This window comes from Toxotes jaculatrix, chromosome 10, assembly GCF_017976425.1.
Source record: "Toxotes jaculatrix isolate fToxJac2 chromosome 10, fToxJac2.pri, whole genome shotgun sequence".
NCBI classification, from domain to species: domain Eukaryota; kingdom Metazoa; phylum Chordata; class Actinopteri; family Toxotidae; genus Toxotes; species Toxotes jaculatrix.
The window spans coordinates 17,876,024-18,005,064 of record NC_054403.1 but is presented as its reverse complement, the minus strand read 5'-3'; the positions used below and the strand labels follow the sequence as shown (position 1 = coordinate 18,005,064).

At 41.3% G+C, this 129,041-nt stretch overlaps 9 protein-coding genes across 13 annotated transcripts; 6 read left to right on the top strand and 3 right to left on the bottom strand.

Moving 5' to 3' along the window:
• Positions 1-10,186: 10,186 nt before the first annotated feature.
• Positions 10,187-13,274, top strand: cdx4 (caudal type homeobox 4). Its single transcript, XM_041048444.1, has 3 exons — positions 10,187-10,622; positions 12,002-12,147; positions 13,041-13,274. Exons 1-3 carry the CDS (start codon positions 10,187-10,189, stop codon positions 13,272-13,274), a joined length of 816 nt encoding a protein of 271 aa, XP_040904378.1.
• A 1,412-nt stretch (positions 13,275-14,686) lies between these two features.
• Positions 14,687-21,414, top strand: chic1 (cysteine-rich hydrophobic domain 1). Of its 2 annotated transcripts, XM_041048845.1 has the most exons (6): positions 14,687-14,832; positions 16,867-16,921; positions 17,928-18,083; positions 18,475-18,531; positions 19,005-19,064; positions 19,941-21,414. In XM_041048845.1, the coding sequence occupies exons 1-6, from the start codon at positions 14,687-14,689 to the stop codon at positions 19,989-19,991; spliced, it is 525 nt and encodes a 174-aa protein (XP_040904779.1). In that variant the 3' UTR covers positions 19,992-21,414. The 2 variants fall into 2 exon arrangements, with proteins under 2 accessions (XP_040904779.1, XP_040904780.1); XM_041048846.1 differs by lacking the exons at positions 19,005-19,064; positions 19,941-21,414 and adding an exon at positions 18,770-18,998 and having other exon boundaries at positions 14,697-14,832.
• A 1,529-nt stretch (positions 21,415-22,943) lies between these two features.
• Positions 22,944-39,181, bottom strand: lnx2b (ligand of numb-protein X 2b). Of its 4 annotated transcripts, XM_041048102.1 has the most exons (11): positions 38,999-39,181; positions 38,833-38,875; positions 33,419-33,998; positions 31,142-31,335; positions 29,157-29,356; positions 27,374-27,805; positions 26,656-26,802; positions 25,552-25,726; positions 24,865-25,108; positions 24,593-24,751; positions 22,944-24,513 (listed from the first exon to the last, which is right to left on the bottom strand). In XM_041048102.1, exons 3-11 carry the CDS (start codon positions 33,823-33,825, stop codon positions 24,378-24,380), a joined length of 2,094 nt encoding a protein of 697 aa, XP_040904036.1. In that variant the 5' UTR covers positions 33,826-33,998; positions 38,833-38,875; positions 38,999-39,181; the 3' UTR covers positions 22,944-24,377. The 4 variants fall into 4 exon arrangements, with proteins under 4 accessions (XP_040904036.1, XP_040904035.1, XP_040904038.1 ...); XM_041048101.1 differs by lacking the exon at positions 38,833-38,875; XM_041048104.1 differs by lacking the exons at positions 38,833-38,875; positions 38,999-39,181 and adding an exon at positions 34,956-34,976.
• An 8,330-nt stretch (positions 39,182-47,511) lies between these two features.
• Positions 47,512-52,907, top strand: slc25a43 (solute carrier family 25 member 43). The gene is made up of 5 exons (XM_041049006.1): positions 47,512-47,946; positions 49,341-49,582; positions 49,767-49,939; positions 51,447-51,581; positions 52,078-52,907. The coding sequence occupies exons 1-5, from the start codon at positions 47,675-47,677 to the stop codon at positions 52,288-52,290; spliced, it is 1,035 nt and encodes a 344-aa protein (XP_040904940.1). The 5' UTR covers positions 47,512-47,674; the 3' UTR covers positions 52,291-52,907.
• Positions 52,908-53,613: 706 nt separating this feature from the next.
• Positions 53,614-55,871, top strand: slc25a5 (solute carrier family 25 member 5). The gene is made up of 4 exons (XM_041048374.1): positions 53,614-53,808; positions 54,629-55,115; positions 55,229-55,369; positions 55,460-55,871. Exons 1-4 carry the CDS (start codon positions 53,698-53,700, stop codon positions 55,615-55,617), a joined length of 897 nt encoding a protein of 298 aa, XP_040904308.1. The 5' UTR covers positions 53,614-53,697; the 3' UTR covers positions 55,618-55,871.
• Positions 55,872-60,046: 4,175 nt separating this feature from the next.
• On the top strand, positions 60,047-72,122 carry si:rp71-46j2.7. Its single transcript, XM_041048763.1, has 16 exons — positions 60,047-60,361; positions 60,870-60,975; positions 62,310-62,523; positions 62,868-63,010; positions 64,130-64,295; positions 64,423-64,478; positions 65,735-65,925; positions 66,022-66,132; positions 66,271-66,396; positions 67,382-67,480; positions 67,564-67,722; positions 69,038-69,680; positions 70,826-70,889; positions 70,983-71,161; positions 71,258-71,346; positions 71,464-72,122. Exons 1-16 carry the CDS (start codon positions 60,173-60,175, stop codon positions 71,560-71,562), a joined length of 2,634 nt encoding a protein of 877 aa, XP_040904697.1. The 5' UTR covers positions 60,047-60,172; the 3' UTR covers positions 71,563-72,122.
• A 2,217-nt stretch (positions 72,123-74,339) lies between these two features.
• On the top strand, positions 74,340-116,937 carry mrpl11 (mitochondrial ribosomal protein L11). Its single transcript, XM_041048107.1, has 6 exons — positions 74,340-74,424; positions 85,324-85,502; positions 109,850-109,945; positions 114,504-114,597; positions 115,280-115,439; positions 116,683-116,937. Exons 2-6 carry the CDS (start codon positions 85,380-85,382, stop codon positions 116,795-116,797), a joined length of 588 nt encoding a protein of 195 aa, XP_040904041.1. The 5' UTR covers positions 74,340-74,424; positions 85,324-85,379; the 3' UTR covers positions 116,798-116,937.
• On the bottom strand, positions 98,972-100,036 carry tmem265 (transmembrane protein 265). The gene has a single exon (XM_041048106.1). It carries the CDS (start codon positions 100,034-100,036, stop codon positions 98,972-98,974), a length of 1,065 nt encoding a protein of 354 aa, XP_040904040.1.
• A 3,752-nt stretch (positions 116,938-120,689) lies between the features above and the next one.
• npas4a (neuronal PAS domain protein 4a) lies at positions 120,690-124,626 on the bottom strand. The gene is made up of 8 exons (XM_041048483.1): positions 124,452-124,626; positions 123,896-124,059; positions 123,689-123,791; positions 123,285-123,594; positions 123,040-123,149; positions 122,745-122,880; positions 120,841-122,621; positions 120,690-120,718 (listed from the first exon to the last, which is right to left on the bottom strand). The coding sequence occupies exons 1-8, from the start codon at positions 124,624-124,626 to the stop codon at positions 120,690-120,692; spliced, it is 2,808 nt and encodes a 935-aa protein (XP_040904417.1).
• Positions 124,627-129,041: the final 4,415 nt, after the last annotated feature.

Genomic DNA, 129,041 nt, shown 5'->3' with positions numbered 1-129,041 from the left:
TTCAGCCTGCAAAGAAAACTCAAAATATGCTTCTACAAAACTGTCTCCGATAAAATAAAATCCTTGAAAATACTTGGTCAGTGAACTGAAACACAAACCAATGACCCCCAACCTTTCCTGCTTGTGACCAAGTAAAACAATGTTAAAGAAGACCATTGTCTACTGTATACTCCCTTACTACAGGCTTTAAGTGGTAAAAGATTTTAGTAGTACACAACAAAAAGTAAAGAAAAGTGGGAAATCCCTAAAAGAATTTGTGTTGCAGAAATGTGTTGGGTTTTTTCCCCTTCATTTTCTGTACATCATCTCATGACCCCTCAAATTTCTCCTACAACCCCTCAGAGGGTGCCAAGCCCCATGCTGGGAACCACTACACAAGGAAGTATGAGCGGAGATTTCAGACTAAATTTAACTCTGACCCTGTTGATTCACAGATTCAAATGCAGCTTGATTATTCCCATGTTAATTCTCAAACCTTAAAGAAAGGGTGTGTTTAGATTGGACTGTGCCATCAGTGTTTGGCCCCTCCGCTGCTCCTTGGACAGTGTGAGACTCACTTCCTCGCCAGGACACGGTGTCGGCAGCATGTCTGTTCACCGGGACAATGCCCCTCCAATTGGGAAAGGAAGGAACTTTTAATCATCCTGGTCGCGACCGGGGGACGCCACGCACAGGACTTCCTATGGGAGATCAGTGCCCCGTGGTTATCGGCACTGGGTGTGTCCGAGAGGACTGCATGCCACAGGACAGGTTGGTCCCTCGACTGTCTCCGCTTGTCTACAAAGTGTTTACTATGTTTCCTGTGAGGTGAGCACCCAACATTACACCTAAACACATATCAACAACCTCTGAAGTGGACTATTTCCAGAAAATGACATATAAACAAACAAGGGAAGGATGTTGGAGGGGGAGGGTATTTCTTCACTGTCATGTTGTTTTTTTCTTTCTGTAACAAAGTGGCTTGTGTATCTACACCTACACACAGTATTTTTCCATACTGGCCAAAGTATGAAGCATGCCCTGATCCTTTCCTGAGTGTGGGAGCTGGGAGCAACCCTGTCCCTGAGCTGAGCTATGCAGAGACTTTCTCAAAAGATTAAGTAATTAAGATTAAAGATAAATATGGATCTTTATAAAATACCAATTCAGTGTCCTGGACATCAAAGATGACACTGCAGCCCATGCAGCACCAGTAATGTTGGCAATGATAAGGCACATGAAGAAGAAGTTGCAAAAATATATACTATCTTTATACAATTTTGAAGAAAAAGTGTCTGTGTGCATGTTAAACAAAAGTTTGGCCCTGAATCTATTATATCTGGCCTGTCTAGAAGCAAAAGATGTTTATTTGCACAGTTGAGAGCTGGTGTTCTTCCTCTGTCCACTGAGGCTGGGGGGTGTTCCAAACTATTCAGGAGTAAAAACAGATTGTGTGAAGACATGTAGAGTGATGTACAAGTTATTTGTACAAATTATGATACATGTAAATGTGTGTAAAACATGCATGCACTGTTGTGGTGACTTACAGTTCCATGACCTAGATAACTTCTCATCATTGTTCTGAGATTGGGAGCATTACCAATAAAACATGTGAGAGAATAAACTGGCAGAGCCAAGAGCAGGACATGAGTCAAGATGGAATGTGTAAAATACCGTAAAGGGCGTTGACTCTATCTAGACTCCTATAAGACTTTAGTAAAATTGTTAATTATGAAGAACAAAGTTGGCTTTGACACCCTCTGTCCTTAGACCCTAGATTCAGATAAGAAAAAAAAAACTTTAACAGGAAAAAAGAGAGGTACCACAGGAAGAGTATCCCCTCCTCAAAGATCTGCTCTGTCAGTCAGGGCTTATAGTTGCTGAAGCACAAACTTTTTACAGTCGGAGAAGGTATAATATTCATAAACATCCAGTTAATATCAAGTGCCATAGACACTTTTATTTCCCTCATTTAACAATTGCATTTATGAACCCCCCCCCCCCCCCCCCCCAGCCCCTTCCCAAAGCAAACAGAGCTGCAAAACACTCCATTAGTCACTGAAAAAGAGGTGTTAATGGATTCAGGGAGCCTCTGAAACTATGTGAAAAAACATCCGGAATTCAACTGAATATGTACAGCTTGAAATCCTATCATACACTGATCTGAGGCCATTGGCCAAACAGTACAAAGGTTCCCTCCCTCCCCACGTTAACAGCCTCACAATGCTGTTCCCAGACCCCTGCCCAAGAAGGTGAATGGTGGGTATGCCACATCCGCGCCTCTCACCTAAATGCAGAACAATGAGCCGGATACTGTCCCCCTTAAAACACCTAGCTTTGGTCCACCTACCACGTACAGATAAATAAAGACTGCTATGATGGGCTCTAACATTGCTGTGGTTCAAAGGGCAAGGGGAAAAAACAAACAACAGATCAGCAGCAGGTTAATGTGTTCTCATTTGTAGTAGTAATGTGAATGTCTGAGATTATGAAGGTGCTGTATCTACAAGCTTTGTTTTTTGTTCATAAAATCTTTTTTACACAGCCACAGTGAGGAAAACATTACTCTGATTGTCCAGCAGCAAATGTGGTTAAGATGCAGGCCATGTACACTGCAGTGTCCTGGGTCTGGTTCTGACTGTGGATCTGCTCTACACTGGCGCTAATGCTTACCATGTCTGCCATCTTAGATTAGAGCACAGAAGTTTTTTGACACAGTTATTTGGTTATAAACCAAAGTAGTATCGAATCATCCTGAGGGAGGCTGAGAAGCCTGGTACACAAACAATGACTTGTGGCAGACTGGAGCAATCCAAATAATTCGTTTATTTGACAAAATAAAAGAATAATAATTTTTTTTTTTAATCTAAAATTTTGCAGTACAAATGGTGAATATTTGGCTAAAAAAGGAAGAAAAACATCAAAAGGGGGAAACAAACTCACTTCCCAAAATTAAAGAAAGTAATACACAACAAAAGAATCAACTCTGCTTCAACTATGATCTTATCTCAGTTATCTCTTCCAAAACATCTACAAGAACTACAATATCAAATAACCAATTATCAAACTGAAACTCACTTAAACTAACTTTAAAAACACATTTACCTTTTTAAATAAAGTACTTCAACAGCTCAGCCCTGGCAAAAAAAGAGAGACAAAACACCCCTCCCACTTTACCAGACTTGGTCTCTTCCCTCCTTGAATCCCCCTATTTAACCAAATGGACTGCTCCAGCTCAGGTTTCGCTGTACCTGGTCATGGGGGGAGTTGTAGGTTTCAGCAGTGAGGTTCACTTCCGCGTTCAAAAAGCTGCGGTTCCTCGGCTGCCGCTGGGGGCTCGCTCCAGAAGTGAGCAATTCCCCAATGACCCCTATGTTAAATAGCCAAATTTACAGCCTACAAAAACACATATTTACAGCCTGGTACATTTTTTTGTTTTTGTCTCTATTGATAGTTTTCACCTCCGTGAACTCTATGGCGTGGTTACGTTGAGTGACAGTCCCATAGACAGGCACTGGCAGTTAGCTCTTTGCTAAAGCATCGGCTGGGCTAGGCGGCTACATCCAGAGGCCTCCGGCTACCCCCAGCAGTTGACAGGGGCTGCTGTGTCCGTGTTTGTTTGCCAATGTTCGGATAGGTTTTTGTGACAATATGGCTTGTTGTAGTGTGGACTGTACTAACCGACCGTCGAAGGAGTCTGTGTTGCAGTTTTATCGGTAAGTAAATTTCTCACTATTTTACCTGGATGTTTGCACTAATTAGCATGTATTAGCATATTTTGCCGCTGGCTTATGACTTAATTGCCGATTTATGGTCGCTGCTGATACAGATAGAGGACCGGAGCAGCTAATGTTAGGAACGCTGTTGCGGTGTGTTCTGTGCTCTCAGAGTCCGTTTATTGCGGGAATACTAGGCTACAATTTTATTTCGTCTCATTTGTCTGTTTAAAAAGTCCGACATTGCATGGACAGAGCAGCTCCGTCAGTAAGCGGCTGCTGCTGTAACTGTAAGTGGATAGTGGAGCCGGTAAATATTACATATTGGTCCGAGCTAAGTGGGCGGGTTCTCGGCCGGCTGAACCCGGCTGGCCCGTAGAATAACCGACACAAACTGTCAATGTCATGGTGGTGCTAGAGGAAAAGTCGTGGCATCACCAAGTTTCAAGAATGTCTGCACAAAATTTCACATCAGTCCATCCAGCATTTATTGAGATGTTTCAGTCTGAGCAAAAGCTGTGGACAGACAGACAGACTTAAGTTTCCATCCACTGAGCCATCCCTGTGGTGTGGTTAAAAGCTGGAACATGGTATTGACGTCAAGAGCCAAACAAACTTAAGACAGATCAGGTGACTCCACCAGTGGACACCATCTGTGTCATGTTGCTGAGGTTTCAAGAACTTTAAACTCACTTCAGGAAATTAAAAAGCATCTTTTTGTTTATTCTGCTGGACCGAATCATGTGTTGTGCATTAGAAAGAACAATCAAACAAAGCTGAAATAGTTTATTGGATCTCTTAAAAACACTTTCTATGAAAACATCAGAAAGCTCGTATTGTCGGTCTGAATTTGGACTTGACAGGCTGGCATACCAGTGGAGGAAAATAGAGAATTATTTACTTTATTCATAGCATGTGTTCTCCTCCTGTCATTCCCTGTTTGTTTACTGATGATGGACAGAAATCAGACTCACATCAGATAAACTCAGGGCTTCTGATCATCTTCTGCTTCCACACAGTTCAGGGATAACATGAGAGTATACGTGCGTCTGATAGTGAATTTTCTTGACTTTAAATAGTTTCCAGAGAACGGCAACAAAACTATGTCAGCCCTGCACCCTCGGGAGCCTTCAGATTCATCAATGCCCATTCAAAGGCAAAAGTGCAGTGAAACCAGCTCACCCACTTGCCCCCATTGTTTACCTCTCTGGTGGGGGGTAAGGGGTGTATAGAGTGCTCATACACCAGGAGGGCCTGGGAAAAATGCTGCAACCACAGTGGTGTAATTAATGTGAACGTGGTGGGGTTATTTTGGAGCTCAGATGCATGTTTTTGTGTTAATGCCTTTCTGTGAAATTTCTGCCTGGTTCAGTCGCTGCAGGGCTCCTGGCAGCCACCCTGCTGCTCTGTGGCCACTTTTGGTGAACCAAAAACCATTTGATGAGTCCAAATGTGGGACATCAGAACCTCGCGTTTGCTGCCACCAGCAGTTTACAAATGTGCGGTGGCTGGCACGCTGGCCTCGTCTGATCTACATCCAAATTGCAGTGGCATAATCATACATCATTAATGAAAGCATAGGAAATCCCAGATTGTTTTGTTTTTTGGGGATTCGGTTTCTTGCTGTGTCGAGCAGTAGGTAGTTTGTTTTTAAGGTCTCTTTTCTGTTAACATTTTTAAGGCACAGCATTGTAATAGCCTGAGCCTATATGGGTTTTAAATAAAACTAAAAAGTGAACTTCCTATGTTGGGTCTTCACATGATGATGTTCAGTTCCCACACTTTCCCCCTCAAAGTGCCAGAATACCTCAGACCCCCCCCCCAGGGTGCCAAAAAATGTTCGGTCTCAAGCAAAGCAAAGACGACTCGTAAACACAAACATTTTTTACAATCTTGCCATCTATTTCTGTAATGTTCTGAAGAAAGTACTCAAAATACGCAAACATGACTTGTGCTCGCAGGGTCCTGCTTTACATGTGTTTTACATTACAGACGACAAACTAAAGATCGGTGCCTGTGTGTCAGCCGCGCAGGCAGTTTCTCTAAAAATAGCAGCAGATGGTCCTGTTTTACCTCCTTGCCTGCAGAGCGCTGCGGCCACTTCACTAACATGAAGTGACCGCAGCCACTTCGTGAAGTTATGCAACAAACAGAATTCTTGAGCTGCTTCACCACCGACTGTCACTGATTTATTACATGTTCATTTAAAGGAAAGAATTTAAGTATCTCTGTCATTTTATTTGCAAAGTTCTGTCTGTGTTGCACATTTGTTAACACCCAAAGTAAGAAACTGGGTGCACTTCACTTCATTATCTTGGAACACAATATGCAAATGCAATCCTTACAGTAGTCTAATTTTAAACATGTTGAAACATAACTCTGATTACTCTCAGTGAATGTGTGACTCTCCCAAAACAATCAGACAACAATCAGATAACAAAAGTTCCAGAAAGCAAGAAAATACAAGATCAGACTCACAAGAAAAAAAAAAAAAAAAAACTTTGACAGATTAACACTGTGGTGGAAAAGCTCAATCAGACACCTGGGACCGGATCCTGCAGAGACCAGAGAACAAGAATAACTAACTTGTGATTTCTGTCTGATGCATTGTTGTAACACAACTCTAGGATTGTGCTTTTTCAGGTCTTATGCAATTTGTCTAAAGTTTTAATGTCAGATTGGTATGACAGTGTAGAGGGGGCTGAGCCAGAGAACCCAGCATGACCCTCCAGAACACCATGGACAGTATCACAGTCACCTTGTCAGTCTTTTGCAATGTGATGTATAGGCTTCCGTACATTCAGCTGTACATCTGTGCAATATCACGGATTCAGAGGAAGAATAAAAACACAGCTGACTTCACACATGATGCACTTCAGCACTATCCATCCATTTATCAACGTACCTATACTAACTCAATTGCGCCATCTAGTGAGATAACACACGCAGCTCCTTCATCGAGGGCATGAGCTAGCTGCACTGCACCTCAGCCAAAGGCATCTCACACCTCACTTTAAAACACTGATAATAAAATAAACAATAAAACTGCACCAACATTTTGTATTACCATTATTTAATCAGCTGGTTTACAAAGAACTGATGAATCTGATTTACAGAATATATTTTACAGGCCACACAAAAAAGACTTTTAAAGGAAGCAGGTTTGCCAGAAACAGAGCCAAGAGAGCAGAATGTGCATGAATTGAACCTTTCACTAGAGACCTTAACAGTGAATCCAAAATGAAATGTGACAAAGCCAACATGACCTTGCTTTCAGGGTTACTGTTAAGCCTCAGGTATGATTTGAGGGGAAGATCTTGAAATGCAGTTTGTGTTTTGTTCCTGTAACACTTTGCTCAATTTAATCTGAACAAGTCTGTTCTTGCTGAATATCAGACTGTAGAGATTCTGTCAGACCGCAGCTGCTCTTCCAGGAGACGCGATGATGCATAAGCACGTTTTCTGAATCACATCTGCATACACCCTGCATTCATATTATCAAAAATTCATCTGACGGATGTGACATGTAATACAAAAGAACACTGGAAGAGTCAGTCCTGTCATAAGAGTCACCTGATGACATGTCGTTTCTTCAAGTACAGAGTTACATAAAATATTTTCTCCTCGAGCTTCCTCTTCAGATGTTACTCATAAGGGTGTTGCAAGGACCATCTGAAAAACAAAGTTTGAAATCAGAGACAGAGGAGAACAACATGAGGAGGTGAATGTACCAAAAAAGAAAAAATAACTACAGGTCGACCTGTATCACAAACAAAGTATGAACAGGAAGTATCATCCAGTTTGAAGCAACAAGAAGTATACATGGGATTTTTCTCTTCTTAACACATTTCTGTAATCATTGTTGGTAGCACGTGCTTTATAATGATCAGCCCCTCATACATGTTTAATAAATAGTTTATGACACTGCAATGTAGTTGTAAGCAGAAATAAGTGTGTAGTGTCTCTACTGCATGTCTTTGATAAATACTATACAATAGCAACTAAAATGTCCTTATATGTTCATGTAATTATAAGGTGTTACAAACCCTTTATTAAAAAAGCTGAATTTAAAGTGCTATCTTGTCATCAATAACATAGCTCATGTGATTTCCCTTTCATTTTAATGCTCTGTTTATTTATACTAAGTTCAATGGGAGGTTCTGAGGAGAAAACGTATATAAATATTTTTCCCAATGACAGGACTCAAGATATGTTCAACTCATTGTTGCCTAATGAAATTTTAAAATAACTACCAGAGTAAATATCATAGTCCTGATAGTTTATGGGATTATTACAGTAACTTATTGCCATCTGGAAACTATTAGCTTGTGTGATACATGTTGAAATACTCTGACTGTGGTGTGTAACTTGGTGCGCATCATTTAATGCTGTTTGTAGGTAGAGGCTGCCCTCTTGAGGTAAATCTTCTGGTGTGTGGTCCCAGATTTCAAGTCACCAGTTTAATTGCTGCAGTTGCAGTTTCTGTAGAAAACCACATGAGGGCAGCAGTGAGTGTGAATCACCAGCCCACAGGCTGAGGATGTTAACAGGATCTCAGTACAAATACAGTGCAGTGATGTTATCAGCTCTAAAGAGGATGAGAACAAACTGGGAACTGTTATAAAAGAGAACTACTTTAGCCTTCAAATGTAGTTTTACAATCAGGAAGTAAAATCCATGTGAAAACTATGGAATTCCTACAGAGTTGGTTTAATAAGTCAGCTGTTAAAGGTAAAAGGCCTGATCTGACATGTGCAAGAAATCTTTATGAACAGAATTCCTAGTGTACATCATCCCGAAGAGAAACTGCTTTAAGACACACAATCATGCAGATTCCTTCGAGAGGAAAGGCAACAGCTTATGCTTTTCTGAAAGAGATATCAGTGATTGTGACATCTTATAAAAACTACACCACAGTGTAAAGCCTCTGTTGTGGCCACACAAAAAAAACAACAACAAAAAACTATGCTTGATACTTAACATGATCTATAAACAGAGAGAGCTGACTGACACAAAACTGTGTACAGCTCAGAGACGTGGCTGGCCGTGGACTGTCAAAGGCCAACTCCATTACTTTGTCTCATAAATATTTTGTGGTCAATAAACAGATGCTTCAGAGACACACCATCAGCATGTTTATGACTTTGCATTGGACTTTTAGACAAACCAATTAGACAGCTCTGCTAAATAAGCCGTCTGACACCTGCCGAATTATTCAGGAGAATATTAAGACATGACAGATAAAATACGACAATGAGAAGTGGTGTGTGCTCCTGATGATTCAGACACACAAGATTACAAAGATTACTCAAATTCTGAGTTCGTGATTTTCAAAAAAAAAAGTTCATTTAAATTAAAATTTTTTCTTAAATATACCCGACATTTTGTATGCTCAGTAAATTTGTTGTTTCATCAACTGAATTAAACTGTTGCTCTAAATCTAAATCTGACAATATTAAAACTTTTCAGGAACTGGGAGCCCAAACGCCAAATGTGTTTTTATAAATCAGATCTTTAATCAGGCAGTTAGTTCCCTAAGACACAAATTAGACGTGGAAAATAAGCAGAGGAGAAAAAGAAGTTGGCAGTAATTTCAGGAGACAGTGACTGATGTGTCGCAGGCCGCTGTTTGTCACAGAGGGGGTTGTTGGAGTTTCCTTGTAACCGGAATTAGCTGTGAAGTGCGACCTTGAGGTGTGAACACGGATTACTAAAGCTCCGGCTTGCTTCTAGAAAAAGTCTCTCATACTTTGCACCTCGTTTGCAAGTGAATATCTTAAATAAAAACGGGATTCAGTGTGAAGCGTGGTTGGAAACGGCTGAATTCCCACGATAACACGTTTTTAAACAGGGTGGATCTTTTGGATCAAGCTCGGAAAGATGAAACTGTAGACCTACACTCTGTTACAGGCTCAAACTAAATTAACTGTCTCTAAAAAGTGAATTAAGTCCTGTACAATAAAACATATCTGTGCGCAATTACGCACAGGCCTTTCCTGCTTTATGCATTTGTGCACGTGTTGCATCGGCTTTTTTGCCGGTTCGTGCAGCCTGTGCAGCTGATAGGCCGTGGTGTTAATTTATTCATGGAGTGGAAAACCCATGTCCAGGATAGGCCCACTGTCAGGTGATGACGCGCTACAGGACAGACGCAAGGGGGACAGCTGGGCCGGCATCACCGGTCACTCTCATTTGGATGCAAATCTCCAAGAGTTGAGGACTTGGCTAACGTCAGGCAGGCCTTAGTATACCTTTAACATCTTGTCAACAGAGACACATCATGTGAGACTGGAGACAGACTGGAACTACGTCGCGTTTCACTCGGGGAGCCTCGCTGGACTATAAAAAGCAGGATTGGGTTTTTTTTGTTTTTTTGTTTTTGTTTTTTGTTTTTAAATAAAAACAGTTTCAGGGCAACAATGTCGCCTTAAAACAGGCCACATCATCACCCTTTGCTGTTTTCACTAAATTAAATTGTTTTTGTACAAATCATGTATGTGGGATACCTACTGGATAAGGAAAGCGGCATGTATCACCAAGGACCAGTGAGAAGATCAAGCATTAATCTGCCTCCACAGAACTTTGTTTCTACACCACAGTACCCCGACTTCACTGGATACCATCATGTGCCAAACATGGATACGCACGCACAGTCTGCGGGGAGTTGGGGGCCTACATACGGTGCCCCACGAGAGGACTGGGGCGCATATAGTCTGGGACCACCTAATACAATTCCTACACCCATGAACAACTCCTCTCCTGGACAGGTTCCTTACTGCTCCTCTGAGTACAGTCACATGCATCCTCCGGGATCTGCGGTGTTACAGCCGCCGCCGGAGAACGTTACTGCTGCACAGCTTTCTCCTGATAGAGAAAGACGCAATTCATACCAGTGGATGAGCAAAACTGCGCAATCGTCTTCTACAGGTGAGTTCATCACCCTAAACATTGTGCCAAAGTTATGAGCTGAAGCGCTTGCCCTGGTCTTGCAGTTCCATGTCACTTAAAATAAAGTTTATTATTGAAATTGTTAAATTAAAAATCGCAAGAGCTGGGAATCATTAGGATAGCATTGATAGTGGGGAAAAGAAATGTCAAAAGTGCAGAAGAACTCGTTAGAAACTGAACGAACAGAGGAAAACTCTGGTCGACGCTTGTCTACAATACAACACAATTTTAACAGAATGAGAAAATTTATGGGCCACAACTGACTAAGCCTCTTTAAAATAACATTAATAATGATAACGAATTGGATCTGACAAACAGCAGAAAGAATCAGTCAAATGTGTCCACAAATTATTTCTATATATCATAATTTTAATGGTTAAGATGGACTAAAGGACAAGAGATCAGTCCACTGTATGCTCTCCTGTGCTGGAAAAAAAAAAAAAGGTGTGAGGAATCGGCGCCAGGCCCAGTTGTGATGTTAATGTCATTATTCCTGGAGATGTGAGGTCGACTTCCCTGTCACATTGTTTGGTGTTTTGAGTGTTATCCGTCATATCCAGGCGGTGGCCTTTGCTTTCGACACCTCTTCACTTTGATATGCACCAACCTCTCTTCCTCTCCCAGAGTTATATTGCCGGAAAGAGTGACAGTTTTCACAGCTAATGTTTCAAACGTGGAGTCAAACATACTGTAGGGCCTTGCATCAGCGTAAAGTACAGTTTAAAATGTAATATTATTTAATCATGTGCGCTAGAATAAAACTGATTTACACTAACATATATTCATCAAAATGAATCCATGCTACAGTTTATTGTTGGAATATGAGCGTCCATCACTATTTCTTTTTGTTTCAGTTAGAAGTGTCATTATCAGACGTTTGTTTTCTAACTTGCGAACATAAAAAAAAACTGAATATGCTTTTACGCAGGCCAATAAAATTGTGAGAACAGGTCTAACAAATACAACACACAACCTACATGCTGTCCGAGGTTGTTTTAAGGAGAATAAAGTGCATTAATTCTTCAGCTTCTACAGATGCTTTTCTAATCTCCTGTGTCATGTGTTCTCTTTTTAACTTGTCAGTGGAGGATCTGACTCATGGCTGTTTGAAATTCACTTTTCTACAGCTGTCATCAAAGCAAGATCAAAAAGCTCAATTTGCGTAACTGTAGATAAAACGAGGAGATGTGGATTTAAGACACAGCTAATAAAGATGCCATGTTCAGATAGGCCGGCCCTGGCATGCAGCCTCGTCTGTGTAAATCTTCCAGTTTAACCACTTGGCTGCAAACTGATGATCCTTAAAAAACGGACAAGCGAAATATTCATGCTGTTTTTTTTTTTTCTCATCTTCGCAGGTAAAACAAGAACGAAGGAGAAATACAGGGTAGTATACACAGACCATCAGAGACTGGAGCTGGAGAAGGAGTTTCACTTCAACAGATACATCACCATCAGGAGGAAATCTGAACTGGCTGTAAACCTCGGCCTGTCGGAAAGACAGGTATGTCCCATGAAATACTTCGCTCTGGTTCGTTTTTCATCGCAGGAAGATGCGATAAGTAGTTTAAACCCGTGTTACGTCTGAACATTAAGAGACACCATACAGAAATGTAGGCTTGTTTTCACTTAAAAAACTGAGACCTACAGAAAACGTGTCAATATTAGCACCGAAGTCTTGCGTTACGCTCAATATATTTACGTCCATGAGACGGAAATACGTTGGATGTGTTTTAAAAAAAAATCCTAACCCCTGAGTTACTGTCTTTAGTTTTTTTTTTTTTTTTAATTATTATTAATTAATTACTCCATGTTTCATAATTAAATTCCCCAAAACAAAAGGTATATGTTTTTTAGGTCTTTTAATTTTCTAAAATTTTAAAATTGCAGCAAAGAAATTGTGGAAATGCATTTATTATGTTAGACACATATTTATATTGATATTTTTTGCTGTTCTATCTGGTGACAAGCATTCTTATTTTTTTATTTTACGTAGAAATGACTGGCTTGGAGATTAAAAAACATAGTTTAGACCCAAAATGTATGGGCTATTTAATGTTTATTGTTGTTGTCAGTTAATTCTTATTTTCTATGTATGCTTACCAACTTACAAGAGGTTTATTTTATTTTAGTAATGAATGTCAGGTTGAACGAGCAGCCCACGTCTAAAAATATGCCTAATGCTTATTACTATTATTCATCAACAGTTTTTATTTCCTATTTAAGTCCATCTATGGATGTGCATTTTATTTTAATTTAATTATAAAGGACTGGCGTAGAAGTTAAACGAGGTTCCTTAGATCTAGAAAATTGTTTTATCTTATTTTAGATTAAAGGATGTGGCACATCGGCAAAAGATATATATACATATTTGATTAAATTTTTCTTCCTTTACAGGTAAAAATCTGGTTTCAGAATCGCAGAGCCAAGGAGAGGAAACTGATCAAGAAGAAGATGGGTCAGTCTGACGGCAGCGGGGGGTCTGTGCACAGTGACCCGGGTTCCGTGAGCCCTCTGCCGGTGCCGGGATCCCTCAGTCCCACAGACATCCACGGTTCTCTGTACCCTCCTCAGGGAATGAACACCTTGCCATCTATCAGGAATATACAGCAAGTGACTGTGACTCAGTGAAACAGTTCACCGTCTGGACCATGTAACATAACTGAGCACTCCGACACGCTGACAGGACACTTGATAGACAGCCAGAGGATCTGAACTCACGTCCTGAAGCACAGAGCTGTGGATAAACATTTGATTTATAGCAACGAAATGCTGGAGGCTCTTGAAATATTGCTTTTTATAGAATAGTTCTAATAACGTGGGGATTAAAAAAAAAAGAAAAAAAGTAAAAGAAAAAATCGACGTGTTTCAAACTTAAAAGCTTTAAATTGTTTGTGAGTTAATAAGATATAAATATCCTTTTTTTGTATGCGATGAAGTGTATGTTTGTGAATAAAATGAGAATTCAGGAACCTGGATCCAGTTTGAAACTGGATTGTGTGTGGCTCATGTCACACTGGACAGACTGCTTTGACTTGACAAATCATTCACACGCGTTTTTCAGCACAATTGTATCCGCTTTAGTAAAGCAGAGAGCAGCTGGTAATGATACGGGTCGTTTGATGGCAACTTTCAAAATGTAAATAAAATGCTTTTTTTTTTTGCAGTACATCTGTCATTTTTCCTCATTTCTGATTTTTTTTTTCCAAGCACACAGGTCTATCAACAGTAAGAAAAAATAAAGATTTGCAGCTACAAATTGTTTTCCAAAGATGAAGCAACAGGCTTTTGATAAATTCAGTGCATCTACTTTTAGATTTGAATTAAATAGATTCAGGCCTCTTTTCCAAAGCTTAAACGGGAATCACACAGCTGCAAACTTTGCATGGTTTTGTGTAGTCTCTGCAGGGCTAGTTTGTTGTCAGTCTTCTGAGAAGCTGACAAACTTTGTACACTTTAAAAACCGCCCAGCTGTGAAGGAGCCCACGAAGTAATGGCTATGGAATTGAGACTGATGGTCTAATTTTGTTATCCAATTCAACACATTAAACACAACGCTGTCGGTGAATTTGTTCTACATTATATAGTATAAAATAGTAAGCTGTTTTAAAACTGCTGCCTGCAGCCTAGACTTCTACAGCACAGGTAGTAATTTTAGTTAGTTTTAGGTAGGCCTATTCTAACTGCATACGCGGATCAAAGCCTTTTAGAAATGAAAAGGTCGTGTTCTTCAGCTCAAAGTAATTGGTTTAGGTGACATGTTAATTGTCAGGTGGCTAGACTGGCTATTTCAGGACTTCTCCTGACTTTGACCTGGTTTAGTTAATAACTGGTCATCCCCAACGCAGTACAGGGTTTGTAATTTTAGATGTAGAGTGAAAAGTTACACATTTTTCCTACTAGATTCTACTAATAGTGGGATATTTTATGGTGATATTTTCTGCTGCGGAGCATCTGAACACACAGGGGCGATGGTCGCTTTTCACAAACTCCTGCTCCGCGCTCCCGCTCGGGCGTCCGTGCGCGGCCCCGTGGGAGACGTCATGAGCGTCTTACTACCCAACATGGCGGACTTTGATACCATTTATGAGTTAGAAGACGAAGAGGATGAACACGTAGTGAGCGAGGAACACTTGCCCAGATACTGTCCGGAGCCCGTGGTTATGCGAGGGGCCGGGCACATTACAGTGTAAGCAGAGCCGTGTTTGTCGCTCCTGTCTGTCCGAGTGTCGCTTTGTTATCCTTAGCATGCTTAGCTGATGCTAGCCAGCGAGCTAACGCAAATCACAACAACTAACGGTTAGCTTTATGCTGTGACATGGGGATAAACGGTTTGCCTTCAAACGGAACATTATTACGATTTGAACTAACGGTAACAGCCGTGTGTCCCCATGACAACCATAAATGTGGCAGTCTAGCAGCAGACAGTCATTGGTAGACAAGTTTACATGTGATGTACCGCTAGCTACAAGTCAGAGACTGTAACGTTAACGCCGAGCAAACCAGTGCGTTAATGTGTTTATCGTCGACATTATTAAACTGGTGGAAAATAACCAAGTACATTTACTCATGTGCTGTACTTAACTACACGTCTGAGGTACTTGTACTTCCATGTTATGCTACTCCATCCATTTCGTAGGGAAACTTTCTACTTTGTGCTCCACCTCATACATCTGTTTGACAGATGTCCTTACTGGTTACTTGTAGAGCTGAAATGATTTGTCAGTTAGTCCGTTGACAGAAAAATAATATATTTTAATAACTGAATGATTGTCTCAGTCAAGTTATTAGGAAAACAGTGAAACTTCCAAATTTTCTCTGATTTTAGCTTCTCACGAGGAGATTTTCTGCTTTGTCATATATCATTATAAATGAATATTTTGGGGTTTTTGGACTTCTTTTTGTCATATATCATTGTAAAGTAACTATTTTTTGGGTACGATGATCTTATAAACTACAGCACTAAATCCTTTTCAAAAAAATAGTCTCTATTCGGGGTCCTGTGTTAACAGGTTTGAGATATGAGTTGTTAGGAGTCCCACCAAAGGGTAATTTCCCTTCTAAACCTCTCAGATGAGGTTATTTAGATAAAAGTTTGAGGCCCAAAGAGGTAAAATTATCCAACATTTCACATAAAGTAAATATATATATATATATATATATATATATATATATATATATATATATATATATATATATATATATATATATATATATATATATTTTCTTGTTTATGATTACATTTGACAAATTAAGTCATCAGATCTTTACATTTTAGGAGAATGACTGAAACAATTTATCAGTTATCAGTGTAGTTGCTGAAGAAAAAAGGGGTCTGAATTTTACAACACAACCGTAATTGTTACTGATCATGTGGGTATGGTTATTGTTGAGCTTTGCCTGTCTAGTCAAGTCACATGTCTAGTCAAGTCACATATTACTGTCTGGTTTCCATTTCTTCTTTTATTCTTCTCTTCAACCACAAACCAAACACTTCCATGATGGTATTTTTTGATTGATAAGAATTTAAACTTCAAAAGTGCCTTGAACCTTTGCACAGAACAGCAGATAAACTGTGATGATATGGCACAGATCAGCTGTGAATTGCATAGTTGGGTAATATAAATGCAAGGATAATATGCCCATTGATTGATTGTACAATATGTGAGTGTTACATCTAGTCTGTAGCGGCTAGTTCTCATCAGTGAAAACTGGCAGTGACAGTAAAATAAATCACCAGTGGCTTATTGGAAGCTTGGAAGTGTAAGCTTATCATCCTGTTTATAATTTTGGGTTTGTTTTTTTTTTTTTTAATACATTTTTTGGATGTTTGAATTGATTTTTTTGATGATTGTGTTGATGTGATTACGTATTGTATTGGTTCATTGGTATTTTGATGCCACTAACCCTCTTTACATGAAGGACTGCAATAGAAATAAAGTCTTTACTGTGCCATTTTTGTGTAGTTGTGTGTGATTTGATGTCCACCTTCTTATAATGTCAATCAAAATTTAATTTGTAGTTAACTAACTACAAAACTTGTGTGGATTAAATTGTTTGTATATGAGCATAGTGTGTCTCATCATTTAGTCAAACAATATATTTCTGCTCTGGCTGTCTATTATTATTTGTCTCATTACATTGATAGTAATAGCAGATTTTGTACTTACTGATACATTTTGTTAGCATATCAGTGCTCACATGTTTTGTTTTTTTTTCACAGGTTTGGACTGAGCAACAGATTTGACACAGAATTTCCCTCTGTTCTCACGGGAAAGGTACAGTCGCTTTTTAGTTTTCTTGCATTTTAGTCTTGTTGGCTGCTTTCTGTTCAATTCCAAGTGGGAAGAATTAAGTAATTAAAACCACAGTGTCCTTTTGTTCTTTTGGGCCTTTTAACAGCCCCAACTTCCCCAAGCCACCCCATTCAAACTCTTCCAAGTGGTTTTGATCTGATGGAGATGCATTTCAAGTAACGCACCACAGTGCATAGAAAAGAGCCTGAATGTGCTGCTGTCCAGCTCTGTAAATGAGTAAGCCGTCTATGGGTCTCAGTTGACGGGGACCCCAGTGTTTTGGAGGGTCCAACTCCAGGTGATAAAATAATGAAATGAAGACTCTGCCGCAGACAAGAAAGGAAAGCTTCCTGGGTCAGACGCAGAAACACAAAAAGGCTGCAGGGGTAAGAGCAGGCCGAGGGAAGTGTGGGGCAATAAAAAGTACCTTCAGCATTGTGATCCAGGGTGACGTGATGGATGAGGTCACAGTTATGATGATTGAAGGGTGCAGATCAGGCCCTGCTGGGCTTTATGCTGAGGTCTTTGGCTGTTTGCAAAGAGACCTTTGCATCCTGTCATAAAAGATTACGACCCCTGTTTTATGGCGTACAGACTCAGTGAGGAATAAGCATCCATTCAAGTTGTTTGGCCTGCGCTGCCACAGGCATTGAGCTTATCTCTCCTTTGAGTCCCCCCTTGCCTTGAACAGTCTAGAGCTTGGTTAGCGAGTCACAGCCATAGTATTTGGAGATCTCATCTCATCTCTGGACAACATCTGCAAACATCTACCTGTTGGTTTTTTTTGCAGCTCTTTGATCTTTGTGCACAGGTTTCTTTTGAGTAATTAGGAATCTTTTCATGTCAGCACCACCAAGAAATACTTGAATTGTCTTGCTCCCTTTTGCTCTAAGCTGTTTTTCTTCATTCTTAAATCTTCCTGATTAAAAAGGCTTTCTAGGAACTGTTTATTTTGGTGTACATACATCACTTCCCTTTTTTATTGTAGGTAGCACCAGAGGAATTCAAAACCAGCATCAGCAGGGTGAATGCTTGCTTGAAGAAGAACTTGCCTGTGAATGTGAAGTGGCTTCTTTGCGGCTGCCTGTGTTGTTGCTGTACAGTAGGCTGCAGTCTATGGCCCGTTATCTGCCTCAACAAGAGAGTAAGTCCCAGACCGCCTGTGACATGAGTTGGACATTTTAACTCTCCCTTATATCAGCGCTGATTACTCAGGGGCTGTTTTAGCAATTCAGCCACACTGGTGTAGAGTTGTAGAGGGTAATAACAACTAGTGCTCAATTAGTGGCTCTGTAGAAATGATACATTGCACTGCACAGCTCCTCTCCTGCCCAGCTCAAGGGTGTGTCATTTTAAGGTGGTGTTACCACTCAGAATTACTGACAACAAAGTGGAAATTACTAGCTGGTAAATTGGGAGTTCAGTCCATAAATCCTAACACGGTGGCTGTTTACTGTTACGTGCTAAAGTGTAAAATTGAGTATTACGTTTTCTCCTCCTCACGTTAACGTACATTCAATTTTCTGCTCCAACAGACAAGAAGGTCTATTCAGAAGTTGTTAGAGTGGGAAAATAACCGATTATATCACAAGGTAAGGAAGACAACAAATTGCACATTAGCACCTGTGTGAAAGAGCTTAATTGTCTGTGTCAGTGTGCAGTGTAAGTTGAGTATCATCATGATGGATAATGACCGTTAATCTGCTTTGTAAACTCTTAAGCCGCAGCACAAGTGCCTCAAAGCTGTTTGCGTCAGATTTGGTGCACGGGGTCTGAGAGGACAGTGAGGTCAGCACTAAAATGCCGTGTTAATTTTGTTTTGTCTCGCAGCAACAAATTACAGCGAGTAGCTGTGCAAAGGCATAAAGGAAACTCTTCAGGGTGTCTGGCCACCGTTTGACCCCAGCGAGACCAGACAGCCCTGCTTCCAAATTCCCCTGACACTGAAGGGGAGATTTCAGACAGATTTTCCTTTGTGTTAGTTTGTGTGTGTGTGTGTGTGTCTCTGTTTGAGGGTGAGAGAGATGTTCATTCATTGTGTCAATGTCTTTTCTTCTCTCATCAGCTGGGTCTGCACTGGAAACTCAGTAAAAGAAAATGTGAAAGCAGTAATATGATGGAATATGTAAGTAGGCTGTCACAGGAAAACATCTATAAATAACTAGATTATTGCATAACTTTATTGTGAAAACAAGGGCTGTAACTAATTTAATTCCCAATTAGTCAGCAGATTCTTATTTTTTCCAAAAAAGGAAAATAATGAAATCATATTTTCCTGGAGCCCAAAGTAATGTCTTTAAATATCTTTTGTTTGACCAAAAGTCCAAACCAAAAGATACACCTGCTTTTAAAATCAACACTCAGATAAATTCTATATTCAATCCTGTTTCCTACAAATTGTATTTATATTAACTAAGTTGTTTTCACAGTTATGTTGTGGTGAAATCAGGATGGATGACAGTCGAACAAAGCGCATGTCTTTGACACCAGAGACAGAGACTTTTTTTCCTGTTTTAAACCAGATCATGCTCTTCTCCAAACCTTAACCAAGTGCTGCCAGTGCCTAAACTTATCCAAAAGTTTAATAATGCTGTGTTCACTATAAGCAGTTATTGCTGTTGCAAGATTTGATATTTTGGTGGAAAACAAATAAGTTTTCAATGAAAACTTTACTGATACATTTGGTTGCAACACTTGTGCATCAACGTCTCCTCAATATATTAGTGAAAAACATAATCCAGTCAACATTCTGTTTCCTTCAAAATGTATTTGCTGTTGCAGATTTTTGGGAGACAGGACTGCTTTATTAAAACTTTGCCACGTTGTCAGTGTGATTAATATCAAATTACACAGTTCTTTACAGAAATCTGCCAAAGAAATTCTTAAGAAATTACAGGACCCATAAGCCAAATATATACTAGTAACTTACTAGTAGTTATTTTTTTTTAAATCTTGCAGTGGTCCCGAAAGATAATAAGTGTTGTCTTTTTTCTCTCTGTAGGTGATTCTTATAGAATTCTTGCCCAAATATCCTATATTCCGACCGGACTGAGGAGGCTGTTAACTGACCGGACGTGTGGCCCTTGAATCTTATCCTTAGTGCCTTGTATATACAGTATGTTGGAATAAGGGTCTGCATCGGCGTCTCTCGTGACGACCTGTACATCTCCCAGTACCTTGTACATTAGAATCTGCAACACTGTCACTTTGCTTTAGAGCAGATTTTGCACATTTTCCCCGACAGAACTAGACATGCTCCCTTCGTTGCACTCTGATGTGTTTTTGTTACGTGACGAACAAGTGAAACTCTCGAAAAGTGCATTTACCCCAAAGAACCATCAACCTGTATCCCATCTATTATATCAGTAATCCCTTGCAAAGAATGTGATGCCTCCACCTTCCGTGACTATCCTTGCCTTATGTATGATTTTTTAAAAATAACTACATGTAACAGGAGGAGGAAGGCATTGGGTAATTCAACAAGTCTGTAGATTTAAATGCTGTTTGTTGGGTTTCCTCTCTTTGAATCCAGTTCTTTGCAAGTAGATGGGATGGTTGAAATTGCCTAACGTACAGTGTACGTCATCGCCCTGTGTTTTTTCTCTACATGTAACCCTCTGTACATGGGAACTAGCTAGTAAAAGAACTTGACCTGTAAATACCATGTTAGGATAAGCTGTACAGTGGTATACCATTGTTTACATAAAGTTACTTAGCTCTTTAGTTTTTTTTGCCAATATATTGCTGTACCATAGTTTTGATTAATGAAAGATGTTTATGTACCTTTCTAGTTTATATGGACCTGTTTACCTTGTAAGCCATATAGTTGCAATGTACATGATGCCAGAGTTAGAACTGATTATTGCACTTGATCGCAAAAGAAAGTCAGGATTTTAGACTAAAATGCATCCTGAATATTCATCCAGTACAACAGCTAACAGCAGCTGTGCTTGTTGCCGTGTGGTTTTTGCCAATGAAGATGACTTTCAGTGACACGTCATCTGTTAAAGCTCGAGAGACTCTCCGGCTTTAATCTCAGACATGCAGTTGGAAGATAATGATTTGAACTCTGCACTTCCATTCTTTTTTTTTTCCAGTTTATCCCAACAATGCATTCATTTTTTAAATAGTTTTGTACTCTTCCCTGTGCTGTGTTTGGTCCTCCTGATGTGTTAGGAAGCACATGCATCAACAGTACATGGCGTATTGAGCAGATGGTTCCTTTGTTTCAGGCATTCTGTCCAGTGTCTGTATTATTTTCCTGAATCGTTAGTCAAGAGATTGCTGTACTGAGTTGTATTAGAGTGCCTCTGGATTAGATGGTGAAACACAGAGAAGTACAGGTTGAAATCTGTTCTCTTGTACAAAGAGGAATTTAAATCCTTCGCCCAGTATTGTCCCTGTTACAATTCTTGTAAATGTTTGTCATGATGACCTGATCCCTATGGAGAGAGAAAATAAATTGTCGATTTTGATTTTTCTTTGCTGCTGCTTCCTTTTTTCATTCGAAAGGGTTCTGTTGTTTACAGTCACGCTCAGTGACTGATGTGTCATCTTAGTTAAAGAAAGATCATGATGGACCTGTGCTTAATGCACTTTGCCCACAGCCGGCCGCCCCGTCACCAGAAATGTGGCTATTTGTCATGTTTAACAAGGTGTTGAATCGTTAAATTTAACAAGACAGCCTGCAATTACTCGACACATTTGTAAAACTCAGGAATGCTGTTACCAGAACCTGCTGCTGCTTTCTAATGTTGTGGATCAGTGGTCAGAGAGCAGAAAATACTGGATCATGTTTTTGCTGTATCTCGCTACAACCCCCGAATAGCCTACTGAAGTGGCGAGCTTCACTGGGGCCTGTTTTATGGTCCTTTGTTTTTTTTTTCTTTCTGTTTTCACATTCACAGTCTGTCCCTGTTTAGAGAGAGTTTTTTACTGCAGTGATCTCCTCCACCAGTCTTCTAAGAGTTTAAATTCAAGTCACTGCCACTACTCGTTATAGTTAATCCAGAATAGCAATATCAATTGTAGTGCAGTTTATAGTAAAATTGGTCAAGTACATTTTGTTAATAATGTGTACTTTTACTTTTTAAGTATAATTTTGAATGCAGGACTTTAACTTGCACCAGAGTGTTTGTGCATTGTAGAATTCCATAACTGGCTGTTCATACTTGTCATTGACACTATGGTGGGTGTCTCTGTGTGTGACTTTCATATGTACTTTTTGGAATTATAGCTAGTTGTACTGGTCTTACTGTCTTGTGTGTTTGCATACACAAACACAAATTTGTCTGGGTGTGTGTGCGAGTGACAGATGAGGAGAGGCTGTAAATGAGTGAGAAACTCCTGTGTGTGTGTTTAAACACACAGCTATTCACAAACTTGAACTGTACACTGTGTATAGCACACTACAGGATTGTCAAAAGTCAGTCTGAATCGCCTAAGTCTTTTTTTAAAATGCAGAACAGTTAAGAGAAAAAGAACAGTTTCTTTGTACCCAGATGGCGTGTTTGGTCACCATTAGTTTTGCATGACTCCTGAGCAAACGTTTAATATGGATGTATATTGTGTACAGTCTGTGTCCACCAGGGGTCACTGTACAGTTTATTGGACAGTTCTGTCTGTGGTAAATCACCATTTGCCCTCGTTCTGTAGTTTCCTGTAAATGCTCTGGTTTGGAGGAAGGTGGCACAACTACAAACCCCCTCTGATCTTTCTGATCATTGTGAAATATGAAGCAGTAGCAGCTTGTGAAGTCCAGTAACATTTAAGTTAAATTTAACTTTGATGTTGCCTTGATTCTGTACCATTTTCCTGTCACATCAGAAGTATAGGATGAAATATGTGAGATTCAGAAAACTCCTGGTTTATACTGATTAACTTCCTCCCCCAGTTTCTTTTTTTCTCCTTGGGCTCTTGCCAGAGCTGCTTTACCATTCATGCCACCTGAGGCAAGTGACATCCCCACAGTGCAGTTAGGGACTGGATAAACAGAAGAACGACGTGATTTATTATGATTTTAATAAATGTAATGAAACAGTGGACGGGCCAACGCATACATAATATTTCACAGCCACTCTGACTCAAAAACTGTTTCTATGACAATGCTCTGAATGGTTCAGTAAGTCTAGCTTCAGTTAAAATACAAGAAAGGCCACTGGGAATGTTTGACACAAAAAGAACAGAGTAAAACAAATTTATCTGGACTAGGCCATTCACCTTTGAATTTGTATAAACAGTATGTAGGGAGGGGAAATAAAGAGGGGAAACACATTTTGGTAGAGTGGCCATTTAAGGCAAGTATACATTCTAGTTTGTCCTTCAGTGTCAACAAGGCACCGGCTTATCAGAGTCATTCAATATGAGCCATTGTATCATTTTAGATAAATACAGAGAACTGGCACGGGGACATGTGTCAATTAGTAAATCAAGCATTGAATTAAAAGTTATCTTGTTTATGAATTCACAACACCTTAGATGATAACCAACCATTCATCACAGATTTATTTGCTTCTATAGACTCACTCACAGTTTTAAACGTTAATGCGTCCAAGTTTATGTCGTGCTGCAACATTTGCTAAATTCGCGAGCTAACAGGAAATAAACTCAGACTCTTTAAGCTTCTTTAAACTAAACCGTCTTGTCTGCACCAGCATCAAAATGTCAGACCAAAGCCGACTGTACATGTTTTCCTTAGCTTTCTTTAACCTCCCTGTTAAAATAAGTCTATTTGTGCAATGTGGCTGTAGCCGTTGATTTTATTCTTAATGTTACCTTGATTCATTTTACTAAAATTTCCATCATGGCTTCATCACTGTCACGTTTTAAAAGTGCAACGTTAATAAAGTTGATAAAATCCCACTAGTGATACAACAGGTACAAGAGAGGATGATGTTTCTGTCTTTGGCATTGGTCTATACAGTCAGCAGCCATTCTGTTAAGTCATCTATAATCTATAATTCACCATTACCACTGTCTACTTGTACTGTAAGCTCTACATTTCATCTTTAGATGCTGTTTATGTGAATCATGTGAATCAAGTCGTGACTAAATGAATTATCCAATACGTAAGAAAAAAATATAAAGCTTCAGAAGAGAATCAAAAAAGTGTTCAAAAAAATAACATCTCAGTATCTTTACAGTTTGTCTTTAGCATATAATTCACTGATTGTCACCATTTTTGCAGCCTGATCAAACGGCCCTGTGAGTGCTCCAACACTGAGACAAACAGGTACCACTGTACAGAGGATGGCTCTTATGTACTCACATGTGCTGGGTTACATAACCGATCGAAAGCCTTGACAAGAACGTAACCAAACAATGAGTTACATATGGAGGGGACAGTGAGTGGCCCAGTCAAGAATGCAGCTGAACAGGACAAAGTGTGTGTCCCTGTGTGACAGAGAGGACAGAGAGAGTGAATGTGCATGTGTGTTTTCTACACCAGACTGCCAGGCCAGGACACCACAGTCAGCGTGACATTATTCTTCTGCAGCTTGAGCATGGGGATGAGAGATGAGTTGTTCATTCCCACCGTTGTGGCTCCGTTCACCGCCACGATCTCATCACCGCACCTGGAGGGAACCACAGGCGATTAATGTGGAGTGATGAAAGGACACAGGGCCCAATCACGTCAAACTGAGGGGAACTTACTTGAGGCGTCCGTCGAAGTGAGCAGGGGTACCAGGCACAATGGTTTTGATGAAGAAAGGCTGCTGGCCGTGGCTCTCCTCGTAGCCCCCGACGATACTGAAGCCCCAGCTCTCGTTGTTGGTCTTCTGCAGGACAATGTCCCGGCACCAGTGCATGTGACTGAAACAACAAGGGCAGAGTCAGAGCTAACGTCTTCACATAAAAATGAACAGAATACAGTTAAAGTGGACAAACAGAATTCTGGTAATTGGCGGTAACGAAAGCTGGTCTACCTCGGTAATCCCAACCAGCGAGTCCACAGTGGTGTCCAGTTGAGGGTGTCATCTCGCGGATCATCCATAGGGTCCAGTTCGTCCTTGTTGGCAGAATCGGTTTCCTCTTCCGAGTCCTCAGAGAGGGTCTGGATGACACGGAGCACCACCTGGGACTGAGCTGTCTGAGCCTTCAGCACAGAAACTGCCTCAGTGTAGGTCAGCTGGGTCAGATCGACTCCGTTGATGCTCAGCAGAACGTCACCTGAGGAAACAGAGAGGATGTTGGGAACATGGACAGAGAAATCCAAGTTCAAATGCTGCCAAATCAACCACATGGATAAGACTGGCTGAAACAAAGGCAGGCTTCTATTTTAATAAACATCCTTCCTGTTTAAGCGTCCCTGAGCAACACACTGCATCCCTGAATAGGAGCAAGTGAAAAGAGAATCGTCCTTTTCCTGTTCAGCCAACTGCCACACTGTATTAGATTTGAAAAGAAAAATGGAGATCGTTTCCCATAAACACTTCTTTGCGGTTGCAGTGTATTTACCCAAATATTTCCACACAATTAAGTCAGAATGAATGAATGAACTGGCCCCAACCATGCATTTTCATTTTCAATTTTCAAACTATTTTGGTAACGGAAAAGTAACAATTTTTTAAGCACAAATTCAAATTCACAGTTTGCCAGATGCCGCGGTGTACCTCTTTTGATGGTGCCGTCTCGGTGCAGACAGCCGACAGGCTGCACACTCGTGATGTAGACAGGCAGGCGGCTACGACAGTCCCTCCCCCCGGCAATGGTGATACCCAGGGAAAGCCGAGGCTCCTTCTTCATGCTAACAGTCTTCTCCTGGCTGGAAAACCCACCTGGAGGGTCCTATATAAACAATCAGATAAATTAATACGAAGCCGTGACACACATATTGATCAACATCACTGTGTGGATTTTTTTTTTAATTATGCTGGCCTTGTTCAGGACGCTATGTTTAACAAATTCTCCACAAGAATGATGTGAAGTCTGTGCTGCCAATTAACTTCAGCCTCTCCAGGATCCTTTCGACTTAATTGATTCCTCTCACAAAACAACTCGTAGAAACAAATGTGAAACATTTGAGATGGAGCTGAGAGGTAAGGGTAGAGGTAACGTGTGAGGATCCACACTAAGCTCTCGTAGTGGAAAAGATGTGTGGAAAATGACAGTTTCAGCCAGCCTCCTTGTTTCTTTCTGGAGTCTGTAAACTATCAGAAGGGAAGCTCGGGGGAGGTGGGGGCTCTTCCTCCCCCCCAGCAGGGAACCCACCCACCCCCAACAAGACGAAAAGGCACGGCTCTGCAGGCGAAAGCTAACTGTTACCAGCTTTGATCCTCTGCCACCCAAAGAAACAACCCAAAAAACAACAAGACAGTGGCTCTGTAGCGGCAGAGTGAGCAGCACCCTGGGCCTTTTGATCAGGACAGAGGGAGGCCACAGAGAAGGGCTTTCATCTCCGCTCACCGACGCAGGTGTCTGCTCTCAAAGCTTCTCACCCCAAAGCTCGGGGGTTGCTATTCTTTCTACTGACAGTGTATGGCACAACTGAGTGTGACTGACAAAGGAGCGATCGTCACAACCACACTGCGTTAACAGAAACATGTAAAGTTTGTGACCAGCATTGTGGTTAGTGGTTTCAAAAATAAGTTAAAATTCCAGTAGTCAACAGCTGGCAAGGGCAAAAAAAAAAGTAGATATGTTTTATATAAATAGGAGGCCAGGAGCAATCTTTTTTTAGTCTGAGCATTAATTTGTGAGGAAGTGTTCTGTGTTACCTTCATGTAGGAGGACCGGCGTCTGAAGTACTGTGGCTCAGGCGCCCTCCTGCCTGCTCTGCTGTGTTGTCCCTCTCTGCTGTTTCCTCCTTCCTCCTGAGTCTCGGCAGGTCTCATCACCACAAAGTTCACACGCACCTCACTGGCCTAAATGCACACGGAAGAAAAGTAATTAAATACGTATGCAACATCATTTTCCATGCCGTAACTATTGAATTTTTAGACTGATTTGCTGGCTTATTAGTAACTTTTGCATTGTGTGGTGTAATGAACGCTGCAGCCTCACTGAGCTACCAAGGCTCAATGATTTTAGGCTTGTTTTGTTAATGTTACATCACTGCAAAGTAACTGAAAGCAGTGATTGTTCTGTAAGTCTTCCTCCATGCTGCATTCACATGCCTGTGGGAAACTGCAACAGTTAATGCTGACAAACTAACAACCAGTAAGAACTGACCGCTGAGCATCAACCTTTTTAATAATGATGTAGCTACATAACAGAGATGATCTGCTGCATCGTGCCCACGTCTGCATGTTGTCCGTCTTCTTTGTGTCTCGCTCTTGGCTTGATTTTCTTGGAGCTCATTAGTGTGATGCTTTTTGGAAGCCATATTAACTTATGGCATGGTTTAATAAATGGTCAGTGATAATGTAGTTGTATGTAATTTGTAGTTAATGGGCTAAAGTTGAGAAAAATCTTGTCTTTGGTTCTTTAACATACCTGTATGATCTGGGCAGCGCTCTCAGGTGTACCATGTCTCAGGTCATGTCCATTAATGGCCAACACTTTGTCATTGTTCCTCAGTTTTCCGTCTTTGGCTGCCAAACCACCAGACAGCAAGTCCAAAATGAAAACCCCACTCTCATCTGATTTTCGGATGAGTTTGATGCCGAGGGGTTCGGTGCGCTGACTCTTCATCAGCGTCACCTGCAGGACTGTGCCGGGGTTGTGATTGGAGGTAGTGTTGCCGTGGGGACTGTGAGTAGACTGGGAGGCAGTGGAAGCGGTGGAAGAGGAAGGGTGATGATCAGACCGCAGATCTCTTGATTTGAAACCTTTCTCCTGCATAACCGTGAGTCTGAGGAGGGAAGGCTGCCGCAGCACTGCGACGGCCCGGGCGTGGGGGACTGATGCCAAGCTGACATCGTTCACCTGGATACACAATACCAGAGAGACAAAGAACAACAACCGAGTCAGAGGTGAAGCAGCCTAATACAAAAATTGGAAAGTTGTGAAAAGTTTTTTTGTCAAGCGGGAAAGTGAAATTAATTAATTAACACTTTTCCTGTAAGATAATTGCGTTATTGTCAGCCAAAAAGTGGAAGTCTGAAGTTGTTAAAACTTTAAGTTCCGTTTCAATCTGTGACGCCGTAATCTGACTTTTATATCGTAACTTTCTTTCTTTCCCTTGTTCTCGTATTACAATGATCAGAGCCATAATAAATACAGCTTGTCAGCTTGCCTCTTCAGTTTAAATGAAGAGCCTCTCAAAGTGATCTTTGCCTTAATAAACTGATGTGAAAGTGGACCGTCCCAAAAATCAATGCACCAATTCGAGGGGAAGAGAATGATTGAGTTTCAAGATCTTAGTGGTGCAATCTTCACTCATCTTTTCCATATCTCTTTACATCCACTTACTCTCCACAGAGCCAAAAAAAAAACTGCAGCTAATGTTCCACATCCTGAAGGCAGCCTGTTGGCTGGCAGGTATTTGTTTTCATTTTCAGATTTGGGATTGGTTGAGTTGGTGCATTTTGGAGGACACACTGAAGAAGGGGTGCCAGAGGCTGAAATAGTCTATCAGCTTGTTTTACAGTGGAACCATGTTCCAGGAGAAATGGAGGGTAGAAATCTGAGGAGGAGGACATTGTAGGAATAGAGAAAACCACAAATTATTAAAATCTCTCATTGGTCATATTCTGTAATTCCAGTCTCCTCTGTGGAAACTAAAATTGTCACTGCAAATTAAATACTAATAAGGAAAATACAGTAATTGTTAGTTGCAGCCTTAAATGGCACAGTAAAATTTTGCCACTTCCAGAAAACTCATTACATTGCTTCATAGTAACTCTGGTTACATAACCCTTTCAAAACAACAAATTAAATTTTAGCCCACTTCATGTTTGAGCATTGACGCTCTCCAAAACAAAGACGGGAAGTCAATCAGTGAAAGCAACCAGGTAAAGCTCCCTACACTGACATGATGTGTTTGTGCCCGGCGATACAAACCACGCCTTGTTACCATGGAGCAAAAAAAAAAAAAAAAAAAAACTTGTTTATCTTGAATGTCCGCTTTCCCATTCCCAACTGAAGCGCACTGTGTTTACAATATCGTGAGAACACACTGACAAGGTGTTTATGCAGAAATGTGTTAATTTGAACTGTGTCACGCTGTGCCACCAGAATACTTCTGAATTCCTGTGCTGGTGAAGAGATGCATCCTTGACATTAAAGGTTGTATTATCTCAGCACTTTCCTTATTTGGTTTATGAGTCCCTCTCACCTCTAAGATATGGTCCCCTGGGGCCAGTCTGCCATCACGAGCTGCTAGTGAGTCCCGGACAATCTCCTGGATGACAATGTTCCCCAGCGGCGTGTCTTTCCCCCCCACGATGCGAAAGCCCAGCTCCTCCTCTGGCTCCTCTCTGTACAGCTCCACCACGTTGGCCTCGGCCACCAGACTAGACCGCAGAGGGGTGTTGTCTGGAGGGCAGAGGAATACAGAACCAGTAGGAATGAATAAGGCTGCATTTTTTCTTTTAAGAAGCAAATAATCCCATTCCACAGCTGAGTTGCATTTTGTAAAATACTCGAGAAAGTTTAAATATCACTATGCTGTTTGTTTCTGGAGTTTGATTTTTTTTTTAATTATTCCAATCAGAAGTTGAAGTTGAAGAGCTGAAATCTAGAAATGTGGCAACAACACCAAAATGAAACATAAGCAGTCAGGATAACAAAGAAGTTTAAACTTACTTGGCCTTTCAATTATGTTTTTACTTGCAAGCACAAGAAAGCTGTAAAAAATATTCCTGAATTTATAATCTGTAAACATCCTGATTCAAGTTTTTCTTGCACATAGTTCTTACATCAGGTGCCCTCAGTTTTGTTCTTACCAACCAAATAAAGTGGTTTAGATCATTTGCCTACTGTTTGTGTAGAATTTGTGTTTGCAGTGATGTTGCCGTGTTCCCAGATCTCAGCAATTACTCAACAATGTTAACTACAACCTGCAGAGGTGATGGCCAGAAATATGAAGATAGGACAAGTGTGTTAATTAACTGAAATTATCCTTTAAAATGGCACGGCACTGGCAGAACATTTAGTAATTATTGCACAATAGTCACTAAAAAAGGGTCTTCGGGTCTTTTTTAATTATATCCCTCTCAGATACTGCAAATGACGAGCTGCAAACCTCATAAAAAAACAAACTGCACTTGAGTAAGTTAAAGGAATCCTCTGACATTTTCCATTTAAAGATAAGTAGAACATATCTTGTACCAATCTCTCTACTGAAGGCACAGAGATAAACGCTGATCTTCTCATCTAAATCCCAAAGAAAACTAAATTCTGCGGTACATCTTTACAAATGGGGACAGGCAAAACAATAACCTGTTTTTGAACTTTAGGTGCCGTTTGTGTTCACAGTACACGCAGAACAGTCCCATAGATAGGAAACAGAGTGGACCTCAACTTGTTATCATCCCAGTAAGATAGCAAACGTTTCGGCACACTGAACTACTCAACCTTGGAACTGAGACCATACAAGTATTGACATGCTACAGCTGACTCCTCAGCAGTGCTGCCAATTCATTTGGTCCCGCCAGAATCACAAAGGTATGAATTCAGCAGACTGTAGGGATAGCACAACCTGGATGAGTCAGCATGCTGACATTTGGGGAAAAAAAAAAATCAGCAGTCGATATATCTCTATGTATAACTTAATTAAATTCAACAGTGTCTGCTCATTGTACTTCACTTAGGTCTTTACAAATTTTAAGAGCATTCAGCAGTAAATGGACTAAAATAGACAGCAAACTTCTCTGTGGACACTGATTACCAGTTGCCCGGAAACTATGTTTTAGTGGACTTTGGTCCATGGAGGTGGCCTGCAAGTTGCTGTCAGGGTTTTTCCTCATGATGAGATCGATTCTGGTTAAAATATTAAAAAAAATGCGAGCTGGTACATGTTATGGGAAGGCTGATGATTCACCTGTGACAGACTCACAATCAAAGCCTCGAGGCTAAAAACATCAGCAAATCCGGTCTGTGTGTTTTAACAACCGCCCCCACTGAAGGGGATGGGTACAAGGATTTAGGCTTTCTGCAATGACCCCAGAAGGGAAACTATTTCCTTTACACCTGGAAGCTTCTATAAACATCATTCACAGTCATTGCCACAGAGTAAGAAGCGGTCATTCTAATTATCATGTTTGTACTGAACCCAGGCTTGTGGGACTGTGTGACTGTTATAATGGTGGCTATTCATACCGTCCTCGCTTTCCTCATAGGCAGGATTAATCAGGCCAGGCTCAGGCTGATCCCGGGTGGGATTTCGAGACAGCGTTGCTGAATGTTTAGCATCACCAGACGACTCCCCGTCACCCTTACGTCCCTTTAACTCATTCCACGAGGGCCTCTTCCTCTTCTCTGCTTCCTCCCTAAGTCTTCTAAAAGCAGGACATCTGTGGAAAGACAGGAACATGGAGGAAACTAGTAAAGAGAAGGATATGGGTGATGACTGACATTTTCTGTCCTTTGAGAAGCAACACAAAAGCAACATGAATATCTTTACCATGGAAAGAGTTGTTCTTAATTGTTTCTGGTTAGGAGGAGTGTTAGGATGGATGGCCACAGAAATAGGGAGAAAGAAATGAATGAAAAGAGAGAAGACAAGAAGAGAGACAGAGTGTATTTATGCACAGGATTTAAAAGAGAAGCACTATGCAGATGAGTAGACAATTTCACTGCATTGCGGGGTGTCTGGGTGAGATAGGTTGAGTCTGATTAAGTCAGTCAGAGTGCTGGGGACTGCTGCTTGTTCCTCATGCCTGAACTTTGCCTCCTCATTGTTTGGATAGAGAGGCTGCAGCAAGGCAATCTGCCACCCACAACTGACTGCGTCATGGCTGGGATGATAAGCAGCACCACAGTGGCCATGAGAAAAACAAGATGACTGACCTGCACCTCATCTTGAGCTCAATAATTAGAAGTCTGTGTGTTCATAGAGGGACTGTGCAACCAGGAATAAATGGAACAGCCTCAAAGATGTAAAAAAAAAACATACCTTTAAATAGCACTTGGAGGAGAAACTAACAATGTTAATGACAGTTATTTTACATTCCAGAGAAGTAGTCAAAATATTTTTGTCATGACTTCATAAACCTCAGATGTTACGTTTACCTACAAGTGGAGATGCGTGCATGCCGCATATGTATATGGTGATACCAGATATTTAATGGGCTTCACAATATACAGTAATGAATCCACTTTACTTTGAGAAACACAGAAGCATGGCATTGTGGGAAATACACTTATTTGTTTTTGTTTGCTTTTTTTTGCAGAGAAGTGTAGAAGTAAGGGGAAACAACTAACCTGGCTTTGTCCAAAGGTAAAGAAAGATCTGCCTTCTAACATCTCTATAGATCGCTATTTAGCATTTTACATCTTATTTGTTTAATTCATAGAAATAAAAAGACGTGTAAAAACGAACAGTCCTGACGAGACTCACTGTTACACTTCAGTTTTGATCAGATTAAACAAACCAGACATAACGTGTTAATCAATGAACTTCAGAGGTGCTGGTAGGAGGATGTTGTTACCGTGGACAAAGCTAAGCTAGCCTCGCCCTAACCCTCGCCATGCTTTCAGTCTTTATGCTAAGCTAAGCTAACTGGCTGCTAGCTGTACACTTCTATTAAACAGAGAGACATAAGAGTGGTACCAATCTCCTCATCTATCTCGGCAAGAAAATTGAAAATCAACTAATCTATCAAAATTTCCTATTCCTTTAATGGCCACTTTAAAGGCAAACATCACTCTGACATAAGACAGACTGAATCATCACCACCACAAGCTTGTGGAGTATAATGTGGAAACTGTGCAAGCAATCTGTAATTGTCAGGCGTTGTTTATACAGCATTATCTAGCTGCAAATTATTATCCTGTACTCACTGCTTTGTTCATATGCCCACCGCCTGCTACTATAATTTACAACTCTCTGTAATGTACAACTGTATTCACGCCTTCTACCTGATATGATTTATGTGCCTTTCCCTTGAACATGTGCCTGTAATTCCTCGAGTCCCTGCTAAAAGCCTCCCCGTGCCACTTGTCATTATGATGAAATCCAGGACCGTCTCTAACCACGCTGTTGTATTGTGTCCCCCTCTCTTACATCATCCATGCATTGCTTGTATATTCCTTATGACACAGTATGTTGTCAGTGAAAACCTCTGCACTGTACTTTGTGTGGTTTTTGCCTGCCGCAGCATAATAAACTCAACTCGTGCTCGCGATCAAGTCTACCTTATGCTCAGATTCTGCTAGAGCTGCAACAATTAGTCGATTAATTGATTAGTCAATCGGAAGGAAATTAATCAGCACCGAGTTTGATAATCGAAGTATATTTGCTGTTTCTAGCTTCTTAAATGTGATGATTTGGTGCTTCTCTTCGTCACACAACCAATCATTTTAGCAAGGCAAAGGTCTAACAATGTCCTCTGAAACTGCTGTTATGACCGGTTAACATCCCACGCACAGTCTTACCTGTTGTGCAGGTGAGGCTGGAGCTCACAGCGCTGCATCTGCTGCTGGCACTCTTCATAATGAGGGCACATCACAGTCAGCTTGTCCAGCAGGTTCCTGACCAGCAGGCTGGAGGGACGGCACTGATGTAACTGCAGCCGCTGGCGGTCCACGGGGCAGAAGTCCTGCTCTTTCAAGAAGTTGCTCAGACAATGAAAGCAGTAAGTGTGGCCACAAGGGGTGTCCATAGGTCTGATCAGTGGCTGCAGACAGATGTGGCAAACCAACTCATCGTCCACCTCGTCCTGATACTCGTACAGGTGGCTGTCCTGGCCCTCGTGCTGCTGGCCACACTCTTTACATACCCGCGCCCATGAGAGACCTGCAGAGCTGCCGCCGCCAGCAGCTTTGGTTTCTACGGCAGCCATTTGGTTGAGGGAGCTCAGTCCAAAGCTCAGTGTCTCCGCAAAAGATCTGCGTCCTCTTATCTCCTCAGACACTGCTTCTGGTGTATTTCATGAGTCTACATTTATGAATCCATTCAAATGGTGAAAATGAAACAATAATCCAGATTCAACAGTGGTGTCTTCATTTTGATTTTCTGTTGGGAAGAAGAAACAGAGTAAGGTCTACTACAGAAGTTGGACTATTTCTACTCATTCTGTCCAGCTCCACAGGAAATGACAAATCCACAGAGCAGCAGCAATATGGCAGCAAGCCGCAGCTGCTTCCTCTCAGCAAGTTTCCTGAGGGACAAAAGGAATTCTCATCTCAGCTAAAAGTCACCGTGCTCACACAGAAAGGGCTAAACTCTGTGAAATGAGGCAGGAGAACCGGACTAAAGTCAAACCCCTGCTAATGGGAAGGAACAAAGGCATGGCACTACACGAGAGTAAGAATTTTGAATGAACTGGGCAGAAATGCGACCCCCATCACTAATGACCCCTTGCACCCAATCAGCAGTGGTCTCCATCCCTTTGTGCTGTTCCTAATCTCCTTTAATTCCCTCTCATAAGGAGAGTTCTGATTAACAACACATTCTTTGGTGAAACTTTTTGGCTTCTTACTCCACATATGAATAAAGAAAGTGGCATTTCATGACTCACACCAAATACACAGAGGTAGATCTCATGAAATGCACCGGGTAAGATAAATTTCATCCACTGGAAGCAGGGTTAGAGGGCTTCCAAGGGGAAGAAAAAGAGAAGAAGGAAAAGTGTCATTACGCTGCAATAAACGGCATTTTTACAACATAGGCGAGGAGTTGTGAGCTGAACACTTTGACAGGTACCATTCCTCGGTGTCTGAGGTGCTACAGTGGCACAGAAAGACACAAAACACCACTTAATACTACCTTAAGATCCATGACTTTGTCCTAAACATAAAGAAGGAGAAAAGAAAACTCTTCCCTTGCACATTACCATGTATGAAAAAGAAAAAAATAAACCACCATAATGAACTCACGACTTTCTGTTTCCTTCCCTTTGTGTACCCAGTCCAGATTTCAGGCACAAAAGGACTGCTCTATCTTCAGTGTGATTACCTTGGAGCGACTCACCCGAGATGATATCTTTGTTGTCAAGCACCCAGTAGCCACCGCACGCAAACACGAGACTCTAACCTAGCAGCTGCCTGAAGCCCGAATGAAACCAGAGCCCTGCCTCTCCAGCAGCACAACGTCAGAATAATGTGTGTGTGCGTGTGTGTGTGTGTGTGTGTGTGTGGACACATATTTGTGTGCATGAGTGTGGATGTGTATGAGTTCCGACTGCACCGGTGTGAGGAATGCAGAGGGGAATTGGTGTAACTAGGCAGAGTGAGAAAGGAGAGAAAGGAGAAATGCTCTTTCTGCCTCTGTCAATGCCAGTGAATGTGTGTGTGCGTGTGTGTGTGTGTGTGTGTGTGTGTGTGTGTGTGTGTGTGTGTGTGTGTGTGTGTGTGTGTTTGGGGGTGGGGGCTCAGACTGCTGATGTTGCACTACCACAGGTAAAATACTCTCAGTAGTTGAATGAATGATTGCAAACACAGAAGCCTGATTACAAATATGTGTGCACACATCTTTCCACGTACATGCTCCCTGGCTGAGGTCATTCAGGCCTTCTTTCTCTCTTTGTCTTTACTTTGTGCAACGGATACCTGGTGCTGTAATAGATAGGGGTCACGGATCCTGTAGCAGAGGCAGAGAAGCACAGTAGAAACCAGGCTGTGCTCCATTTATTTAGAAACCACGATCTGGTGCACGAAGAGTTACTGCTAAAAACACAGTTACTGCTAAAGTACAGAGCTGGTTCTCATATGAATAAAACATTCACTGTTTCATGTCTGTAAAATTCCTTCTCTATCACTTTATTCCTAAGGTGTGTTATTTGCTCTCTGTCACATGCACTAGTTTGGAGTCACAGCTGGCCACTGGAGTGCTTCCAGAGGTGGCCGGCCCTGAAGCTCTCCATCGATGTCCCACCACTACCACGTTAACACAGCCGTACATCACTATGTTTCTCAGGGATCCAGCATGAAATCAATGAAGGTACTCGTGTTTCTTGGGATCCTCCACGTGAAATGGAGACTTGTCAAAATGGTAAAGCATAATGTGAAAAAGTGCAGAGCAGAAACGATTTTTCAGTTGATTGATTTGTCAAAGAATCAATTAGTGGACTCACTATTGGCAGCGTTTGAAATGCAAGCCTTCCTGCTTTTCTCCATTTTATATCAATAGAAACTGAATATTTTTGGGTTTTGGGCTGAAAACATGCATTTTGAAAGTGTCACCTTGAGCTTTGCGAAATTTTGATCAATATTTTGGTATTTTTCATTATTTTCTGACATTGTACATGAAATGTTGTCTGGACCTGATAAAGAGAAGAAACAATGACTCCATCGACAGAAAATTAATTGGCAAATGTTTTAGCGATTAAGTAATTCTTCTAGAAAAACAGTCAAACAATCCTGAGCTCCAATGTACCAATTTTCAAGATTTTCAACTTTTAACAGTTAGTTTAATCATATGAATAATTGTTAGCTGAAGCTAAAATGGGCAATCTGAAGACATAACCTTGGGCTATGGGACTTTTTTTTTTCTGACTACATAACAAGTTCAGATAAAGATTAATCCTAATCCTACACCAGACCTAGAAAATCATTTCCCACATGTAAAAAAACATTTACATCTAGACTTTTGTTTATGAAACTAGCTCAGTAAGACAGTTTTGCAATCGATGGGGTGAAATGTGTTTTTTACAGGTTTAAAGCCAGAGAAACAGCCTTGATGATGGCGAGCCTTATCCAAATCAAATGCCTTGTAATCATGTGACAGACTAAGCTTTCGAGAGAAATGTCTGCGGCCCTACAGTGTCCTCCAGTCTCCTAGAGGATTACCCATGGTGGCGTTCCATCAAAGCTGAGCCGAATCACTCGCTTTGATGGCTGATATGAGTCACATGTGCTGCCACACCCTCAGTGAACACAGGTGAGGCCACGTTAGACAAATAATTTCTCCAATCCGTGAGACAGCAGGTGTGTCACGTCTGCCTCTACCTTACACCAATGTCTGGAAATAGAGATTACACATAAACACTGCACATGAAATGGAAAATGACAAATTACAACCCAGAGGCGAACGACTATACTCATCCATTATCTCTGAACATAACATAGTCAAAAGTCCAAGATGAAGCCTTTATGGCTGTGTCATGTTACTTATCACTAGAGATGCATGGATGGTTTCTCTCTGATATTTAACATATCCTTTGTAACTAAAATAAAATGACATTTGTATCAAGCACTGTTTGAATATTACGCAACTGCTATAGCAACAACATGCAAAGTCCCCTGCTCTAAATATAATGTCTATTATTAGATTTGCATATCTACATCCAGGGGAAAAAAAACAACTCCGACAACAAAGCCATCCGAGTGACTTCAAATCCATTGTTCCTTAAAGAGTTTTCCACTCCAACGTCTTCCTGGTTTGTACATTTACACAACCAACCCAGCTTTATCTTCAGCCTTACAACAGACTCACATGTGGTGTGGTTACAGTGTCAACAAATCACACATGGAGGTTAAGCTGATATTCACAAGGCTCCTGAGCCTCCCACTGTACAGCAGCCAGGCTGCACATACCTAACAAACACCGCCCATGGCTTTATCTTGGATGTTGCCATTGTATTCAGTAGAAAGGGCAGAAGGTAACAGGCAGTTATAAACAAAAGTCCTCTGGTATTAATCAGCTGATGACTGATTTTCCTCAAAAAAACAAAAAAAAAAAACAAACAAAAAACAAAGATGAAGGTTAAATATGGTGGTTTGGGATCCGGATTTCCCAAATCCAACAACACTAATTTAATGACCTTCAATCTGTGTTACTTTAAAGAATTCCACAACAAAAATGTTTCCTCTGCTGTCCGGTTGGTCACAACAGCTACTGCAAAAGCAACATAAATACAACAATATTATCCTCAAACTTAAGTAACTTGTTACTTGACTGAAATATTGCTCAAAGTAAAATGAGATTACTTTTGTTGAAAACTACCCAAGTACAAATGGATCCCTTTTGAAACCTAGTCTCTTAAGTAACAGCATAACTTCACATATCTGTGCACTAAATGAGGCCATTTTTAGTATTTGTGCTACTTGTGTGCCAGCGGTGAAAGAACACCTACTTTATTTGTCTGACAGCTATTACTACTAGTTACTAAGATTTTATACAATCTGTTTATATAATATGCCTTGTTATAGATTAAACTGTCCAACAGCATGTAAAGTTGTGAAAATTAGCTCTGCCTTGACAACATTTAAATACTGCTTACATCTACACATCAATGTATCATGAATATTTCAATAATACATACTGTATATGCTAAATATAACACTGAATTGCATAACTAGTAGTAGTATTTTTACTTAAAGTACATTTCGCTACCAATACTTCTGCACCACCTGAGTATTTTTACTGTATTACTACTTTTACTTTACTAAGTAAAAGGTCAGTACTTCTTCCACCACTGGTGTGTTGTCACTGGGACCATAAATAACTCACTGTCCCCCCACCCCCGGACCCCCCTCCTCCATGCCAGGCCATTGCTGTTGGTTTGGTCCTAATCACTACACCTATGCGACACATCCATATGACAGAGGAGGTAGTAAAAGTTAGGCTCCATAGGCATCAGGCACATTGACAGTATCGTGGCTGATAGCAGGTAAAGTCAGAGCAGGACGGACATGGCTTCACCTTCAGCGCATAACCTGCTGAGGAAGCGGTAACTGCTGCACACCTTCAGCTCGGAAACTCACTTTGCTCTTCTTATACAATATGTTTTTTTTTTACCGTTAAACACGGGGCCGGTACACCCCTGAAAGTCTGAAACAGCTATCTGCCACGTTTGTTTACATAAACCAACAGAATTTGCTCAAGTCGAGACCGAAACTCGTCTTACCTGTGTGAAGGTTGTTTTCCGGAAGCGGCTAACCTATGGCTCGCTAAAACAAAGAGATCACTGTAAACTCAGTGAAGAACGATTTTAAAACAGCACGAACACTGTCCGGCATCTACAACGCCGAGGTTTTCTGACATTTCCGTCTTAATTATTATTATTATTTTACCTCATGGCTGTAGTTGAATTGTCGGAGCCCTCTGTCCCAGGTGGAGATCAACCTTCAGTCGGAGGCTGGGCGACTTTCCCAGTTTCGAGCAAACGTACTTGAAAGGCAATAGACGCTCATCACAGGAAGAAGTCCATGCAGGTGTACACGCTGCACCGCACTGCCCTGCTACAGTGTGTTTCCATAATGCAGTGCTACCTTTTCTGTGATTCATAACAGAGCTGCTTGTCGGTCTGCAGTGCTGCCTCCTGTTCTGTGCGCAGAAAAGTCCCTTTAAATAATAACTTAGATCCAACATCCTGTGGCATATTTCTTTTATGTTTTGTCCACATTCAGTTTCTTCTAGGTTGGAAAAAAAAGTATTCAGATCATTTACTTAAGTAGAAATGTAAATACAATTGTCTAAAAATAATCAATTACAAGTTAATGACCTGTATTTAAAATGTTAAAAGGCAGTAGTGGAAAGTGCATTTGCTTACATACTGTGCATTAGTGCAGTTTTCCTGTATTTATACTTTACTTAAGAATTTCCACTTCCATGGCAAGAGTAATCTCTCAGTGGGGGCAAACATTTGTGCATTTCAATGTGTAGTTGAGTCCTGTCCTTATTTTGTCAACTATAATAAAGGCTCTTAAAATGTTGTAATTGTCACCCTTTTAGTGCTTTACCCAACCATTATTTTGATTCTATAGTTTTTTAAATTATGGTCAGAAGGATGCTGGGAGAGTGTAAGAACTATAACCATCACAATTTCCTGGCATCCTTCGTCACAGGCTGAAATCTCAAAATAACTCGTTTGTGAGTTCACAGCACAGCAAATGCTGGTTTGAGATGCTGGACCCAGTGGCTGTTTGATATTTTCATGATTGCTGGCAGTTATTTTTAGTCAAATGACTATCTGATTAATCATTTCGGTGTCAGACTCCACATGTGATATGTGACCATTTACAAAAATACAGTGTCTGTCTTTAATAAAATGTAAGTCTTATCAAAACATCTGTCATGTGGATGCTGAATAGAAAAATACAGCTTTGGGACTGTGCCAGTTAAAAGGGCTGTGACACATGAACACAGGGTGTAAAGCACCATACCCCCTGCAGAATGGAAGGGAAGTCTCTGTGCCATAAAACCTCTCTGTGAAAGCCTGTTTCCACCCAGGATTTATAGCTGTGGTAGGAAACCTCAATACAAAGTGACATTTGCTGATACAAGCTCCCAGAATGAGACACTCCATGGTGGCATTGCAGACATCAATTGGTCTGTATTTCATAAGACAACCAGGAAGTGAGGCTGTTTATCATCTTAGCATTACATGGTTTAGCCGGCACTCGTCTTGCCTACATAAAAACAGAGTGAACACATTCATTAGCTATCACAGTCCAAACTAAGTAAAATTATAAAAATAAAAATGTATCTGTAAATAAGCAAAAAAATTTATTTTTACAACAAGATAAGTTTGGATGTTTTTGAAAAAAAAAAATTGCGTAATGTCCATCTTTCTAATTCTGCTTATTAAACCATTTTAAAGCAGGTTATAACAACAAAATTTAACTATGGACCTAAAGAGTCGAAGAGAGCCATAATTTTCAAGTGCTCCAAACAAATCACGTGAAGTGCTTGTATTTCATGGTGACACTTTTGGCTGTCGGAGTTATACGAAAAACATTGTTTACAACAAGCTGACAGCATGATGGTATGTGATAAATGTGGTAGCAAACAGCTGGGGAGAGGTTTGGGGCTTTCTCCTGTGACTGTCAGCACAGATGAGAAAGAGTGACACCATGTGTTCATGTGTGTTCATGTGAAATATTGTAACTCAGTTTCTTTTAAGAAATTGTTGGATACAGATAAATGAATACAGCTGTCCTGCAGTTAATGGTTGTTTTGTTGTCGATTACATGTGCCAGTTCATTAATAGCATTAAATATTTAGTCGCTTATCATATAATGATCGGAAATTCTAATATATGCAGATTTAAGACAAGTTATATTTTGTAGAGATAGAGGTGTTTTCAAGTTGCCTTTTGGCATGTTTTTACCAGTTTGAATTTTTTTTTTTTTTTGTATAATTTTAATATTTGGGGTGTAATTGCATTTCACAGCATTGAATTTGGTCAGGGTCTGATGGGAAACTTGGAAGAGGAGGGAAAAGAAAAGAGACAAGATAAACACTGACCTAACAATACAATACATCCTGAAGCTCTACCTCGCTCTCTCTCTCTCTCGCACACACACAGCTCTGTGTTTGAGCTGCGGTACCTACAAACAAGAAAGAGGCTGTTTGTCTTTCCTGGGATCAGTAAACATCCTCAACACAAACAAGTTCCTCTGGAGTGAGAGAGGAGAAACTCACACCATCAGGGCAGCTGCACTCTCGCTACAACACGGCCTTTGATGTCCTTCAGAGAGAGCTGATAATGAAGGCCTCTTACATCTTAATTCTTTTAATTGGAGCGTGGATGTAACAGGTTGCTGATACTTTGTTGTCATTGTCTTGGCTTGATGTGAGCTAAAGACAAATTTAAAAGAGAGCACAATCCTTGTTTTCAAGTTGTGAGGTCAAAGTTTGTCTAAATCAGGAAGGATATTGCTCTAGTTGGCTCACGCTAAAAATAAAAACCTGTGTTAAAAAATAAAGCTCTGTGGCTTTGTTGCGGTATCAGCTGATTATCTGAAAATAACCTCATGAAAGGATGAGGCTGGCATTATTCTGTATTTTTGGTACTGCTGACAAATCTAAGAGAAAGACCAAAACAGCAGTACATTAGTCCATTTCTCAAAACTTTTTTACTCAACCCTAAGCCCATTTGTTTCTCCTGTATATCTTTAAAAATGGATCACAAACAAGCACTTTCCTTTTTAAATGTGGCTAAACAACTGGGCACTGGGCAAACTCTTTAGTGACCCTTGCTCAGACAGGTTTAGAAGTTTAGTTTTTGGACAACAGTGAAGGTCTATGACATGGAGGAGTAATTTCTGACTACACAGGCAAATGTTATGGTCTTTTTACATAATTATTTGGACAATTTAGAAAAAATATGGAATGTCACCAAACTCGTCCTTTAGCTTTGAAGTTCTACACCTCACTGGGTCTTGCTTTGTAAAAGAGATTGAGACTTTAGCTACAAGTACATGTGTATCTGCTCCTTTGTTTTTAACTGTTGCTATGGGGATACCAGGGACACTTAAACTTTGCAGCAGCTTGCTGAGCCCCCCTTTAGCCACCCCAGGCGGAAAAATCCCTCCTCCATCTTGCCCTGGGCAAGACAGTGAGGCATTTGGTTCAGGCCACAGCTTGCGCTGCAGCCTCAGGTCCTGTCTGGCTGCCACATGACGGCTTTTAATCAGTGACTTATGAGACAAAACCCACCAGACCACAGTGTGACAGTCAAACATCTCTTAAGTGGACTCATTGTCATTTGTGAACTTTGAATTTGTTGTCTGATGATCATGACTTAGATTGGCGAAAGATATGCGACACCATCATCAACATTTTTGTGTTTTTTGATGATAATAACCTTATTAAAAATTGAGGCATTCATGCTCTCTGATTAAAGAATGATACCTAAGCATGTTAAGAATGCTACCACAGCATGAAATCTTGAGGACAACAAGAGTCTTTCCAGTCTTCCCTGTGTAAATATGCTTTAGCCCCAGATGATCTTCAAGAGCTCGCTTGTTTGTACCTGCAGTGTCGTTCTGCTCGTCCGCCCAGCATGACACCCTGTAGCCCAGGATCAGCCCCTCGCAGATCAAAAGACCTTGGTGATTCTTATCAGATAATATTCTTGTCCGCCTTCCCTCCCCTTTGAGTCCAGCCTCCTCACACTGTTGACCTGAGCAATGCACACTGTTCCTTATGGCCCTTTGGCCTTTCCTCTTCTTATCACTATGATGGCCAGGCCATGATAAGGCAGGTCCAGCCTCAGGACAGAGGGTCCTGAGGGTGCTGTCCACTCTTCTAAACCTCAACAGTTGCATAACTTGGACACTTCAGGGCAGTAAAGTTATCTCAGCTCTGTTCATGTGGTAGTGTGTTTTACACACTCGCAAAAGGTGCAAGTGACATATCTCTCACCGTGCAAATTATATTGATCATAAATGTGTTCTTGACTTGTGCATTGTAGATCAATTTAAATGTCTACACATGGAGCTGAGCCATGTCAGTCTCACTGACTCAGCTGCAATATTACATAATACTCAATACTTTATTTTATTTAATGATAGGTATGTTAGTGTAGGTTTTGATTTCATGCTATGAATTTGATTCAGGATTACACCTGATCACTCTCTGAGTTCAAAAAGGCTGAGACATTTTTCAACACAGTTACATTTTGCTAACACTGACAAGTGACAACAGTGCATCTGTCTCTGTGGTACATACTTTTATGCTGGCCAGGCAGACAGACAGGGAGGACTGGTGTCCAAAGTCACGACCCTGCCCTGACCTGGATGAAGGAAATGGTCACGCTGCTCGAGACAAAGCAGGGCAAAGGAGAGTCTGAGGGGCTGGCTGGTCAGCCTCCAACAATGGCTCCGTGCTCTAAGACTGTGGGCCACACAAAGGCCAGAGAAACCCCCTCCTTCCCACTCCCACATTGCAATAGAGCTGGCATTTCACACTGGCCTGTGAACAGCCATTCAGTCAAACTACTGTTTAACCTGACCCCTGACCTACACAGAAATCAAGATGAGTCTGGCGGGATGTATTTAGGTAACTGACCTCACTGACCTAACTCCAAGCCAGCCGTCAGTTACTGCACAACCCTGTCTTCCTGCTGCATTCACTTCAGTTAATATCAGGATGATTTTAATCTTTAAATCCAATGTGTACCCTATTTTGTAATTACTACTCCAAATTTCTGTGAATATTCCTTAAAAGCATGTAATCAATAGCTGCCCCAATAAATAATGTGTCTAGTGATGGGTGTAAGGAGCAATAGCTCCCTGGGGAACAAGAGACACCACCAGACCCTTCGTCTGGGTCAACTACCCTCGAGCCAGGGCTGAGAGAAGCAACCACATGACCCTCTCCCTTCTCAATGGACTGCTCCTCCCCTCTACCTGTACATGGCTTGGATCAAGGTGTGGGGGCTGCATATCAAACAGACTAGGGCCTTTGATGTGGATGGAAACACAAACACTGATTTGAGCAGAGTCGTAACAGCTTATTTGTTCCCTTTAGTCATTCATTGAGCTGCTTGTTGAATGTGTATGTCTTCAAAGGACTGCTGCATGCACTGGCGGTACAGTAGCCAAGGAGGCTCTGAGAGCACCCCAGCCTAGTAGATTGTGGGAAGGCCATCTGGCTTCCTTTTCCTTAGATTTGATATTGATTTATTGGCTGTACATGGGAAGATAAGGGGACACCAGCTGCCAGAGGTTCTCCTCTGCATCCTCACAGACAATGGGCCTCCTGGTCATCTACATCCTCACTAAATAGGTAATGCATCATTCCTTGTTAGGTTTTTACAAGGACAACAGAAATCACAAAAAACAACAACAACAACAACAAGATATATTTGCACAGATTCTGAAATAAACTGTCTAAATAGATTTGTGTGTTTTTCTTGGAAATGCTCAAAGCTGTTTTTAAAAAGCAACCACAGATGCAAAAGCCCACTGAAAATGTACCACGAATTGGACAATATTAATCTCACCGTGCCTAATAATTTGTGGATCAGTACTTTTACAATTATTACATGGATTCATTCCTTAAGGCTACACATTTATTGCTGGTTTTACAATCTATGCAATACATTTTAGCACATTTACCAGTCTGCAGGGTTGAGATAACAGTGGTTTCAGTGTCTGTAATAAAGACTGTTGCCAGTAATGAGGTGCAAAATTGCATTTACTATTCCTAACAAACCCTGACAACCTTTCACAGTTTAACACATCATGGAAACCATTAATCCAAAATTAGGCTCCTACGCATAACAAGTCTCCCATTCCAGTTAAGTGAGCTGGAGAGTGCGGCAGTCTGGCCTGAGGTATAGGTGTCAAAATAGTGCCACAGTGAATTGTACATATGCCTGATTTTTCTCACCAATACACCTCTGACCCTTGAAAAAAAAAAAGACACACTCACATACAGACAGACTCTGGTGTCACCCACCCAGGCCTGTTCCCCTTCCCCCACCCCATCCCTTTCTTCCCTTTCCCCTCCCCTGCCAACACAAGCCTGTGATGTGACTGTCTCAGATAATGAGGTGAGAATTTTATTGCAGCAGTCTGTAAGCCTGGCACCAGTCTGTGAGGCAGCAACCCAAGCCTCCATGCAGCCCCTCTGGTAATCGAGCGCCCTCTGTTGACCACTGTGAGCTCACACCAGAGACACAGACTGCTCTCTGGGGTCCTGCAGCAATGCACTTCAAAGTGGGAGATCAAGGGTTGACTTGCGCATGACATCCAGAGAATGACAATGCCTCAGCCAGCCTACACCTACTGCTACGTGACAGTCCCTGAGACACAAAGGCATACAGGCTGCTCCCGCACCGCTTTGCTTCATGGAGGAAATGCTCATTCAGCAGGGGGATATACATACAGGAAGAAGGCAGTGCTCTATCTGTATTCTATAGCTGCAATGATGTGAGGGCCAGAGGAAGGACAACAAGGAGACAGAGTGGCAACAGATTCTTGGAGGTGTCCTGCTTGATTGCTGAAGCATTAATTGATAAGATGCAGCATGAGTCCATGTCACACCACTTATCTTTAAAGAAGCCCATCTCATTATCTCATGTCTTACAAACTACACACATATGACAGAGAGATCAAAGAATGTTCAAAGTGGGCTCTTTTATCATTCTTGGGAGAAAATGTGTTTCTACTGTAACATTCTTCTGTTTGAAGTAAATTGCTCCAGCTCCTCTTACCAGCCTGATCATCCTGGCTCTCAGAATTGAATTAATTTGCTATATTCAAATATCTCTGAACTTCAAACCAGCAGCTTGATTTGCTGAATAGTTAATTTGAAACTTCAGTGTCTATGCATTTCACCGAGCTAATACTCAGCTCTGGACTTGTTTCACCATCTCTGCAATTACCTCCACTACATCAAAATTAGATGTTGGGTTTTCAGAGGTGAAAGCCTGTATCCCATTCACACACACAGGCACACCCTTTTCCACCCCCAGTAGGCAGCTAGAGGGGGAGTGAGGGGAACTTCTTGTGATCAGGCTGTCATTTCCTCTGGTTGGCTCTGTTATTCCAGAAAGCCTTTGTGGAGGAGCCAAGTGGTCCAGCCGCAGACAGAAGGTGGGCTCCTCGCATGCATCTGAGGTTGTCAGCCCGGCAGGGGAGGGGGGCTCTCCTGGTAGGCCAAGACAAGGAGAAAACAAACATGGTGCTGAAACAAGGCAGTGACAACAGAGCCCTGCTGATAAATACAGTTATACAGTTAATCAGACCTGATTTATCCTCTTGGTGGAATTAAAGAAAAATTACCTAGCTGACGGATGGAGGAATGTGTTGACAATTTCACAGTTTCACCACATATAAGGACAATGAAAATAATTAAAAATAACTGAAATAAGTGCATGTCAACTATACTGACCATATTGAAACAACTGCATGATGTGCATGATACACTGTCATTGTGTAAAATCTTAAGTTATTTTATCCATGAGTCTCATGGAAACAGATTTTACTTTTAAGAAACCATCCTGTTTAGACAAAGTACAACTTTTTAAAAAAAATGAACAGAAAAAAAAACATTAGACCTTTCGTTATGCATAAAAATAAGTAAATGTACAACCAAGCAATCTTACTTCTATACTAGTGGGATATTCTTGTGTATGGTACTTTTTACTGCTTACTACTTATTTCACCACAATTGCCACAAAATGAACCCAAAAAAAGTTGGACTATGGCGCCACCTATGGAGACAATGAAACCCCTCTCATTCCTGAAATAAATGAGGTTTCCAGGTGTGACCTGAAGTTAAGGGGGGTCAGCTGATTACGAGGCATTTAATTCAACTACTTCACCAGGTTCACCAGGTGTTAACTCTTTACTGAAAAAGCACATATGAGTGACTGCACTGACGACAAGTTTCACTTCCTCCAGTTCCTCCTGCACTTGTGACGTTTAAATTATATTTTTGTGATGTTGCTGGTCTAACTACTCCATGTTGTGGGTGTTAGATTTGTCACAGGTTAATAATAATAATAATAATATTGAATAAATGCACACATAAAGTAACCAATAATTTAATAGGCTATATCATTACAGAGGCGAGGGAGTTATAGTACGATATATGTATGCACTATGCAGGACTTTTTACTTGTAAGGAAATATTAGTAGTATATTGTTGTATTGCTACTTTTGCTGAAGTGCACATTTCTTCCATCACTGTTGTAGTAAGTATGAAGACACATCTGGGCAAAGGACAAAGCGCACTGGACAGAACTGTGCGTAATAATGGATTTGAAGGCTTCTCTGAGTTTCTCAAAGAGCGTCCTCTAGTGTTACTGGGACGTCCCCTCAGCTCACATCCTGCACCGGCTCATGTGACGTGAATTTGCCACATAACACCGCTGGTGAGGACAGGAGACGGATACCTCCTCACTCTCTATATTTAGATGTCTAACCTGTACAAACAAACTCTTCCCTGTCCATCGGAGAGAACGGAAATAATCGCAGGAACCCGACAGCTCAGAGTCAGGCCGAACAGTGATGGGTTCAGTTAAAAAGGACAACAGGCTGACAGGTTCTCAAAGCTTTATGTGCGTCGGTTTTGCCGGGTTTTTCAGTAAAACCGTCACGTCGCCTCTGGAGGTGGTAAAAATTAAAAGCCAGGTGGGCACTTTTCATTCTAAGAGGGGGTTTTGTCAAAGTTTCATTCTCATCTACCAGAATGAGGGACTTCGAGGATTTTGGAAAGGAAATCTCGCCTCTTGTCTCCGGTTGTTTCCCTACAACGCAGTTCATCTCACAACCTACAAGAAGTGAGTCAAGATGAATCTAAAGTTGGTCCATAATGCTTCGTGTCACGTTGTATCTACTTAATAACCTCTCGTGTGGTTAGTGTTTATGTTAAATTAGCTTGTTAGCAGGCTTGGTCAGCTGACGTTGACTCGGCAAGTTTGTGTGGTGTAAAAGAGTAGATAACACACATATCACATTCAGTACAAGAAAAACATCTTCACGGTAACTATTCATTGTTTCACTCGATACAATAATAAACAGGGTTCGTTTTTATACTTTGTTTATTTGCATCCGTGTTGCTAAACATGTACTTCCCCGTTTTGCCGCACGAGACGCACCTTATATTTTCAGCCAATCAGAGGGCTGGATTTGCTCAGTCGATTTTTTTAAAGGGAAAGAGTTTTCTTTGCCCTGAGCTTTGTCTCACAGGTAATCTGTTTTCGTAGAGTTTACCACCAGCAGTCTCAGCATTATGTAAACTATTGCTGAAACGATTAGTTAGTAATCGGTAACTGCTTTTAGTAGGGCTGCAGCTAACTGGAGAAGGTTATACATTTATTACGCTTGCGGTTGAATGCTCGAGCTTGACAGTCCTGGGGAAGAGGAAAGTTTGATTCATCATCCTGCGAGGCAAGTTTCAGGGCACATAGGCGCTCCACTCCTCTGGGGTTACTGCCGGTTACTACAGGGCAAAACAAACCGATAGCATGAGTGTTAAATACACATGGCAGCAGTAATCCAGCATAGTGTCATAAATACAGTATCTACTGTCTGTGGGCTGAGGGTGCCACCGGCTGTAGGTACCCTCTCACGCTACAGGGCACGTGTGCATGTAAACACCACTCTACCCCGGCTGGGCAAACCACTGTCTTATACGGAACACCGTGTTCCAGGAAAGAAAACCCTCTTCTCCATGCCTTTGTCACACACATGATCAGAGTTAGTCATGTGCTGTTTTATGGATTTAAAAAACACGATAGTAATAGTGGAGGTGAAACAAAGGAACATGTTTTTTGTCTTTTCTGAAAACGTGATGCAAGTAAGATTAATAAACAAGGTTCTTTTTACAAACACTGAACTAGTGCTGCAACTAACAATTTTTTAGTTTTAAAATGATCATGATCATGAACATGATCAATTTTCTGTCAGTCATCTAATTGGTTAATGGACTTATTGATCCTTACATTAAACCAAACGATAAATATACAGAGAGGGATACCCAGTGGGATTGTAGACCAGAGAAGAATACACACTGATGAATGAAACAAAACATAAAATTAGTATTTACACGTGAAGGCCAATATCTAACAAATAATCCCATCACCTACTAAGACAAATGAGAGAAACATTTACTGTCTGATTAGTGCATTCCCTCCTTCTATGTGTTATTAATTTTGTCCTCCTCTGTGTGCAGGATAGTCCACCTTCACATGGATGAACTGGGATTCATCTCTCAGTGGAGGGCCATATTTGCTGGTGGACTGGCTGGCGTTGCTGCTGCCCTGGCCACATACCCACTGGAGGTGGTGGAGACCAGGCTCATCGCTCAGAACTACAGACAGCCCACGTACATCAGCATAGCTCACACTCTCTCCCAGATCTACAGGAATGAAGGGCTTCTAGCTCTCTACAGGGGCTTTTCCCTCACTGTGTTAGGTGTGTTACTTTGACTTGCTGTAGTACATCTAGCTGTCATGTTATTCTGGTGATCTAGTGACCAAAATGTTTAATATCCACCCCTTGTTAAAGGCATCTCTGTTCATCCTTAGTCTTCCCCTCATTTGCTGTAAACATTTCATTAATGATACATTAATTTACAGTACATTTTATTTGTCTGCAGGTGCATTTCCATTTTCTATTGGATGCTATGCAGTCTACATGAACTTGGACAAGATTTGGCAGGAGCCTCCTTTTCGCTTCTCTCCCCTCCAGAACTTTATTAATGGCTGTCTTGCAGCAGGAGTGTCTCAAACCCTCTCGTACCCTTTTGAAACAGTGAAAAGGAAGATGCAGGTAAGTTCCTGGAAAACTTTTTCTGCATGTAGTTTACGGTTTTTAGGTGAACTGAAAAAAACCTGTGAAATGAAAATGGCGAAGAACAAAAAAATACAAGAATGTCTGTAATTAGGAAAAAACATGTAGAGAAATTGATTAATACATATGACCTCAAAATGTCATAGAGTTACACAAAAGGAAAATTCTAAAGAAAAGGAAAATAATAATAATAATAAAAATAAAAATAAAATAAAACACTTTGTAGTGTAGAAGGCCCTGTGCATTGGCTGTATTACTGCCATTAGTCCATGAGGGGGCAGTAGAGTTCTCTTTAAATGCATGTTGGCATTACTTGGTCACTCAATGTTTCTGAACATGCACAGTTGTAATTCTTTAATCAGAATAGCATAAGTTGTAGGTTTTTAAACTTTCCCTTAAAAAATAAGTCACTTTATGGAACATTTTCTGAATGTGGCCATATGAAAGCATGCTCTTCTGCACTATGCTCCCATTATATCGTCTGAGATGCCTTCTGCTGGTTTCTGTTGAAAGGACACATGGGAACAATGGCGGCGTAAAGGACAGAATACTACATCCGGTTTTATCAGCCTATTATTAGCTACCACAAGGTTCAACAGCAGCTGGGAATGTGAATGTGTCCTGGGTCTGCAGAAGCTATAGATAAGTTCTCTAAAGATAGACGGTAACTATCAGACAGCAGGCAAAGCTGAGAGTTGTGTGTGTCCAGTTCATCAAACCATCACCAGCATCTTACCTTACAAAAGAGAATAATGTTGCACAATTATTTAATTTAGGGATTCAGCTCTTGTCTGTGTCTTTAAAAGCTTAGAGTTAAACATTGAAAGTCACTCAGAGAATAAATGATGAAAATAGCTGAGGATGTTTGCTGAAGCTTAGGGTGATGATTTAAGCTGAGTATTGTTTAACTCACCAGCTTGCTGGATGTTTCCTCTACAAATGAAGCTGTTTGAACAGTCTAATACCACCATGGCAGCATGTTCCCTTTGGGAACCTTGAAACTTCTAAAGATGGATTCCTCTGTCACATGACAGTCAGCCTGTAGAGCTGTCGCTGTGGTTAACAGAAGAGCACAGGGACACAGTGTGACTGTTGCACATAGGAAGAACCCAGTGAACTTCGGTGTACTTTAATATATTAACATAACTATATATCTCTTTCTCTTTTGCATGTCTTAACTCAATTTTTCACTGAAATTTTAATTATTTTTTCATTTTATCATTTTCTTGTTTTTACACACTGGTTTATCATACTCATTCTCGTCAGTTGCTACTAAAAACTCAGTCCCAACAGAATGACAGGCACACACCAAGTGACAGGTCTGATCAGAGATCTTACAGTCAACAGAGACAGGAGGGTCACTTTTCTTTTACTTCACTGCTTTCAAGTCATGCTTTACTTGACATTTCTGGTTATTACTCTGTAGACACATCGTGACACTTTGCTGATTTATCGCTTTTTATCTTCACTTTCGTTCTTCCCTCAGGCGCAGAGTGCCCGTCTTCCTCATTTTGGTGGCGTTGACGTCCATTTCAGTGGGATGATTGACTGTTTCATACAGGTTATTAGAAACAAAGGCGTCCTCTCACTGTGGAATGGCCTTACTGCCAACACAATAAAGGTACAGTTTCATTCATATACTTGTAATAATTTTTCATTATCTCAGGCCCTCTGTTATTCATATAGCAGAGTACTGGTCTACTCTCTCCTGTGGCACATACTAACTAACAGGAACTAAAATAACTGCATGTGCTTAGTAACATGAGCGTCTTTATGACGGAGAAAGGATTGTAACCTATGCAAAAAGGGGAGTGAGGACGGTTCCGGGCATGGAAAGCAAAGTTCAGTGTGTAAGTCATAGCAGAAATGTCACGAGTGAGGGGAGCAAAGTCTGTCTTTTGAACGGCATGCTCCACTCTCCTATTTCAGCAGCAAAGTCATGATAGCGGTACATTGTTTTACTACTATAAAGTCTCGTCGGAGCAAAGCTTGTATAAACATTAAGCCCAGTTTTATTAATGCACAAACCAGACCACCTCCTTCTCCAAAGTGAGGACTTTTAACCACGTTTGAGGTCACTGATCTCTATCTCACAACTTCTTATCATTTCTTCACAGATTGTTCCCTGCTTTGGCCTTCTCTATACCTGCTTTGAAATGTGCAAGCAAGTTTGCCTTTACCGCAATGGGTACATCATTTCACCTCTGAGCTACAAGCTCGCACCGGGGGTCGACCAGAGCCTCGGGCCGTACGAGCTGGAAGAGGTGAAGCGCTACTTGAAAAACAGGAACTTTGGGTCAGGGGAGTCGTCCATAGGAAACCGCTGGTGAAACTTGACATGAGAAGATGTCTTGTGAAGAATATTGACTGCTGACCACACTCGACCATCAAAATTAGTTATTTGCTGGACTGAAATACTTCAGAGGCTTGGGTCTATAATGATTACATAACATTTTGTTTCAGGTTTAATGTCTTCCTAAATGCAAATAACATACATTCACATTACTGTATGCCCCGTCAGCAACGGTCTACCTCTTTCAAAACATAGTTATTTTATCTGACAGTATTATTGATCTGGGAAGTGTTCACCCAACCATTATGTATTTTCATGACCGTTTTTAAACAAATAGTATGTGCCTTGTGAGTTAACTATTTATTCTGGGGCTTATTTCAGTTATTATCCCATTAACATCAAATAGTGCCATAGTTTATTCACTTAGGTTACAAATACTCTTTTACTCTGTAAATTAAGATTTGAGTGTTATGACTAGATGCTATTGTTGTATAATAGACTGCTTGGGTGAGAGATTATATTTTTAATGTACAATAATGTAAAGTTTTGATAAGTGCGAGTATCTTATGGACAATAATGTACAAGTGCTAACATGGATTGTGATAGAAATGTGAAAATGTACTTAAAACATTAAAATTTTTCTTTTCACTGATACATTTTTCATTCTTAAGGTGTCCTTTTGTTCATTTATGAAAGGATTGATAATATTTCTTATATATTATATATATTTATATAAGTTATTCTTACCCTGCAGACAGATAAAACTAGTTCCTCAATGGTTAGACTAATTTTCCTCTGTCAAGGTTCAACATGACAAGTTATTGTTCATTATTTTTTGTCATTTACTTAAGTGAACACTATGTCTCTTAAAATTAAAGGAGCATGTGGAGTGCAGATAATTAAACCCAAATTTTCAAAGGCTGGACCTTTGAGTCAGCTGATTGAATCATGTCCGCCTCCTGCTCCATACTGTGGGAACCTGAGTGACAGCCAAAGGACATTAACAGATGGGATGACCTTTACCCACCATAGCCTTTAGGCCTCAGCTGCTTCAAACTGACCTGTGACACGACCTTGAGCCAATAAATCCCAAAACTTAATTTAACATCACAACATCATCCCCTGAGTCCTGCAGAGCTTTGATTCAATCAGATCATCTAAACAACTTTGAGTAAGAAACTTTCCTTCTGTTTGCACTGATAAAGGTTGGTCCTGCTTTGACTGAACTGAGGGAGAGAGCACCAAATCTGAATTGAAGGACATTCACCAGCCCCGCCCACTGTCCCCATCATCCGACCAATCAGAAACGAGAGTCGAAGTTCACGTTTTTTCTCGCGTTCAGTCTTCTTAAATCCCCTCACTTCTAGATTGGGTTCGGCCATTTCAGCTCTACCGGCAAACCCCACCGACCAAGTAACTGGACGGCGGCTGACAACATCTGAAGATGAGTGAACAAGCTATTTCCTTCGCCAAGGACTTCTTGGCTGGTGGTATTGCCGCTGCCATCTCCAAAACAGCTGTAGCCCCCATCGAGAGAGTCAAGCTTCTCCTCCAGGTAAGTGTTAACATATGACATGATTTCTTCCTTTGCAAGCGCATGACATCCAGCGATACTTCAGTTAGCTGTAGCTTTTAATTAAATGCTCGTGCCTGCAACTCGAAACTGGTGATGTTAATTAGCAGCAGAAGTTTCTTGTTCTGGTAATTTCTAAGGCTTGCTGGGGGAATTTAACAAGCTGCAACGAGGTGTTGTGGCAAAGGATCAAATATAAGGTTGTCGCATTGATAAGAGTTGAAGCTGGCGTCTAAAAATAGTAAATCACAGACTGGTGCAGACACAGATGAGGAATGAGCATGACTGAGGCGTATCAGACCTGTTATGTAATAAGCCGGCCAGCAGGCTGCAGTCCTCCCAAGTGAAAATACAGCGTCTAAATAAGAGGCAGACACAGCCACATACTGTGTCTGTGGTGCTCAAGAGTGCTCTGCTTCCATGAAAGGTATTTAGTTTGGCTTTACAACAAACAGCCAAGGTCACAGGAAGGTTTGCGCCATGGTTCTCCTCTGCTGCAGTGGGCCTGGGCTCAACAGCAGCAGCAGCAGCAGCAGCAGGAGGAGGCGGGGCTGTGAATTGTTGAATGGATGCCGCCTAGAGTTGTACGCTGCTGGCACATGGATGCAAATATGTCTGTCGGACAGACACATGAGCATCATGGGAGTTTGTGTCTTTGCCAGTTATACAAGTTAGAAGGTTAACAGGTGAAAGGTAGATGCTCACTCACACTCATGTTTGGCAGAGTGAAGAAATAAGGTTCATCCAGCCTTCTTCATATTACTGACTCTAATGCACTGCATTGTCTCTGGTTTGATTACAGGTACAACATGCCAGCAAACAGATTGCAGCTGACAAGCAGTACAAGGGCATCGTCGACTGTGTCGTCCGTATCCCCAAAGAGCAGGGCTTCCTCTCGTTTTGGAGAGGGAATCTGGCCAATGTCATCCGATACTTCCCCACTCAGGCCCTCAACTTTGCTTTCAAGGACAAGTACAAGAAGATTTTCCTCGACGGCGTGGACAAGCGCACACAATTCTGGAGATACTTCGCAGGTAACCTGGCATCTGGTGGCGCTGCCGGAGCCACGTCTCTGTGCTTCGTCTACCCCCTCGACTTCGCCAGAACACGTCTGGCTGCTGATGTCGGCAAAGCCGGAGCTGAGCGTGAGTTCAAAGGCCTGGGCGACTGCTTGGCGAAGATCTTCAGGTCTGATGGCATCAAGGGTCTGTACCAGGGCTTCAATGTTTCAGTACAAGGCATTATCATCTACAGAGCTGCTTACTTTGGCATCTACGACACAGCAAAGGGTAAGTTTTCATTAGCAAACATTGCAAAGCTTGATCTTGGTCTTTGTTCTCAGTGCACGTCCTTGCCTCCTTGTGACTTTAGTTCATCTTCCTGACTGACATTTCTCTTACAGGCATGCTTCCAGACCCCAAGAACACACACATTATTGTCAGCTGGATGATTGCTCAGAGTGTGACTGCTGTCGCTGGTCTTACATCCTACCCCTTCGACACCGTCCGTCGTCGTATGATGATGCAGTCTGGACGCAAAGGAGGTAATTAACACAATATAATAAAAGTGTAACTTTCTGATTTTGAAACTGTGAACTGAAAGGGGTGACGTGTTTGCAATTCCCCCCCCTCAGCTGACATCATGTACAGCGGCACCCTTGACTGCTGGAGGAAGATTGCGCGTGATGAGGGCAGCAGGGCCTTCTTCAAGGGAGCGTGGTCTAATGTGCTCAGAGGAATGGGTGGCGCCTTTGTGCTTGTCTTATATGATGAGCTTAAGAAAGTCATCTAAGGTGTTTTTGTATGTCCACTGTTCATGTTGTGAAGTTTAACTGTAACATATCTTGTACATTTGGAAGGACTTAAATGCAATGCTATATTTATAGGGACCAACTAGTATTTTCTACTAGTTGTACCGGGGGAATCTGTTATACACTCTTCTCTTGGCCCATGCTTTTTCTTTTGTTTTGCCCCTCACCAGAATGTCATTCCCTGAACACAGGAACCTTGCGGAAAAATGAAAATAAAGGCAACCTACTGAGTGAATCTCTCGCCTGGTTTTGAAATGGCATGCCACATATGAAGGGTACCATTACAGTCGGAGTGTGACTTGAGTGTCCTGGCAGCGCGTGTCCTCAGTCGTCTTGCTACAGGACACCATTTGGCAGCCTCCTGTGTGAAATGTCAGCTTAGAGCCACAGGTTGTATTTGGGTGCGAGCCAAAATCAGCTGAGAAAGTTGACCTGCTGACAGCATTTCAGCCAAGACATGCTGGCAGAAAAGTGATATGCAGGAAGTCAGGGGCCTCATTAGTCTGGGTTACATATATTGATATTTCAGCAGAATATTTGCACAATGGTCTTCTAAAGAATCAACCAGGATTACCTGTAGTGAGGTGGATTATTCCAACCTTCTAAATATACTTTTATCTCCTGCCAGGCCTCATCTGACTCTATCTGGTGTGACTGAGAACTTTAACCTTGAGCTGTTTGACCAGTATGACGCACCTGTTCCACTTATTTACTACCATGGTCAAGTGAACTCTCAACCTCTGTCAGTTTAATTGTGTCAAAACACAATTTCATATTCTCACTATTTATGACAGCAAAGAAGCATAAGATGGGATTAAATTCATAGTTCATAGTTTTGGGCTGGTGTTGATGTGTAATTTAAAGGGTGACATAAATTGAAATCCTCCTGACATTTGATCTTACCAGCTGTAAAGGAGCACGTGATTGTAGCCAGTTGTAGCCTGCGCAGGACAGGACAGGACATGGTGTACTTCTTGGGTGTCTTTAACCAGGGTATGTACCAGCCTTTCCAAAATATTCAGTCGCAGTCTTTGTCCTCATGCTATGTGTCCAAACATGGGACAGTTGTGGCAAATGTTTAAACGATATCAGAACAACTCTCCACATTAAGCAGGTTCTGTTTCTGACATCGAACGTGTCTACATTAGTGTCCCTTTACTCTGTTTGGACTCTTGACATTGACATCCCAGCAATATGCTGGCTATGAGGTCAAAGGGCCACTTGGCAGCTTTAAAAAGTTTTCATCCATTTTCATTGACCAGTTAAAAAGCTGCTGCCTGCTAGGAACCTTATCTGTCTCTTTCAGGATAAAGAAAAAAACCTAAGACCTAAAACCTAAGTGCTTCAATTAAGGGTGGTGTTTGACATAAAGTCTAAAATTCTTATTAGCAATGACTTGAAAAATTCTCTGTAACCCAGGTTACAGACAAATGACAGCACAGCGAAGTTCTCTGTTTAAAGCTGCAGGCTTTTAATATTACAGAAATCCTCTTTGAGTAGTCAGTCTCTGCAGCTGTAATTACTCTTATTGAAAGTGTGACCACATAATTGAAGTCTATGAGAACGGGTTTTTAAAAATATCAGTCCTGCTTTGAACCATTATACTATTTTTTTCTTTCACTTTTGGATCATGTGAAATGCCCTGAAACCAAATCATTCACTTTCAGTATAACAACGAAGGAGCCAAAAGCATTAAGGTGTCAGTGACAGTCCAAATGTATGTGTATATTACAGTATAGTGTAGAATTTCAATCACATTTGCTCTTACCGTTTAGTTTATCAAGAGTAAAATGCCAGAAAAAAATAAACCAACTTAAGATAAAGTGAATGTGTGAAGCTGTTATATTACACAGTGAGATTAAAGTGGTCACCGTGGACTTGAAGAGCACACAGCTTAGCAATAATACTGTAGACACAATCACTGTGCCTTGGACACTTTACCCAGACTGATCTTGAATGGAGGACATAGCCTCATTTTAGCAACACTATCAGATTACATGATTTACTCAGCTGGACGCAGTCTAATCTTCCTCTCAGTGATTCAGAAAGTCTTGGACGTAACCCCTGACCCAAGGAAATTGGTTTTAATACTGTTTTGACCACTCCATCCCAAAAAGCCCTTCTCAGCAGGTAGCACATAGTTAATCCTTCATTCAGCGGGGCCTCTCCACAGCTGCCCCATTACAACTTTAACAGGGATTAGCAAATCAGAATCAACAGGGATCACAGCCATTTACACACTGACTGTCTGTGGGGCTGTAGATACGCCGTGCCTCCTTGAGGTCACATGGGTAACGAGTCAGACAAGTGCAGTCGACACATTTTCGGTGCTACAAACTGCATTTGCTTTGCAAGTAGGCTGCTATAATTCTGAACGTATGCTTGATTTCAGTCACATTTCTTAGTACACACATGCCTTAATGACTGATGTCATGTTGAGTTTTATTTTCGAATCAACATGATGAAAAACATTCAGATTATTTTTAGTAAATGTTTCAGCCTTTCTGCCCGTGGAAATGTTTACCCAACATTAAATTTCCCAATAGTGCAAATAGAAACAGCTGCTGTCACTCCTTTGTGTTTGAGGACGAGGTGCTGTGGTAGAGGAAGTACTTGGATCCTGAAGTAAAAGTAGCACTAAAAATACTCTGTGACAAATAAAAGTTCTGTACCGAAAATATTACTTAAAACTATTACTTAAAAGTACATATGTTTTACATGTACAATCACAATTTGTTGTATAACTGAAATATAGTACTATTATTGTACTTTAATCAGGGTGAGTACCCACATGCAGGTCTGGGATCACTGAAGCTACCCTTCACACTGGGTTACTAAAAGCCTTCTGTCAGGCGGGCTGTTGCGTAACTTCAGCTGTTAGACTGAATTACGTCAGGGCTCCACGGGGTCATGACCTCAGGGAAAAAACACACGGGCAGATACTCTTATGTTACTCTATCTGTACATCAATAAACACTTAAAATTTTCATATATCTTCTCACAAATACATTGTGGTGTGTTATAAATAATATGTGATAATATATGGCTTATAAATGTTAAATAGGGGACTTAAAGTAAAGTGTCACCAATGAAGAAATGATGCAGCGTAACGGCAATAGAATTTTTAATAGTCAGGAAAGAACATCAAGCCTTGGAGGAAATGTTTGTTGCAAGCTGCTCAGAGTATCTGCTGATTGTATCTTAGCTTTAGTAATACTGAAGTCATGAATATTGAATAGCGAAGTCATGATGTTAAGTGCACAGCATGGGGACTTTTAACGTGTGCATAGGGAATCAGCCCACTGAATGTTCGGCTCTAGTTTGAAGATTGTCTCCTCAGGCGTGAATATCATACCCAGTAATCGCTGAGCTTTTTTTTTTTTTTTTTAAAAAGAGTTTATTTACTGCATCCCTCATGTGTAAATTCATAATTTCCTCCTTTCTGTGTGTACATTTTTCCCCACGTCTGTAATTGCCTCTCTTGTGTTGTTATATTTGTTATAGATACTATTCAGCATATCTTCCCCGTGTGTTTTGATTGAGTGCAAGATCCATAGTATCCGCATCAAAACCAATCATCGTTTGATTAAAGCTGTTTGGTCTCCAGTTCTGTTCTGCCCTTAGCTGAAGAGTAGTGTTGGCGCCACCTTGTGGCCTGTGGGTGAATGCCGCTTTCCTTCAAGTAATTCATAACATGACAGCGCTAATCAGATTTACAGCCAACCCATATTTTCCCAAACAGCTTCAGGAACTGAGGCAACATTTCATTTATGTTATATGCTCATCAGAGTTTTGTATAATCTAGAAAGCAGAAAACTAAAAAGGGTCAAAAAGGGGATTTATTTATTTGTTTGTTTGTTAGTTATTTGATTTTAACCAACTTTTGGACAAATATAATGATTCCTGAGGCTGATTAAATCTGACATTGAAACACAAGTAAACAAGTAAAATAAGTAAATAAGTAAAAAGAAAATAGGCTTTCTATGGGTGGGAAGTCACTTAATACATTTATTCAAATCTCCGTGTTCAATCACAACTCTGAGGTACTTGTGCTTGAGTATTTTCATTTTATGCTACTTTAGGCATGTACTCCACTTTATCTGACACCTGTAGTGTCAATTTACTTGTGAGATTAAGAAATTAAACAGGAAAATGTGTGGTAAACGCAAAGGGAGTGATAGATGTAGGGCGCCTGCTTGTCACGAGTTGTTTACAGTTTGCCAAACTGAGACCTCTCTAATATAAAATGACAGATCCCTTCATCCTTTAAGCTCCTAGCTGTCAGGTAAAGCTGTAACCTGTAGATGGCATCCTGTTATAATCAACAGCGGACACGCGGACACCGCTTGTAGCCAATCACGTCTCTGCTTTGTCCAGTTTATTAAACTTCCCCCTTTTTTTCTGCTTCGAGGAAGCAGCGTTTTCTTCCAGGTGCTGAAGATGTGGGTGAACAAACTAACTCAGGTCATGTGCAACACACACCGGCTCGAAGTAAGCGAAAGAAACCAAAGGAGCCCGCTGTAAGAAAAGAAGAAGATGTATCTATGGCGCTTCTCCATCGCCATAACTCTCGGCTTGGTGTGGTATTTTTCTGACTGCGGTCGCACAGTGACACAGTACTTTTTATGTTTCCTCTTTTGTTTTTCTACCCCGTTGTGTTTCGCGAAGACTGGGCGAGAGAGCAGCACTCAAACTGATGAAGAAGCCAAGGAACATCCTCTTCAGGTATTAAATATACAGTATGCTGCCTTTTCACGGCAGAAGAGCGTTGCTTTTACGAGCACTGCTGCATGATCAAAACCGGGTCATGTTTTAATGAGTAGATCATTAAAGATGTGAGCCTGAGATGCAGTTGTAACTCGTATTCTACTTTAAACCGTCAAAAAGCAGTTAATAAATAAGTGTATAAATAATATGATCACGTCCGTGCAGTTGTACTGTCTTTAAAATCCTTAGCCAAGTGTAAGTCAGCAATCTTTACACTTTACCGTGTTTACAGACCAGGATACACAAATACTTGAGTTATGAGATTAGTAAAACTAGGCAAATACTGAAGTATTAAGACTCATAGCCCGAGGTGCATTTTTTCCCACTTGTACAGAGGTCTGAAAAACTTGTTTTCACTTATCACATAGCCCAGTGTGACCTAAGTTCAGCACTCACTGAAGCTACAGGTTAGACTGTGTTCTTATGATAATTCCTAGTAGTTGAATCATAGTTTTCTGTTTTCTAGGAAGCTATTGAAGAAGAGCTGTTTGGTGGCTTGAATGGAGAAAGCAAAGAGCAGGCTGAACAACTGGAGACTCAGTATCCCCATGTAAAGAGGTCACTGCAGCAAGGTGAGGCACGTTTTACATGCAAGACTGTTTTTTTTGTTTGTTTTTTTTAAGTGGTGTAAACACATTTGTCATTGAAGCTTAGAAACACCAGAGTGAAGTGAATGTCAAAAAGTTTCTGCTCTTGACGTTAAAGTGGTTTGTCTGCACATTTTTGCTCTGTTTTGAGTCGACACAGTTGAAAAGGACAGTTTTGCATACACACAGCTGCAGCTGGATCTCATGTTACATGAGATGAGGAGGGGCTTTGAGGAAAGAAAGAAAAGATGAAAAACACACCCTCAAAAGCCAGGCTGTGTAGGGCTGTGATGTGTTAAACAGGAAATAAGATCTTAGATGGGATCTGGTTTTCACGCAGCATTGTCAGTTGTGCCTGCTTTGTGGCTTTTTTGTGCAGCGATAATCAAATAGATTTGTGTTGGGCTATAAGATTGATATCATAGCTCCAAATGAGCTCAGTCTCTGCTCAGTTGAACTGGAAAAAGTCTGAATATTTTTCAGCCCTTAAATATACTCCCATTCAAATGTGTGAGCAGTTCACCATCTGGAGTCCAGGTTTTACTCTGGTTCATTTTTGCTGACCTTCTATGCATTCATTTTTGTCTTTGTTTAACACCTTTTGAACTGTCCTCCTACCCTCATGCATGCCGTTGTTTTTTTTCAGCACGAACTCAGCCAGAAGTCTGGCTTCTCATTCAGTCCGTTTAACAAAGTGTGAAGTTGACAGGAACCTGAAATACATGGAAAATGACACAAACGTCTATAAAAATGTACAAATTTTTAGTGGTCACTTAAATTATCATTATGAAACAGTTCATAATTGCAAAATTTGTGATTGTGATTGTTTACTATTCAAAGGCACAAATACAGAAGAAAAATTATTTTTATTCCAACTTTTTTGTGTCTTTATCTTTAAAGTCTATGTATGACTGAAAATTTGATGATAATATAAATATTAGATAAATACTAATTTGCCATGCTTTCAAAAATAGCTTTCAAAAATGCTTTATCTACACATCATCACTTTTGGCTGTTTTTCTCAGTTTGTCTCTGCGTGATGTATGAATGCAGTTATGTTGCTGTAAATAAAAGATGCTCAGTGTGTTCACTGCGACTCCCCAGAGGGACTTGTCTTCATCTCACCAACAGCTTTTCATGTTCAGAGGAAAATCCTGTCCTGGATATTGGAATGAATGAATAATTTTCCCAGGGTTTCATGGCCTGATTATATCGGAAGGAAAAAAAAAGAGAGAGCATGAAAGTCCCTCAGTTTGACGTTCAGGAGGTCATGGTCACTTAGTGTTAATGTGAATTTCCTCTGTGACTGTTGTCCCCAGTGTTTGAGTGCGCCTATGCTGAGCACGTCCTGCATTGGTACAGTGTTCCCGAGCCTCTCGAGGACCAGCCTCTCCACCAGGTGCTCAGCAGGGAATTCGACTTTATAATCGACCGTGTCATTGAGAGAGCCAAAGACTTTGACGTTTGCCAGGCGGTCGTGGGCTCCATTCGTATTTTGACCCAGCACTTGCACAAGGCGAAGCAGCCTGATCGGTGAGACATTACACCTACTCTCTACTGGAATGATTCAGAATTCTCTGCGGGTGCTGCTTCACTTACCCTTTGCACTCAGTAATGTGGCTGAACTCCATAAATACCTGAATATTTTTTATCACCTATGAATAATTTACCAAACTTTTACTGGATCATATCTGTGGTGATATCCTAATGTTTTTTTCTTATAATAAATGGTGTTTCAAGGGTAGCGCATCACTTTAGAGTTTAAGATTTACATCAATACAGTTTCGCAGTGATAAACATCTTATGATCTCTCTTAGTACTTATTAACAGTTGGATTCACTTTTCTTTTGCTTCTACTGCTGTGTTTTCTGTCTCAGAGAACTCTTGTTCAGCTCCAGAGAAGAGGAGATTGCAGTTCTGAGAGAATTTTCCGATGCTCTTGTACGTAACCTTTTTCCCGAATCTCTCCGGGACCGAGAAGTCAACCGCTGTGCCTTAAATGAGATTGTTGCCTTAAAGGGTAAGAAAGCATTAAATTATCCGTCTGCCGGAATGCAGTCTTACGTAAGGGCTAAGCCTCCCATGATGATTTTTACAAGTGTGAATTGTTTGTAATCCCTTATTGTCAGTGGCATTGTAGAGCTTAAGACATGAAATTTGGGCTGCATAAAAGGAAGGCTCCTTCCACAATGATTTGCCAGTTCCCTTTAGGGTTTTGTCTTTTTTTTTAGTAACAGATAAAATGCTTCATTATGTGGGAGTCTTGCTGTGCAGTAGGTTTTAGCAATTATACATGTAGCTCACTTACCATAAGTGATTGTTACAGCTGTTGATAAAAAAAATTATCTGCATGTCCAGACTGCTTTCCATTTTGGTGTCTCAAAACGGCTCACTCCTGACAACATTGTTGTGTTCAAAGATACATGACTGTGAGTGTTTGCATGAATTTGAAATAGCTGGCAGGGCTTCATTATTCCAGTGAAAATGATCATTTTACTTTAGCCTTTATCATAATTTCTTATGTCAGAGTTGTTGATCTTGATGATTTTAGGTACACATTAAATTAAATTAATTAAGATTTGTACCACTTGTTTTCTACTATGAAAGGCATTTAAAGTCAAAAGAAGTACTGATATTTAAAGTAACAGTTTGACATTTTGGAAAATACTCTTTTTCACATTCATCTTGTTGTCACTGTGAGGCTGACTTGTGGAAGTCACTTTTCACAGCCAATAAATAGACTGGCACATTAACCCTCCATAAAACCTCAGCTTGACATGTTAATTCCTGAACTTTAGAGGTGCTGGTAGGTGGATTTTGCTTCCTTCGGATGGGTCCAGGCTACTTGTTTCCAGTCTTTATGCTATGTTGAGCTGACCAGGTGCAACTAACTTGTGACAAGAAAGCAAATAAATAGTAATAAATAAATATACTGGAAGGTGTTAAACTGTTCCTTTTAAACTTCTAATTGTGGAAGTTTTTTTTATCATAAAATGTGCAGATGTATGAAGAAGATTCAAAGACATGACTCATTACAATCCAACTAAATTTTCTGAATATTTTACCTCCTTATATCAGTTTGTGTTTATGTCCTTGCAAATAGAGTTTGTAGGATTATTGTGTGGGCTGTTTTCCTCAGGGTTGGGCCATTTGGTGACATGGCTGTCTGACCCTGACAACCTGAACCAGCTGGTACTGAGCCAGCTCGACAGCACGACCCCCAAAGGCTCTGTGGAGGAGCTGTGTGGATCAGATCCGGAACAAGCCTCTCTGGCTTCACAGGAGGAAGGCGAGTGCAGTGAAGTGTGAGTTGCTGTCATCTTCATGACCTAGTCACAGCAAACCTCAAAGCAACAACCGTATCGACCACCTTCTGTATTTGAAATTGGAACTGACCTGGTTTTGTTTGGTGGCTGGTTTTCGGCTTTCTAGGAGCTTGGAGGGAGCAGAGATTTCAACCAGCACCAGCATCAAGGGCAAAAGGAAAGGTGTGTTTTTGTGATAGTGTTGTTGTAAATCAAAACATACTCGATTCAAAACTCAGTGATTACAGCTGGACGTGTAGGAACAGTACATGATTTTTAACCAGGTTTTAGATATTTTTGAGTGAGAAAACATTTCAGATGAGGATTATGTGGACTTGAGAAGGGCAGATGGAGTAGTTTGTGGGTGTTTAGAGAATAGATGACTGTGCTTGCTTGTGCAACATCTTGTACAACAGTTTGATTAATAGCTATGTGTTGTCAGCTACGTGGCATTATACTTTCCTTTACCAGCCTGCCTTTCGATGCACAGTTAGTCCCTTGTTTGTTTTGTTTGTTGGTCCAGACAGTTAATTACACAAACTGCAACCTGAATGCCAAATCATTTCTATGCTGTCTTCAACCAGCTTCTGTCTCTTTGTATTGAAAGCAATCGAACACTAATGGTGGCTGAATAAGAATGATCATTCCATGATAATTAAGTATCTGATAGGATACATTTACAAACACATTATTTGTCATAATCTGTGAGACTTATATAACTCTGATGGGATATTTACTGATTGTTAGGCCATCCCATAGAGCGTAGCATTGAAAGTTTGATACCTAGTCATGCTTACAGCGCTTACACGCCTAATGAAGTGTGAATTATGTCCCCTGAATAGTTTTCTCACACACTGTATTTTCGCACCACTGTGATGCTTCACAGTTGTTACACCTCCTCACACTGCGTTCCATTTTTAATCAGATGATACAGTTATCTACTGCTCATCCCCTTCAGTAACTTTTTCTCCTTATGTTGCTGCCAAGTGGTCATCTCTATATGTCCGCAGAGTTTCGCATTGGTTGGCTTTTATATGTAAATCTCTCCTGGGGCTGGTTCTTTCTTGTCTCTAGCTTTTAAATGTGCTGCCTCTTCCTCCTGGACTAATGTACAGGACCTGAAATTGTCAGAGCTGATTTCTGTTTGGGAGTTTATCTCAGTTTTAAAGGATTGAGAAAATAGTGCTCATGGTCAATGTGATACTTGTACATGTTTATGCATTATAACTGGATTTTTGTCCTTGGTCTTGTGTCGCATATTAACTAGATGTTGTGTTCACTCATTTGCAGTGTGTGACAGTTGTATTTGTCTTTGTATTGTTTGTGTTTACTGTTGTAACAACGTTTACGGTGCTCTCTTTACCATGTTGCTCTTGAAAAAGATGTTTTAATTTCAATGAGACTTTTACCTGGTTAAATAAAAGATTTTTAATATTCAGGCAACAAGTTAAAGGAAGGATGGTCAAAACTTGTGGACAAGCTGAAGTCCAAGAAGGCCAAGAAAAAGAAGATGAAAAGGATGGAGCAGGAGCTGATGATGAGGATCATGACAGTCCAGGATAACGTGTCCAACGACGATGATTTCAGCAGCAGGGAGGGCTCCATTCACAGCCAGCAGGATTCTGACAGGGTGAGGCTGCTGCAGATAACACAATATATTACACTGAAGATGACAATTTGTGAAACATGACAGATTCCTTTACGCTTTTTGTCCAAACACCATTAGGAGGACAGTGATCTAGAGAGTTACTTGACAAGCGTCCAAGAGGACATGATGGAATTCAAGCTGTCATATGAGATGTGGCGCGTTGGCCGCTGGGCTGTCAGCATCCCTCATGTGAGTTATAAATAACACTGACAGTGTGGAATGTCCTGGAGGCTTGTTATATGTCTGCTGAGGCTCTGTAAAAGCTTGTCCTTGGATGGTATGTTAATGTTTGAGCTGGAGTTTGAGCAGGAGTCAACTGTGTTACAGGCTGACTGGGAGGATGAGGAGCTAATCTTCACAGTTCACCTGGAGGAGAATAACAGCCCTGAAAACCTACAGTGGGACATCAGGAAGACCTACATGGATGTGATATATTTTCGTAACAGATGGCAGGTAAAAGGCAGAGGGAAAACCTTGTTTTTCCTGTGTTTACCAGATCTAATTGCCTGTTATATAACTTCACTTGCCAGTTTATTAGGTGCATGTGCCTAAATCTAATAAAGGCTAATATAACAATACTGTAATAAAAATGTGTATCTCTGAGGGTAGGCTAAATAACACCCATCTCTCTCTATAATGCAATACAATCCAACAGCACCGCAAACTACATCCTCCAAAATTATCATAAAGTTGAATCAGCATCTCTAAATTAATTTCAATTCAACAAAGTTTCAACAAAACTGAACATTATAGCCCTTATGAAGGTAGGATTTATTTACATAGGTGTACCTAATAATAAACTGGCAGCTGAATGTAAAGTCTGCATACTATACATAAATCAAACCTAGCTGAGAACCAGATGTTTTCATGCGCTCTGCAATATGAAGTTAAAAACCTCAGCTCTGGGAAAACTTCAAACTTCTTGGTATCTATTGAAGCCTTTTCTGAAAGAGGAAAAGTAATACCATGCTTCATTAGGCTCGCTTGTCACTGGCCTTGCATTGCCTGCTTTTAACCAAACCGGACTCTACTGGTTTACTGTTTTCTCAGTGACACTGAAGGCTTTTGAATCACTGACTTGATGTCCGTGTTGCAATCCAGCAAACCAAACCATTGTGCTACAAAAGGGAAACACTGGCAAGACACTAATAATAATTATAAGTGTTATAATAGTCCCTGTGTTTTTAGAGAGTGCTTGCATTCCCTGCACTGTATGAGCTCGTCTCTGGCTGGTAAACAGTTTTTCTTGTCGAGCTGTCAGTGTGGAAGGTTGGGAATGAATAATGAGAAGACAGGGCGTTTCCCCAGATTGAATTACAGGTTTCACATCGCATCTTTCGGTGTCAGAGTGGTGTCAGAAGTTCTTTAGTCATTGGTGTCTGGCACCACTCTGAAGTACCATATCACAAGTCTGACTTAAGCTTTTTGCACTTTTCAGGACTCACCCAACCTGCCCACAGTCCTGGTCCTGGATGAGTCAGAGGTCAACGATGACATTAAAGAAGAAGCAAGAGCATCGGTGGAGCACTTTCTACAGGTGACTGAAACAAAAAAAATCTTGCATGTGTCAACAGATAATCTCCTGAAAAGCTTTATGGCTTTTGTTATTTTCTTTTCCAGGAATTAGTTTCCGATAATGTGATGGGCCACACACAACCGGTTTTTCAGTTCCTTTGCCCGTTAGACAAGCTCCTGAATGAAGAAGAACATTATGGAGGCGTGTGGGGCCTTCTCAGCGGCTTGGCCTACTTCCTGACTCCAGGGCATGAGGAAGAGGAGGTAAAGTTTTACATGTGTGTTCATGAGATCCTTTTGAGATGTTGACATCTCAAAAGGACGACTGGATTATTATAACCTAGGATTTTCAGGACCTCTGGCTATCATTCCTACCATTAATGATAAGATTGTATTCAGCAAGTTAATTACTGAAATCTGTCAAAATGGCAACATTGCTGCAAAAACATAAGCAGTCAGACCATCAGAGATTTTAAACAAACCTCTCTGTCCACTGTCTGTTGTTAACATCAGTGAAATTTAAGGACAAGCCTCCTGGTTGAACTTTGACTTGAAGTGGTTTTCAGAGCTGTGGGCTCATACACATTTCCTGTTCATCACGCTCACTTTTATTTTTGGTCTAGATAATCTGGCTAAACTATTTCCTCCATTTTAGTTTGTTGGTGTGGCTCTGCTCATGTGACAGTCTGGAACAAAACAAAACAGGAGGAGGCCGGGGAGGTGGAGAGAGTGGAAATCTCTGAATGCAGGCAGCAGTGTAGTAGGAAGGATGCAGAGCTCAGCGTTGTTGTGTTAAGACTGAACAAGTGCCAAATATTTATATGGACCACCTCCTGTGAGCGATAGGTCGTGGACATGTGTGATTGGAGAGTATATGAAACATGTGACAAGAGCTGCAATGATTAGTCCATTAGTTGAACAACAGAAAATCAATCTGCATCTATCTGGATGATTGATTAGTCATTGGAGTAAATTTTCTTGCAAAAATCCCCTAAATCAAAAGCAAAGTTATAACAGGTAGTGGTGGTCGAAACTGAGACAATAAAAATCAGCTCATAAAAATTCTGCATCAAAGGGGCTCTCCTGTGAGAATTACGCTTCAGTTAAGTTGGGGGGCTTGGTTAAAATAGAAGCAGTTGAAGTTGAGATATCATTACTTTCAACCCCTACTATGAGTCAACCTCCTAAAACACTGCATCCTGCATTTACCACATTGCAACTTGATAACGTCTTTCAGTAGAGCCTCACTGTGTGATAAATGCCCACATCTTTCAAACTCCATACCACCTGTTTTATAAAACAGGCTTTCTTTTATAAATGTGCTGTCTCAAGCTGAAACTCAGATAACTCTGCCGACATCTCTCAGACTTTAGAAAGCTCCCTACAGAGCCACGGAAGACATTATAAAACTATTTTCACATGCTTTACAATGCTGCCTATAATAAGTAAACGGAACTTCATGTGTAAAATCCCTATTTAAAAATGTGATATTAAACCATTTGTTTAGTTGCTGGTGTCTGCCATGTTGCACCATAAAGGCCAGTGCTCTCACTAACTGATTGTTTTGTTTTCTTTGCAGAACTCTAGCCCTCAGACAGAAGCCCCGAAAGAAATCATAATGCCATCTCCGCACCCAGAATCCACAGCTCAGCCATCAGAAAACCCCGTTGCCTCTATTCAGAATGACACCGATGTTCCTCATGCTACTCTCCCAACAATTGTTATCTCCCAGTGTGATCCTCCTTCAGAACTGCCAGAGGAAACAGAAACAGAAAAGCTATCACAGTCTGTTGTTCAGTCAGACCCTTCAAGTAATGAAAACTGTTCCCAAGACAAAACAGAGGACTCTGATAATCCCTTAACCTCTCACTTTAAGACGATTATCAAAGGACTGACCCGGTCCAAGTCACAAGAGTCTCTGGCCTCAACAAAAACCAACAGAGATGAAGACCCGTCTGATTCAGACTGCACACCACACTCCAGCCAAAATGGAAGCTCACAGGGGGGGAGTGCAGAAGGCCCGTCATGGCTTAATTTCAGTGCAAGGCCACATAAAAAGGAGAAAATATGTTTCAAGATGTCAAGTGGAGCAAACAAGGCTAAGGGGAAGGAGCAGGGCACTTCTCCAAGAAGCGAGGACTCCCAGGGTCAGAAGAGCCAAGTCAACTGGGAGCAGCTGGAGGCAACCAAAGCCATATTTGATTTGCTGAAAGAAATATCTGGTTTGTTCAGGTTTTTTTTTTTTTTTTTTAACTATGGCGGTTTTGTTCACAGCATTTAAAACCTCTGGGATCATACCAATTGATACCATTTTTTCTGTAGTCTATTTACTAGGAATCATGTATTGTTCAAAGTAGTTGTTGTTGATTAATGTATTTAGACAGCCAGTTGTTTTGGTTCTTCTCAGTACCTTAAGCAAATGAACATGTAGAGACATGATACGTGCCTGAGAAAGCTGATCTTTTACAGTGAACATTTAGCCGTCTTTATTAATCATCATGTGGTATTATAAAGTGAAAGTATGGCTGTGTTTTGATAAGTCCCTTGGGTGGTGCATTCATGTGCTTGTGAAGGGCCCAGGACTGACAGCTGGCAGCCTAACAGTAACCTATTCACATGCCATATTGTCAAAAAAGAAAATGAGATTATAAACGATAAGCAAGCATTGATGTGATGGATAGGGAAAGGTTTGTCTATGTAGATTCAAAATCATTCGGGTTGTCATAGAAACTTCATCAGGAACATTAATCAAATAATCTTTGAACTGCATTACCTTGCAACAGTCATACACCCTGGACAAAGAAAGATAAATGTTTGATGTGATGAATTATCAACCGCAGGCAGGCTTTTCCATGAAAATCAATTTACACCAAAAAGAAATGAACTGAAAACACCTGACATGCTCAAAGGAAGGAAAGTAAATTCAAAAATCTTAACCAAAAATTCAGTATACTTTAGGAAATCGTTGGCAGTCATGTCAAACTTGCAATAATAAATATTTTTGATACAGATTTTGAATCAAAGAACACTATATAATTTGAAAGCGTTTCTCTTTGTGCCTATATTATAAAGAGTGAACAAGTCAAGTCAATTTTATGTGTATAGTCCAACCTTACAAATCACAGATTGGCCTCTGAGAACCTCACAGCACAGACAACACAAGGTACAATACCCTCTGTTCTTCAGATCCAAATCATGGGTGGAGACATTTTGAAGAACATTTTTAAAAGTTGATTGTTGCTTTTTTGATGTGTAGGTAGACAACTATTAACTAAATGGTATCTTTGTCACAATTTAAAACAACAATTTTATGGTTGTTTTTAAGATGTCCTTCAGGACAAAGCTAATACTTCTTATGTCTTTACAGGAAACTCCATCCTCATAAACATATTTGACGCCATTCTGAAACCTGTTATGCCCATCTTGAAAAAGTAAGTCCATTTTCTAATGTATTTCCACATTTCATACATTTGTTATATCCTGGTCTATGAGAACAACTTATGATTATGAGTGTTCCTCCTCAGGAAGGTGAACTCTTTCTTAAACAAGATGAATCCAACAGAACTGCAGATGGCTGCGTACATTGACACCCTGCGAGACAAGCAGTGGTCAGAGTTGCAGCCAGCAGCACCTCACCGTCCTCGCACAGACGAGGAGAAAAACGAGACCAGGGAGCGAGCACATAACCTCATCAGTGCCAGATGTAGGAGGACACCTGTCTGCACTTTAGAAAGGAGTATCCAGTTATTTTTGGCTGTTGATTATTCATCTGAAATGTATTTTTATGTCATCTCTATAGATTCAAACTTTCTCGTCCTGAAGAAAACAGATGTGGAGTCTGTCTTTAATCTTTTCCAGGACAGGGAAGAAAACAAAACGCTGGTATATGTGAGTATCTCAACATTTACTTTGTGTCCCTCATTCATTGTGTCGCAGTTTCACATTTTATTTAGTATTGTATACAAATCTTGCTCTGATTTTGTTTCCCTGTCTTTTTTTTAACAGATGCTTCTGTCATTCCTGTTAAGGAATTTTTTTCCCACTGAGCATTCCCTAAATGTGCGCACTGCTGCCTTACTAAAAGTGACCAATTCTACCAACTGATCTGTGAATCTTCAATAGTGTTTTTAATGTTTTTTTTTTTGTATATTTTAAAACTTGGAATATTTATTAAACATCTTAAAATGCCTTAGAATATGTGAGACCACTTCTGTATAAGTGTCAAGTGTATCAGTGTTTCTGCATTTTTACCTCAAACATATGTACTGTGAATGTTTTCCTTGGTTACTATTTTGTCAAATTTAATTGCTTTTGTACATGTTCATGTGGCATTTTGAAGAATCCCAGCTTTGAATTTTGAACTCAGGAGAAAAACTATAGTATAGTTCATAATTACAGTTTGAATTTCACCCGTCACGTTTTAATGTAAAAGAATTGGAATTTTCTAAAATATTTTGTTTCACTTTGAGCACTTTTGTGTGGTGAGTGTGTTGGATGATTGGACCTAAAGTTTTATAAAAACAATCTCACAATTGCTAATACTTTAAATCTGTCAAAACATGGAGATTACCACTATCAAAGGAAACTTGAAATAATTCATTCATGTAAATAACTTGAATTTATTCCAAATAAACTATTTTAATAAATATTTTTTTTTTCAGCTATATTTTTGGCTTTGTGGATTTTTAATTTAGTTTTGACTCTGTACAAGATTTGGTGCAGTAAATATAAGATGTAAATTAGTTGCTGATGCCAGCAGCTTATTTGCTCTTAGGAAATATGAGTAGTAGATGTTTCAGACAAGTTAAACAAGTTAATCTACCTAGGGAAATCTTGTGAGTGAAGTGTAGTAAAATAATTCATAAAAATACTGGACTAATATATCATGGTAATATGCAGTCGCCCTCATATTTTTCCTCTGGATAAGCCACAGTCAGAAAAATACAAACATAAACACAAGTTTTGAACCATATTGAACTCATGTTCAACGAAAGTTTGTTCTGTTTGTCAAAATAATGTTATTTCAAATTAAATAATGAGCAACTTGACATGCTGTTCAGCTGTAAAACAATTAAGTCAACATCTCTGCCCTTGTTTCTATAAAGCAACAAAATACCTTTTCTAATGCTCATGCTATTTCATTATGGAAGTTTAACAGAATTAATTACAGGATTTTTCTGGTCCAGGTCACAGGAGAGAGATTATCTGGCAGTGCAAAAACATGAATTAATTTTTTCATTTACTTAAGCTCCTACACCCTGGTAAAAGCCATACACTGAAAAAACACTTTAATTTACAGAACGAAACTGGTCGGTCTTAATTGAATCTGTCATCAGCCTGAGTTAAAAAATGGCAAACTCATGATAGAAATTTTATTTTATAGGAGAGTAGCTGTGCTGGACCCAGCACTGATTTGGTCTTTACTCATTCATTCTGGTTGTTTAAATTTTGCTCAAACCCACTGGACCCCACCCCCAAAAAACAGTTTTAAAAACAACTCACACCAAGGTCACACACCACGAGGTCCATGTAGAACCTATTTTCAAAGTTTCAGTCACATTGCATGGGTTTCATCAGAAGATGGAGTGTGCCCAGAGCATGTGATTTGATCGAGAGTTCACTCTTGAAGCTTTTATTGGAAGCGACTGTGTGTGTTTAAACTCTAACTCTAAGAACAGAATTGGACAAAATCAAATGTTAGTGTTTACAAATCAGAAAATGATTAGAGATCATAAACAGCAGTTAGACCAAAGGGACTATAAAAAATGCCTGAATACAGTAAGAAAAAAACTGGATTCAAAACAGCATAGATTATGGATATCAAATGTGTCCCTTAAGCCAGGAAAAAGCAAAATATCACTTGTGAAAATAAACATTAAGTTCCCATAGGAAATCACACACACAGTAATATATCTAGAAAAATCAAAACATACATACTAGTAAAAAAAAAGTAAAAATGCATAAAAAAACCCCCATAACCAGCCCAATACTCAGTTAGCTAACAGTTACATAATGTTGTATTAGAAGCACATACAGCTAGTTTGACTGCTAACAGAAGTGTAATGACCATAGAAAACCTAATGGCTATAATACTTACAGATAGTGCTCTGACAAGGCCATCTGGGGAGTATATTAAATATTCTTGTAACATGTACTGGGTCACAGATGTGACAAAATGGTGGATATAACAGTGTCAGTTAAACTGTAACTGCTATGGAACTCTGACAGTGGCGTTGCCATAGCAACAGAATGTTCAGCTGAAACCAACTGTCATGATGCGATAATTTTCCCAGCCACAGAGCTATGTTTTAAATTCTAGTGGAGGTCCCACATTTTGCAAAGATATCAGACACGTAAGGCTGAACCCTGGGGAAATGTGAGTAATGCACAAGACATCTAGGATATAAAATGTGATGGAGGTTTAGAAATAAAAATCCTGATGCCTTGGGTTTGAATGTGCCGCTCAGTTTATGAATCATATCAGGTTAATGAAGAGTGGGATACAAGGATACAAGATGTAAAAAAAAAAAAATCAAACAAATATAATAGTGTCCTTAAAGTGCTCAGAGGACATGAAAATGGAAACAATATTAGAATATTATATTGTATTACTGTAATTAATGATGCACTAGCAGAAGTATGAAGTAGCATAAAACTACCACTGTACTTGAGTAAATGTACTTAGTTACTTTCCAGCACTGGATCTAGTTGGCTATGTGAAAGACTACTGTCACACTGTGGAAATTTAAAAAATAAAAAAGCTAAGTAGTACAATTAAGAGTAAATTACACTGGCATTACTTTCCAGGTCACAGTTTCACACCAGATTTTGCAGTTGCTCCTCCGGACCAGCAGGTGGCAGGACTTTAATTACCCGCAGCAAACTGTGCTGCTGTGTTCAGTTATCCAACATGTCTGCGCCCTGAAGGATGCAGCTAACAGCGTGAGGGTACAGGACAAGTTACAGGTATGGAAACTCAGAGGTTTATGTCGGTCTTTTGGGGGGTTTAACACGGTTTTCTTTGGCGTGTTAGAAAGGTTGTGTGTATGGGGTTAACGTGCCTGTAGATTCTCGCGGTTCCATGTGACTGGATGTGCTGTGGATACAAAGTGCTGCTGCTGTGCGTCACGTTCAGTTTTAAAGACGTATCTTTGTTTAATTCGTGTTTTAAAGATGAACGTATGCTGTTCACACATTGTCTCATTTTTGTAACCGTTCTTCATCGTGTGGTTTGATGATTTAAACGGTTCTCCAGAGGAAATGGTCTAAAACAACGCTCTGCATTCAAACTCTACCTGGAGACAAAGTCAAAGCTCCCACTGATACTGAGAAATCTTCATTTTGATCATCAGGAGCACAGTAGTGCAGTAGTGTTAGTGAGTGAATGTTCTAAATCTGTGATTCCCAACGTTTTTCTGGCATAAATTGGGTTGCTGTATTTACCAATTGGCAACACAGCTGAAAAAAACTAGTAACAAGATGAGCTATTCGTAGAATTTTATTGAAATATCATTATATAGAACATGAACTACATGTTTCTGTTCACATTTATCATTTGTTTCTGTTATGCACTTTAAAAATGCCTGTTAAAGGCCCTGAAAACCATTTCTTCTGCTTTACATTATGGGCAAAGAGGTCCTGCATGGACACAAGATTTTCTTCCAAGGTTATGGGCACAGTTGTGGTTTTTCTTCAATGAGAGATTTCTGTTTTTGTGTTGTTGTGTGAGCTTTTTCTTACTGTTTGAAGTGTGCAAAGTTCAGTTGGAAAAGCATGTTGTCCATATATGCATTCACACATCTGAATTTGGCAAAAACCTGGTGACAGTTGTGGGGTGTAGGGCTACAACCAATAATCATCTGGTCCATTTAAAAAATTGTAAAAAAAAAAAAAAAAAAAAAGCCAAAAGTTACATGTTAAAATGGCTTATTTTATCCAATCAGCTGTCCAAACCAGAAAGATATTTAGTTTAATATCATCAAAATCAATGTCAAGATGAAAAATAAAAACAGCAAATCTGTATCTTTTAAGAAGACACAGAGGAAATTACTTGGTATTTGTTATTTAAAGAAATGACTTAATGATCAAAATGACTTGCCAATTTACTCTCTGCAGATGGACTTATCAGTTAATAGACTAGTGGTTTTAGCTTTATTTGGGTCTTTTTAATTCCTTTTTTAATATATTTTTTATGTTGGCAGGATCTTGTATACTTTGTACGAACTGATACACTTTTATGCACAAATGACAGAAGGCTGTCCACCTCTGCCAACAAAAACTTGAGAGCAAGACAAGCTTCTTTGTATTTTGGACTTGACTGACATGTTTACCTGATGAGCAGCACCAGCCCGGCCAAAAGTCTGTCCATCTTGCCTGTCAGAACTGAAGTCCACAGTCTAACATAGCCTGCTCTCCCAGTCAGTGAGGGCCAGGTGAACCACTGATGAAATGATTTCTGCAGTGGAGTGTCTCTGTCTGTGTGTGTACTGGTAGGGTTATACTGTGACATTGATGGGCTTCTTCATGTGTGCTATGACCAGCCTTTCGAAGCACTTCGTGATTATTTGGGTGAGCTCTAACAGGCAATAGAAAAGGATCCTTTTTTTTTTTTTTAATTTTTACTCTCCTTACTCACTCTGTGGTCATATGCACCTTCTTACAATGAGTCTATGTTCTCCAATTTGTGATCTACTTATTTAAAACACATTGTATTGGGCCAGTTTAAACCTTATTGATTTTTATATCTTTGAAGATTAATGAAGAAATGTTTTGCACTTGCAGTGCAGAAATATGTGTGCTATAATAATTTATACTACGGCCTCTGAAAATTCTTGATTCTCATTGGCGGGAAGGTGTGGATTAACTTTTAGCAACCTCATCGTATGACTGGACACCTGTGAAGCAGAAGATTGTTTGCTGTTCCAAATTACTGTGAGCAATTCATTGGGAGAGTGTATGATTTCACAGTCACTGACTGTTTTAATTTAATAATCTTTAGTAATATTTCACCAGGGAAAAAGATTGAGAAAATGTCAGAAAATTAAAACAGATTAAATTTTTTTTTCCTCTTTTCTTACTTAATCACTAATTGCTCCCAAGTTGGGAACCACAGGTCCGTATTAGGGATGCACTGATCAAACTTTACTCCCTTAATGCCTGCTCTGATATCTCAGCTCACAGAATGTGCAATTACTGATCCAGACTCATAGGGATGGTTTTTTTTATGTAAGGTAACTTGAAGCTAGTGATTGCTGGATAGGTAAAAACTGACTCGACAGCCGTCTGTGATTAAAACATGTAACTGATCAGGGAAACACTGAGTTTTATAATGAAACTGATGAAGAATATATTTCATTACGCGTCATGTGGGCTGGTCATATGTGGCCATTACAGTGGATCAGATCTGTTCCTCCTTGATCTGTGACAGAAGATTTCCAGCGTTGTAAAATAGCTGAGTCATTTCCTGCTCTTCCTCTGCTGCAAAGTTGAGATCTGATTTGCAGATTTCTTGTAGTTGGAGTGATTCAGGACCTCTGTTAATTCTGGTGTCCATCTCCAAGTTCACTCGCCACTTTCCCATATTGGGGAAGCATTAATCATGACTTCCCCAGTATTCTGAATGTGAGGTCCAGCTGCAGCAGGAGGGGGGCAGATGGCTCCAGAGTTCAGAGTGTTTACTGTCACGTTTTGGCTGCCGTCACACTTGGCTTGCTGCTTCTGAGCTGTAATTCTGAAGACTGACTTTTGTAATGTCAGAGCCTCCACATGCCTCCTCAAGATTGCTGTGATGCTTCTCCTCTGAGTGTGTTTGTAATCATCATCTGTGATTGCAGTGATTTTCTTCCTCTTCCTCGCCTCACATTGCTTGTTTGTACATTGTAGGCGAATGTCATCAGCAGCATTAAGACGGTTGATGATGTTACAATCCATGACAAAGTCCTTTTGCTCCTTTTTGTACATCCGAGCCATATAAACCATGAATCCAGATTTAAAGCTTAACATGTCCTGTTGTGAATTAGATGATGAAAGTTACAGTGGAACTTCTAATGTAACTTTAGTCTTTTTTGTGACATGCCAGTCAGTGCTTTTGGTTTGCTTTGTGCTCTGATACCAGAAAAAAATGACAGCTTTGTAGCCACAACACATAAAACACACTGTCTGCTAGCAAAATACATCAGAAGATGATCTGAGCTGAGTTCTGCTTTCCCTTTTTTTAAAAAAACATTTCTCTAGTGCCGTCTCTGCTGGTGATGCCTCATTGTAGCTGTTTGTTGCTTTTTTTATATTTATTCCAAGCACAGGCAGTTTATAGCACATTCTGTCTCCCCATTCAAACATGATGGGGAGAGGAAAATGTAATTCAGGGGAGCCAGTAAAGAAAACGGCCTCCCTGGGATTTGATCACAGGCAAGCAGAGATAATACATGCAGGATGTTTGGACATGGAGTCATCACTATTCAAGTACAAGGTCTTGCTTTGAACCCGAGCTGCGGTGATGGGCATGTGCTGCTTCAGTAGTCAACTTTTTTTTTCACGCCGCAGCAATAAAACAGAGCAAAGGACGGCTGCTGCTTTTATTAACTGCCTTATTATTGCATGGTGGCTGCTTACCAACAGGGGGACAAGTAAACAGAAATAATTCACTATGTGGCCAAAAGTATGTGGACAAAATTGAGGCCTTATATAATTGTTGCTGAACATCAAAACCCCATACGCTTCCACGTGATGATGATTTGTTGCAGGGAGGTAAAACCTGCTGAGAGTACATGCCAGAAAGGTGTGTGGTGCTGGTGGCTGTTTTCAAAGCTTTTTGACCATTTGACAATCATTTCTGATGAAGCACAGTGGTAGTGTAAGGATTTTCTTTAATTGGAACTGAGGCGCCTGGTCCAAAAAAGGGAGAGTAGCCCCGGACCAAAAGTACAGAAAAGTAGTTGAACACAGGGGTGTCTATTTATTTTTGGCTGTTTAGTGTTTGTTATAATGAACACTAAAGCTTGACCTGGAGATCATAAATTTAATCAGAGAGAAGCATTGCTAATAGCCAGGCTTTTTTTTTTTCTGGAACACTCTATTTATAAGCACACAGACATATTTAGGCCTATTAGGCCTATAAAGCAGCTCAGTACAACCACAGTCTGATTTTTTTGGCCACTGATCAGTTTGGAGTTAAGAACGTTTCTCAGAGGGCCCCTCAGTGGGGTTGATGGGGGCAGGGAACACTTCTCTTTCATTTTATCAACTCAAGCTCTGAAGACTGTATCACACAGTCCACACCTTCCACTCACTAGCTGTCTTCTCTTGCCATTAGACCACCACTGTCACAGCATATGTTGGCCGATATATATCAAATATCTGTATTGCTGTATTTATTGGCCATTAAGTAACCAGAATTGCAGTATAAAAATCCCAAAGATGTTTGTAGGATGTTTAGGAAGTGTCCTTGTTACATCGTTTCTCCACCAGCGACAACTGACAGGTTTATGTTTCAGCTCTATAATGTCCTGTTCAGAACATATTTTGGTCACAATTCTTCAAAAAAACAAATTTATCAAATCCTTAGAAAAAAATGTTTCTTGATGACATACTATATGTTAAGTATAAGCTTGGCTATTTTAGACTTGAGTAACAGCAGATAGAGGCCAGTGGAGTGTTTAGTATGTGAAGATTGAAAGAAGGTACTGTGTGGTGATTAAATTTTTTTTTTTAAGGCTGAAAACATTCAGACTCCGGTTTTGCTTAATACTTTGGCACAGATTAAATGTTTGTCTGAACAGTAAGAATATCCTCTAAATGTAAGATGAGTTTAAACTGGTATGTCTTTCAAGAGAATATATTTTTTCCAAGATAACTGCACTTAGAAAATTTGATATGAAGCAGTTCTCGCCTCTTCCTCCTGTTTTGTAGTTTTAAACGCATTAGATCCGGTGTTACATCAGACCATTTGATGTTAAATTTGTTTATTCCTGAAAGTGTGGAAACGATGAGTTGTTTATTTCTGAAATGAACAGATTAGCTAAGAACTCAGGGAGATGAGCCCCGCAAGTTCGGGTCTGAGTTGAACCAGGTCATGCAAGTTCCCTTTTTTCGGTCTTGTGGGATCATTCAGACTCTTCTTGAGTTCTTCGTTTTATTTGACTGCCCTTTAGCACTTGGCATTCAGCAATCAATAGCTCCAGGGCTGGAGTTTGATGGGATGAATACTAATGCAGTGGAACAGCATTGGCGTATAACCGGCTTTCTATAACTTTATATCTGATGTTATCTCTTAATCTTATTGAGAGCTTCTCTCATGTGGCTCAGTGAATGATCACAGGCCAGTACATTTGTACTGTTTGGTCACTGCATTAGTCTCATCGATTACAGTTAATCTGCAGCTCCTAATTCATAACGTGGTGCCATCTAAGCAAATACTTCATCCCAGACTTCCCTTCTGCCAGCGAAGGTCCTCCCTGTGCAGTTTATTGTGCTATTAACTGGGATTTGGTCACATTATGTATTCAAGGACACCAGTCGTTTATTGGGGCTCTGATGGTATTCAAACTTTTCTGCAAAGATGGGCAGAAACATGAAATTGCTATTATAGTTTTAATATACGTTTTCTCTTTTTCTGTGAGTATCCAGGGATTCAGATTGTCTCTTGGGTCTTTTCCTCATGTGTATCTTACATTTGCCTGACAGCAAGGTCGTGTAGCTGTGACAGAGACCATCTTAGAAGTCACACACTTGACTGAAGTGTACCGCTAACTTCCTGTGTATTAATCTCTCATCATAATGTCTTATATCAAATGTAAAGGTGAATGCTACCACTAGATGGACTGCCAAACTAAGAGTTGAATAAAACCAATTGTCATTGCAGGATTAAGTGTCAGTGAAAGATAAGAATGAATTCATTCCCTTGTTATTTCAAGGAATACTAATCATGGTTTCTGCTTGGAAATGGATTTTGACAGGTTTTATCTGTTTAAAGAGATGGAAACAGAGTGTGCTTTACTGTTACGACTGAGTGATGAGAGTGGAATAAGAATGCATCCGTTCTTATCAGATTATCACAAAATTAAACCCTCAGGACAAGAAATGCGTATCAAGCATTTCAGACCTAACCTAGAATAGAAGCTTGCTGGAGTAAATGTATTATATCAACTGAAATCATCCTAATTATGGCTTGGCATTATCAGCTAAGCTGTAAATACCAAGTTATCACAACACACAGAGAACAAGAGGACAGCAAGTGAAGCAAAAATTCAAGAGGAGTGCTGCACCTGTTCAAACATAGGTTTGGTGACATGTGGCACAGTGGTGCAGTGGTTAGCACTGTCGCCTCTCAGCAAGAAGGGTCTGGGGTTGAACCTTTCAGCCAGCCAGGGCCATTTCTGTGTGGAGTTTTTCTCCTGGTGCCTGCTTTGGTTTCCTTCTGGTACTCTGGCTTTCTCCCACAGTCTAAAGACCACAACCACCTACTAAATTGCCCGTAGGTGTGAATGTGACAGTAAAATGGTTTTGAACAGTGCATTCAGAAAGTATTCAGACCCCCTCACTTGTTTTGCATTTTGTTATGTCACAGTCTTATGCTAAAACCATTTAAATTCATCAGTCTAATCATTAATAAAGTGAAAACAGAATTTTAGAATTTGTTTTTATTAAAAAGGAAAAACTGAAATGTCACGTTGACATAAGTATTCAGACCCTTCACTCAGTACTTAGTTGAAGCACCTTTGGCAGCGATTACAGCCTGAAGTCTTCTTGGGACTGACGTGACAAGATTTTCACACCTGGATTTGAGGATTTTCTGCCATTCTTCTCTGCAGAGCCTCTCAAGCACTGTCACGTTGAATGGGGCCATGGATTGACAGCCATTTTCAGTGTTTCATGGGGGTTCAAGTCAGGGCTCTGGCTGGGCCACTCAAGGACATTCAGAGTTCACAATGCCACTCCTGCATTGTCGTAGCAGCATGCTAAGGGTCATTGTCCAGTTGGAAGGTGAACCTTTGGGCCAGTGTGAGGTCCTGAGCATTCTGGACCAGGTTTTCATCAGGGATCTCTCTCTACTTCGCTCAGTTCAGCTTCCCCTCAACCCTGACCAGTCTCCCTCTTCTTGCAGCTGAAAAACCCCCCACAGCCTGATGCTGCCACCACTATGTTTCACTGTTGGAATGGTATTGGGCAGGTGATGAGAAGAGCCTGGTTTCCTCCAGACATGAGGCCAAACAGTTCAGTCTTGGTTTCATCAGACCAGAGAATCTTGTTTCTCACAGTCTGAGAGTCCTTTAGGTTTATTTTCGCTCCAAGCAGACTTTCATGTCTCTCTCACCGCGGAGAGGCTTCTTTCTGGCCACTCTGCCATAAAGCCCAGATTGGTGGAGAGCTACAGTGATGGTTGTCCTTAAAAATTATACATTCAAAACAGTTACAGCTGGGGTGATCACCGGCAATTTGACACTAAAACTTAATTTGATACTGAAACTTAAAATAAGAAGTACTTGTGTTGAGCACAAGTCAGTAATACTTGTTGTAGTCTGGTAGGCTTGAGTTTCTCCAGTCGTGCAAAGGTGGTTTAAGATGGGAAGAGGGAATATCTGTGGAGAAACATAAACCAACCACGTAAAGCTGCTCTGATGGCAATAAAATGTGAAAAAGCATTTTCCAAAGCACAGTTAACAGGTTAACACTGGATTTACACTCAAATAAATCTTTGTGTTTCTTTGATAAGATAATAATGTTTTATTCTTCATTTCATGTGGCAACACCGTATCCATGTTATTAGAAAACATTTGACTTCATTTTCTTCACTTATTCAGCTTTAATTTAGCAGCGATATGAAGACAAGGAGGCAGATAACGTGTAACAAAGGTTATTTAATCAGACTTGATTCTGTGTTGTTGCAAGTACAAAGCTTGATCCCCAGTGAGAAATCAATTAGTATTCAGCTTTTATGTCATCACTCTGCAGTAAAAAAAAAAAAAGATATGGAAGACATAAAGAGAAGACCTGATTTCCTCTAGGCTGATACAATGTCAGTATGATTTATACTGAGGAGGATCTGAGACTTTCGAACCAAAGTGATATTTTAAAGACCATTTTCTTTAAGAATGTCATTTTATAGGAGATCAGTAACCTTGACCAGGAAGTAAATAACAGATTAAGAAGCTTCATTGATGTTGGCTACTGTTTGGCTCCTTAATGAAGACTAAAGAGAACCTAATAGCCCAAACAACAAACAGCAGTGGGCTTCACCAGTGCAATTAAGCCCACGTTTTTAATAGCAAACTGATTAATTTCTGTAATCAAAGTCAGCTTTATCCTTGAAGTGCAGTCAGTTTTAATTATGCTGAAACATACCACAGAGGCTGCTGTTACTGTTCTGCGAAAACCCTCAGAAATTTCAGACACATCATAATGAAGGGGTGATAAAAATGTAATGAGTTTTTACATGGGGAGTCTAATTTCAGATTATCTCTTCTGCAACAGTTTATGTAGACCTGCACATCATCATGACAGGTGGGATTTTTCTCCAGCTTTTCTCCCGTGTGCTCATTTTTATTGACATGTTTACCTCTGTCAAAGGTGTTGTGTTTGTTTGACAGGCAGCAGGAGAGCTTGAAAACTTTGAAAACAAGAAACAGTTGCTTGGATTTATAGTTTGGATTTTGGTGGTGATAGGTGATTTATGAACCAAAACTGCACGAGTTGATAACCAGAAACTTGGTGCCAAATCCTAACGGAATAATTCTAAGGATAAGAAATAGATTCAACTTGAAACGCAAGGAATAGGAATAATATTGTTTGCCGCAACAGAGATTTGGAGAATTTGGAGAGTTTTCCAACATTTGCGGTGGTTTTTACTCTGTTATAGCTCACCTCACTTTCCTTTACTAGGTAGTAATATAAATTCTGGCTTTGTGGCATATCATTTATCAAGCTTGTTTTAACAAAGTGCTTTTACGCTGCAACTCTACACAGCCCAAACAAATTGCTCTTTCTGTGTACTCCTTGTTATCGACGACGCTGTTGCCAGTAATTGCCGTAGGAATGTAATATTCAGTCTAAAGAGCAGCTCAAAATTGTCTCTTCCTTCCAAATTACTGCGGCTTTGATTTGATTATTCACAGCAAAACATTAACCAAGCTCTGATTGAGGCTTATTGTACAGCCTTAAACCATGTTTCCGCCGCTGCACAGTTAATGCTGCTTTATTCCTTGAATCTAATGTAAATGTAGCGGCGTGAAACGCACTGTCAGTGCAGTTGTGATTTCGTTATGTAGGTCAATTCTTCAGCGTTCACGGCTTGGCCTTGTGATGAGTGATTTCATTTTGCGAGGGAACTGCGGTTTTATTATTCATACTCCGACAGAGATTGGAGTTGCGGTGCATTAAAGCATGACGTTGTCATTTCCCCAGTCTCAGAACTGTTATTCCCTTTGCCCCAAATTGGAATCAAACCCAACATTTGAAGCTGTCCCTAATTGTTTTTCTCTCGCAGTCACAAAACTCCAGTTAAACCTCAGTACAGTACAGAATATCATTTTATTGGTTGATATTTATTGTAGCGCCCGCTGCTCTTGTAGTTATTATTCTGCAGCTTGCCTTTTAAGGATTCATGAGTCTTTCTGTCATTGTTTGATAACAGAAGTGGATTTTCTCACTTCAGATTTAATGCATAATGGCCTCTGCATTTTCTAACTGGCTCCAAAATTGATCTCAACTGCAACACGATTTTTCTACAATGAAGTAGCTGAGCACATTAGGTGAGTAGCGTGAAATTGACCCCTGAAAAGAAGCAGTGTATGTGAGTTACATTGTAAAGACAGCTGTTGAGGGAATTCGAACTAAATTGATTCTATTTGCAACTCTTTTTGCAGTATTCATATCACCTTAATGCCCTTACAAATATTGCCTCATGGTGGTTGCGCTTTAACGGCAGCTGGATAATCAGCAGCCCAGATAGAATCACAACTTTTCTTGGGAGCAGTTTCTCCCTGTTTGTAGCTCTAAAGCAGCATGAGGTCCCATATATCTTTTCGGTACTGTCTCTTCTGTTGATCTAATTGGATACCCTCTGTTGCCTACAATGAATCATTGCTGGACCTCTTCTCTCCCCTCAAGTACTTATTTTTATTGAATGCAGGGTTCCCCAGAATCACAAGGCTCAACCTTAAAACTTGTATTTGTCCCTTGGCTCCAGTCATTGATCTTTTTTTTCTTCTTCTTCTTTTTTTTTAAAGCTGTGTCAGTATCACTTTTATTCCAGCAGAGGATTATAGGCCTGCTTTTATGTGTTCTGCCTCCCTAGAGAAAGGCCAGGAGTTCAGGCCATTCTCCCCACTCTACTAATTGTCTCCTACTTTGGCAAATGCATCTTAAGGTGGAATGAAAAAGCTGCCATCTCTCCGCGTTCATAAATGGGGATGACATTTCCCCCCCTCTTCTGTGTATTGGTGTTGTTACTTATCCCTCCTCTGTCCTTGACTCTTGACCTCTGCTGATGCTGAGGAAGCTTTGCTGCAGCACAGGGAGTTTAGCGGTGATACATCACAAACAGAGGTGAGGTGATGTAGGCGTTTTGGCATGCACCCCATGAAGTTTAAATCCGCTCAGTTCTGAGGCTCTTCGACATGGTGAGCATCTCACTCAGCTGCTGATCCACACTGCAAACACCTCCAGGAAAGTGGCTCTCGCTGAGCCAATCGAAGGCAAAGATTTTTTTAATTACACGCCCGCTGCAGAATGGAAAGGCACGGTTTTTGCCTGTGGGTACCGCTATTGATTTGAGTGTATGATGTTTTAATGAGCCCGGTGTGTAAAGGATTTGTTGCAGTTGTGTATGCTTGAAAGGCTAATTTGTTTTTTTTTCTTCTGCGTTTTCAGTGCATGGATTCTCAGTTGACTTGGAGGCAGATTTAAGGCTTTCCAGACCGACCAGGATGTCAAAGATCTCCAAGGCAGCCAAAGCTGTGAAGAAATTGGATGCTGGCAATGTAATCCGGGCTATAGTGAGGTCAGGACAAGCGGCCCCTGGACCCCCACTTGGCCCCATTCTGGGACAGGTAAAATTACTTACGATTTCACTTCATGTTCCATCTGTTCGCTCTGAGTAATCAGGAGTATTAACTTAATTGCAGGAGCAGGGCTTCATTTTATCAACTGACCTTCTGCATACACCTCTCATTAACCGAGAGACAACCTGATCCTTCCCCATTTTCACTTTGCCAATCACATAGCTGCTCTTCTCTCCCCCCAGTCACCTCATCGTACATCCGCACCACTACTTTCATCTCCTCCCGTAGCCCTATTCATATTCCCATTCTTATTCTAGTCGCACAGCTCCATTGTGCAGGTTGGTGCCGCGCTCAGCTTCGGTCTGCAACTATTTTCTCACAGTTTCCAGGCCAGAGACACTAACACCTCCATCCGCAGCAGCTGTCCATATACATTAGCCTCACACTTTACAAGCCGGTTGATGAAATGGGATTGAACCTGTGAAGGTTTTGTCTTAAATTCTTGTATACTCCTTTCTGCTTCAATTGCTCCAGAGAGACAGCTGAGGTTGTCTTGTTTTTTATTGCTCAGGGATGCACCACTACAACTTTTTCAACACTGATGCCAATTCCAACTAGAGAAATTTATGTATTGGCTGGTACAATAATGAAATAAGTCAGCAGTCCTCAAGTATTGAGCAATGACCAAAGACAGTTTGGATTGAGTGGATAAAATAACTGGGGTTGAAATATTTTTCACAGTTATTAAAATCATCTTTTTGTGTTTGAAAACAGTTAAATGCCAACTTAATGATCTGTTCATTAACCTCATCTTTGTCGCTGACTGCACAAGTGTATTCTTTTTCATTTCTCTTGTAAATTTATATTTTATTTTACACCATGAAGGCACAATCTGCTCCCGCTTTAATGGTCATTCAGCTATTAAAGTTTGATTGTCCTTTGCAAGATTAAATGAAAGTAGCCCTATGGCTCATTCTGTACATAGAAATGATCCAGTTAGCCTCTTTAATGGACAGTGCTCATTAGCCTTGGATGCTGCTGCACACTTGGAAACCAGATCAATTCTCACAGTTAATCCATCTTTGTAACTTAATGACGACACTCAGAGAGGAGAGCGGATAAGTGAACACAACTGGCAGGAAAGGGACACATGATTAATAATGTCAGGAAAAAAAACACGTCAGATAGGCATTAAATAAAAATATATTTATAAATATAATATTTCTCTTATCTGGCATCAACAGTAACAGCGCCATTACTTTATGTTTCTGTTCAAAATGATCTACTCTGCTATCACCACCTGCGCAGCATAAACTATAACATAAAATCACTTCATTACTGGAAATCTGATCTCCCTGCCAGATTGCACCTTAGGTTAAGTGCTGGAAATGCCTAACATTAGTTTTAAGCCGTTTTAACCACATTTCTCTACTGTTTTGTTTGTATTTCTAATGTATCTACTTGATATTATTAATATCATTTCACCTTTTGGGTCTGTAACAAACAAACTAAACTCTTTTTACTAAAATTAATCTCAATCAATCATTTGGTCAGAAAATTGTCAAAATGTCCCAACGTCCCAGAGTTCTTGTGAACCTTGCAGAGGTCAGAAGCTTCAGATTAATGTGTGACAGTGACCTCACTTTTGAGGGAAAAATACTGTGATTAGTACAGTTATTATTCCAACAGCTGAAATACACCCAGACATTTTTATCCAATAATAAAGAGGAGGATATATGCTTTAATCTCATTCCATTTCAGCATCTTTTATTCCTGCTCAGAAATACAGCAGCCAGTATTTTAACTGCTGCCAAGCAAAGAGACCGTTATAACCCAGTTTTACCATCTCTGCACTGTTTACCAGTTAGATGTATAATTGATTTTAAGATTTTTACTGATCGCATTTAAGGCTTAGCTAAATCTTCCTTCCCCGTAGCTACAACTGAGACCTCTGAGCTGAGGAAGAAATATACTGCTGTTACTCAACTCTTGACTCTGAAGGTCATGAGTTTTTCGTAGCCATTCTTTAAAATATAATTTTATAGTACAATCCCTAATCACGACAGACAGAAGGCATACTTTTAATAGCAGCTACTAATAGGCATAAAAAAAGCTGCAAACATAGCAATCATACATTTTTGAACAATCCTTCATGTCTCTCACGTCATATAAAACCTGTCAGAGTGACATGAGTGCTGGTATGTCAGCATCAGTGGGTGTGTGGTATTTTTGCCTCCAAACAAAACACTGTTTCCTTTTCTAAAGAAGCTATGGTTGGAATTTGATCATTTTGATGACTATGAAATGTGTGACAGCTCAAGATGACACGCAGACTAAGAATATTGGTTTCTTTGCCAACTTCAACAAGTATGCAGTGTGGTCTTTTTTGCCCATCTTTGTTTTTGTGGGCCATTTCACGTTTGAACATGTGTTCCTCACTCTGTCCTGCCCAGATATTCTGTTTCAGCCAGAGGTATGTTTAATTATGGATGGAAGGCTCAGTTGAAATTACTTTTAATGTAATTGGTTTTGATTTTTCTCACTTGGAGTATTGCACTTTTCTTAAACACCCCACTCAGTTTTCAACACTTGTATTTTGTCGTCCTCTCCACATTTTTTGTTCTTTACTGCTCTTGTTTTTTTTATTTCATTACCTTCTACATAGGTACAAAATAAATACAAATATATGCCTGATAAGGACTGAAGCTATATACTTCATGACATTTCAGAGTATGCGGTACTGTTTACTCTACCAGTTTTATCTGACAGCTGCAGTAACTTTGCAGATTCAGATTCACACAAAATGTAATCAACCAATAATGATGCATTATCATCAAGTTTAATCTCTAATCCTGAAAACATTTCTTTTCTTTCCAAAGAGATTATTAGTGATTCTAACAGGCAATTTATATTGTTGTTTTTGGACAACTCTTTTCCAATCCTGTGATTTTAGTGAGTTTATATGCCTCTAACGATGCCAACAGTATTTTTTTAAAAATCATTTTTGACAAGACCTTAGTTTGACAATGGATGTTTCATAATAGGAGGTGATTTCAGTCTTGTACTAGATGTCACCTTGGACGGGTCATCTAACACTTCCCAGAATCTCTCTAGGCCAGCTGGAGTTGTGCATGACTTCATTGATCGATGTGGTCTTTCAGATATTTGGAGGTTTAAATGTCCCCACACCAGAGCTAGTTTATTCTTCTATAATCAAAAAAGAAAAAAAACTCCTCTTTATATGATATTTCTCAACAAATGATAATTACTCAAAATACACTCAATTCCCGATTCTAGACCTTTACAAGAAACCTTTAAGACTACAAACTGAATTTGGTCTTTTTTCTTCTGATGAGGTGTTATGTCTTATTTTGACATTCAGGCACAGTGTCTATGAATTTGGAGAGAGGGTGATTAGACTATTGGCTCCGCAAGCTTGTCAAACAGCTGCCACCTGCTCAGTCACGTCAAAGATTCAGTCACGTAGAGGAGAAATGCTGATAGGTCATTATGACATAAACCTTTTTAGCAATTCTACTTTAACCTTCATACAGAATGTAGCGATGACCTTGGTCCTCTACATGCTTTCTTTGAAAACGTGACTACTCCCACCGTGTGAGAGGAACAAAATACCAATTTAAGAGCAGACATTTCAATTTCTGAAATCATTATGGCCATCAAAATAACAAAGTCACCGGGTCCTGATGGGTTTGTGACAGAATTTTATACAAAGTTTCCTCTTCAATTGGCACCAGTTCTTCAAGCAATGTTTAAAGAGGCACTCTCATCAGCCATTCTTCCTGTGACTTTGAGACAGGCTTCTATCTCTCTCCTGGCAAAGACGGATAAAGACCCACTGTTATGCATATCTTCCTATTTCTTTGCTAAATGTAGATTTTAAATTGATAAATAGATATTGTATCAGTCTTCAAGGAGGAAATTGTTTTCCACAGTAGGTCCATGCATGACACAAACTATTCAGACACAGATGTATACATAACACAAACAGGTAGGGCATAAAAACTTGTGCAGAGTTATTTAAAATACAGGGTTTACTTGATTATACAGTTCTAGAGTTTGTTCTTGTTGATGACTGTGAGCATATGGAAAAAAAACAGATGGCACCGTACAGAAAAAACTGGCTCCATAATGCAACAGTACAGGAGGAGAAGAACATAGGGTTGGACGGGCAGGTCTTTTGGTTTACAGATGGCTGTGAGTCTCCATTGACAACGTCTGTAAATGTCCATGGTATGCTGATTAAAGCTGAGGCTATACTCCAGTGTAATGCCAAGGTATCTCAAAGACTCCACCGCTGCTACCTTCTCTCCTTTGATGGTGACGATGGGGAGATGGACCTTTTTTGTTTTTTTTTGGGGGGGGGGGGGGGGGGGGGGGGGGGGTTGAAAAGCAGTACTTCAGTTTTTGAGATGTTGAGGTGGAGGAGGTTATCTTCGCACCATGTGCTAAAGTGAGATATGGAGTGTTGATTGGCAGAGAGAGAGAGAGAGTCGTTGTTGTGATTATTGAGCAGTGTGAGGATGGCCGTGTCATCTGCATATTTGAAGCAGAGAGTAATGGTGGATAGACTCTGACAGTCGTTTATACAGAGAGTGTGGAGAAATGGACTGAGTACGCTCCCCCATGGGGTGCCAATATTGAGAATAATGGTGGGTGACAGTGAATTGTCAACCCTTACTGCTTATGGTCTGTTGGATAGGATCTAGTGGATTAGTGGTAATAGAAATTGTGGGTGCTGTACTTTCTTGATTACCTGATGGTGCTGGATTGTGTTAAAGACAAAGCTGAAGTCAGTAAAGACAATTTTGACATGGTTTCTGGAGGTATCCAGGTGTCGTAGCAGACAGTGCAGGAGACAGGCCACTACATCATCTGTGCCTCTCCTTTTTACTTATATGCAAATTGGAGGTGTTCCAAGAAGCTACAGGTCTGTAATGGTTTATCTCTGATGTGTGCAGCATTTTAGGAACAGGAATGACGACTGATGTTTTCCATGTAACCAGGATTGTTGAAATACATATTGATCTGAAGAGAGTGAAGGATGGGTCTTCATTCCAGTTCTGTTTCGTGCAGTTTTTCAAAACTGGACCCTGGATTCGATATGGCCCTCAGGCCGGTTGCACGAGCTGTACGTAATAAAGTTGGATGTAAGTCCTATGCCGGGCTTAGCTATGTCTAGCCTTGTGACAATTTACACCTGTTGCACAATCCAAAACTACGACTGGGCGCAGTTACGCGCAACTAGACCATACATGTCCACACTGACACATTCTTCTGCAGTGATAGTTACCCTGCTATTTATGTTGCTACAGTTACAAACTTACATTTACTGGCACTAACGAATAGATTAAAAAATCGCTTCTGAGCTGAAGAAATGTAAATGAATTTACTCAGATTGTGAAACAAGAAATATGATTGAACTCTACATTAACTATATGCATATTTTAGTATGCAAACAAAACAGTGCCGTAACTAATAAGAAAAAACAAGACGTCTGGCAGATGATAACGGCAGTAGTCAGTGAAGCAGAGGGTGGATTAAGAAGTTGGACAGTCAACGAAGTTAAAAATAAATAAATAAATAGATAAATAGACCTTCTTCAGGCAGCCAGGAGAGACTCTGGCCTGCTCAGAAACCTCCCAGTGGGTGGTGGACCTCCTTCTAAAATCTCACCCTACAGCGCCGTCATGATGAATGTGTTTGAAGAAAAGTAAATTGAAACTGAAAAGGACTCAAGTTTTTCTTTAACATCAAATGCAAGTTTATCATACACCAGTCATGAAGGTAGTCTGCCCTCTTTAAAATAGTGGGCTAATAAATAAAGTAATAGGCTTTTAATAAACCTGTTTCCACTGGGTGTATGGAGTACACAAATTTATGAGGCAAATTTTATTTTAATGAAGCTGCAGCTCTTACAAAGAATCCCAACCCCCCGTTCAGCGCTGAGGACAGCTCCGAAAAACACTGCAACGGTACCAGCTCAGTGGAAAAGAGACCCGGATCCCCCGTGCACCCCATACATCTAAAAGAATGTGAATTCCTGAATAAATGCCATACATTTAAATTCCTGTTTTAAATACCTGCAACAGCATTTTTATTTTATTTCCCAATATACATAATTAAATCAATAGCTAATATATTTACAAGCTGTTTTCTTATTTCACTGTGAACAAAAGACATCAAGTATGATATTCTCAAAACATCCAACTCAAAGATATCAAAATGACTTGTAAACCTTTTTCTTGGAACAATACATTTTAGGCCATACAAATGATATTCATCACATTAACATTAAAACATTATGCCAGCAGTTGTTTTGCACAGCTTGACATTGTTATTCACTTTGCTTATGCTTTGCGACAATACAAAAATTTAAAATGTTGATCTAACAAAATTATTACAAAGGATATTTTATTTTTGCATTAAAACAGCCACAGTTCTTAATACAATTCTTTTATAGGCTGATCATATTGTTCATATTGCTTCTGATGAGATGAGCCATCGCATCCTCCTCCTGCGGCTTGTTCTCTCATATTTTCCACCTCTGCCTTCATTGGTTCCTAATCCTCCATTGGGAGAGGCATTCTCTTGGCTGTGTAAATGTTGATGCTGCACACATGATGGTGCATGCCCTCTCTGGCTTCATCCTGATTTCACTGTGCAAGCAGTGGAATCTAAAACAAAAACAAAAAGTAATTAATATGCTTGTATGCAGTAGTTATTGCTCTCTAATAACTGATACCAGTTTAAGCGTAGGTTAAAAGAAACATGTTTCATATTTAACCATAGTTGTATTGCCTTTCTTGCTCAAGTACCGTGACAGGTGTCTTCAGCCACTGTTGCCAAGCATAATGCCAGAGAGCCATCAGTCCTCACTGTCTCTTGCCAGAGCACTTTCCCTCAAGGGCTGTCGTGGGCAGACCCATACCACAGCGCCACCACATTGATAAATTTCATGTCTGCATCTCACACATTAATTGAGTGAAACATTTTCCTGTTTATAAAAAGATACTCATTTTTGGATGGTACCTGGATGTGCATGAGTAGCATCAATACAGCCAAAAATACCAGGTATGCTGGAGTCTCTGTGAAATCTCTCCTTGGTGTGTGTGTGTGTGTGGCCTCCTGCTGAGTGGGTAGATGAATATATCAGTGTGCCTGATATTGAACGGCTGGAGAAACTGGTCTGTGCAACAGATGTTAATTCTGCATAGCATGCTACGTCCAGCCTGCTCTTACAACTGGGTGTATGTCCAGCAGGTGCAACTGGCCCCAGATGGTTTTAAATACTTCAGTATCGAGGTCACTGGAAAAAAAATCACTGATCTTCTTAATAAGTGTAAACAGGATATGAATCATTGGGACTCCTTACCATTATCATTAGCTGGGCGTGTTAACCTAATTAAAATGATAGTGTTGCCAGAATTTTTATACCTCTTCCAAAATATCCTGATTCTAATTTTAAAAAAAAAATTAAAAACACTTGGTAAAAGTATTATCCCTTTGATGTGGACAAACAAATCTAGTTGGATCAGCAGGACCCATGTCCAAAGACCAAAGTGCTCAGGAGGTCTGGTTTTGCCTAATTTCCTTTTTTATTATTGGGCATGCAACATTCAGAGGTTAATTCACTGGTTCGAAGATCTACCAACAGTAGTAATGGCAGACTGGGTGCGATTAGAGTTCTCATCATGCCATCACCACTTTAGCTTTGTGGTTTGTGCGACCTCACCCAGCTCAAATATAATAGTTAATCACTCAATCAGAATATGGGCTCATTGAGGAGACATTTCGGGCTGCAAGAAACTTCTACCCTCTCCCCCATTAAGTGAAATCACGTTCATTTCCTCCTGTACCGACCCTGCATTTTCTTTATGGTTTAATAAAAGGATTAGGGCAATCCACAATCTGTACAAAGAAGACAGATTTGCATCTTTTTCTCAATTATCCCAAATCTATGACTTACCTAAGAACCATTTCTTTCATTACCTACAGATCAGGAGCTTTGTATAGAAGACATTTAATTAATTTTCAGATAAGCCCATAAAATCACATCGACCATATCCTTGAACTGAATTCAGACCATAAAGGACTGGTATCCCAGATTTACGAGCTCATTAACAACATCAATCCACACTCCACTGGAAATTTTATAATGGCTTGGGACTCTGATCTTGGATTAGTTTTAACAAATGACCAATGGGACTCTGGTCTGAGACTTGGTACAAACATTGTCCACATCCGCTAAACATGGCTGAATACAATTGAAAGTGGTACACAGAGTTCATTTAACTAATGCTAGATTAGCAAAGATTTATCTGAACATTCAGCCACAATTCCCTTGATGTAGAGGCCTGACAGCAGACTTAATGCACATGTTCTGGCTGTGTCTGAATCTCTCAACCTTCTAGATAAGTATTGTTAAAGCTTTTAGTGAGATGTCTGGAATCCAATTTGACCCTGACCCAGTCTGTGTCCTCTTAGGTTTAACATTAAAGGAATCCTATGCTCCTCTTACCAAATAAAGCCTTTGTGGTCATAACTTTCAAAAAAACCTTGTAAATCAACAAAAAGATATTTACTAAAAAAATGTATCTAAATATTTCTTTCACCTCTGTTCAGTTTATAATGATGTAAAACAGAGAAAATCAGCAAATCCTCCTTTGTGTTTGTTAATTAACTTAAACAATTAAACCCTGGTTCTTTTTTTATTTTATTTAATCTCAGCAGCAGGTATAACCCCAGCATCTGAGGCCAGTATTAGTATGCGTTTGTCTGCAGTATTGAGTTGCATATCATAAGAGTCTGAGATTCTTTTGCATCATTTCTTTCTGATAGAATATACTTTGAAGTTCTCTCCAAACGTTGTGGTGCTGATGTATGATGAATGATTTAGATATCTGTCTGTTAAATGTGGCTCTTGCTGCCAGACTAGGTGGGTGTGAGCTTGTAGGCATACTGTAACTGTCGCAGCGTCATGGGGTAATGAGGTGAGATGGGTTGTAACCAAGTGCTCAACCAAGCAAAACAAAGCCATATGTTTGTCTAAAGGTGCCTCCTTTTGGACTGTTTGGGATGTCATTGTTGTCGGGGCAGCGTGTTGTGTGCCTTTGTCTCTCTCGGCTCCCGTGCTCCATCAAGCACACACTGTGTGTAGCAAACAGTAAATAAATGGCAGTCGGCAGCCGCTCTGCTTTAGGCAATGGCCCCAGCCCTTTAATCTTAGCCAACCTCTCCTCCTCAGTTTTTTTTTTTTCCTCGTCTCTGACTAACCACCCTTGACAGAGGAAGTGCAGAGAGGTAGGCAGCTTGTCGGCTGCGGGGCAAATTTAAACAAACGAGAGAAATAAAAGAAGGAACAGGAGACAAAAAAAGGGAAACTGACAGCTTTGGTACAGGAGAATAATTACAGGCTAGAGTGAAATTAGCACAGGCGAATAGAAGGAGAGGAATAGAGAGCACAGGAGAGTGTAGCAAAAGAAGAAAGAAAATAGGGGAGCTGCTCACGTACTTTTCTTCAGGAGCAGGTTATGAGAGTCGGCGGGAGCTGAGGGAAAATGCTGAGCATTGTATCTAGAGCTTAACAGGTGTAACAAATTCTAGGAGGTAGTCATTTGCAGAGGCTGCTGCCTATGCAGTCGCTGCTTTTAGTATAATAGAAATATGAGAAGTTGCCCAACAGGGAGTGCATCCAGAACACATGTGTTTGAAATGTAGAGTGAACGAGGGAGAAGGAGTCAAAGAATGAGGGTAGACGAGAGTTGGATGCTGTCTACTACACTGGTTATCCCTTTGTGGTTTTTCCCTAAAAGTCTCTCTGAACCGGAGAGAAATTCCCCACTGGAACTTTAAACGAATTTCTTTTTGTGGCTGAGTATGTACATTAGTCTTAATACATTCTGTAAATACAGCCTGTAAATCAAGCATAAAGCAGTGAGAATAAGCGCTTGCATTTTGACAAATAGCCTCAATTTCAATTAATAGGACCATTAAAGCTCAGAGGAGAGGGCGACGGGTGCATTCACAGCCTCTGTGAGCAAAGAGCCGGTTCACTCTGAAAAGCATCACACACTTACTACAACTCTTGACACACACACCCCAATCGCATCAAGACTTCTCTCTCTTTCAGCATTAAAGGCAGACAACACGACAGCACACTCAAGGATTACTGCGAGAGGATCCGGGCTGATGGGGCCGCTGGCATAATTGTGATAAATGACGGCCTTTCGTCAGCGTGCCGCTCTGTGAAACAAAGAGCACCCTTTTCTGCCTTGAATATGTGGGAAGCTTCCATTCACTTCACCAGTTCAGCATGAGAAAAACATAAAAACATGCAATTTTCTGTGATTGCAGAATGGGAGCTGATTGACTTTAATTTAGTGGAGGTTTTAGATAGATAGATAGATATACTTTATTCATCCCTCAGAGGGAAATTGTTATGTTACAGCAGCAAGTATGAGGCTGTCATTTGTCCTTAAGGCCTCTTGGCTGAACTGACTCCTCCTGTTTTTTCCCCATGTTTGGGCAACAGGCTGCCAATAACGCTCCTACAGCTACATAATACCCATTGAACTGTCAACACCAGGCGAGTATGAAACACTTTATTAGTTTGCACTCTGTCCTGGAGGTGTAGCTGACAACAGCTGTGGAATAACTTCACAGTAAACACATGGTGTATGTCCAAGTTCCGCATGGTACACATAAGGTGTATGCCTCTTGACAACCCAGAGGCTTGTAGGTCCATGAGGAAACAAGGCACTTGACTGTTCTGTACATCCTCTACACCTGCTGCTCTGACCCACAATCCCACAACACCTAAATACTACAACATCCACATTTTAACAAATTTGTGAATGAAAAGCTCAATCCATAACTGATAATTAATATGGGTTTAAAAAGTTAACTCTCTCATCTAAAGTGGAAAAAAAGGGATTTGATGGTGGGACTAGGGATGGGAATCGTGAACCTTGAGCGTATCAGTTCCTTTTATCGATGCCGGCATGTTTTTCTGACAGTTGCACATTGCAAAATGATAACGTCAAACTCTAGTCTAGGCTGTTGGAAACTGGCAGAGAAAAAGAAAGGGTCCAGCGTTTTCCATGCATAGTCTCTAGTAGGGCGACCCACCCAGGTAGATTACGACCTGCCCAGGTAGATAAAATCACTCAGTTTCAGCTGAGGTAAATCTTACATTAGATCGTCTTATTTCCCTCTTTTCAAACTAACCACTCTTTGGCCACACACCTGTCTGAGTTGCATGCGCTGTAGTAACTGAGTGTGGACTAGAGGCTTCTCTGTGCGCTGCTGCCTAGATAGGGTCTACTGATAGCCTGCATGTGAGGTATTTAGGGGACATTTGTAAATTGTAGCTTACAGAAAATGACCTGTTACACTCTCCCCCTCTAAGCTGCATACATCCCTGCATGCACATCTTTCTCCGAACACAGGCTTAAATTCCAGGAGTGCCATGTATTTGATGCTCTACGCACGAGTGCCTCCACGTCTGCTACCGAGGCTAAATATCCTCCTATGTTATTAGCATTAATGCCACACATGCAGGCTTTTCTGATTTTTTTTTTTCACTAAGAAAAGCTTAATGAAAACAAATGCTGTAAAAATATTCTCTCATCCATTTTAGATGATGAGACAGACTGTTGCTACAGCTAGGTCTCAGGATACAGCCTGCGTTCAGACTCAGAGATAATAAAACAGTTGCACAAACACTGTATTCCTACTTGTTTTCCACACAGAAAATTGCTCAGGAATTGTTAAAGAGGGGAACTGATAAAGAATCAGACCAATAAGCAGAATTGATAATGTCACTGATATCAATATAATCTATCGATTCCCACCCCTAGCTGGGACAGGCAGTTATCCCAGAGAGACTTTAAGACAAGTACAGATGACAAAAGACAACAAAACATGAATTTTGAGTGTTTTCAAACTGTAAAGGGATTACTTACATTGGTGTTTTGTGTTTGTAAACACTGTAGTAAAATAGACCTGTAGTTTGTGTCACAATAGGATTAAGATAATGCAAAATACTCATCGCCCAGTTTTCATCCCTACCATTAAAACATCATTTCATTTATGGAAACAGTGTCTTCCATAAACAGTTGGCATTTTATGTTATGCACATTTTGTTGTGTTAAAACAGCAATAGTTGTTCTGAAATACATGTGAAGATACCATATACATCTCTGAAATCTTTTCAGATTCGCTAGTTGACTGATGCATTTAAATTAAATCAAAGATATAAGAGCAAGAACACAGTTTGGCAGGGACAGTCGAGCATAAGGCCCATCAGCAGGTTTTCACTCCAACCAAACACCAAAGACACTGATGCCCCTGATTAACATTTTCTTCCAGACAAGAGGAACAAATAAGTGAAATCTGATACCACTGCAATTGTGGTGCACACCCTTGGTGCAGGGGCCCTCAAAGTGGCCACAAGATAAATCTGGAAGGTCATGACATTATGAAAAAAAACTGGATATAAGGAAAAAAAAAAACATTTGTATGCTAAACTAATTTTTTTTGTATGTTTTTTGTTTTTCTTCTGTATCTTTTGCATTTTTATATTATGAAAAACTATATAAGTTCACATCATCGTGTCTTTAAATGTATTCAAATAAGAAAAATCTCAGATCTTTCCTTTAAAGGGGCACAAGCCAAAGAGTTTGGGAACCACTGGGTTATACTCTACATTGAAATATTGGAGCACAGTGTAGAGTGAGTTTTACCGCTAGTCGGCTTTTAAATCATGCCTCTGTGGTACTGTAGGAAAAAAAATAAATTATCCCTCTGTATTAAATTTTTCTCTGTGAAAGTTCCCTGTAAATTGTCAGAGAAAATGTACACTGAAAGGTCACAGTCGATTTTTTTTTTTTTTTTTGGCATCTAATGGTAGAAGAGTGTTGATCTAATTTTTCCCACAAACCACATGAACTGAACTCAAATTTAACAAAAATAAGTGCACCACAGAGAGATATTCCTCTCCCCTACACAGACTCAGCATATGGCGTGGCATCAGATGATTTTTAGCAAGAAATTAAACTTACATTATAATTAAACTTACATTATAAACAGACTACAACTTCAAGCCGGTGTGTGACGGACAGAATTCGGAAAATTGTGGCAGTTGAGGCAGTTGTACCCAGATTAAACAAGAATAAACACTGCTAGACTTCAGCTTACATGTCTGGAATATTCTTTACACTATGATAGATGTGTGCACAGTGTTCAATTTAAAAATACACTCCCATAAATCACAGCAATGCATTTTGAGTTATTCTTAGCACAACAAAATGTGCAGAAAGCCAAGCTTGCCAAATGCATTTCCACAGCTCTGCATCATACCCATCACTGTTGTACTGAAATTCAATACAAGTTATCTGTTTGGATGTGATACTGGCTTGGCTGGTCCAAGTTTTGATTGTGTGGGTGTGCGTACATGCGTTTGTGCATGCGTGCATGTTCAGACCGAGTGAGACTCTCTAGAGTTCGTGGGAGATGAAAGAGGGTCCTAAGGGCGTCTCTGCAGGCTCCAGGCTGACGTGGGAGAGAGTGTGGCTTTGGGAGCGAGACAGTGTGTGATAATGAGAGGGAGGAGCTTTCCCCCGGGCCTGGCCCTCTCCCTGCTCTGAGCTCTGGCTTGGCAAGGTCGAGTCTCCTGGTTCGGTTCCAGCCACAGTCCCAGCTCCCGCAGCAGCACGCTCCTGCTTATGTCTCTCCCAGGCTGAGCTCAGCTTCACAGCCAGAGCCAGCAGGTTCTTCCCCAGGAACACGGTGGATACACGGGGGTCCCTGTACCACAACATGCCTGTGCCCCTCAGGGCCAGGGTGAAGATATTGATAGTGACCAAGCTAAGCCAAGGGTACAAAGCCTCCTTACGGGGCCCCCTCTGTCCTGGCAGACCGGTGGCCCCCAGCTCTGTGAGGGCCACACAGGGCAGCAGCAGCAGGAGGGCGTAGCAGTAAAAGAAGACCAGGCCCTCAGCCCAGATGGGCAACTTCTGCTCAACGACCCCTCCAGTCCCTGCTGCGGTCCCTCCTTGGACTTCCCACAGCCCTGCCTGCAGGTCCAGCACATCGAGCAGGTCCACAACCACCCACAGCAGTCGGCCCCGCACCTCCTGCTTCCTGCGCTGAGGGGTCATGTGGTCAGCCCCCGTCAGAATTAGGAACAGAGAGGGCAGGCAGATGGACAGCAGCAGCGTCAGGGTCTTCCTGGCCAACAGGTCGGGCGGCCGGCGTTCCTGTCTGTAGTTATGGCAGATGAAGAAGAGCTTGAGCTGGAGCAGAGACAGGAACAGGAACCAGAGGGCGTTGGCAAAACCGCGACGTGGTGACCGCACCTCTGACACAACGCCGGCCGACACGAAGCGCAGCGCGAGCAGGAAGCCCACATCACCTAGCAACACCGCCGCACACTGCCAGACACTTGGTCCTGGAAGACCATGAGCCCCCAGCATGCTCTGCTCCAGCAGGTAGAGGTCCACCACTGCCATCGTGCTCACCGTGACCAGGGTTGATACGCACACCTGGGGCGTGGGCACCATGCCTGAAAGAGACACATGCACAGATGCACAGTGGGAAATCTGTTAAATCAACAGAATTCAAACTCTGCTCACATCGCTCCACACGCTGCCATCTGTCCCCAGTAAAACTGACAAATTTGCAGGATAAGAACAGATTTTTTTTTTTTTTAACAGTACTAATTCAAAACCAGATGAAAAATAGTTTGATGCTTGTTGCTATGGTTAGAGACACTGGCTGCAGAGTAAGCAGTGAGCCCCCTTCATCTTTGGCCAGAGCTACATCTATCCTGGCTGCTCAAGCTGAGAAGCCTGTTAAATTTGTCTTTTTTTCACTCCGCAGCTCTTTGAATTAAATAGTCTTCATTTTTCATAAAGGTCATAAAATTGCTCCTTTTTGATTCTGAGATTTCCCCAAGTTCTCCGCAGTTACTTTCTTCTGCTCATTGTTGTTGTTTCTGCTCCTTTTTGTACTCAGCTTATTCATTATTAATTAATTGTGCTCAGGCGCAGCTAGGTGCCTGTCAAAGCCTTTTCTTTGCCTCTATAGTCTGCCATGTTTATTCTCATACTGCGCCGCAGCCTTTAATCATCGCAAATTCTTCTCTCATTTCAGATGAATATTGATAACTCGCTATTTGTTTAGAAATGTGTTTGACTCTTGTCTTTGTGTACACACTGTGTACGACTGGGTGAGTGCATGCAGGCGAATGCTAATTTGGCTGAATACTGGGCTTTCTTTTTTTTTTTTTTTTTTTTTTTAATGTTGCGGCTCATATCTCATATCTCAGCCATGGAAAGTATAAACCTCAGTATTGATCCCAGCATGAGAAATGATCATTGACTTTACAATGTAATTGAACCAACGTCTCTTTGTCGTATTTAGCTGAAAAGCAGGGCACAGTCCACTGGACTGTCTGTTTTCTGCTCAGCACCACTCGGGGGTGTCAGCCCCTCAAATGGATCGATGACATTATAATATAAAATCATTACCAGCTCAGATGTGTCGTAACGGCAACAGTTGAGCGTGATCGAGCGAGAGATTGTCAGCATGATTGCGGCCTCTGAGAAAAGTCTGCAAGTGAAAAATGTGTATTGATATCTTGCCGATGGAAGACACATCACTTCCCTCACTGTAAGACTAACAGGAGCTCTGCCATCTCCTCGGTGCTGCCTGAATCATTGAAGAGGGCTGAGGAACTCCACTGGGTATAAAAGGGGTTTTGAGACTGCGTGTGTGTGTGTATGTGTGCGTGTGTGTGGAGAAGGAGAATGAGCATAAGACTGCAAGTGAAAGATTAATAGGCCTTTTGGCTGTCTACATGCCTAATAAAGTGTTACTGTATGATGGTAATAGTTCATAAATAAGCTCAGGGGGAGAGGGGGTGAAAGTGATGGAGAGGAAAAGACTCAAATGCAGATAGAAAGTGACTTCCACCCACTTATAGGAAGACATGCATTTCATGAGCCAGCTTGGCCTGGATGAATCCGAATGTATTCATCACCACGGGTATTGAAGTATCACAGACACGAGGGTTTGTTCTGAAACAGATAAATCAAAGAGATGAGGAAAGGAACGATCTCGACTGATTAATCTGCTCGGAGGCATGGTGGGAGGACAGGCGTGGATCATGCCAGCGTTCGTAATATCTGATTGTCTATGAAGCCTTTTGTCTCACCGCACACTGCAACTTGATTATCATTCCCTGAAAAATTCAATGAATTTCACCAAGCTGCAGATTGAGAGGATATTGGAATTTAAATTTGGTTTTTCTTTCTCGGGGAACAAACCCACTCTGCAGCGAGGGGAGGGGATAGAGAAGTTTGCAGCCACTGTTGCAGCTTGCTTTTTCTCAAAGAGGTTGCGCCTCTTACGCTATTCCACCTGCGCCTTAAATTTCACCCTGGAAATCTCCCTGTCAGCCCGTGTTTGTGTTTTGACTCCCTGTCAGCGCTGTGTAATTTATTCTGTTCTGAGCGAGGGCCCGGGATGACAACCTGTGTGTCCACTCAGCTCATCAATAATGACCAAATTCATCATTCCCCTGTCTGGGAAGTGACACTGCTGTTGACAATGTGAGGCAACCTATTTTGCTGTAAGCATGAGTAATGGCATGTAATATTGTCCAGGTGAATGATTTGTTCATTTTTTTTTTTTAACTACTTTAAGCCTGTGTTCTGCTATGGAATGAACACCCCCCCCCCCCCCCCCCCCCCCAAAAAAAAAAAAAAAAATCCACCTCTTCTCTTTAAGATGTGACACATGGCTTCCCCTCCATGTGTACAGCTGTCCAAGCAATCATCCAAAAAAAAGCTTCCCAATTCTGTGCAACACACACAAACACACACTGACAGAGGTAAAGCGAGGGGGTGGGGGTTTTGCCACTTGCATTTGTTTTCTGTTAATATTGGGTGATTTCCAGGTGGATGGACATCCGTGTAGAGCAGAGTGTAATTTGTCTATGCCCACTTCATCTCCATAAACCCACCTCACAGAGCTCCAAATTACATCAAAGACGAGATCCTTCACAAGTTATCACAGGTGGCACTGGAGCACCAAGGGCATCAGGACAACATCTATGCCCTTATGTGCAAACTAATTAATTTATAGAGAAGCAGGCAGTGTACAATCCCTGATAATGCGCTGCTGAATAAATCCCCTCTCCAGACTTTAAGCCACATGACTGAAACATCTGTTGATTTATCAGGTAGCAGCCAAAGTGCTGCCCGAGGGTCTTGTTGTTGCAATTTTTTACAGTTATTACGTTTGTTATTTTTCTTGAAATGTGGTTATCATTAGCTGCCCCAGCATGCAGTGCTGTTGTGCGACGTCTTGCATCCTCTGTCAATTGAACAGTCTCAGTTAAACCGCTTCTTTGCAACACCTGTTTCATAACTGCCCTATTAACAGCAGGTATTGTGGCTTTTGTCCGTGCATGGCTGGTAGGAAAGTGAAGCTTTAGTTACCCAAACCATTCGTCTCGCACTTGGGCTCGATCCTCTTGGCTTGATTTACAGCAAGTGGTGTGTTTATTTTCCCAAGCAGAAGCGTTGTCGGTGACCAATAAAGTCTCCCTTTTATTGTGGTTGATGAGCCGGGCTCGGTGATAAAGTCTTATTCCCACAGTCCGGGTGTTTGTATACAGTCAGGCTCCAGGAGAAGGCTCATCGCGAGGGTGTAAGAGGGGGAAAGTCATCGCCACTGCCACACCAAGCAGACCCGAGTTTGTAGGAACAAAAAAAAAAAACCCCGGCTCATACTTATCAAGATTTCCTCCTCCGTGCAGATCTGGCATGGCAGATATCTCCGTCCCCTCGGCTGGCTCCCGAGTCCGTTGCAGAGGCTCGATCGGGATCTGAATCGGGATCTGTCACCTCCTGCAGTGTCGTTGCCGGTTTTTTTTTTTTTTTTTTTTTTTTTTAATCTTTTGACACAGCAGCGGGGGCAGAGAGCCGTGCGGGGCTGCTGCTGCTGCTGCGGCGGCTGCTGCTGTTGCTGCTGCACGGTCGGGCTACCGGCTGTGCGGAGCAGCCGGGAAGTCGGTCAGAAGTGGAGCAGAAGCAGCAACGGCGGCGACGCGGAATCGTTAAAGTGGAGACCGCAGAGCGATCCGACCGAGGAGATGGCTCAGGAGAGGGGAGACAGAGCGGTGCAACACCGAGACGAGGACGAGGAGAAACTCACTCACGCTGTTCGAGTTTGGTTGTGGTGTTAATTTGTAAGCAGGCTACGTGCTCCAGTCCAGACCTCCCACCCTCCTCTGTTTCTCCTCCTTTCCTCCACCATCAGCTGTGGAAGTTTAGCTGGAAGAAGATGCTATGAATATTTTAGAGCACCCAGTTACAGTATATTCATTGGGTATGGTAATCATCATGATGCCACTTGCAGAAGATTAGTTGCATTGTTTGGGAGCAGGCACATGCCTTATTTACCCATCCTTGAAATAAGAGCAGGGGGAAGTGAAGCAAAAGAGGCTTGTAGCTTGTAGACACATTTAGAGCTCAGGAGGCAGATGTTACAACTTTAATTAGTCCTCCTTCTGTCTACTTACTGTCTTAGTCACACAAGGAAATCATCCCTCTGTTGTAGATGAACTCATTACAGCTGGCTTACTGCGTGCTCAAACAGAGGGATTGGGAATTTCTGCGACAGATCTGGTAGAAAATGAATATTTTGGCAACAGTTTTTTTTTTCTTTAAAAAAAAAAAAGCCTGCTGTTTCCTTCTTTCAGGAATTCAATTTCTGTTCCTTTGTGAGCTAAAGATGCGGTTTTGAGGAATTTCACAGCATCACCTTGTCTTCAAGGTCCTGCTCCTTCAAGTGAATCTGTAGGCATTCCAGCCTGCACCTTTAGCAAAGGCTCAAAGTCCTCAACTCTCGTTTTCTGTGGCTCTCTCAGGGTGCCGGGTTCATTTTAGAGTGAGAGGTTTAATCAGACTGGTGAGAAAGGGGATGGAGAGTCATCTTTCTTGTCAGATTCAGCTCTGCGCTCCACTGGGTTCCGAGAGAAGAGAGATTTTTAAATTTTCCTCACTTCAGCATGGTTTTTTTTTTTGTTCTTCTTCACCCCTCTTCTTCTATCCGCTGCTTTTCTGTCATCCCTGCCCTCATGCTCATCCCATTCTCTCCTCCATCTTGCTGCTATCCCCCTTTTCGCTTTTTTTTTTTTTTGTTCCCTGTGGGTGTGGTTGAAGGTCACTGTGCACACTGGCTCACTTTCAGAGTGGAGAGAGAGAGAGGGGGAGCGATGCAGGAAAAAGGACAGAAGGAGAACAGCGACAATAGCAGAGGAGTGCGAGGGGCAGCCAGGCAAGCAGGCTGTCCACAGGACTGTGCAGTCATCACTTTTTCAGATAGGATTGGGGAAGTTTGGAAGGACACATGGTCGGGTTGGGGGGGTTACAGATTGTCCAAGAATGCTGAAGGCGTCAACAGTGAGCCGTGCTCCACTTTGGACCCCAGGCTGACCTCTACAAACATGGCAAACATGTAGGACTCCTTGGTTCTTTGTGTCAGAGTGTGAGGCATGAATTAAAAGAAGTTTAGTGTTTAACTATTTTAACAGTGTCTGATTTATGATGGATGAAAAAGAACCAGAAGTGTCATCTTTTTTTACTCCACGCATTCTTCTTTTTTGTCAAAACCTGGCGCCTACATTACCCACAATGCAACTCAGCTGCCAGCAGTTGGTTCTTAAATTCAGGTGTGTTATGCCAGTAACAGCTAATGTAGCCTCGAGTCATTAGCCTCAGTTAGAGATGAGGAGCTGGCTAAAGACGTCTAGTAAGCTCACTTCTTTCTAACTCCACATCCCCAGATTTTTTAATTTAATTTTTTTTTTTTTTTTTTAACAAACTCTTTGTTTTCATCCCCGACCGACGCCTCAAGTGGCATCACACAAGGCAATTTATCAGATTTGGCACAGTTCCCTCTGGAGCCACAGAAGGCTTTGTACAGGCTTCTTTTTTTTTTTTTTACACATGCCGTAGTACTCCCCAACACCTGTAAACAGACTTTCATGTGTAAAATGGGTGACGTTCCCCTTTAAACTGCACTTTTAGTGTTTAAATTCACTGTTCTCTCTCTGAACACTCCACAAACAGAGCACAGGCTTTGTTAAAACATTGCTATCAATTGCTGCTGGAGTCTGACTTCATTCCAACTCCTGATTCTCTTTTTCTTTTTGTCTGTGTGTGTCTGCTCCACTTGTCAGCATGTCTTGTGATTTTTCAGTCTTCTCCAGCGTGGAGCCTCAGCTGCCTGCAGTTCAGGCTCCTGTGTTTCTGTTGCAGCCTCCACACGTGATTAATCATGTGAAGTGGCAAAAAGCACAACACTGTCAAGACTGTGAGGGGGACCTAATGGAGTTGAAAATGGGATGTTTTGTTGCGATGCTATCCATTTTGTCCCACCATCGCCTGCTTGGTCGCTTGCTTTCACCATGCCCTCAAACAGCATATTCTTCTTTTTGTGCCAGGTACAGAAAGTATGAAGGCTGTGTCTGTTTTAAGTGAAGATGCAGCCAGCAGAAGCACTGCCGAGGAGTTTTGGCTTGTTTTGGCTGTTATAAAGATGAGTCCTTGAATTTGGTTCACTCTGTCCGCGCAGCACTCATGGTCATTTGAGCTCGCTCCTCACTTCTTAAATGCAGGGGCTGAATATTGGCCTCAGCACAGTTCACTGGAGACCAGGGGTGAAAATCGTTTTCATTTTCCGCTTTTAAGACTAATCCACTGATTCCAGGTTGGAAAATCAAGTAAAATGCATGTCCAGCGTGAACTCAATTTATTTTTGTGCTGTTTGCTGTGTGTGGCTGTGTCTGTTAGACTTCAACTGACCTGCCATTCAGCCTCTCACTCTCAGTTACCCCCTCTGCAGCTGAGGGATTCAACATGAAACCTAATCAGCTGTATGATGCTACAGTGGGGCTGAATGTGATAAAATGCCAACACCAGAGCAGATTAAATGAGCAAGGTAATGAAGGTAATGAATGAGAGTGTTTCACACTGAAGAGTTTAATTAACCTCGCCTCCCACCAGCCTCTCTCCACTGTAACACCTTTGTCACCATATCGCAGCGCTCCTCCGTGTCGACCACCCAGGGCAATTTATCCATTGGCCTTGTGTGCCAGGGGCAATTAATTCTGCCTCCTGCCCCAAGGCCTTATCCCGCATCTGTGTCCTTTATATCCATGTGTGCCACGCTTCCATAAGCACAATACTTCTCTTGACCTACTCTCCCTCATTCTAATCTCCTTCCATCTCTTCCTCTCCTCCCCCTCCGCCCTTCCTTTTCTTTTCCTCTCTTCCTCATTTCTTTTTTTTTCTCCTCCTGTTCTCTCAGATGCAGAAACACCTGCGACCACACACAGCGAGCACTTCCTCACCGTCAGCAGTCCCCGGCAGCTTAATATGCACACATATCCACTCCTGAGCCGATAGTCTTGTCAGATTGAAATGAGGCTGAAGTATTCATACATAAACATACACACACACTCACACACACACTCACTCACACACACACATTCATGAGGACCTCCTGCGGCCTTCTCTTTACTTCTCTCCTCTCCCGTTGTTCACCTCAGTCAAACAAACCAGCTCTCATTGTTCAGATATTGACCACGATCACTGGCACCATTCTGACAACTTTAATACACCTCTTTCCCATCCCTGATTCTGCTCCCCTCTACACACACACACACACACACACACACACACACACCATCCTGCCACACCAGTGCTACATCTTGTTAAAAAGAGTTAGTGAAGCTGAAAGGCCAATCACATTAGCACGGAGGGAGTGTCAAAAAAGACTGCAGAGAATATGGTGGAAGGGTCAAATCAAATGGACATTTCTCAGATTTTAATTGCAAATGCCTAATTGCTCCCATAATTATGAGTAATAAGAGTCTGCCACGCTAATCTCGAATGGATCATATAGCAATTACTCACCACTGTCGCTGCTGGATTTGACGGCGAGAAATATCTTCGTAGATTAGCGTTTAATCCCGGTGCCCAGGATCTCAAAAGTCTTTGAAGATGTGCGGCGGAGTGTTCTTGTCCACAGCAGGCGTGGAAGGCCCCGCCTTGGGTGATGGGCTGCAGCCATTTTATACTGGAGAGCACCCGGCTCTAATCAGTCATGGTGGAAGAGAGAGGATTTATCCAGCAGCTCGGACTCGAGGATGATTAGATGCTCAGATGCAGTGAGAGGGGTTAGCGATTGGGCTAAGGCATGAATGTTACTGTTCTCTCCCTCTGATAAATGTCGTGGGACACCACAGGAGCAAACCTTGAACCCTGCTGTCATGACACGGCAGCCTTCTGCCAAATTTAGAAACTGATTGCAATTACCAACATGGTCCAATCACCACAATTACTGCAGTTAAACTATTAAATAGCCTGAGGCCAAAATAAAACTTGCTCACGCTGTCATCTTCAAAGACTGAGATGCCTGGACTCTTGTGTAACAGCTTAATTAAAATATGATTACCTGTCTCTGGTGCATACTTAATTGTTTGCGGAGCTCAGGGCAAATTGTCTGCTGTCCCCAAGTGGGTTGTGTCTCTGGTCCTCAGGCCAGTCTTTTCTCTTATTTGCCACTCTTTAGCCTTTTTTCATGTTTGCTCAAGCCCTTTTAGCGTTGAAGGACTATCTTGTAAGGAAAGGCCGTGTGAAGTCCTTTTCTCTGCCTGTCTTTAGCGCGCTCGCTCCTCTGTCTGCATAATGTCTTGCTGTTCGTGCTTAAGCACATTTTAGAAGCATCAGGCATTATCTCTGGCTGGTCAGCGAGGCCCTTTCATAGCATTGTGCGACATGAAAGGGCCGTCTGAGTCAGTGGGAGAGATCATTATCCGACATGGGCTGAACAGAAGGAAAGGAAGGGGAGCTGAATGTGTGAGGCAGAGCCCGAGGGTTTGCTTTGACTCATACCCAACATCGTAGCCTTTACATTAATCCATATTTAATTAGACTTTCCTTCAGTTCTCCCACCCTCCCACTTGTTTACCCTTGCTTATGTTGTTTTAAGGGAGGTGGAGGGGAAGGGAGGGAAGGGCACGAGTAGAAGGTAGAGCGGTTGGGATTACTATTAATAAGTATGGGTGGGGAGGGAAGGTAGAGCCTAGCGAGGGCTCTGGGGACGTAACTGCGTTTCATTTCATTAGTGGGATATTGTAATTCAAATAATACCCATCAGCTCAGAAACAATAACCTGCCTCAACTCATGTGATGTGTTGAAATTTCAATCAGTTTGTTATTATTGTGTTAGCGGATGCACAGAAATACCAGTGAGTAATGAGCAGCATTTTAGACATTAATGAAGTGATGGGGTTGTGTAGATTGAGCGACTGATTAGCATTCATCAGGTGCTTGCGAAGCCTTTAGTGGAGATGATGTTCAGAGAACTTTCTGCTCCGTTAAGTTCAAATAAATGTCTTCCCCATTTTGTCATTGGAGAATGTCTCAGGATGACTGACTTTTCATCAGATCCATTATTAGAATCTGAGGGCTGGGCTCTGCTCTGTCGTGGAGCAATAGAAGCTCACGAGTCCATTAAACTGTGTATAAAAATGCTTTTTTCCTTCCCCTCATTTCTGAAATGAACATTTCAATCAGTGTGTTGCCTTTGGGAAGGATGGCGGGTGAAGGTCAGTTTAAATTTCAGCAGCAATAATTAGATTCTTTATTAGTTTTTGCCACTGAATTCAGCTCCAAAGAGGAATGGTGCAAAGGAGCAGCGTTGGCCGGGTGTTGACTTAATGTCACCCATCCATTTTGCTTTCGCTCTGGTTGGCCTCGCAGGAGCTGGAAAATGGGAGGCTCATTCATCACTGGGTTTCTCTGGCTCTGGGCACCAACATGCATTCAGTCATAGCTCGAGTGACAGACACACACAAACACTGGAACAACAGAGTGCGGCACACACACACAGATGCATCTCAGTGTGAATATAACAAGAATAACTAGCATGAAGTGTAAAAATGACTCCACCAAAATATTACAACACACACGTACATACATACATACATACATATAAATATATATATACATATACACACACATATATATATATATATGCACACACACACCATCACCATCATGCGCCCGCTCCCTGAACCATTCATGTGTGTGAATATAGTTAGACCTCTCTGAAGCTTTGATTGACTGACAGCTCAGCTCAGGCATCTGTATTCTGGCAGCGCAAAGTGACATGAGTGACGTTTGAGTGAATGTTTGTGAGCTCAGACTCCTCATACATTTTAAAGCAATCCACCACCATTCTACCATGTTTATTTCCCTCTTTTCCTCTTTCTTTTCCTCCCTGTTCCTATCCAGAGAGGAATTCCCATCGGGCAGTTCTGCAAGGACTTCAATGAGAAAACCAAGGAGCTGAAGGAGGGCATTCCTCTCCCGATCAAGATCCATGTGAAGGTGCGTCTGTGCGGCTCGCCGTGGGTCTCTCTAACCCATCCCTGACCCTTCACACTTAGCACCCATCCCTCCCACGATTGTGGTTAATTCCACTAGCTGCATAACATTACCAGAGCACTTCCATTATTCATACTCTACCACCGAAGTAAGCCTTTCCATTTGCATTCATTAATGAAGCAATACCCAGAGGAACTTGGAGTCAAGAAGCATTAAGTGCATGCAAGAGATGTGAATTAGTTGAAAAAGAGGTGCTGTTAGCTTGTAGGTTTTATCTTACACAACCACATATTGTGTGACTGGTCACACCCACCTCTCACCTCTTTGTGTGTGTGTGTTGCTTCAGATCAGGAGTTGTGTCCTTTCCGATGAATAAATGTGTGTTGTAATGAAGTTTGTGATGTAAGGAGGTGAAGCCTAATCCTTTTAAAGGCTTGAATTCATTTTGTCATGCAATATCCCGCAAGAGCTCTGCTACCACATCTGGGGCCTCGCTGCTGTCCATCAGTGCCATCTGCTGGTGGTTATTAGTGTTGTTCTTGTTCTGTTCACACTATACTGATTTTACTCTGTATGTCAGTTTTAATATGTGCGCACAACCTTTCACCTCAGGCTTGTCGGTAGCCTTGAGCACATCTCACAAGGCCATCCATCTTCCTTTAAAGGAACAGTTTGACATTTTGGTAAATCCACTTGTTCAGTTTCTAGCACAGAGTTAGATGAGAAGATCGATACCATTCTCATGTGAGTTAAGTAAAGAGCTAGAGCCAGGAGGCAATTAGCTTAGCATAAAGACTGGAAACATCGGGGAAACAGCTAGTCTGTCCAGAATCAGCCTGTCTGCATCCCACCAATTAACATTATGTTTCTCATCACTTTAATCCACACACAAACAGCCGTGTAACAAGATCAAGAGTCTGCAGTCATGCTAGGGGCTCTGTAAGGCTGTACTCAGTCACAGTGGGGCTCTTAGCTAAATGCTAACTTTAGATATTTGACATTTAATTAGCACCATACATAAAGTACAGCTGAGGTTGATGGGAATGTCATTAATTTTGCAGATGTGTGATCATAAACCAAAATTAAACGAATTAAAAATTTTGATTTGATGATGGTGCTGGAGAAAAAGTCAGTGATCACCAAAGTCATTACAGTTCATCACTGAGGGGAACAGGAATGTGACGCTGAGCTGAATGCCTCTCATCTAACTCTTAAAAAAGCAGGTAGGCATACTTCCCAAAATGTTAAACTATTCTTTAAACATTTTTTTTGCGTTGGTGGTTTCGCTTCCTTTCTGTCTTTGGCTTTGTATTTTTCGCTTTATCATTTTGCTCGTGCGAAAAACCGAGGTGCAGTAAATGTTTTTGTTTCATCTTATAAAATGGAGGTGGAAACAACAGCAATTCATTGGACCTTTACCAATAGCTTTTCCATAGATAGAGAAAAATTCTGTTCCCCCTGTCGAAAGGTCACTGCTGTTAGATAGCACGACTCTGATGACAAATCACCTGCTCTGTGGTATCTTCTCAGCTCAGCCTACATTTTATTGCCTGATGTTGGGGGGTTTTTTTGTTTTGTTTTTTTTTTTCATATGACAGATAACAGATGATCCAAAGTAAACTTTCCTCAGATGATTTATTGATTGGATCTATATGTCAGATTTCAGTTAATAAACGTCTCCAGCAAGGGAATGAATCTGAATGAAAAGGGTCAGAATGACTCTGTGAGGCTGGAGAGTTTATTTTTATTTTGGTCCCTAGGGGAGGATGGAAAGGGCAAGCGAATCAGGCTGGAGAACAGATGTGCAGCAGAAGATGTAGGGGGATACACAAAATAATGTAAACAGCTCATGCAAATGGCGTAGGTTACTTCAAAGTTAAAGTAATTTTTTATGAGTGTTCACATTATTTTGTCCTTCATCTTTTAACTGATTAGTTTTTTCATGTGTAATGTGAATGTAGTTGTTATTTGTGACAAAACCACAAGCGACTCCCCAGTGCCCCTCATCTCTTTGCAATGTTTTAGTCTCTTTCAGCTCATTGTTTTGGGTTTAAAGTTCACAATCCTACTTATGTGGTTCACTCTCAGTGCTCTTATTAGTACTGTTTCTGCTGCAGCAGGAAAAAAAAACACTGTATCCTGTGTGCTGCATGCCCAGGACTAAACAGCACACAGTCAAAATGATTAACTAGCTGGTGAATATATTGGAGCATTTAACTGCTAAAGAGCCATAAACTTCCTTCAGGAGTTGGTAGAAACTAAAACAGAAACACAAGTGGAAATGAGTCGTAATGTAGCTTCATATCTGTTTGATGTGTAATTGATGTGATGTTTACTGATAAGTTCACCAGATCAATATAAAAGGTGATGATATGTCAGTGTCAATGAATCAATTAGTGTGGCTTTGAATTATTTTCTTATATTAATGGGGAAAAAATAAAAACAAAAACTCATAAGGAGTAACAGAAAAAGACAGTCTGGGAAAGTAACTGTCAAATAATAACTGAATAAAAAGTTCATGTATCTATAAGATGGTTGGGGTGTCTGTTACAGTCCCAAATTCAATAACTGACAATTAACACAATGTGTGGAAAAACAGTGGAGGGAGTGTTCTTAGAACCTGACACCGATGAAAGAAAAAGCAGGTTCCTCTGATGCACGGGTGGGTAGGCTTAATACTATCCCACAAGAAAGGGAATGAATTCCCCACAAAAAACTCGATGCACACTGCTTCATTAAAAACCCTGAGGAAGACCAGGGAACTGTTGAAATTCATCTTAGCTTTAATCATGTAGCCTACATAATAAAGGCTTTTTTTAAAGCACAGTGTGTTGAATTTCCTTGTGAATAGTTCCAGGTCCAAACGGTGATATGTCAGTTTTGAATTTCACTTAGAATCCGCTGAAAATGTGTTGAGAGTCACGTCTGTGCCTTTACTCTGTAAAATATGTTTTAATCATGTTTGAAGATCTTCATCTAATTTCAGTTATTATCAAGAGTCAGAACCTTGGGTACAGGGATTTTACGGTGAGGGCCTCATCGACAACTGAGGACACCATGGTCACATTTTCAGTTGAAGGTTGATCCTGCTGCTTCTTGGATTATTTTTTTTAGGGTTTATTGGCAAAAAATAAATCAATCCATTTATTAAATTGAAACCAAATAGATTCATCTAGTATTTCTCCACCAGAGTTAAATTCCTGGCAGTGTGCTGACTGCTTCAAAGCAGACTTTAAACCATCGTGTTCGAAGGTAAAATTGTCCAATTATAGCTTAATAACTGTTAGCACACACGACAGGCCTGTCAATCTCTGGACTTCTCCGCAGGAGGAAGCGGTGTGCACGGGGCTGTGGCCGAATGATAATTGCCATTTAAGCAGTTTGTCTGAGTCAGAGTTTGAGGGTTGTGTCTTTCTTTTTTGTCTTTCCAAAGCTAAAAACATAAGTCTGATGCAAGTATGTGAAAATCATTAAACGTCATTAACATGTCTGACTAACTAGCCTCCTAGCTACAAATGTAACCTGAGTCAGCTTTAACTGAGTCAGCAGTTTAACAATTTCATAATTAATTTCAGAGGTCAGAGCTAATGTTAGCAGCTCTGTTCCATGCTTTGTTTTTGGTTTTTTTGTGTAACCCCAGCCAACCAAATCCGAGATAGTGTTGCATTTGCCAAACACACTTTTTTAGTCCTCATGGTCCTTTTTCTTAGCAGGTTTAAAATGCGTGTTCAAGGAACGCCCTGATAGTTGAATGGTTTCAGCACATGCTAAATTACCACAACATCCATTGTGCCTGGGGAGACCTGAATGTTGAACCCCTTTCTTCTACACCACTGCTGACTGTTTAATGAACAAAGAAATGCTAAAAACAAAACATTTTAAAAAAAGTAAAATTTATTCTTTAATAGTGAATTTCTTTAAGAGAAAAGAAATCCTTATTACACCTAATATTGGATTAACAAGCTCTACGCTGCAGTATAAGAATGGATCATCCGCTTTTGCCTGGAAAATGCAGCCTTAGTCTGTGTCTTTGAGCATGATATCATGTAGCCGTCAAGTGCATATTTAAGGTACCCATTACAAGACTTTGGTTTCAAAACGAGTCAGTTGGAAACTTTAAGAAGTCAGCCAGAGATGGCATTTTCAAACTCATTAAGCTTCAGCTGATAAAATCTGCTCGCGACAGTTGTCATTTCAGCCGGCAAAGTCAACGGTTGCCTGGCAGAAATGTTGTTTTGCCTGTTTTTGTTTACCACTGTCTGAAATCAAGGATCCCCTTGTTCCAACAATTACTATGAAGTACTATGAATACATCTGCCACCGTTATCATTGTAAACTGCATACAAGAACTGACAGCTTGATAGGTCCAGTAATAGTAAGAGCCTTCTTCTGGTGCCTGAGGATAAATTTCTTAGAGCTAGTGTTGCACAGAGGGAGTCATGACCTTAGCGTTTTAAAACTCCTGGCCACAGTGAGATTATTATTTCATGAAAACCTCATATGTTCACATTCCCACTTTTGATCACAGGTTTTTAGTTTTATCTCATCTCTGTCTCCTCAGCCCGACAGAACTTATGACCTGAAGATCGGCCAGCCCACCGTGTCTTACTTCCTCAAGCAGGCAGCGGGCATTGCTAAAGGGGCCGGCAAGACAGGTGAGATGTGCTGCTGCTCTCATGTATCTGCTCTCACTCAAATTTTCTCTTCTGCTGGGTCCATCCTGTAGCGGACACACGCCTCTCCATGGAGCTTAGTTTTGAGCTTTGCTGTGATTGATGTTATATTCATAATATGTGGGGGGACTGCAGCGGAGGAGGGCAGTGGCAAAGGTGGTGAGTTAATAAAAGAGAATTATGGATTAGAGCCCAACCAATACTGGATTTTTGGGGCTGATGCTGATACCATTTTTATCGTTTATATATGTATATATGTATATGTATATGTGTATATATATACACACACACACACACACACACACACTGAGTTATGTTAGATTTATATACTGAAAACGGAATTTTGAAAAGGGAAGTTTTCATGTCAGACCATATCTGACATATATAAATCAATACCAATATATCTGTGACTGGCCAATATTGGCCGATAAAATCAGCAGATCCATAAATTGGTTGGGCTCTTTTTTTGGATTTCCACCTTTTAAGCTCTGAGCTATGACCAGAGTCTTTTCAGCTGGTGACATCTAATGCCACCCCTACACTCTCTCCAACTGAATACATTCCCCTGCTTCATCCTCTTTTGTGCTAAACATTGTCTTGGACATTTATTACATTCTTCATTCTTCCTTTGTTCACACTTTGCTTTCTCTTTGTGTCCGTGAAGGCCACGAGATAGCCGGGATGGTGTCAGTAAGGACAGTGTATGAAATCGCCCGGGTGAAATCTGAGGATGAGTGCTTCAAAATGAGGAACACCCCCCTCGAAACCCTCGTCAAAACCATCATTGGCTCGGCCCATTCGCTGGGCATCAAGGTTGTCAACGAGTAAGTCCTGATTTTAATGCCATAAACCTGACCTGTTCGTAGTTCTTCAAAAGAACGAGGATACACAGTGTCCAAACATAAAGCTTCACACTTAGTGCTGCAGAACTGCAAAGAAGCAGCAAGTTAATGAGCAGTGTCGTCTGTAGAGGTTGCTATACTTCCTAATGGCCACTAGAGGTCAGATAAAATAAAAGAGTTAACAGTGACCATAATAACATGAACACACACAGAGTAGCTACATCGTATAATCAAATGCAATTCAATAAAAAAAAAACCTGCAGCAAAACTGTTGTAAGGCCAAACTGTGATTTATAAAGGAACAGAAAAAATGACAAAAATCATTTAAAAACTAGGAAAGAAAGAAACAAACGAACAAAGGTTTCTGACTCAGTACCAGTGCCCTGATTCACATACACTGAATCTAAGCAGGTTTTGCATATGTAGTGTGTTCACACTGGGAGAGTAAAACACAATATACTTAAAAAGTCAGCAAACATACTAAGAACCCTTTATTTTGGAGCGTCTTGTTGATTGTTTGTTGTTTTTTTTGTAAAAACGATATACTAACACTTACTGTAGTGTCATTTGACCTGCAACAATTAGTTGCGTGTTGCGTTCCGTATACAGTTAGTATGTAACGAGGAAGTGGGACTCTTTTGTATTAGCTTGCTTTAGATAAGAATCACACCAAGCAGAGTCACACTATCTCAGCCTGTTTCTACTTCACTTTTCCCACAATCCCCTTCTCCCCCTTACTTAAAACTTAACATGTCTTGCGGCTGCAGAGCAATATGATTTATTGAGAGTACCGTCAGTGGAGAAATTGGTGTCTCTGCCTCTTTTACAATGGATTTCTCCCTGGATGGTTGTTGAACACGGCTGCACTGTGGTGAGACCAGAAAGAAGTCATTCCTCTTTGGCTGTGGGGGACTGACGCCAAAAACTGATGTTTAAGTTAATGTTGCAGTTCGAGGAAGGATTGTCTGTTATCAGGTAGAAATTTCTGTTACTAGTTTTCACTGTATCTCCACTGGAAACGTGTTGATGCATTGATGCATCACCCACTTCTGTCCAGTTTTGTTAAAATTTAAATCACCACTGCTAAAGTACTAAACAACATAGGAATGCCGTCCTTGATATTTTGTCTTTCAGCCTGTTTTACTGTGGGTTAGAATAGTAAATCAGACAGTTATGGTAACTGAGTATTGTGTTTCTTTCTTCCTCTCTCTGTCCTCCTCTTCAGTCTCTCACCTGATGAATACAAAGTCTTCTTGGAGCAGAGGGAAGAGAAGTTGAAAGCCGATGCAGCAGCAGCTGCAGAGGCTGCAGCCCAAGCTTTGTTGAGTAAAAAGAAATGAAGACCTGCAACCTCCAACCCTGGGATCCTCCCCAGACCCCATTCCGGTTTATATTGAATTTATACCTGTAACACATTCATACGTAAACACTGTTAATGTTATGTGCGTCAGATCTTAATAAAGAGTCAGTTGTTGTGTCATTTTTTTCCCCTGTGTCCTTATTCATGATATTAAGACATTTCTTTATAGCAAATTGTTTTGTTTCAATATTTCAGAACAGTTTAGTAGAATTTACATCGCCTACATTTTGGCAACAAAAACATCCACTCAGATTTTGAAAATATTAATGACCCTGAGCGTTTCATTTCCTCTGAGCTGAGCTAATGAAACTGTAATTGCTCCGCCGTGGAAGGATTTGTACATTCAGTCTCTTTGATGTTATTATCTATTATTAACACTTCTGGAAGCGATTTGCCTTTTTGTCAGGTTGTGCAGATGGTTTCCTGCACCATTTCATACACCTCTTATCAATCAGGGAAACAGCAGGTTCACCACATGAAGAACTGCAAAACTCACATGGACTTAAGGTGGAGCTATATTTCAGTATTGTTGTTTACTGACTTTGATTCCAAGTTTTTGTTTTACACATATAAAGTCTTTGTTCTCATGTAATACATAAAAACTTAATGAATGCAAATAATTGATTAATCACTAAGTCGGGTAACTTAGTGATCAATCAATCGTCAGCCACTTGCAGAACTAGTTTTTTTTTTTTTTCATTTATCAAGCAAAAATACCAACTATTAACCAGTTACATCCTCTCAAATGTGGAAATTTGCTATTTTTCTGTTCCTTGTCAGTTTTTGGTTTTGAATTGTTGGTCTGACAGAACAATTGATTTTGAGATGTTACACCAGACTCTGGGATCTTTTGTTGGGCAATTTTCAGTTAATTAGTTTGACTGATTTTTGATTTTACATGTGAGTTTTCCTGCATTTCTAATTATACCATGGTACAATTGTATCATGGTATCTTTGTGTTACTGTCCCTCCACCACAGCGCAGCAAGGAGACAGTGTCTGAAATACAGAGAGGGAGTGGACATCTTCAAGTCTACCATGGACAGGAGGAATTTTTCCAGCAATCAAGAAACGCATGAGCATGTGAGTATTGTCATTGTAAGTCAGACTTTTAAAACTGTGAACGTGTTGTTTAACAAATGAAACGTAAAACTGTGTCCTTACACCTGTCCTTTTCATAACCTTTCCCATACAATGTGCTCCTTTCTGGTGCAGTACTTGTCTTTGCCAGAGGATAGCAGCAGTCAGCTGTGCAGCACCTCCTCCTCTGCTCTCCATCACAGACACTGCAGCAGCTAGTGGTGGAACAAAATGTTCACTTGCAGAGAGAAAATATATTGTACAGGGCTTTGCCTCATTACATATATTAAATTCTGTATCCACTGTGTTACAGACATGATGAGATCTGGCAGGAAAGATAAAAGGCCTGCATCCATAAAACCCATCTTCTATCTTTTTTCTCTGTCATGATTTACAGGACATGCGTTGCCTCATGTTCATTTTTATGTCTGGGATTTTGGTTATGTTCACCTTTTCATTGTGTGGTGACTGAGCATCAATTTGTCCCACATCCCTCTTTACTGTACCTCTAATTTTAGCCTCCCCTTACTCTTTCTTTGTCTCCCCACTCTCTCTCTCCAGCCCTCCCCTCTCTGATCCTTCTGAATGGAGGCTGAGAATAGATGGGAGGCTGTTTCAGTCAGAGCTCTTGAGCAGGAATGCCTATATATGGAGTCTTACACCACGGCGAGCGTTGATAGAGTTGCAGGTACATCGAGTGAATGTGGGCCACTGTGATTTGTAGAGAGGGGTGATGGGGGGGGGGCATATGCCTACTATTATGCGTGTATGTGTGTGTGTGTGTATCATCATAAGTGGGAGGCCAACTGTGTGTTCCTGTGTGTGCGTCCTCACACGCAAAAACCTCGATGCCAAGTGTGTGCGTCAGTCTGAGTCAGATAGTGTCTCATTCTGTCTCGTCATGTGTGTGCGTCAGTGCTGTTGCTGAGCAAAACTCGCTCCAGGGGAAGAAATGGAGGAGAGTGTATGGGAGGGAGGGAAAGAGGCAGGGATGGTGGGATGATGATGGCGATGATGATGATGAGGCTGAGGGAGGAACAGGGGGCTTGACTGTGACGACACAAATGCATCAGCCGCATTAAGTGCACTTTAATATAAATGCATTTGTATGACAACCAAATACACTTATAAGCATCACAAAAGAACACTGGTCCACAATGTCCATTCTGCAGTAAGTAAGATGTTTAGAATATAGTCCATCTTAGGCAATAAAAATCTCTTTCTCATATATACAGACCAATAACTGTTTCATACAAATGTACAAATGTGTACAACCTTTCTGAAAAGAACATATGCCTATATCCACAGACATAATGCATATGCATTAACATCTTTTTCAAATATCACACATACAATAATAGAATTTTACACATGTATATTAACTTAGCCTTTAATAGCTAGAACGTAGGAATCAATCCTTTACTTGACCGTAGACAACTCTACGTGAGCATGTCGACACCATGGGAATAGTAACCATTCTCAACCCGTGTCGCTTGGTAACTGAATAGAAATAGCACCCCATCCCTATTTTCATTTTTTAAAACAAAACTTTTGTATTCTAACCCCTCTCAAAAAAGAAGAATCGCTCATTCACATAGTCAATTGTGCCTCACTACACCGCGCTCCAGTGGAGCAACGATGTAACTGTCCATGTTGAATGGACATGATAAAGAGTTCAGCAGGTCAGGGCCGTTTCAGGCACACAGGAGCCGCTATAAGCTGCCAGCATTGCAAATATTGATGCTGCAAGAATATCCAGCCGACTGCCCTCAGGCCAGGAGAGACCTGAAGAGCCCACATTCAGAGTCTAATGTACAGTACAACATTGCAGTGGATTTGTGACATGATCAGAGCTCCGGCAAACTTCCAGACAATCTCTTGTTTGGTGTTACATCTCGTAAAGCAATGGACACCTTCAGTATTCTTGAGATCTTCACATGCCAGGATCTCTTCACATGTTTTCTTTTTGTTTTGTTTTTTGTTTGCACATCACATTGATACACAAGATTTTAGATGGAGAGTTAAATATGAAATGTTAAAGGTCTGAAGCCGCAAACTCAAAGCTCAAAGTATCTCAAGTTTTAAGTTGAATACTGTCATTAGTTTTGACGTCGCCTTTAAGGCTGTGAGGACTGAGTGCTAATGAACCAGAGCTGCACCAGCTCTGAAGACTGGACAGAAGATTTCCCAGCAAGAAACTTTTCTTCTTTTGAAGTACTGATAGTGGTTGTTCTAAGGATGTAAACAATTTGTAAACATTTGACTTCCAATACGTTTGAGGTTTGGGTTTGCGTTGCTGTATGTCAGGCAAAAAGTGCTATAATTCATCTCCCTATTGAAATAGCAAGAAATGTTTTTTTTTTGTTTTTTTGTTTGTTTTTTTTTTTTTTTGTTCACAACAGAGTTTTCACTACGAGTGAATACAAATGCGCGTCTGGAAGTTAAACAGCGCTTACAAGTTCAGAGACGTTTCTCTGTCTGATCATATCTGAAGCTCATGTTACGGAGAAGCTGAAAGACACCACATGGACTCAAAACCCAGGCAGTTATGGGTCCATGTGGTTGCACCATCATGTAAATGCTGCACCAGTTTTGTAGAAGTATACAGGTTAATGAATGAACAAAAATATAAAGCCAATCTTTGTTCTTAGGAGACATGTAGGAGTTAAAGTCCTTAAGTTATATATACATTATGTATATTTATACACTTAATTATTTTTTACTTTTCAGTAAAAGGGGCTCCACAAAATATGACAATATGCCATACTTAATGAAGTAAGTCACAGACTTATTTTAGAACGGAGGAACACTTCCACTCCCATCTGAAAGACAAAAAAAGGAAAACAAAGAAAGAGGAAGTTAGTGGTGCGTTTTCAGAGAATGTTTTTTTTATCTCATTTGACAAGACTGATCTAAAAATGAGAAAAATGAGACAGACTCTTACCTTTGTGGAAGCACTGTGGCGATGGATGACATTGGAGTTGATACAACTCAGGTTGTTGCCCTAAGCCAGGGGCGATCGAGGCACCTGCCCCAAACATGGGTTCCAGGACGGCCAGTTCCTCCAGGAGGGACTGAGTGCAAGACACGGCGGGCGTGGGCGAGCCGATGGGCATGGAGGTGGCGGGGCCTGGTGAGGCGGTGAGGATGAGGGGAGGGGAAGCTGGGATGGAGGAGCAAGAGGACACAGGAGATGACACCACCTCGATCTCCATTGCTTCCTCCGCTAGCCCCTCCCCTTCCGCCTTTACCCCGGCCTCAGCAGCCACAGTCGCCCCGCACCCAGCCATGGAGTTACATTGCGCCGATTGGACGCTACAGAAGTGGCCCACTCCCTCAAACTGGGAGGGTTGGTGCCAGCACACTGGGGTTTGAGTTCCTGGGCTGGAGGGATCGGGCATGGGGGAGGTGCATGGGGAGGGGCAGGAGGGGCCAGGGGACAGAGTAGGAGCAAAGTCATCTTGGAGGAGGGTTTCTAGGATGCTCTCTTCAAACAGAGAGTCATCATCATCTAGGAAGATGGGAATGTCCAGACCTCTCCATGCTTTGATGGGATAAAACTCCCTAAGCATGTGGACTGAATCAACATCAGTGGTTTCTATGGTGGGAGACAGGAAGGGGGAGGGAGGGGAGGATGAGGGTGACATGGAGGGAGGAGAGAGTTTGGACAGGAGTGGATCCAGGTAGAATCCCTCTGCCAATGAGCTGATATGTTGAGCTAAGAGAGAGATTTCTGCCCTCTCCTTCTCCCTTTCTCTCTCCAGGGAGAAGAAGGAGAGGCAGGGCTGTTTACCAGGTGATGCCTCGGGGGTGAGGAGGCCCTCAGGTGGACACTGGAGGGGCCCCAGTGGTACATCTACATACAGTGGACCCCGTACCTCGGGCAGGGTCATCACTGTGCAGTCGCCGTCTCCGGGGCTGTCGGGTGTGGGGGGCAGTTTTTCATAGAGGGAACCACTGCAGGGCTCAATGGGGAAGAGGAGGTCAGTGGATGGGGTGGGTAGAACGAGGGGGAGCTTGGTAGAGAGGGTGGTGGGGGGAGCAGGGCTAGAGGTGGTAGTTGGTGGGTCAGAGGAGGATGCTGAGGGGGCCAAGGAGGTGGTGGCGGTGGCTGTTGTAGCAGAGGGCGGCGGAGTGGTAGTGCCAGTGGGGTCGAAGCTGAAGAGGGGTTCGCCAAATGGGAAGCTAGCCCCGCTAACCTGGGGAGTGTAGGGTGGTGTGCACACAAACTCTTTGGTCTGCTGAGCTTGTGAGGTGGGGACAGGTGGGAGAGGCAGGGGGAGAGCTGGGAGAGGAGGGTCGAGCTGGAAGGAGGGTGGCAGGAGAATGTTCTGGGTTAAAAAGTCTAAGTCTGCTACTGTTTCAACAGTGACTGGGGTAGGGGAGGAGGCAGCTGAGGGGCTTTCAGTGGGATGCTGCTGAAAGAAGCTTTCTTCCTCCAGAGAGGAGATACTGGAGCGAGGGTCACCCTCCAGCTGCATGGCCTCAGCAGCAGAGCTCCCTGGTTCATCAGAGGAGCCCACGCTGCAGCCAGCAGTGCTGAAGTCAAAGGACTGGGCGGACAGGCCGCTGCTGCCTGGAGTGAAGACCTGGTCTGGGCTTGACAGGGTTTCTGGGGACTGAAGGCTCAAACTCTCTTGCTGAGAGGTACCGGCAGTCAGGACCAGAGTCAGCTGGGTCTGCTCTGAGCTGAGCTGCTGACGCACTGACCAGGCCTCAGAGTCACTGAGAGAGAGAAAGGGAACAGTGAGTTAGGATGGTGTATTGAGCTGTATTTATCACACTTCTGTCTCCAAATTGATGAGTGGTGTGTGGTTAAAAAAAAAAAAAAAAAAAGTCTGTAAATACCTGATGATATAGTTGTTGCTGCTGATGGGGATTTCTCCAGGCTGCAGTTGTAATACCATGTAAAGCCAAACCCACGACTGGTCCAGAGCTTGCACACGCACCACCATTTCAGCTCTGCCCTCTCCTCCTTCTCTCACTGTTGAACAACAGTCACAGCACAAGTTGGCATCAGTTTGTAATCCTATTAATCATCATAGTGTTTTTCAATGTGTGGATGTGCCTGCTGGCACAATGTGTGTAATTGTGTGGGCACGGACGGTTGTAACTGGTAGGTATGTGTGAAGAGTACACTTACATAGGCTGCGGTGCTGAGCGGAGGCATGTGACAGATCCTGTGGGTGGAGGAGGCTGTACCAGGAGCGAGAGCGTAAAGCTGTCACATCAAAGCCAAGATAGGAACTCACACTGCAGGGGAGAGTGGGTGGTGATGTGTTAGGAGGATAATGTTTTACCCCTTTAGTTTTCTCATATACATATCGATATACCGCTTCATATTAAAGCAACAGGTGGAGTGATTGGATATTATTAGTGTGAACTCACCTGTCCTGTGCTGTCTGTAGCCTCATGTCCCGGCCGTGCTGGGAGTAGAAGCAGGCCAGAAACAAGTTGCTCTCAGTCAGTGGAGGGGTGGAGGTCAACTCTCTCTCTGCCCCGGGGCCGGAGCGGGTCGGGTGGGGCTCTAGAGGCGAGCAGAAACACACCCATACAGGGTTGGAGGTCCAGTAAGACCCGGCGGCAGGAGAGGTGGAAGGTGGAGAGAGGCAGCGAGCTCGGATCAGAACCAGCTTGTTCCCAGCGCTCTGCCTCCGCACGGACTTAGAGGTGTTGAAACGGCAGCGGAAGAGACGGTCTATGGAGGAGAATAGAGGAGGTTTATTGAAAATCATATTTGTTTGGAGAAAAAAAAATCTAACTTGTGAATTTAATGTGAACATTTGTCTTACCCATCTCGAGTGATGTAGAGGTTGACAGGTTGGTCCTCATGATAAAGTGGTCTGAGGCGTCGATGATATCGTACACACTGTCCCCTTGTGCCACAAGATCCACCTGGAAAAAAAAATCACAATCAGAAACGGTATTAATGAAGTCCAAAGTAGAGCTTGAACATCGTTTTACTAAACAACGAATGATTTTGTTCTGTCTAGACTCACCATGGAGTGTCCAAGGTGCTCGGAGACGCTGTCTGACAGGTACAGGAGCTTCCCTTCCCCAGTCAGCAGCATCAAAAAGCCCGGCAGCGCCTGCATCAACTCCGACAGTTCGTGGAAAGACAGAAACCGCGCGCTCTCCTCAGGACTAGCAGCAGCTCCCGCTTCTAGAGGAAAAAAAAAAACCATGGATGTCAAATTTGTTAATAAATCAGAACCTAATTAGGATGAACACAGCGTATCTGATCTCCACAACAGGAGAGACGGTGGCCGCAGCGTGTTTCAGCACCACGGACAGTGGCGCGGCTGTGTTCACGGTGCTGAAAGCGTTTCAGCACCACGGGCAGCGACAATTCAACATTTTAAGATTTTTATCAGCTTCTTTATCGATTATTAGCGATCAATTAATGACTCACAGCTCTACAGTTTGTCGGATTGATATCAGACACTGAAACACTTGTTGATTCCACTCCTGTGAGAGATTGCGGTCTGTCTATGCAGCACTACTGCATGAGAATCATCAACAGGTCGTTTTTATTCAGAGTAAATTCATTCTTACCTTGAGTGAAGAAGACGGATTTCCTGGTGTACATGCAGGCAAGAGACATGATGTGCAGGTATGAGAGCCGCGCTTTATCAGCATCGGATATGGGCAACAAGTCCTTCAGGTTCCGGATCTCGGCGTTGATCTGGTCCCGTCGAGCCTTAGATGCTCCTTTGGTTGAGCGGTACATTGTGCCCGGTTGTTGCGGTGAACTATCGAAATTCCTCCAGATGCGAGTTGGAGAGTTGTGAACGGAGAGTTGTTTCACGTCGTGCCTCGGCTGAAGTGCCCTGTCTCCGAGATGTGTTAAGAGACGGGTTGTAAGAGCTCTGAGGTGTGTTATTGAACTTTCATCTCAGCTATTTTTTATTTTTCCAGAGCAAGGTTTGAAAACCTTCTCCTGTCCTGTCTCCGTCTGCTTTATTAGCTCCGCCACAGCGTCCAGCTCGGATGCTGGCCGGCTGCTGAATGTCTGTCCCCCCTTTCGGAGTGCAGGTGAATCGGCGGCTGTGGTAGCCGTCTCTCGCACAGAAGTCCGGAACCCGTAAATCTGGTTGAGGGACTCTGCTCGCCGGTCACTTATATAGCCTGGGACTCCGCCGGAGTAGGGGGGCTCCCAACGCACCAACACCGACGTAAAACGGAGGGAGGGGGGTGGAGAACAAGGAGGGGGGTGGCGGTAGATACATCTCATATCAGTGTTAGCAATGGTGAAACTCTCTCCCCCCCCTCGCTCTCCCATGCCCTCTCCTTTCGGTGACTCTTCCTCGACGTCAGCTCTTCCCTCTACTCGGTGATGACGTCGGGCTGAAATCGGGAGCTCCGGCGACGCAAAAAGCCCGATTTGGACAAAACCGAGTAAGGGGCGGAGCAAGCGTAAAACGTAAACGGAGTCACCGGACTCCGGTGTATTGGGGGAGCAGGGGGGGTGGATGCAGAGGGAGGCGGTGGGAAGACTGGGTTGCATACGAAAGAGATCTGGGTGTTTATATGTCTGGCACCTGAGGTTGACTCCCCGTCACTGCCTGTTTGCCCCGGACCTGTCAGTAAACACGACGGGTGCTCGTTAGGCGCCATTCACCAGTTCATTTTTGACCACATTCAAGCCACTGTCAGCATTTCAATGAACATGTAAGACTGATGATGCACGATGGCTCAGATGTACCGCAGGGCTGGACATAATATGGCCAGCATCACCGAGCGGCCAGCCGTTACAGGAGGCGGACGTGGATGCTGAGGCTGTCTCACATCGCTCCGTCTCTCCTTCGCCTTTTATGAATGGAAATCATCCCTGAGCAGCTGTGAATGCACAAACACATACACACAATTTGCCTCGATCAGCCTCCATTGTTTTTAGTTTGTTAGAAATGAATTCTGCGCATGTCCCGTAGCTTCACAGCAATTTCATATTGTCTTGTTGTTAAGAAGCTTTGGCATTGTGTAATCTTTTTTTTTTTTCACAATACAGACTACAAGATATACACTGATATTTTTATTCTATGTCTTTTGTAAAAGCCAAAGCAATAGTTTATTAATAAACTGATTCTGTGGATCTGTTTAGTATTATAAAATAATAATAATTTAAAAACATGGACTAATAACCATAATAACCAGAGCATGACCAGCTGCTCATATTGAAAGCAGCAGCACAAACGGTTGGCCAGCTCTACCAACAAGACACCAGCAACTACTAAAATAAAATAGTTAATAATAATAAATAATTATTTTTCTTTCCCTTAATTGTCGTTTAACTGTTAAAAAATGAGGTTCATGTGTGAGTCGGGGTCGTCGCTTCTTTGTCTCTATCCGTTTTAAAACTCACGACGTCCATCTTCAAAAGCTCAATGAAAAGTCATTTTTAGTGAATGACATTCATAAAAAAAAAAATGTGACGCGCGCCTGCAATTAGCTGCCAACCTGTCGCAGGTCTCACGTGAGGTACCGCGCCGTTTTCTAAAAATAGACCCCCTCACCGGGTGACCGACACAAGGACTGCGAGGCGCGCCCCCGCATCCAGCTCCCATCGTCCTATTTATAGAGCGGAGATTTCACTTTTAGCCCCCGAGATAGATCTGTAGTATGTGCTTCATATGTGGAGATAAACACACACACACACTTGGATCTGTGCCACTGTCCACACACACACACACACACACACACACACACACACACACACCTATTTCATCCGGACAAATTAGGATCACATTTGTCACGCCATATTTATTTCTTTAATTATGTCCATGTTCTGTGTGAAGAGACGGGAGGGGTCCGGGATAGTGGTGGTAAATATGTTCCTTTGAAAGCTGAATGGATAGAATGTTCTGGCACATTTTCTCTATTTCAGCACTAAGACTTGATTTTTTTTTTTTTTTTTAAAGCCACACTTGCAAGGTAATATCTCAGTGTGCAGTCTATTTGGTGCACTCAGCTAAAACGAATTCAGTCTAATGCAACAGTCCTGCTGCTATGTTCAGTATTTGTTGTTCAAACAGCTTTAGGGAGGTGTTGATTCAACTAGACGATCATTATGGAGTTTGTGCTGAATTGTACTGACAGGTGTTTGTATTATTTTTTCCGACACATTTCTATCAACAAGGTTAGGATAGGTAACATAAACACCTCTCAGCATAATCAATATAATGACTAAATACAGTTCAACAGCACCACATTCTCCAAAATGAGCATTCAGGTGAATCAGTCCTCTCTGAAACAGTTTCGATAAAAACTGGACATTATAACCTCCATGAATGGAGGATTTGTTGCAGGACTGTTGTACTCAACTACATTAGTTTCTATATATGTGTCTATCTGATGAGAGAGTGTGTATTACTCACTGTTTTAGGGACACAAATCTATTTAAACAGTCACATTGTGGGGACTCATCTCCCTTTTGATGGTCCCACAACATAAATCATTCAATTTTAGGGTGAAAACTTACTTTAAGGTTAGGTTTAGGGTGTAGGATTAGTCTCCAGGACATAAATGTAAATCACTGCAGTGTCCCCCTCGTTAGTGACCGAGTCCATGTTTGTGGGCACTTGTCTCAGAGTTGGAAATAGGCAGAATGTTTCTAAAAGGCTGATCTATTGTCTGCTTCATCTGGATGAATGAGGATGAATAATGAGTCAAAGGGACAGGGGCTCATTTGTTAAAATCTATTGATCACTGTGATCCACTGTTCACCTACTTTGAGACCGTTCAGTATGCAGAGGATAGCTCATTGATGAATCATCCTGCTTCTTGTTGGGGACCTTCAGATTTTCTTGTTTCAGTCCCTCTGTGTGTCTGGTGTTTGATCTGGATTTCCTGTCCAGGTGCTCGTGGGTCTGCCTCTGTTTCTTCTCCTTTGATGTCTGTTTTTGTCTCACATTTCTTTTGGTTTTCTTATTGGATGACTCAGCCATCTCTGCTTTCTCTTCTATAGTTGTATTTCCATCACTGGTTCGTGTTTGGTAATAATTCAGTAGAAAACAGATTGTTATGGAGAAAAGAAAAACGGTATCTGCACCTAAGGAATGAGTTAAATTGACTTTTTATTTCCACTAAAACCAACCTCTAGTCCTCATGTTTGATGTGTACAGCTTTAATTTGCTTTACCAGAGGTCACCGAAGCCTTAGATATGAATTTGTCATCTCTGCTGCACATCACATGGGAAAGCAGCGCCCCTGCGAGCAGAGGGAAATACATCACACACCAGTGGGAACCATAATGTGTCAGGACAGTGACATCAGTTTTCCTTTGGGCTATTCTGGATGCAGCGTCACACTCATTCATTAGCGCAGCCCACTCAGAGACAAGATAATTGTACAGAGGTTGTGCAAATCTCTTTCCTTTTTTTTTTTTCGTTTGTTTGAACTGACCCTGAAAGGACTAAAGTTGAGTCATTCTCTTTGTTACAGGTGCATCAAATAACCTTTGGTTTGGTTTGATGTGAACCCTGTTGCATCAGTGTGGTGTCAAAGATTATCCAGCTAATATTCCCGTCTTAGAGCACTGAGGGAGGGACAACATCAAGCTGCTACAGGTGGGTTTAACCAAGATGTCCAAGGGGCAAGAGTGAAAACTGTAACATGTGCAATAATTGTGAGATATCACGAGTTTAGATTTATGTTGTCAATATTAGCCATAATGAGATTTAAAGTATCTGTTAAGTTATAAATTATTTTCAATTTTCTGACATTTTATAGAGTAAGTGATTCATTGACTAATCAAGAACAGAATTGGCAGATTAAACTATAATGTAAAGAGTTTTTCGTTGCAGCACTCATCTCCAAACAACCTGACTCTGGCAGCCTGGTCTAAGTAAACTGCCACGTTTGCACAAATCTGGAACATTTTGGAGCTGGTCTGTGGCGGCAGTGAGTTCTCGCTGTCTCTCCAATGTCACTGCAAACTTTGGTGAATGTCTGTGTTGTCTCATTTCTAAAATATGATGTGGTGTTCAGTTTAGTCTGATAGAAAGGTTTTGTGTGGCATAGGTAATAATAGTTGTATATCAGCAGTGTCTAGTTGCCAGGTGTACACTTGTTTCCTCTCATATCATGTTGTTTGTCATCACTGAGTGTGTCTTTCATTGCCTTGTGGTAAGTTCTCTAGATGGCTTT

Excerpts from the sequence above, each read along its gene's own strand:
- lnx2b (XM_041048102.1), bottom strand. The coding sequence starts at position 33,825 with ATGGCTGCCGTAGAAACCAAAGCTGCTGGCGGCGGCAGCTCTGCAGGT. Across the intron at positions 31,336-33,418 it reads CAGCCTCACCTGCACAACAG|ATGTCCTGCTTTTAGAAGAC; the intron begins GTAAGACTGTGC and ends GTCTTTCCACAG. Across the intron at positions 25,727-26,655 it reads GCCGGTCCTCCTACATGAAG|GACCCTCCAGGTGGGTTTTC; the intron begins GTAACACAGAAC and ends TTGTTTATATAG.
- chic1 (XM_041048845.1), top strand. The coding sequence starts at position 14,687 with ATGAGCGTCTTACTACCCAACATGGCGGACTTTGATACCATTTATGAG. Across the intron at positions 14,833-16,866 it reads GGGGCCGGGCACATTACAGT|GTTTGGACTGAGCAACAGAT; the intron begins GTAAGCAGAGCC and ends TTTTTTTCACAG. Across the intron at positions 16,922-17,927 it reads CCTCTGTTCTCACGGGAAAG|GTAGCACCAGAGGAATTCAA; the intron begins GTACAGTCGCTT and ends TTTTTATTGTAG.
- slc25a5 (XM_041048374.1), top strand. The coding sequence starts at position 53,698 with ATGAGTGAACAAGCTATTTCCTTCGCCAAGGACTTCTTGGCTGGTGGT. Across the intron at positions 55,116-55,228 it reads CATCTACGACACAGCAAAGG|GCATGCTTCCAGACCCCAAG; the intron begins GTAAGTTTTCAT and ends TTTCTCTTACAG. Across the intron at positions 55,370-55,459 it reads GCAGTCTGGACGCAAAGGAG|CTGACATCATGTACAGCGGC; the intron begins GTAATTAACACA and ends CCCCCCCCTCAG.
- npas4a (XM_041048483.1), bottom strand. The coding sequence starts at position 124,626 with ATGTACCGCTCAACCAAAGGAGCATCTAAGGCTCGACGGGACCAGATC. Across the intron at positions 122,622-122,744 it reads AGCAACAACTATATCATCAG|TGACTCTGAGGCCTGGTCAG; the intron begins GTATTTACAGAC and ends TCTCTCTCTCAG. Across the intron at positions 120,719-120,840 it reads GCCACAGTGCTTCCACAAAG|ATGGGAGTGGAAGTGTTCCT; the intron begins GTAAGAGTCTGT and ends TTTGTCTTTCAG.
- si:rp71-46j2.7 (XM_041048763.1), top strand. The coding sequence starts at position 60,173 with ATGTATCTATGGCGCTTCTCCATCGCCATAACTCTCGGCTTGGTGTGG. Across the intron at positions 70,890-70,982 it reads GTTATGCCCATCTTGAAAAA|GAAGGTGAACTCTTTCTTAA; the intron begins GTAAGTCCATTT and ends GTTCCTCCTCAG. Across the intron at positions 71,162-71,257 it reads TAACCTCATCAGTGCCAGAT|ATTCAAACTTTCTCGTCCTG; the intron begins GTAGGAGGACAC and ends TCATCTCTATAG.
- cdx4 (XM_041048444.1), top strand. The coding sequence starts at position 10,187 with ATGTATGTGGGATACCTACTGGATAAGGAAAGCGGCATGTATCACCAA. Across the intron at positions 10,623-12,001 it reads TGCGCAATCGTCTTCTACAG|GTAAAACAAGAACGAAGGAG; the intron begins GTGAGTTCATCA and ends TCATCTTCGCAG. Across the intron at positions 12,148-13,040 it reads TCGGCCTGTCGGAAAGACAG|GTAAAAATCTGGTTTCAGAA; the intron begins GTATGTCCCATG and ends CTTCCTTTACAG.
- mrpl11 (XM_041048107.1), top strand. The coding sequence starts at position 85,380 with ATGTCAAAGATCTCCAAGGCAGCCAAAGCTGTGAAGAAATTGGATGCT. Across the intron at positions 109,946-114,503 it reads CGATCAAGATCCATGTGAAG|CCCGACAGAACTTATGACCT; the intron begins GTGCGTCTGTGC and ends CTGTCTCCTCAG. Across the intron at positions 114,598-115,279 it reads TAAAGGGGCCGGCAAGACAG|GCCACGAGATAGCCGGGATG; the intron begins GTGAGATGTGCT and ends GTGTCCGTGAAG.
- tmem265 (XM_041048106.1), bottom strand. The coding sequence starts at position 100,036 with ATGGTGCCCACGCCCCAGGTGTGCGTATCAACCCTGGTCACGGTGAGC.
- slc25a43 (XM_041049006.1), top strand. The coding sequence starts at position 47,675 with ATGGGTTCAGTTAAAAAGGACAACAGGCTGACAGGTTCTCAAAGCTTT. Across the intron at positions 47,947-49,340 it reads CATCTCACAACCTACAAGAA|GATAGTCCACCTTCACATGG; the intron begins GTGAGTCAAGAT and ends CTCTGTGTGCAG. Across the intron at positions 51,582-52,077 it reads TTACTGCCAACACAATAAAG|ATTGTTCCCTGCTTTGGCCT; the intron begins GTACAGTTTCAT and ends ATTTCTTCACAG.